The sequence below is a fragment of the Gymnoscopelus braueri genome, assembly GCF_963280865.1.
Source record: "Gymnoscopelus braueri genome assembly, chromosome: 20".
NCBI lineage: Eukaryota > Metazoa > Chordata > Actinopteri > Myctophiformes > Myctophidae > Gymnoscopelus > Gymnoscopelus braueri.
The window spans coordinates 33,445,599-33,589,777 of record NC_137622.1 but is presented as its reverse complement, the minus strand read 5'-3'; the positions used below and the strand labels follow the sequence as shown (position 1 = coordinate 33,589,777).

The following is a 144,179-nucleotide window of genomic DNA, read 5'->3' as shown; positions in this document are numbered from 1 at the left end:
AATTGAATAACTTTTGGGTCACATGACCTTTTCAACAAAATCATTGTTCATAGTGTCTGTCAGTCATGCCTACATGATGCACACCCTTTATTTTGACATTTCTCCTCAAAATGTATTTTTTATTAATTTCTGAAATCTAAGAAATTGAATAACTTTTGGGTCACATGACCTTTTCAACAAAATCATTGTTCATAGTGTCTGTCAGTCATGCCTACATGATGCACACCCTTTATTTTGACATTTTTCCTCAAAATGTATTTTTTATGAATTTCTGAAATCTAAGAAATTGAATAACTTTTGGGTCACATGACCTTTTCAACAAAATCATTGTTCATAGTGTCTGTCAGTCATGCCTACATGATGCACACCCTTTATTTTGACATTTCTCCTCAAAAGTTATTTTTTATGAATTTCTGAAATCTAAGAAATTGAATAACTTTTGGGTCACATGACCTTTTCAACAAAATCATTGTTCATAGGTCTGTCAGTCATGCCTACATGATGCACACCCATTATTTTGAAAAGTTTCCTCAAAATGTATTTTTTATGAATTTCTGAAATCTAAGAAATTTAATAACTTTTGGGTCACATGACCTTTTCAACAAAATCATTGTTCATAGTGTCCGTCAGTCATGCCTACATGATGCACACCCTTTATTTTGAAAATAAAAATACTCAAGTTCTTTTTTTCATTAATGTATTACATCAAAGTAATAAAATAACATTCAGGTCACATGGCCTTTTCAACAAAATCATTGTTCATAGTCTCTGTCAGTCATGCCTACATGATGCACACCCTTTATTTTGAAAAGTTTCCTCAAAATGTATTTTTTATGAATTTCTGAAATCTAAGAAATTGAATAACTTTTGGGTCACATGACCTTTTCAACAAAATCATTGTTCATAGTGTCTGTCAGTCATGCCTACATGATGCACACCCTTTATTTTGACATTTTTCCTCAAAATGTATTTTTTATTAATTTCTGAAATCTAAGAAATTGAATAACTTTTGGGTCACATGACCTTTTCAACAAAATCATTGTTCATAGTCTCTGTCAGTCATGCCTACATGATGCACACCCTTTATTTTGAAAAGTTTCCTCAAAATGTATTTTTTATTAATTTCTGAAATCTAAGAAATTGAATAACTTTTGGGTCACATGACCTTTTCAACAAAATCATTGTTCATAGTGTCTGTCAGTCATGCCTACATGATGCACACCCTTTATTTTGACATTTTTCCTCAAAATGTATTTTTTATTAATTTCTGAAATCTAAGAAATTGAATAACTTTTGGGTCACATGACCTTTTCAACAAAATCATTGTTCATAGTGTCTGTCAGTCATGCCTACATGATGCACACCCTTTATTTTGAAAAGTTTCCTCAAAATGTATTTTTTATGAATTTCTGAAATCTAAGAAATTGAATAACTTTTGGGTCACATGACCTTTTCAACAAAATCATTGTTCATAGTGTCTGTCAGTCATGCCTACATGATGCACACCCTTTATTTTGAAAAGTTTCCTCAAAATGTATTTTTTATGAATTTCTGAAATCTAAGAAATTGAATAACTTTTTGGTCACATGACCTTTTCAACAAAATCATTGTTCATAGTGTCTGTCAGTCATGCCTACATGATGCACACCCTTTATTTCTGACATTTCTCCTCAAAATGTATTTTTTATTAATTTCTGAAAAATGACCTTTTCAACAAAATCATTTTTGAGGAAAAATGTCAAAATAAAGGGTGTGCATCATGTAGGCATGACTGACAGACACTATGAACAATGATTTTGTTGAAAAGGTCATGTGACCCAAAAGTTATTCAATTTCTTAGATTTCAGAAATTCATAAAAAATACATTTTGAGGAAACTTTTCAAAATAAAGGGTGTGCATCATGTAGGCATGACTGACAGAGACTATGAACAATGATTTTGTTGAAAAGGTCATGTGACCCAAAAGTTATTCAATTTCTTAGATTTCAGAAATTAATAAAAAATACATTTTGAGGAAAAATGTCAAAATAAAGGGTGTGCATCATGTAGGCATGACTGACAGAGACTATGAACAATGATTTTGTTGAAAAGGCCATGTGACCCAAAAGTTATTCAATTTCTTAGATTTCAGAAATTAATAAAAAATACATTTTGAGGAAAAATGTCAAAATAAAGGGTGTGCATCATGTAGGCATGACTGACAGACACTATGAACAATGATTTTGTTGAAAAGGTCATGTGACCCAAAAGTTATTCAATTTCTTAGATTTCAGAAATTAATAAAAAATACATTTTGAGGAAAAATGTCAAAATAAAGGGTGTGCATCATGTAGGCATGACTGACAGACACTATGAACAATGATTTTGTTGAAAAGGTCATGTGACCCAAAAGTTATTCAATTTCTTAGATTTCAGAAATTAATAAAAAATACATTTTGAGGAGAAATGTTAAAATAAAGGGTGTGCATCATGTAGGCATGACTGACAGACACTATGAACAATGATTTTGTTGAAAAGGTCATGTGACCCAAAAGTTATTCAATTTCTTAGATTTCAGAAATTAATAAAAAATACATTTTGAGGAGAAATGTCAAAATAAAGGGTGTGCATCATGTAGGCATGACTGACAGACACTATGAACAATGATTTTGTTGAAAAGGTCATGTGACCTGAATGTTATTTTATTACTTTGATGTAATACATTAATGAAAAAAAGAACTTGAGTATTTTTATTTTCAAAATAAAGGGTGTGCATCATGTAGGCATGACTGACGGACACTATGAACAATGATTTTGTTGAAAAGGTCATGTGACCCAAAAGTTATTAAATTTCTTAGATTTCAGAAATTCATAAAAAATACATTTTGAGGAAACTTTTCAAAATAAAGGGTGTGCATCATGTAGGCATGACTGACAGACCTATGAACAATGATTTTGTTGAAAAGGTCATGTGACCCAAAAGTTATTCAATTTCTTAGATTTCAGAAATTCATAAAAAATAACTTTTGAGGAGAAATGTCAAAATAAAGGGTGTGCATCATGTAGGCATGACTGACAGACACTATGAACAATGATTTTGTTGAAAAGGTCATGTGACCCAAAAGTTATTCAATTTCTTAGATTTCAGAAATTCATAAAAAATACATTTTGAGGAAAAATGTCAAAATAAAGGGTGTGCATCATGTAGGCATGACTGACAGACACTATGAACAATGATTTTGTTGAAAAGGTCATGTGACCCAAAAGTTAATCAATTTCTTAGATTTCAGAAATTAATAAAAAATACATTTTGAGGAAACTTTTCAAAATAAAGGGTGTGCATCATGTAGGCATGACTGACAGACACTATGAACAATGATTTTGTTGAAAAGGTCATGTGACCCAAAAGTTATTCAATTTCTTAGATTTCAGAAATTAATAAAAAATACATTTTGAGGAGAAATGTCAAAAATAAAGGGTGTGCATCATGTAGGCATGACTGACAGACACTATGAACAATGATTTTGTTGAAAAGGTCATGTGACCCAAAAGTTAATCAATTTCTTAGATTTCAGAAATTAATAAAAAATACATTTTGAGGAAACTTTTCAAAATAAAGGGTGTGCATCATGTAGGCATGACTGACAGACACTATGAACAATGATTTTGTTGAAAAGGTCATGTGACCAAAAAGTTATTCAATTTCTTAGATTTCAGAAATTCATAAAAAATACATTTTGAGGAAACTTTTCAAAATAAAGGGTGTGCATCATGTAGGCATGACTGACAGACACTATGAACAATGATTTTGTTGAAAAGGTCATGTGACCCAAAAGTTATTCAATTTCTTAGATTTCAGAAATTAATAAAAAATACATTTTGAGGAAACTTTTCAAAATAAAGGGTGTGCATCATGTAGGCATGACTGAAAGACACTATGAACAATGATTTTGTTGAAAAGGTCATGTGACCCAAAAGTTATTCAATTTCTTAGATTTCAGAAATTAATAAAAAATACATTTTGAGGAAAAATGTCAAAATAAAGGGTGTGCATCATGTAGGCATGACTGACAGACACTATGAACAATGATTGTGTTGAAAAGGTCATGTGACCAAAAAGTTATTCAATTTCTTAGATTTCAGAAATTAATAAAAAATACATTTTGAGGAAACTTTTCAAAATAAAGGGTGTGCATCATGTAGGCATGACTGAAAGACACTATGAACAATGATTTTGTTGAAAAGGTCATGTGACCCAAAAGTTATTCAATTTCTTAGATTTCAGAAATTAATAAAAAATACATTTTGAGGAAAAATGTCAAAATAAAGGGTGTGCATCATGTAGGCATGACTGACAGACACTATGAACAATGATTGTGTTGAAAAGGTCATGTGACCCAAAAGTTATTCAATTTCTTAGATTTCAGAAATTAATAAAAAATACATTTTGAGGAAAAATGTCAAAATAAAGGGTGTGCATCATGTAGGCATGACTGACAGACACTATGAACAATGATTTTGTTGAAAAGGTCATGTGACCCAAAAGTTATTCAATTTCTTAGATTTCAGAAATTAATAAAAAATACATTTTGAGGAAACTTTTCAAAATAAAGGGTGTGCATCATGTAGGCATGACTGACAGAGACTATGAACAATGATTTTGTTGAAAAGGCCATGTGACCCAAAAGTTATTCAATTTCTTAGATTTCAGAAATTAATAAAAAATACATTTTGAGGAAAAATGTCAAAATAAAGGGTGTGCATCATGTAGGCATGACTGACAGACACTATGAACAATGATTTTGTTGAAAAGGTCATGTGACCCAAAAGTTATTCAATTTCTTAGATTTCAGAAATTAATAAAAAATACATTTTGAGGAAAAATGTCAAAATAAAGGGTGTGCATCATGTAGGCATGACTGACAGACACTATGAACAATGATTTTGTTGAAAAGGTCATGTGACCCAAAAGTTATTCAATTTCTTAGATTTCAGAAATTAATAAAAAATACATTTTGAGGAGAAATGTTAAAATAAAGGGTGTGCATCATGTAGGCATGACTGACAGACACTATGAACAATGATTTTGTTGAAAAGGTCATGTGACCCAAAAGTTATTCAATTTCTTAGATTTCAGAAATTAATAAAAAATACATTTTGAGGAGAAATGTCAAAATAAAGGGTGTGCATCATGTAGGCATGACTGACAGACACTATGAACAATGATTTTGTTGAAAAGGTCATGTGACCTGAATGTTATTTTATTACTTTGATGTAATACATTAATGAAAAAAAGAACTTGAGTATTTTTATTTTCAAAATAAAGGGTGTGCATCATGTAGGCATGACTGACGGACACTATGAACAATGATTTTGTTGAAAAGGTCATGTGACCCAAAAGTTATTAAATTTCTTAGATTTCAGAAATTCATAAAAAATACATTTTGAGGAAACTTTTCAAAATAATGGGTGTGCATCATGTAGGCATGACTGACAGACCTATGAACAATGATTTTGTTGAAAAGGTCATGTGACCCAAAAGTTATTCAATTTCTTAGATTTCAGAAATTCATAAAAAATAACTTTTGAGGAGAAATGTCAAAATAAAGGGTGTGCATCATGTAGGCATGACTGACAGACACTATGAACAATGATTTTGTTGAAAAGGTCATGTGACCCAAAAGTTATTCAATTTCTTAGATTTCAGAAATTCATAAAAAATACATTTTGAGGAAAAATGTCAAAATAAAGGGTGTGCATCATGTAGGCATGACTGACAGACACTATGAACAATGATTTTGTTGAAAAGGTCATGTGACCCAAAAGTTAATCAATTTCTTAGATTTCAGAAATTAATAAAAAATACATTTTGAGGAAACTTTTCAAAATAAAGGGTGTGCATCATGTAGGCATGACTGACAGACACTATGAACAATGATTTTGTTGAAAAGGTCATGTGACCCAAAAGTTATTCAATTTCTTAGATTTCAGAAATTAATAAAAAATACATTTTGAGGAGAAATGTCAAAAATAAAGGGTGTGCATCATGTAGGCATGACTGACAGACACTATGAACAATGATTTTGTTGAAAAGGTCATGTGACCCAAAAGTTAATCAATTTCTTAGATTTCAGAAATTAATAAAAAATACATTTTGAGGAAACTTTTCAAAATAAAGGGTGTGCATCATGTAGGCATGACTGACAGACACTATGAACAATGATTTTGTTGAAAAGGTCATGTGACCAAAAAGTTATTCAATTTCTTAGATTTCAGAAATTCATAAAAAATACATTTTGAGGAAACTTTTCAAAATAAAGGGTGTGCATCATGTAGGCATGACTGACAGACACTATGAACAATGATTTTGTTGAAAAGGTCATGTGACCCAAAAGTTATTCAATTTCTTAGATTTCAGAAATTAATAAAAAATACATTTTGAGGAAACTTTTCAAAATAAAGGGTGTGCATCATGTAGGCATGACTGAAAGACACTATGAACAATGATTTTGTTGAAAAGGTCATGTGACCCAAAAGTTATTCAATTTCTTAGATTTCAGAAATTAATAAAAAATACATTTTGAGGAAAAATGTCAAAATAAAGGGTGTGCATCATGTAGGCATGACTGACAGACACTATGAACAATGATTGTGTTGAAAAGGTCATGTGACCAAAAAGTTATTCAATTTCTTAGATTTCAGAAATTAATAAAAAATACATTTTGAGGAGAAATGTCAAAAATAAAGGGTGTGCATCATGTAGGCATGACTGACAGACACTATGAACAATGATTTTGTTGAAAAGGTCATGTGACCCAAAAGTTAATCAATTTCTTAGATTTCAGAAATTAATAAAAAATACATTTTGAGGAAACTTTTCAAAATAAAGGGTGTGCATCATGTAGGCATGACTGACAGACACTATGAACAATGATTTTGTTGAAAAGGTCATGTGACCCAAAAGTTATTCAATTTCTTAGATTTCAGAAATTAATAAAAAATACATTTTGAGGAAACTTTTCAAAATAAAGGGTGTGCATCATGTAGGCATGACTGAAAGACACTATGAACAATGATTTTGTTGAAAAGGTCATGTGACCCAAAAGTTATTCAATTTCTTAGATTTCAGAAATTAATAAAAAATACATTTTGAGGAAAAATGTCAAAATAAAGGGTGTGCATCATGTAGGCATGACTGACAGACACTATGAACAATGATTGTGTTGAAAAGGTCATGTGACCAAAAAGTTATTCAATTTCTTAGATTTCAGAAATTAATAAAAAATACATTTTGAGGAAACTTTTCAAAATAAAGGGTGTGCATCATGTAGGCATGACTGAAAGACACTATGAACAATGATTTTGTTGAAAAGGTCATGTGACCCAAAAGTTATTCAATTTCTTAGATTTCAGAAATTAATAAAAAATACATTTTGAGGAAAAATGTCAAAATAAAGGGTGTGCATCATGTAGGCATGACTGACAGACACTATGAACAATGATTGTGTTGAAAAGGTCATGTGACCAAAAAGTTATTCAATTTCTTAGATTTCAGAAATTAATAAAAAATACATTTTGAGGAGAAATGTCAAAAATAAAGGGTGTGCATCATGTAGGCATGACTGACAGACACTATGAACAATGATTTTGTTGAAAAGGTCATGTGACCCAAAAGTTAATCAATTTCTTAGATTTCAGAAATTAATAAAAAATACATTTTGAGGAAACTTTTCAAAATAAAGGGTGTGCATCATGTAGGCATGACTGACAGACACTATGAACAATGATTTTGTTGAAAAGGTCATGTGACCAAAAAGTTATTCAATTTCTTAGATTTCAGAAATTCATAAAAAATACATTTTGAGGAAACTTTTCAAAATAAAGGGTGTGCATCATGTAGGCATGACTGACAGACACTATGAACAATGATTTTGTTGAAAAGGTCATGTGACCCAAAAGTTATTCAATTTCTTAGATTTCAGAAATTAATAAAAAATACATTTTGAGGAAACTTTTCAAAATAAAGGGTGTGCATCATGTAGGCATGACTGAAAGACACTATGAACAATGATTTTGTTGAAAAGGTCATGTGACCCAAAAGTTATTCAATTTCTTAGATTTCAGAAATTAATAAAAAATACATTTTGAGGAAAAATGTCAAAATAAAGGGTGTGCATCATGTAGGCATGACTGACAGACACTATGAACAATGATTGTGTTGAAAAGGTCATGTGACCAAAAAGTTATTCAATTTCTTAGATTTCAGAAATTAATAAAAAATACATTTTGAGGAAACTTTTCAAAATAAAGGGTGTGCATCATGTAGGCATGACTGAAAGACACTATGAACAATGATTTTGTTGAAAAGGTCATGTGACCCAAAAGTTATTCAATTTCTTAGATTTCAGAAATTAATAAAAAATACATTTTGAGGAAAAATGTCAAAATAAAGGGTGTGCATCATGTAGGCATGACTGACAGACACTATGAACAATGATTGTGTTGAAAAGGTCATGTGACCAAAAAGTTATTCAATTTCTTAGATTTCAGAAATTAATAAAAAATACATTTTGAGGAAAAATGTCAAAATAAAGGGTGTGCATCATGTAGGCATGACTGACAGACACTATGAACAATGATTTTGTTGAAAAGGTCATGTGACCCAAAAGTTATTCAATTTCTTAGATTTCAGAAATTCATAAAAAATACATTTTGAGGAAACTTTTCAAAATAAAGGGTGTGCATCATGTAGGCATGACTGACAGACAATGGCTGGGTTTCCCAAACGCATATGGTGTAAGACTTGTAGTGCTGCACATGCTCAGATGCTCCTCTAGGCCGCACACAGAAGCCTGTGAACATAGACATTCCGTGCATAGATGTGCCACGCAATGGTAGGCCTCAGGCCTCAGGTCTACCATTCTGAAATTTTATTTAATAATATTTGGACCGACAGTAGGCTCTCTTTACTCTTAAAAAGAAATATATTTATGTATATATATATAAACACACACACACACACACACACACACACACACACACACACACACACACACACACACACACACACACACATATATATATAAATATATATATATATATATATATATATATATACTAGAATTTCGCGGGCCTTCGGCCCGCTCATCCTAGCGTCACGCGTCGTAAATGGGAAGAAGGCAATAGCGGGAAGGCGATACTCGATTTACTTGGAAAAGCAAACATGGCAACCCATGTTTTTCATATATCCAGTTGCTTGGAAAGTGCAAACTTGGCAACCTGGCTGAGTGGCCCTATTGTTTGTTTTGCTTGTTTTTATTTCCGTCTAAAAGCAAGCATGGCAAGTGGCAATATATACCAAGTTGCTTGAATGTCGTAAATGTGGCAACCTAGCGGGAATAGTACACTGTACTCCTCTGTACTGTACTGTAGTCCTCTGCACTGTGCTGTACTGTACTTTACTGTACTGTGCTCCACTGTACTGTGCTGTACTCCACTGTACTGTACTGTGCTGTACTCCACTGTACTGTACTCCACTGTACTGCACTGTACTGTACTCCTCTGTTCTGCTCTCTTCTCTTCTGTACTGTACTGTACTGTACTCCACTATACTGTACTGTACTGTACTGTACTCCTCTGTTCTGCTCTCTTCTCTTCTGTACTGTACTGTACTGTACTGCTGTACTGTACTGTACTGCTGTACTGTACTGTGCTGTACTCCTCTGTTCTGCTCTCTTCTCTACTGTAGTGTAGTGTAGTGTGTACCCCCTGTCCATTAGGGTAGAGGTGTATGTATATATATATATATATATATATATATATATATATATATATATATACACACATATATAAATTTTAAGAGTAACGAGAGCCTACTGTCAGCTGTCCAGCAGTCCAAATATTATTAAATTAAATTTGTGCGTGGCACATCTATGTATGAAATGTCTATGTTCACAGGCTTCTGTGTGCGGCCTAGAGGAGCATCTGAGCATGTGCAGCACTACAAGTCTTACACCATATGCGTTTGGGAAACCCAGCCCTTATGAACAATGATTTTGTTGAAAAGGTCAAGCGACCAAAAAGTTATTCAATTTCTTAGATTTCAGAAATTAATAAAAAATACATTTTGAGGAAACTTTTCAAAATAAAGGGTGTGCATCATGTAGGCATGACTGACAGACAATATGAACAATGATTTTGTTGAAAAGGTCATGTGACCAAAAAGTTATTCAATTTCATAGATTTCAGAAATTCATAAAAAATATTTTTTTAGGGACATTTTCTAAATAAAGGGTGTGCATGATGTAGGAATTACTGACAAATAATTTGAACAATGGTTTTGTTGAAAAGGTAATGCGACCAAACAGTTATTCAATTTCTTAGATTTCAGAAAATCATTAAAAATATTTCTTTAGGAAAAATGTCAAAATAAAGGGTTTGCATCATGTAGGCATGACTGACAGACAATATGAACAATGATTTTATTGAAAAGGTCATGTGACCAAAAAGTTATTCAATTTCTTAGATTTCAGAAATTCATAAAAAATACATTTTGAGGAAAACTTTCAAAATAAAGGGTGTGCATGATGTAGGAATTACTGACAAATAATTTGAACAATGATTTTGTTGAAAAGGTCATGCGACCAAAAAGTTATTACATTTCTTAGATTTCGGAAAATCATAAAAAATATATTTTTAGGAAATTTTTCAAAATAAAGGGTGTGCATAGTGTATGCATGGTCAATGAACATTGTGATGTGTTTTGGTGTGTCCAGGTGGTTTTGTCTAGGAGATATAGCATTTTTTTAAAATTGCAATCTGTAATTTATTGACGGTCCCTAAGATTTTCGAATATCCAACTGGGTGAATATCCAACCTGAAACCAACTTCACCGCGGTCCCTCGTAGACGTATTTATGATTCTGACGTTTTCAATCTACGAGAGTTGTAGGGTGCACTTCCTATAGTGCTTTGGACTTTCTGCACTATGCCCCGTAGACACTCCAAACATTGTACAAAATGAAAATAAAGGCGCTTACCGCCGAGCCCCAAATGTTAACTACTTCTACGGGGTAGTAGTGTAATGTAATAATCCATATCTTTCAATAAAGAAGTGTTTTAATGCCGTCTGTGGCCGATTCTGTCGGAAGTTCCCAATGGGCGGTAGTGACGTGAGTGAGGGGGCGCATCCGGTGGAACCCGGAATTACACTAAATGTAAACAGGAAGTAAACGAGGGTGAAAAAATGGCGTTCGGCCACAGACGGCATTAAAACACTTCTTTATTGAAAGATATGGATTATTACATTACACTACTACCCCGTAGAAGTAGTTAACATTTGGGGCTCGGCGGTAAGCGCCTTTATTTTCATTTTGTACAATGTTTGGAGTGTCTACGGGGCATAGTGCAGAAAGTCCAAAGCACTATAGGAAGTGCACCCTACAACTCTCGTAGATTGAAAACGTCAGAATCATAAATACGTCTACGAGGGTTGTATACTACAGCTAGGTTGCGACCCATAGTTTGAGAATCGCTGCACTAGGCAATTAAGAGCCTAGGTTGTAAACCGTAGGTCTGTGTGGAAGGAAACTTATATTGGGCGAATCGGACACGCACTGATCGAGAATCTGATTTCGGATTCACTCCATGGGCTCCAGAAGGCTAACCCTAACCCAAGGGCAGCTAAGGTTAGGGTTAGCGAAGGTAGGGGGAGGAGGGGAGGGGAGGCGAAGGCATCCCCCCTCCCTCACCCGTCAAAAAAAGAATAAGGCAAATGTCATAGATTCAACATTGAATCAATGTTGGTATTTCAATAATTAAATGGGAGGAGGGGGGAGGGGGAGGAGGGGTTTGCCCCCCCTCCCCCCAACAAGAAAAAAAGAAAAGAAAACGGCAAACTGCATGGATAAAACGTTGAATCAATGTTGTCATTTCAATCATTAAATGGGGGGAGGGGGGGTGTGAGGAGGGGTGTGCCTCCCCCCCTCCCCCCATCAAGAAAAAAGAAAAGAAAAAGGCAAACAGCATAGATTCAATGCTGATTCAATGTTGGCATTTCAATCATTGAATTTGCACCATAGATTCAACGCTGATTCAATGTTGGCATTTCAATCATTGAATTTTGCACTGCAATACAACAGTGATTCAATGTTGAAAAAACATCAGTCTTCAATCGTAACCAAAAATCAACCCTAACGACTATAATTCAACGTTGAATAACCATATTTTGCTATCTGGGCCATAACCTGTCTGTTCCGCATGGTTCTCCTCAGTGGCTTGAGTAATTGATCTGAACGTGCACACTGCAGGCTTTGTCTATTAGCATAATGCACAGACACAACCACGACGCCTGTTTTTTTCACTTTCCCAAAAATGGAAGCTGTTTATTAGCGTTTCTGTGTAAACGCTGGAGATTTGGAGTCCGGCCCATGGGATCTGTGACTGTCGTCATGGTTACAGCCCTGCAGCCTATGGGATCATAGCCGCTGGTTAGTCACTGCCACACAGAGAACGAGAGAGAGAGAGCACATCCCCGGGTATGGACTAGTTTGTATTTATTCATTGACTGATAAGTTGCACTTGATCAGTTGACTGCATGCTCTAACCGCTTTATACAGTAGTATTTATAATGTATGTAATTTAAATTCCTGTACTAATTGACTACACCCTTGTACAAACTCACTTTGTGTCAATTATGACACGTATGTTGTGTAGGCTATAGCAAGGGTTCCCAATCTGGGGGTCCCTAAATGATTTTGTGGGCCCCCAGATGATTATCTTAATGTGCAAAATGTTTTCTCACTCAACAGTAAACAAACCAACATACCAACCAACAAGTGTATAGCCTACAGGGTATCTGCACATTTCTAAAGTTGCAATTTAGGGACTTTTAAGACCTTTTTAATACCATAAAATGAAAACATGAAAAAATGAAAAATAAGACCATTACTGCTTCAAAAGTAACCAACAAACCATACTATAAAACATGGTCAAACATCACCCAAGAAAGAGGCAAAAATTGCGAAAGTAGCCGAACTACAAGCTCACAATTGCGAGGCGTTGTGAGCTTGTAGTTCAGATATTTTCACAATTTTTGCCTCTTTCTTGGGTGATGTTTTGAGGAACCGAGTCAAACTAAATGTAATGCCTCAACTCCTACAATTCCAAGTGCTTGTCCAGGTGGGGGATCCCCAGATCAAATAGGATTAAGTTTGGGAACCCTTGGGCTATATAGCATCTCTGGGTCTGAACTCCCGCAGTCCTGATGTGGAGCCCTGGGGTGCTCCAGTACAGATGATTCTGATGGAGCTGCAGTGACCATTGATCCTCCTGTCATCCTAACCAGCTGTGGTCTGTCTGTGAGAGAACAGGCGAGGCTACACTGGAGAAGTCCACAAAAGACACCCCTGATGTGAGCTCCTTGTGGGATATATAGGCTTCTCCAGATGGTTATAGGCACTACAGTACAGTATGTAGCAGTGACAGCACAGCATAATCAACCCAGGTGTTGTTTGTATGCAAACTGAAGTGGATCGGTATGTTCGCCGCATCTCCACCTTCTGTATAGCTGGTAGACAATAAGCCTTTTCAAAGATCTTCATCAATGTTGAGGCCCAAGGCGCTTAGTCATTGCTGCAGGTTTAGTTTTTTTTCCAATACCATGCCAGTTTCAAAGCAATTCTCTCTCTCTGTGTGTGTGTGTGTGTGTGTGTGTGTGTGTGTGTGTGTGTGTGTGTGTGTGTGTGTGTGTGTGTGTGTGTGTGTGTGTGTGTGTGTGTGTGTGTGTGTGTGTGTGTGTGTGTACGTGTACAACAACAACTTCTACAAATAATTGTACTGGAGTATAAGTACAATATTTGCCTCTGAGATGTAACAGAGTAGAAGTAAAAGTATAGAAAATTAGAAATACGCAAGTAAAGTAAAAATGCTTCAAAATTGTACCTAAGTACAGTTCTTGAGGAGTTGTACTTAGTTACTTTCCACCACTGACAATAAGTGGACGTGACAATGTATTTGAGATTACAGTGAGATAACAAAGCAAGGATCAGAATTAAAAGCTTAGTTTTGAAGAAAGAAAGAAAGCCACATTTAATTATTTATTTTTTAACTGCAGAATAAATGAGCCAAATAACAGTTTCTTTTTCTTTCTTTTTTTTACTGAAAAACTGAGGCAGCTGCCATTGCGTGAAACAACTTTGGCGCTGGGAGTGTGGATGATATAAACCTTGACTGAAGTTATCAGCTCTGGCCACTGACCTATGTGCCATTACTGAAAGCACTGCACAGGCTGCCATTATTCATCTCTGGTAGAAAATCCACTATGTGGAAAATTTGACATTGCAAACTTTTATTCGGTTTTCGTCTATAATATATTTGACCATTCAAGCAGCAAAACGGAAGTCAGTGTTCTATATTGTGTGTGTGTGTGTGTGTGTGTGTGTGTGTGTGTGTGTGTGTGCGTGCGCGCGCGCCAGTGTCTCGTCATAGATTTAACCATTTATTGCAAAAAAAATTGCTCTGCTCTTAAGGTGCTTCCTGAATTAGCCAAGCAACACGCTAAGCTAAATCAGGGAGTGCGATGCAGAAACCCCCCATGGGCGATACAAGAGTGGGCCCCAAAGCCATGTAATGTAAAGAACATGTGAGTTTCCTCCTCTTTCTTGTGAAAGATGCCATGTATGTAGATTCATCTTGTAGTGCAAACAAACAAACAAACAAACAGAAAAAGCTAAAAACTGCATTTCAGTTTTAACCTTTGAGTCATGCGACTGACCTATGGAGGCTGGAGCGCCGGTGGAGGCAAAGCTTTGCCAGCAGCAGAGTGTGTGTCAGCATTGGTGTAGCAGAGATCAAGTGTACGTAGGAAGGAGCCATTATGTAAATGCAGTGGTGGAAAAAGTGTTTTACTTAAGTAAAAGTATCAATACTGCAATGTACATGTCTGTTATAAGTAAAAGTCCGGAATTCAAAATGTACTTGAGGAAAAGTACAAAAGTATTGGTATCAAAATGTACTTAAACTACCAAAAGTAGAAAGTACTCATTATGCAGATCGAAGGTCCCATTTCACATGTTTTCAAATGCATGAAATGTCTAAAGATCTTTTGAAAATAGCCGAAATGTATTTAGGGCTGGAGTGGTTAATGTATGTTCTGTAATAATAATGCAAATCTACAAAGTAACTAGTAACTAAAGTATTACAATTATTGTATAGTTGAGTAAAAGCAATATTTGCCTCTGAGATGTAGTGGAGTGGGAGTAAAAGTATTGGAAATTGGAAATACTCGCGTAAAGTACAAATGCCTCAAAATTGTACCTAAGTAGTAAGTACAGTACTTGAGTACATGTACTTAGTTACTTTCCACCACTGGTAAATGGACCGCCTTGTTGTGAGAATGGTCCGTGATTGGTATGTAGAAACAAACGTATGGCTGGTTAGAAACGCACTGATTCAATCAGCGGGCTGACAGCTGATTGCAGCCGCATGACTCCCGTATCCTGCATGAACTAAATGTGACGCTTCATTTGTGTGCATATTCAGATGATATAGCTTGTTAGATCTAATTGACAATGGGATAATTGTGGAGTTTTAACTGTAGATCACTGGCTTCCTTTAAAACAGCCCTGAGCGGCGCCCGCTGGCCTAGCGGTCCAGGCGCTAACCACATAGATTGGTAAACCAGTCTTACAGCTTGTCGCGGGTTCGACTTCCGATCCCGGCGGCCTTTGCTGTGTGTCAACCCCCCCATCTCTCTCCCCATTTCCTGTCAGCCTACTTTCCTCTCAGAAAAAGCCCCCAAAAATTCATTCTAAAAAATTAAAAAAAACAGCCCTGAAAATTCACATTTCAGGAGGCCAAAGGGGTAGTAGTACCATTTCTCCCTTAGACAGACGACCCCCCCCCTTCCTTTGACTCTCACCCCGCCCCCCCCCCCCTCCATTGTTTTTTCCGATTACATGTTTTTCTGTATTCTATATTTGTGATGATATTGAACTGTTTGGTGCTACTTTATAATATGTCTATGAATTGAATACCAGGAACCCCAATGGAAACAAGACCGCAAGGACTTCTTTGGACGTACCTTTTAGACAAAGTGTTTTGACTGTACTTTTTTTTTTTTTTCATTTCTGCCTGATAAAATTAATACCAAAGGCTTTGGTCAATTTAAACAAAGGGGGTAATAAGAGGGACACGACTCGCATTTCAAACAAAATGACGTGTCAAAGTTGGCACCCCGGCACAAATGAAATGTCAGGGACGACGCCATTGGCCCCGGCCACTCTCTTATACCTGGGCCCATCATTCCCCCCGACAGTCGTATTTATAGTCGGGACATAAAAGGGCGAAGGCTTTCTTTCACTCAGGGAAATAAATAGGCATCCAGTTGACCTATTAGCACCCCTTTATGTGAGCCTGCAGAATGATAAGTGCCAGTAGGGCCCCCATGTAATCCACTGGAGAAAGTTGAGGTCACAAAAGTATATTCCGCACAGACTTTTCTCTCTCTCTCTCCACCTCCTTTTGCCTGGCGGCCACTGCTTTCCTCCTCTTCCTCCTCCACCGTTGTCTGGCAGAGTGCCTCACTTCCTCCCAGCGCGCGGACATTCTCTCCCCTGCACCACCAGCTCTATCAAAGCAGCAAGTCATTAGGCAAATTTGCTTTGCTGCAGGATTACGTTAATTATCGTGGAATTATCACTTCATTAACCCTTTAAGACCGGGAACGCATCTGTGTGTCATTTTATAGATGTATTTGGCTATTCAAAAATAGCAGATATGCAAGCTCATAGCGCGGCACAGACGAGCTTGTAGATCTGCTATTTTTGAAAACAAAATTAAATGTTTGCAAATCTTTCAATATATATTTTTCCAAGCGAACATTTTTGAACTTGTGTTACAACTCCTGGGGGGTCCCTGGAATATTTTGAGATGAAAATACATATTTTTTGGGGTGGTCTTTGACATGAAAACGTTTACAGCAACATAAGTTTTTTCAAAAAACTGTTAGGATTAGAAGACATTTGTAGAATCCCCCAGAAGCGAAGATTTGAGTTACAAATGTTCGCTTAAAAAATATCGATATTCAAAGATTTGCACAAAATGTCCAAGATTTTTTCAAAAATAGCAGAGCTATGAACTTGTAGATCTGCTATTTTTGAATAGCCAAAGAAATCTAAAAAATACACAGATTCTTTCGCGGTCTTAATGGGTTAAAGCGGGCAGAGATAAATTATCTCTGATGAAATGAATGCAAAATGAGGAAATAATGATCAGGCATGCAAAAAAAAAATGTTAATAAAAAATGAAGTGACTTATTCATCGAAGGGAATCAAGTCGTTGTGTTTCGGAAGGGTTGATCCCAGAAAGGCAGCACAATACACAGCAACATGACAGAGTGTGTGTGTGTGTGTGTTTGGACAGCGTGTGGTGTGTGGACCACCTATCCCTCCACTCAGCGCCGGCTGCTTTTTTCCTCCGGAAGACTCTGCAGAGCTTGTACTTTTTTCCCCAGCAAATTGCAACAATCATTAATCATGCCAAATACCAATTATAATGAAGGCCTGCCTCAGCCCACAGACACTCTCTTTGTTTCCACCCCCAACGGTCTGGAGCTCTGCAGCACGACTACAGTGCGATTCTCAGGATTGTTTCCTCTGTAATGATGATTATATTGACCAGCATTACTGGAGAGGCTTTGCTCCGTACGCCTCGGTACAATGAAGGTTGACATCGGTATCAAGATGAGATCAACGAGGCGTGTTTATATGGCGGTGCTTACAGTGGCAAAAAAAAGAAAAGAAAAATAGAACTAGAAAAGCTGTAATCCCCACTAATTAGTTGGTGTAATCTTCCCATTGAGTTCAGTGGTGAAATTAGCCTATGCCAATTAGTGTTGATGAATGACCATTATCAACATGAATCATGGAGCCAGAAGCTGGACAGACAGATTTGCCTGTTGAGGACCTGAGCAGTGAGTGCATCAAGCGAACCGACCTCGTGCTCCACACTTCAACAGAGACCTGAAGAGAAAATCTCTTCTAAATGGGACAACAGGGATTCACATTCATTCTGTAGCATCAGTACTGCATCTTTGAGATGGTTGCTGTTGTTGTTGTACGTTTTTGTTGTTAGTTTCAAAGTTTGCCTGTCTACCTGTGTCTCTTTTATGCCCATATATGGAGATCTATCTATCTGTCTGTCCTTGTCCCTTTTACGGGCATACCGGTTGGATCAGCGGTACTGGTGGTCGGATGGGAGGTTCTGGACAACCGCCTATACGAATGACTTGACGGCGGGCACCGCAGTCCCTCCAATCCTTGCCAATGGCCGTGCCAAGTTTGAAGTCGGTCTGTCCCATATATGCGCATGACCCTATATGGGCATATCGGTCTGATCCGTGGCTCTGGACAACCGGATAAAATATTGTGTTTCAAATGTTGTTCCAGTGATAGCCCATTAAGCAATAAGCTTAACTTTTTACTTAATAAAAAGTGCACAGTACAAATAAAATACATGAAATTCAAATATCAAAAAGGTGGAAAAGATGGGTTAGAAAACTGTGTTTTCTCATAGGCTTCCAGGTCTAAACAAAAAAAGTGAGTGGTGTGAAGTGAGTGGTGCCTTTAAAGTGTAAGTGTGTGTGTGTGTGTGTGTGTGTGTGTGTGTGTGTGTGTGTGTGACACATGTCTTTAAGTGGCGCATGTGTTGCACTCATATCTGTGTTTAATTAGTGTAACTGGTTGCATCTTTGCATTGCAATCAGCTGCAGCTGTTGAGGCCATGCTCATACATATATACTAGCTGTAGTATACAACCCTCGTAGACGTATTTATGATTCTGACGTCTTCAATCTACGAGAGTTGTAGGGTTCACGCCCCATGGAGACTGGACCTTCTGCACTATGCCCCGTACTCCAAACATGTACAAATGTGAAAATAAAGGTGCTTAGCCTACCCCCAAGCCCCAAATGTTAACTGGCTCTACGGGGTAGTAGTTTAATGTAATAATCCATATCTTTCAATAAATAAGTGTTTTAATGCCGTCTGTGGCCGATTCTGTCGGAAGTTCCCAATGGGCGATAGTGACGGGTAGTGACGGGGCGCATCCGGTGGAACCCGGAATTACACTAAATGTGAACAGGAAGTAAACAAGGGTGAAAAAATGGCGTTCGGCCACAGACGGCATTAAAACACTTATTTATTGAAAGATATGGATTATTACATTAAACTACTACCCCGTAGAGCCAGTTAACATTTGGGGCTTGGGGGTAAGCACCTTTATTTTCACATTTGTACATGTTTGGAGTGTCTACGGGGCATAGTGCAGAAAGTCCAGGTCTCCATGGGTCGTGAACCCTACAACTCTTGTAGATTGAAGACGTCAGAATCATAAATACGTCTACGAGGGTTGTATACTACAGCTACATATATACATAGACTAACACGCTCGGTCAGGTGATGGAGTGGTTGGCACCACTCAAAAAAACTGCTGAACACACCTGCTGGTACACGCCTGCTGTTAATACACACTGAATTAGCTGGCTTCAAATCCAATAGCCTTTATCTAATTGGCTTATTAACTGAATTGACTCCAAACCTTACATGTCTGTAAAAGAATACAATCATAAAATGTACACATACACACACAATACAAATAACTCAAATTAGTCATAGTGACTCAGACAGACAGAGTCGGCCAGCCCACCCATTAGCCAATTTTAGAATAGGATATATATATATATATATATATATATATATATATATATATATATATATATGCTACAGTATGATTGGAAAACGTGCTCATCAGGAGCAGTTAGGGGGTTCAGTGTGTTTAATCAAGGACACTCACTTGGACAGATGCCAGGAGGAGCTGGGTGTAGATCGAACCTGTTCCCAGATGGATGCTTTGCTCGGTGAGACACATGTAAAGAATAGTGTACAAGGACATGGGCTTCTGCTTCAAACATGTTCATTAAGGTAATACAATTATGTTCCTAGCAGGGCTCCAATCTTTCCCTCGCTTGGCATTCTCACTCAGCATTCAAAGGAAAGAACCCTGAGAGTGAGCCTCAAACATATACCACACCGATATGTCTCTGCATGTAGCTGTATGAGTGAGCAACACATAAACCCGCTTGAATCTCGAATCACTTATCTATGTATCACTTATATGTCAAAGGCTTAATTTTGATGTGAGCAGAAATGGATTCCATACAGCGTTCAATTGAGATCATACTTCCCAAATCACGAAGATCTGACTGCATGGTGTCAGCTTTCTTTTCATAGCTTTCTTTTCAGATAGAATATGGAGTTGTATATGAATGTCATATCTGAGAACAGAGCACAAGAAAAGCTCCGGGTCCTTTTTTTCTACCGTATTGGTGGCATAAAGAGGTGATGGTTTACTGCTGACTTATTCAGACAAAAAAAGGCCATAGGCATGAGAATACGCCTAATATTTCTAATGTTATAAAGTAGTGAAGACTCAGGAGAATAGTCAACAAAAAGACTGGCAGCTCATATTAAACCATACCCCGTCCACGCTATTTAATTGAATGTGTTTTTTTCAACCCACACTTACATTGTTAATAATAATAATAATAATACCTGGAATTTATATAGCGCTTTTCTGAGTACTCAGTCGCTTTACAAAGCTAAACTAAGTAGAACACAATCAAAACAAAACAACTTTAATAAGAAAATACAGAGAATAAAAAGTTAAAAAGGCTACAGAAGGCCAGGGAATAAAACAAAAGTTGAGACTAGGGTGGTAGGAGATCAGCTAGGTGGGGAAAGCAGTTCTGAAGAGGTGGGTTTTGAGGGAGGTTTTGAACACGGCAAGGGTGGGGGCGGTTTTGATGTGAGGTGGGAGTGGGTTCCAGAGGGTGGGTGCTGCAACGGAGAATGCCCTATCACCCCAGGTGCGCTTCGTTTTTTTGGTGGGGAATTTGAGGAGGTGGGCATCGCTGGATCTGAGGGAACGGGTGGGGACGTGGTTGTGAAGGAGGTCGGAAATGTATTGGGGTGCCTGGTGGTTGAGGGCTTTGTAGGTGGTGATGAGGATTTTGAAGTTGATTCTGTGATTGACCGGGAGCCAGTGGAGGTCACGGAGGACTGGTGTGATGTGGTCTCTGGAGCGGGTGTGAGTGAGCAGGCGGGCGGCTGAGTTCTGTACATATTGGAGTTTATTGTTAAAAGACTGATAGTTTGACCACTTCAACGCACCTGGGGTGACGGGGCTGTCTCAGTTGCAGGCCCCTCCTTTGGAACTCACTCCCACCTCACATCAAAGCCACCCCACCCTTGCCCTGTTCAAAGCCTCCCTGAAAACCCACCTTTTCAGAATCGCTTTTCCCGCCTAATTCAAATCTCCCTTTCTGTTTTTTTCTTCTTCTTTGCTTAGTTTTTAGCCTTTTAACTAGCTTTCTCTTAATAAAGTTGTTTATTTTGTTTTGTTGTAAAGCGACTTTGAGTACCAAGAAAAGCACTACACAAATTCTATGTATTATTATTATTTAACAGAATAATAGTAATGAACCTCATTTTTTACAAACAGCTCTTGCCATAGGAAATAGTTAATGTATAGCAAGGAATGGATTACAAAGTGTTTTACATTTCATGCTTTTTTGCCAATAATCCATATGTAGCTATACATACTATTATTAACTATACATTAACTAAATGAAATAAATAGTGTGGATCAGGTGTGATTTGTGTACATGCTCAAAATGGTTTGAAATGAGCTGCCAATATTTTTGTTGACTTTCTGTTGACTCCTGAGACTTAACTACTTTATAACATTGGGCATAAGTATGGCATTAAATATATCCTCATGCCTATGGCCTTTTTCAAGTAAATCTTCAGCTCTTTATCCCACAGATACAGTAGAAAAAAGCACCTGGAGCTTTTCTTATGCTCTGTTTTTCAGACATGGCATCCATGTGCCGGAGGCTATGAGGATTTACAACGAGACACTTTGGTCGCTGTGCCATAAAAGATGTACTGCACCAAGGACGTGAGGTTGTACTTTAGGTAATGGTTTAGTTCAGTGGTTCTCAACCTGTGGGTTGAACTGGGGACCCCCCAAAATAATCATATTTGAACAGGGGACTGAGTCATCATCAGATAATGATGATGAACAGGACTTTTCAGACCTTTTTAATACCTCAGAAAAGAAAGAGGAAAAAAAGAAAGAAAAAAGACCATTACTGCACCAAAAGTATCTACAAACTTTACTATAAAAACTGGTCAAACATTGGCCAAATTGTCAAATAATATAAGAAAATAGTCAATCTACAAGCTCACAATCTAGTCAATCTACAAGCTCACGAGGCCTTGTGAGCTTCTAGATCTGCTATTTTCACAATATTCATAATGTGGAACAGAGTCAAACTAACTTTAATGCCTCAACTTCTACAATTCTAAGTGCTTTCAGGGTGGGGCGTCCCCAGTTGAAATTATGACTATTTTGGGGGGTCATGGCCTGAAAAGGTTGAGAACCATTGGTTTAGATTGCACTGTTGACACTGTCACTTTTCCTTTGCATTTATGTTCCTTTCACACAGTCTGTTTGTGTAACCATAATCATACAGAGCCAGACAAAAATGCAGGTTGATCTTGATCGTCTCTGTTACAGCCGTATCATCTGTTAGTTGATACAAAAATTGTGGTGTTTAGGGAGAGAGATGTTACGCTTCAAGGAGGGCACGTTTGTGTATTGTCACACAAAACACACACCACCAGCATTCACATTCTTGATCTGCTTCGGAGAGCGCTGCCTACTTTGGATATTGTGTATTTCATTTGCATCTCAAGGAGGAGGAAACTGTTATGTTATTGGCTCTGTAATCCCAGTAGAAAAACACAATATCCCATGTTTAATGCGGCTAATTTGTTGGAACACTGTTATGTTTCTTAAGAAATGAAATAGGTGTATTGGCAATTACATTCCAAATCAAACGCATTAGAGTTTATTGTTGATCTGCATCTAATCTGTGGTACTTCTCCACCAGGCATTGAGGGGAACAATCTATCTTCATTTGGCTAGGTCTCCCTGCACAGTCCTCTCCTATAGTAATGGTCCACGAGCACACTATTCTGGGAAAGGGTTGATGATGTGAACCACCGCAGCAGCACTATAAAGCCTGATTCACACTTCGTCGTACAGCGGTGTCGCATGTCTAAAATAGCCGACCTGCAAGCTCACAGCGCGTGGCGGATGCGACAAGTTGTGAGCTTGTAGGTCTGCTTTTCTTTCTTTTTTTTTGACGCGGCGACACCATCATGCCACGGGCCATAAATTAGGCTTAAGACTCCTTGAAATCTCCTTTGGTTATCTCCCTAATGGTGGCGCACACGGTTCCATAAAAACTCTAGTTTGCTTTGGAAATTGAGGTGTAGGTTCATTAGCAGCAATCCTGTTGAAATGGAGAGCCAGGCTCCCCTGTGACGCGGAGACGGAACGCATGCCTATAGGAGGAGGAGGGTGGGTTTTAACAGTCACCGTCTTTTCTCTGTCTGCAATTCAGGTTGTCTCTCTCTCTCTGTGGTTCCATATACTATAGAGGCTTTATGCAGTGTAGGTGGTATCACCCAGGCATCGTTGAAGTGCTTGGGGAAAACACACCACCAGGCTACTTATTCTTCATGAGGCCACATTAAACAAAGGCACTCATTCCCCGGGGTTTACTGTGTCACTTCTAAGAATGGTTGCATTGCATTTCTTGGCTGAGTTCGCATTGGCTCAGGAAAGTCGTGATAGGACTTCCTATAGAAAAAACTGCATTTGTGCCATTACTTGATGCCGCCACGCACAGTAGGCCTACTGTACACATTTCAAAGGAACCATAAAAAAATATATATATTATACCAGGTTGCTTATTTCTCTCACTAAACATGGCAACGTTTTTAGATCCCTTATGGTTGCTTATTTCTCTCACTGATCATGGCTACGTTGAAAGGCCAAATGAGGAACAGCGCCACAGTTCATAGAGATACACACAGTGGTCGAACACAGTATTTTTTTCCCTTTTCACAGTCTTTAGATCCCATATTCTGAGAGGACATTGAGCCCTCATTGGCTAAAGTACCAGCCAATGAGGAAAAAGTCACGACTAGCCAAGCAAGTCAGGACTAGTGATTCTAGATATAGACCAGGTTTGGCAACCTGGTAAAAACAATGGTGACCACCAGAATGATTAGAGGGCAGCACAGCAAATGAAATAGCTGGTAAAGCCTTCAGTTAATGGTGCTCGGGTGGCACAGGGGTAAAGAGTCTTGGGGTTTGAATCATGTCGTTGCATTGGGCTTGGCCGAGCGTCTTTATGAACCCAATTGCCCGTGTTCGGGGAAAGGAAGCCGGGCGGGGGAGGCTGATGTCTGTCGCTGCGCCTAGTGACTCCTACGACTTGTCAGTGGGGGGTGTTGGATGGGAGGAGTAGGATGGTGGCGCTACGTCCTCCTAGTGGGGGATCCTCACTGGAAGGGGTGTAGGGTGCAATAGCAGTGGCATCACGGAAATGTGTGGGGAGGGTTAATTGGCCCAACGAATTGGGAGAAAAGGGGGTAAAAAATAATAATTGAATGAACTAAATTAAAGCAGCACTATGTAACTTTTTAACAACTATATAGCATATTATGTCCAACAAAATTATAACGTTACATGTTTAAGCAATAACGATCATCCTTCCATAAATGTATAGAATCAGGGGGCATGGGGCTTGACTGTATTACTATGTAGGGGAGACAATGAGTTTCATCCTGGCATTTGCCAAGGTACCAAGGCGGAAATGCCAGTCAAAGCGGAGACTGGCCAATCACAGCGTGTCCTCGCCGGACATGCTTGCAAAGACTCTTGGGTAATGAAGTCAAAGACGTTGGCTGCTGTGTTATTTGTGTCCAAAGTGGCCACTGATACCCCAAACTACATAGTGCTGCTTTAAAAGAAAAAAACTAACCGCAGCTAAAATGATGCCATGAAGTGCAAATGAGTTAACAACACATTTAAAATGTTTTCTAAAAGGACCCTGTGTCATTTATGTAAAATCTGCATGATATACAGTATATTACTGCTGGAGCATGAACCACACAGGAATCTGTGAAGATGTTTTTTGTTGATGCAAATACTAGCCAAGCATATACCCTCTGCTGTAGTCGCAGACTCTGTCTTTATTCCTGTCACCATTTCATGTTCCTCTCTGCTATTGCGGAGAGATCTGTTTGAAGCCATCCCAAAAAAACTCTGGGCTCAGGAGAAACCCTATCCAATTTCCTCCACCTGCTGCAGTGGAAACTCCACACACCTGTTCTCGGAGCTCCTGGCAAGCCATTAACTTTTGTTCCGAGATTTAATTAACATAGAAAAGAGCAAGCAGCATGCACTCCAATAAAGTGCACTGTAGTGCTGCCACTGGTGCAATCTCTAGTTCTTTGAAAGTTAGCCAAGTTGGTTTGAGGAGATTTTGACACCAACTCTAATTAGTAGGGAAATAATTATTTACGTCGCAATATGAGGGGACAACATTAGAGCTGAATATCTTCCAGTATACATTATGCATGTGCATGCAGTATCTATGTGTAGTGTTCATTGTATATAAATCTTTTATAAGTTTGATTAATGTCGTATCTCTGTAAAACTTGTTAAGAGGGCAAGTAGGCTACTTTGCATTATTTACATGTGCTATATTTACATAATGCAGGCCTATTCATACATACAGGACATGCCCAATATCAGCATATATAATATGTGCATTATATGGACAGTGCAAATCGACATTGTTAGGCAACAGTTAACGTCAGCGCAAATTGCTGTTGTTAGGGAACGGTTTCTGTTGTGGATGACGTCAGACCAGAGCTCGATCACAAAGAGAGAGACCAAGAGAGACAGAGGAGGAGGATAGAGGGAGGGTGATAAAGGGAGGGGGGTGAGAGGGGGGAGAGTTGGAGATACATGGAGAGAGAGCCTATATCACCCACGCAATAACCTGTCCAATGCTGGGTACCAAAACCTGAACACGCTGATCGAGGTATCGCTTTGCGACAACGTTGGCACAATAACCCCGGCATCACCGGGCAAGCTGATAATTATAAAAGCAAGATTACAGGTTCTACTAACGAAGCTTAATCTTTCCATCTGGCTTCCACTCAGTCATGCTCCTCCTCACTGTAAACTCCATGATCTTGAACCATGGAGTTGAAACCATGTCTCACATCTTAAAGGGTTGCCATGCACATAGCTGGCTTTACATAATGCAGGCATGACAGAATAGTATGTGATACCAAAATATATCACATCTATTTTCAGGTCAGGTTTTCCATTAGGCTTTATCAGCATTCTAGTGTAGAGCAGAGCATGTTTTGTGTCTGTGTAGTGATGATTTCGGAAGTGTCTTATTACAGCTAAAACACCCCTGATGCTATTGTTGACAATACTAAAATCTCAGAGAAGTGTTGGTTCTGGAGGTCAGCTGTACTGTAGGCTACTTTTGACTACAGCCTAGATGCCTTTCTAACCAAGATGCTGTGAAATGTCAACAGCTGGTGCGGACCACTTCACAGCTTTTACAGGAATAAACCTCTACGTTTTTATATTTGGTAGCCTGGGTCATGTGCACAAGCTGGTTGTGAGGGGTCTTCAGATGGCTGGTCTCCCTAAGAGAAGGGCCAAGCAGTTAGCAAGGTATTGTTCAGAATCTATTATCATGGGTAACCACTCAGTATTCAGACTAGGCATTGTTACCACAGCAAACAATGATAGGTCTAGGATGTCTGACTCTGTGGACAGTCAGACCTATAAGATCCTATTTGAGAAACAAATCGTATTTGCTTGCAGTGAACAAAGTAAACAAAGCCTTTTTGTAACCTTAACAAAAGGTAATGGGTTGTGATGTTGGGTTTAGCAAAGTACAGCAGCGTACAGACCGGTCCTTTTAGAAAGTATTGGCGACTACACACGGCACAGAAAAGACCACGGTTGACAGAGAAATGTACCGTGATTATCACCTTTTCATGTCCCCTAAGAATCACAGCACAGCAATGTATTGAATTGTCCTCCAGGTTCCTTCTGTTGTTGCTGCACTGCTTTGGTAGTGTACATCACAGTACTTTACTTGTATTGCCTGTGTGCGCCGGGGACAGGATGCAGACACAGATCACAATTGTTTCAAGTTTCTCAGTGTTTACCATGTTTGTTCCCGAGCCAAAAGGCAATCCAGTAACAGCAGGCCGATATCTCTACCTCAAAGTAAACGCTTCTCATTAACAAATGCTAAAAAAAAAAAAGAAGTTGGTTCAGATGTTACACAAAATGATGTTCTACAGTAGTCGAGAAGGAGAAAAAAATAAACCTTAGCTCTGTCAGAACAGAAGGTATCCCAGTGATATTAATTAGTGTATACAGTACAGGACAAAACAAGGCCAATGTTTTATCCGCCTACTGATACTCTGCTTATGTGCCAGTGTTTATGTGCCAGTGTGAAAAAAAGTTCTCTCTCCGTACCACCCCATGCCTCTCATACACATGTCTACTCTTTTTTTTTTCCGCTAAAAACTCTTTCAGTGAAACTTTCAGAGTTTCATCAAAAATCTAGGTGTGGAAGTGGCTACACTCAGTGTTCCGGTGCTTCGGTAACTCCAGCACCACTTCTGTCAATAAGATACGATGGCAGTATATCGAGGCTGAAAAAGTATGTTTAGATTTTCGCATGGGTAAGCAACTAAGCATGGTTATGGATGCCACTTTTTCTTCGTTATTTCACAGTTAACCACTTATATACTACTAGAGGTTCGGGCCGCCTCATATCTAGAGTTTGGGCCGCTACCTGCCTGGCCCTCACACCTACGTCGCACCGCCAATCCGACCGATTATGTCTGAGTCATTTTGTCGGGAGCTTAGTCAGAGTACCCGATGTACCTGTCTGTCTGTGTCAGATCTTTTGTGCCCATATATGGAGATCTCTTTATCTGTCAGTCCTTAGTTAGCTATTTTCAAGTATAATATACAGGGCTTAAAGGGATATTTCCCTTTAAAAAAAACGTCATTTTATCATCCACTCAGGCTTATGTCAGCCCCCAGACCGTTTTTAAGTTGCTTGATTCAGTATTTAGATATTTGATATTCATTTTATCAGACACGCCCCCTTCCTATACAAACCCATTATAACTTAAAACTCCATTTTTAACATGCTAGATTCATCAAAAACACCCGTTCTTGGTTCTGGTGACTCACCCTGCCCTCCTAATACGCGAGGGGGCTGTGTTTTTTCATTTGTTAATTTTTTCTTTCATTGTATTTTTTTTCCATAATTTTCCCCCAAAAATAAACAATTTTTGTGTATAAAATAGGGCTTAAGTGATTAATGATCAATAATTATAATTCAATAGCAATGATATGATTCTGTTATGGCCATTCTGCATAATGAGTACTTTGATGCTAATACTTTTGTAATGTGACTTAAGTAAGATTTTGAATGCAAGACTTTTACTTTTGACTAACAAAGCATTTTTACCCTGTGGTATCGCCACTTCTAGTCCAAAGTCCAAAATCACATACAGTACTTCCACCACTGTCACATTCTCATTGTCATGGCTACTTGGCCAAAAGAAACCCAACTACCTGCGGCATTGTGCGGCAATCTCCTTCACCATCAAACACTGGAAACACTGTTTGCTCAGCTAAAGCTCCTTTTGTTCTGAGACCAGAAAGCCTGCACCTCCATAAAAATTGATAAGGCCAGTGCTTATGAGTGTCATTTACAGTGGCACTCTTAAAAGCAGTATGTTTGAGGACGTGAAAATAAATCCATCATAAAGGGCATGGGGCGTGATGCTCTCAATAAAAACAGCTTGTGATAGGTTAGGAGCCACTCAGATGTAGGCGGGATACAATTCCAATGAATTGCGCGGTTACAATGCAAGGGAAGCTTGCACAAAAGAATTCCACCCACTGTTTTATACGTGCTGTAAGCTTGTGATGTGACAATAAACTGAAGCTGTAGTTGTACATTGTAAAATGCATGTTGACAGGGTTCGAGGTGAAAGAAAAAAGCAGGGGGGAGGGGCATTTTCTTAACCGCTTAAAGGGATACTTCACTTTCACATAAAATAAACATTAAAAATATATATAAAAAAAAAATGAAAGAAGTTATGGCAAAATTAAGGCCCCCTCACACATTAGTAGGACACTCTAATGCGTGAGGGGGCCATGAATTTTCCATTACTTTTTTCATTTATTTTTTATATATTTTTTAAATGTTTCCCCGACCCGAAAGTGAAGTATCCCTTTAAGCCACAGCTAACCCTTCATAGCAAAACTAGCCGATCTACAAGCTCACACTGCCTCGTGATGTGATGCACTGTGAGCTTGTAGATCTGCTATTTTCACTATTATGAAATAATAGTTTGTGACATTTTGACACCATTATGAAAATTTCCCAAAATAGGGATGCCATGGGGTTAATTAAATTGTCGCTGTGATATTATGAAACTATCAAACATATCAGACAGTATACATAAGGAAATGCATGTATTTAATTCACTCAGCAGGGATAAAACATTTCCCCTCGGGGGAAAAAACTCCAAAAAACAATGACCGGAGCGGGGGATATCAAGAGCAAAGGCATGTATTTTTCCCTCATCCCCCCAGCAAATCCAACCCTTGTAGTAAGTCGTAAAACACGTGTTGAAATAGTGGGCAATGCCACATTAAAATGTCAAATTATTTTGACAATAAATCTAGAGCCATGTGTTAACCCGTTGTCATGGTCTGAGGTCCGCTATTGAGCTTAAGCGGCGAGTTTTACATCAGCTCAACTGAACAGACAGAAAAAGGAATTGTAAGGACATATTCCTGTGAAAGTTTGCGAAGATATTGCATATTTCAGAAAACTGTTCCCTTGTCTGGGAGCATACCTCAGTAACCATGAGAACTGACATTTAAAGTGACATGCTCCTGTGATTTTAGCTTTCCACAGCACATTCTGGTCTCACTTTGGACTGCAATCCATCTTTCTGAATTACTGTAGCAGTGGAAACAATTGATCCGATCATTTTAAGTCCCTGTATATTCCTGTAAAAAGGGCTTTTTTCTCCGGAGGGACAGAGGAACATATTTGAGTTGGACGGAAAGTGAGATTAAAACTGGTTCCTAGTATAAAGTCGCCTTCATTGAAGTTACTTTGAACACTTTGTGCTGCACTCCATTTCCTGATGCGCTTGAGAGGTTACCTACATATGTGCCATCTGCCATCCAAAGTCCCACAGAAGTCGGATCCTCTCCCTGACACTCCTTTTCCTCCCAGGAGGTCAGAGAGGTCAGGGAACTTACCTGTGCCGGGGTAAAATAAATCATTGGCAGGCAGGTAGTTTAGGTCAAATAATCACCCCTCCGATAATGCATGTCCGCGGAGAGGGCCAGGGAGATTCATTGCCCCTGCTCCCGCCGACAATAATGGAGGCTTTCAAAGGCCACAGTCTTTAATTTCTCGTCCCCGCTATCAGCGCTTTTATCCTCCAGAGAGGGGGGAGGTCAACAGCCTCTGTTCCTCAGCCCCAAAGCCAGCATCCTGGGCATTAAGGGCTGAGAGAGGTGGCCGGGGTCAGGCGGTGATTGGAGATGGCAGGCTTAGGGGTCCTGGGGCTTCTCAGACAGAGGAGCCACAGAGAGCAGCTACCGGGTCAGTTGTTATCAGGGCATCTCTAATGGTTATGATATCATCTGTCTAGCATCACTTCCAATTAAAGCTCGCTGGAGGAATGTGGCGGCCTCTGCTCCCTATCTGCACTGAGGGCTCGGCAGTGTTCAGTGAATGCGGGCCATTGTTTGAGCCGCTGATTTCAGTGGCGATCAAAGTTCCATTGTGCCCCGCCACAAAGGGAAATGGCCACAGGCCAGGCCTATTAGATATGTAGTGGTGTCGGAGAGATGGAGAGGGTAATCAGTCTTCTCACTGATAGCAATGACCATCCCACTTCTCATTGTGACAAAGACTAACCTCCTCAATACAATATAAAGCCGCGAAGAAAGGTTAGTCTTCTTGCTCGGGATATTCATAGCCTTCCTTACCAGTAAAAATACCTCACGGAGAGACTTTATAATTTCCTCAAACATCACTCTGGCTTTGTGCAATAGTGTCAGGGCTATTCTCAGAGCTTTGTCACCTTCAAATGACTGTGACTCTGCAGGCTGTGCTGCAGCAGTTTGTAATGGCGCTGCTGACTGATCGGCTCCGGGGGCCGTGTGTGCTGCAAACCAGCGTCCGCTCAGATCTCTAACCGGGCCCAGTCTCAGACCTGTGCAGATGGACTGCAAACAGTCATAGGGAGCTGGGACTCAGACCAGTGGCCATCCGATTACTCGCCTGCGGTGACGATAATCATCTTTTTTAAAGGTGTGGCTAATGGGACCTGACTGCTGGTGTCCTCACCTTTGTCCTCACCTTTCACAAAACCTGTTCCATAGTCTGACAGAGAGCTTTATCCTCAATGCTAGAAACACTAAATAGGTCTAAAACACGTATAATAGTTGCCTTTAACTGTATTTAAAGACATTCTCTATGACGGGCATCTGCAACAATTCAATGCTACTTTCTATCAATGTAAGCCGAGTGGGTGTCTACTGTATATTATTGATCAAAACTACTGTTGCTCTCTTGTCCATTCCGGGCAATGACCTATCCTTTAAGTTCCCCGATTAGCACAGTTTGATCGATGTGCTTAGCAAGAACACTGTATTTCACTGGGGAAATTATAGGTGCAAACTTTTCTTCCAAACAGATTGTTCTGGCGACTCTGCTGAACTTGGCTCCTTTTGTTGTTGAACTATCGCCAGCACTGACTGATGATTCATTCACTGGGTGACCTTTCAATTAAAGGGACACTGCCTCAAATCATAACAAAGAGGCCAATGGGTATAACACGCTAGAGATGCAAAAGGCAAGATCCTTGTGGAAATGACATGAGTGTGAACAAAGTCTGGTTATGTTTCTTTCTTTTATTATACTATTTTTGCAGGGATTATTAGAAGGGACAGCTGTCAAAAAGCATTTTTTTGCCCCGTTTCTCTACCTGGTCTTCAGAGCCTGTCTGTTACTAGTGCTGGAGCTCCAGCTGAGATCTGACTGGTGAATGAAAGACGAGATGTTGGAAATGCCTGCAGTCCGCCCCTCATTTGCATGCCTGAAATGGAATGAGTTTGGCAATTGTTGCGGAGAACTGGCTAAAGAAAATCATTAGCTTTGTGTTTTATGGGCCAAGTCACAGACACCTCAAATACTTAAAAAAAAAAAAACTTTTCGGGAAATTGAAAAAAGAAGCTGTGTTCCAATGGATCCAATAGTTATTATTTAGTCACAAGCTCTTAATAGTTTTTCAAGATTCAAGTTTAATATCTTATATAGGCCTATACAAGTACATATGAGAAAAAATCTTAGGTTTGGTTCCTCAACTCATCTTTGTAGCAACAATACTAAACAATAGCAAGATAATCAAAATAACAAAGAATAGCAGCAACAATAAAACGTAACAAACAAATAAATAATAGAGAATTGCAGTAAATATTAGTAGATATGGAGCTGTTTGTCCTGCCACATTGAATAGCCGATGCATCCGAAAGGGCGAAATACCTGTATTGTCCTGTTGCTACAGACAAACACATGGCCTTCGCCCAAATTCTCAACCACAGACGGCTTCTTATCACCCACACAGGCTCGTCGTATTATTTCTGTTTAGTCCCATTCTACAGAGGTTCATTACTTATGAACACATGTATTAGACCTACCATTCATCTTATGTAAAGTTAGTTTGATGTTGAAACAATTTGTCGCTTTGTCACTATAATCCCCAGGGTGGACCTCCAGTATTGGTCCCAGTGTTTGAATGAATGGGGATGGTTGGTCACAATGAGGCCCGGGCCCTCAGCAGGAGCAGCTGCAAGGCCTTTTGATAGAATGAGGTCGAGGCAGCGACACAGATCATTTGGGAAGGAATGGGGGGGCCAGGCTAAAGAGCCTGAAGGGGGGAGGCAAGGCAAAAGAGCCTGAAGGGGGGGCAAGGCTAAAGAGCCTGGCTACAAGTTTTGTATCGGAGGAATGCGAAGCTGCGGGCCCTGTACACTCCCGCTCTTTTCAATGCATGTCTGTGTCAGAAATAAATCATTTTAATTGTTCTCCGATTCCCCCTTGCTCGCCATTCTGGGCGAAACGATAATTGAAACATTAATAGCACGCTAATAGGGTGTGTGCGTCCCGGTAACCTTTGATGGGAGAATTCACCCTGGCCAATGTGAATTTCGGAGTAATTAAATATGCGCAGACAAGCGCCAATTTGGGTAATTACAAAATACGGCTCCAGAATAGCAAATAAGATTTGACTTGTTGATACGGGAGGAAAAGTTAATACGTTTTTCACACTAGGCTTTAAAATAATTAGTTTGCTATTGTACTATTTAGCCATTTTTGTAATAGCAATGATACAAGTTCCTTTTAAAAATGCACGTTAGACCTTACAGAGGCAGTAGCCTCAAGGTTGAGGGGAGATTGTTACAGGGAGGACCCAGGGGTCTTAAAAAGTACTACAACAGCATGAGTCATCCTGATGAGCTGGGCAAGGGTTCCTATCGCCCACGAGGGGAGAACATAGCTGGAAGAAGAAACCAAAATTCTCCTTATAGGCTAATGCGTGTGTCAGCGAGTGCATTTTGCAGACCAACTTTCATGTCGGGTTCTACCAGAGGGTACAGAGGGAATAGCAAATTAATTATAGAAATGAAGCCAGCCTTTTCTTCTTATCACAGAGGGCAGCTGTGTGTCAACTGCGGTTTTGCTCCTGCTGTTGTCTCTCTCTCTGGCTTTGACACTGGAATGTGTTCTGGTCTGCGTCTGTGCTCTCTGCCCTCCTGCCTCAAATCCATTCTAACTCAGTCAAGGGAAAAGATGTGCAATGTATGGAGGTGGGGGGGCGGGGGGGTTGGGGGGGGTGTAAAGCGAGGCCCTTTATTGAGTGAAAATGTCAAGGAAATTGGAAGAGAGTTGCAGAGATCATATGAGAAGAGTGCCATGGCTTTCAACTGATTTCATAGCTTTTAGAGTTCAGCCAGGGAAAGTCTACTAATCAATCAATATTGCTTTAACCCATTAAGACCGGGAACGCATCTGTGTGTAATTTTTTTAGATTTCTTTGGGCTGTTCAAAAATAGCAGATATACAAGCTCATAGCGCGGCACCGAGTGCCGCGCTATGAGCTCGTAGATCTGCTATTTTTGAAAAATCGTGAAAATTTTAGCAAATCTTTGAATATATATTATTATATTTTTCAAAGCGAACATTTGTAACTCAAATTTTTGAGCTACAAATGTCTTCTAAAACAGTTTTTAGAACAAAAATTATGTTGCTATAACCAGTGGTTCTCAAACTTTTCCATGTCAAGGACCCCCAAGATTATATGAATTTTGGCCACGGACCCCCATCTCTTGTTCCAGGGACCCCCAAGAAGTTGTAACAGAGTTAAAAATGTTCGCTATGGAAAAATAGATTTTCAAAGATTTGCACACATTTTCACGATTTTTCGAAAAAAATAGCGGATCTACAAGCTCATAGCACGGCACTCGGTGCCGCGCTATGAGCTTGTAGATCTGCTATTTTTGAATAGCCCAAAGAAATCTTAAAATGACACACAGATGCGTTCCCGGTCTTAATGGTTTAAAGTGGGAGATAGTGTCATAATGACATCACGTTGTTTGCTGTATAAGTGCACTCGCCCACTAACCCAAGGCGAGTGAGTTTCAGAAGGACTGGTGCCGCGTACGTATATTGCAGGAGGATGAGAGATGTTTAGGCATGTTAAATGCCTCGGAAATGGCGCGCGTGTGACCCACTCTTGCAAAAATGAAAAGAGCGTTGCCGTTAGAAATGGACACTTCGGGCAGGAGCATTCCCAAAGGCCTACTTTGGGGAATAAAGGGAGGGAGGGAACAGGGAGATGCGTGGAATATTAATGCCCCGACTTGAAAGTAGCCCCGAAATTAAACTGTTAATTTCCATTTTATCATGACAGATTTAATAGTCATCACTCTGCGCGTTATCGTGCAGTTTTCACGGAAAGGTTCTCTAACAGATATCCTGATCATATTATAGATTTTAATGAATTATGGTGAGACAAAAGACATGGATAATTGCAGTGCACCGGGCTACAGTCATGCTCATTAATTTACAATAAAACTGCGCCGCGCACACACACACTTACTTTAAGCCGTTTGCTCATTCCTTATTTGATGGTAATTTCAGGGCAGATGTTATCAAAAGTGACTTTCTTGTACGCTCAGGAAAGACAAGGAAACAAATTGGAGAACATTTAATAGTTTAATTATAAGCTGCTGTATACATTCAGTGATTATTTCCGATTTTTCATGTTGCCAGAAGCCATGGGTGAGACCAGCAAAAACATTCAGCTACAAGATCTAGTTTGTTGTATGCAATTTATCCTTTATGTCATCCACATTTTTCCACATTTCACGTAGCTTACTGCAAAGCAACAGAAAACCACACATTGCTGATGTGCAATAGGGGGTTCTTCCAGTATACCTCGATCCATTCATACGTACGATTTCCAACCCAGCCTTGTGGGCACGGTGCCTATAGGGTGCTGAGCCATGCTTTAATCACTCTGGTCTCAGCCTTATCTCCGAGATCAACTGGAAGCAGATGGTACAGGGTGACAATACCGCTGAGCAAAGCTGGTCTGGCCATGTCAAGAACGCTCTCGGTTGAAGTTTTAAAAGGTTCTTGTGGCTTGTGTTCAGACTGCAGGCAAATCCAATTTGTTTTCTCAAATCTGATCTTTAGAACTGACAGTCCACACTGCTTTTGCAAGCGATCAGATCAGATTTGCGCACGTCCAGACATCGTCGACCTCTCCGTATCGGTTTGCTGTGCTAACGGCGTAGGCGTGAGTGATACTTTACTGTCGTACGACGGTGTTGCTCACTGAGAATAGCAGATCTATACGCTCACAACGCGTTGCAATGTGACGCGTTTTGAGCTTGTAGACCGGCTATTTGTCGGCAAGCGACACAGTCGTACAACAATGTATAAATCAGGCTCCAGTCAGGGGTTGCCAGGTCTGCTTATTATAAGTTCCCGGCAAGATTGTATCTGAAAATAGTCGATCTACAAGCTCACAACGCGTCGCATCGCGACGCGTTGTGAGCTTGTAGATCTGCTATTTTCAAATAGCTGATGTACATGTTAAAGTACTCATGTAGGCCCATAGTCACTTCTTTTGGGCTGGTTTTCCTAGACCTGGTTGCTTGTTTCTCTCGCAGAATCTGGCAACACTGGCTCCGGCGTCCGAGTGTCCCAGACTGTGACTCTGTGACGCATTTAAAACCACCTTTCTGACTTGATAAAAACCATTCCAATCTGCATAGGCCACAAATCGGGTTTGAGCTGCCAGTCTGAACATAGCCTCGTAGTCTGATTGAACTCTGTTGCACCCTGTAGGAAGCCCATTCTCACACAGACGGAACAGGTGAAACCCTATCACCAGCCTGGAGAACAACCATAACCCTCGTTCTCGCTCTGATATTAAGGTGAAGCAACATCTCGCTATCTTTAAGGTTTTGTTTGCATCTTTTTTTTTTTTTTGGTTTATTTTGCTATCTCACTCTAAGCTCATTGAACTGACACACTAACGTTGGTGCTGAAATTGCTTCTTTTTTTCTTTTGTCTTTTTTTTTTGTTGTCTTTTTACATTTTTTCTAGTAGCCCACACAGAAACTTGATGGCACGAGAACTGACCAATAAGAAACTCTTTACAACAAGGTAGACTGCAAGTCAACAGTTGCCAGGGGTCACACAGTAAACAAAAGAATAATCCAAGTTCATTAAAAAAAAAGAAAAAAAATCAGGTTCAATAAAAAGCCAAACAAAAAAACAAAATAAAAAGCAAGTTAATTTCAAGTATAACTTACTGATAAAATAACTACACAGCATTAAATATTCTCATTATACATTTTTAAATTATTTATAAAATATATTTTGGCATATATGTGTTTTTTTATTATTTTTGTGTTTGTGTAACAAACGCTACCGTAGCTTCAGTTGAACACCAATGTTTATTTTTTTTGTCCTTTTTACTCTTGAAACAAAACATTAAAGGGATTGTCACATAACAACAGGATATTAAAAATGATAATAGCAAACCCTATACAGAGTTTCACATAGCAAGACATAAGTGACGATCCCTTCTATCCTAGCCCCATAGTCAAAAGTCAGAAAAAAGTACAAGACCAGAGCACAAAGTTCTAATTTGTGCCCCACTGGCTACAATCAACGTTTGGGCAGAGGAGATTTCAAAAGCAATAAGTCTTTTTTTTCATACAGCTCAGTTGGAAACACGAGGATCTCTGTCTGTCCTGTTGCCAGTGTCGAGTGGCTGGCCAGAAAGAGAGAGAGTTAATTTAGCTCCATCTGTGATAGAACATAAATACTGAAAGGGACCTCACAGTCCGATGACACATGGATGTCCTCAGGGATACGATAGAGGTTTCCCTCATCAGACAACAAGAGGGGGGAAATGAGGGAAACACGCGTGGTGTGGCGCGCGTCTACCTTTCCTCCCCGCCGTATGCAACGGGAAGGTGCGGGCGGCGCCGATCGGAGGGCGTCTGCTGCTCCTGTGCATGTCTGTCTGTTGCCTGTGGGCTTGTCACAATGTCGGAGTTCACTGTACAAAGGAACAAAGAGCGATGGTTTTCTTTGCCAGCTAGAATTTAACTGCAAAAAAAACCAATGAAGGCAAATATCAGTTTGTGGTACAAAAGTAGTTCAAAAGGCATAACTGTACTTCAAGAATTGGCACCGCGGGTGTCCAGTCCACACGGGTTGTGTGTGTACTGCTTTGGCGCTAAGGGGCTCGAGGAGCCCCGCCGGCCCCACGTCCATGTAGTCAACAGTAACCTGCCTGTCCACTCGCTCCAGACCGATAAAAAACAGAAAACGGAACAAAAAGCAAACGAGGAGAAAAAGTACTGCAACTACCACAAAGCCACATCCACTACCTCAGCTTTAGAGCACACAGCTAGCTGCAGCGCACTACAGTTCCTTTTATTCGCGGCTTGAGCTGGTCCTCAGGATGTCGTATTTCTGCACATGGGGGCTGTGTCTGTCTACATCCACAGCCTGACTTGTTTTGTTTTTTTTTCTCCGGGCGTACACACAGCTATTGCGGGGTATATATAATGCGAGTTTACACTGTGTATGTGTATGCATGTCGGTGCATGTGTGGTGTGCGTCGTGGGGGAGAGCAGCAACTCGCTAGAGCACGATGTCCTTCAGGCGCTTGCTGCCGGGGGACTCCTTGTCGCGGCCGCTGTCGTGCAGGAGCGTGTTGATCTCCCGGATGGCCGGCTCACTGTCCTTCCCCTCGGGCTGCCGCAGCAGGCTGTGGTTGGCGATGCGCTCGGCGTCGCGGCACTTCAGCGTGCTGTAGGCGGACGGCGGCTTGGACGACGCGGGGCTCTTCAGGTGCACGGGGGAGGTGATGGGGCTGGCCGCCTCGCGCCCGTTGCCGGCTTCGCGGACCGCGCCGCCGTTGGCCTTGGGGCTGCACGCCTGCTGCGACTCCTGAGTCCGCTTGTTGCCCTTAAGCTCTCCCCGCTCCGCGTCCTCGCCGGGGCCGTCCTTGCCGAAGGTGGCAAAAGTCCTTTTGGCTACGGTGCCGTCCTCGTAGTGGGGCACGTCGACCGTGGTGGCCTCGATGGACAGAGCGATGACGTTGCGGCCGTGCTCGGGGGACTTGGCGCGCGCCGGGATGGCCACGCGCGGCATCCAGCAGCGGTCCGAATGGCCCAGGATGCGGCACTCGTCTTGGCAGTGGAAGCCTTCACTCGAGTCTGCATTGGGACACAACGGGGGAAGGGGGGAGAAGATGGGATTGTTAGATTCGTCTGCGAAAGCGGCCTATTTTTCACTTTTTATTCCACCGTCATTTGCATTCCCTTTTAAAGATTCCACCATGCTTTTTCTTCTGTGGCTTTCATTATATTGAAAGATGTCAAAGCTGTAAATGGAGAAGGAGAAAAAAAAACATGCTGAAAAGCCTGTGGCAATCTGCAAAGCCCAAGTTTAAATTCTTGTGCGTAATTTGCTTTCCCTTTTAAATATGGGATTCCACACAAGAGCTATGCCAGCTTTATACTTAGTTGCGCGCTGGTGTCTTGCACTGAAGATAGATGGATCTACAAGCTCACAACTTTTTGGGGTCATCCTTTTAGCTTAAGTGTATGACTGTACCCGTACTGTGTGTGCATTTCTGTCTAATAAAGTAATCAAGCAACCTGATGTGCTGCTATGACACATTGTGAGCTTGTAGATCAGCTATTTTCGGTGCGAGACACGATGCGCAATCAAATAAGCGGTAAATCAGGCTTTAGCTCTGGCTAACTTCCTGGCAAATGGAGCTGCATGGGGCACTTCTAATGTGCCAATTAAATGATGTATTGTTAAATCAAAAGTCCATTTGCAGCTTGTGCATAATTGGGTTTTCTGTAGCAACACTTGATAAAAGGGAGAGTTTAAACAGTGCAATCAGATATCTCACTGAAAGAGACACCAGACGAGTTGTGGTATTGTTGCCTGGTTCATCTCTCGCTGTGTCTCTGTCATCTGGCGCCGAGTTATAAATATGTAATGATGTTTTAACGCCGTTGTGAAAAAAAGATTTGTCTGAGTCTGTATAACTGCACACTTTCTGTCTTTGTTGTGTTGGAGGAGAAGGGCTTTCAAGACAATTTCTGCATCATTATAACAACAAGAAATGCTCTGTTGTTCAAGTTGAAGCGCTGTCATTTTCTCTGCCTCCCACCTTCGTTTTTATCAACAACAAAAAAACTGTCTTTAATTCACACAAGCACTCTTTAGTCATCGAAAGGACAGCATTTGATGCTCGAAGTCTTCTGAATCCATGCATATTTCATTTTTTAGCCATCTGCTCTGATAACCTAACAGGGACATCCAAGATGTCCTTATGTTTACGAATGACCTTAAAGAAAGCTAGATGGCAAGCTCACTCACAAAGTGGCACAATGTGATCACACACACAAAACGAGATTCATCGGGGAGTCTGCGGCTGAAATGAAAATAGCTAACGTATTTACAATGCATTTACGGAGTTACACACTTTATCTTTGAAAACAAAACCGAATCCAAAGTATCCTTTTAGTAGCCTTAATGAAAATGTGTAGAGTTCATTTAAAACGATCCAGCCCACAGCAGTCCTACAGTCGTTTGTCTTCTAAATTCCCACTATGCCAACATGTCTTAGTGATCTCTCGGTTGGCCCCGGCCGTGTAAAAGAAACTGACAAACAGATGTGCAGTGACACATTTCTAAGCCCCCCTATTGCTTGTCTCTCTCTCCCTGGGCAAAGTGCCCTCCTCCCCGACCAGAGGCCCCAAGGTGACGAGAGGGGATTGCGGGAGGGATTGCCATCGACCCCCGGTTCATGCGCTTACATCTGGCACTCGCAGCTTGACAGATCACCTAATTAAAATCACTAATTATCTGTTTTTCTCCCATCTTTTTGCCGCACTCTGAGGGGCACCTCTGCTTAAGGCCTGGGGATCGATATTTAAAGATTTTGGCGACAGGATTTTCAGGGGCAGGTATACCAGAGCTGACTATCATAAACTGTAATCTGATGACTTGGTGAGTGAATGACTGACTGACTGACTAAAGGGTCTCACCGGCGATTTGACCCTTTCTATCGTAACCGCACAGTGCTGGATCGGCGATCTAATGGCCCGAATCACAACAACAATACAAAGGCCAGGCAGTCGAGCATCGAGAGTAGCCAATATCAATTCCACCGTGAGTGTTTGATGGTGAGACTAGTGGCTGAGGACAACCTACTGTAACTTCAGTGTTGGTGTGTGTGTGTGTGTGTGTACTCTATACTGTACAGTATGTGAACGTCTGTGATGCTCCACAAAATGCACATTCAGACAACGCTCTGTCCCCTCTCCCCAGGGATAGATAGCGTGAACGGAACTACAAATAAACTTCTGCATCAACTGCTGCATCCTCCTCCGCAGTGTAGCCTAAGTGGCCGAGATTTAGTCTGTGATTACAATGCCCAGGTGAACACACACACGCGCACAGTCACAACACACCCACACACACACTACATCTTAAAAAACAGTCTTCTCATCAGTAAAAGTCGGTATCACGGTGGTAACACGGTGTGAGGTATCCCGCTATGAACAGACCTGTGGAGAGAAGCAGCTTTACCTGGCTATGGTTCTAAATTCCTTTCATGAAACTGCCCTTTGAAAATTGAGAACATTGAACCTGTTTAATTACCAAATGTGCTTGACCCAAGCAACTGTCCTTACAAACCCTGCTGCAGAAGAAAAGATGGTGTATTTTAAGTTCACAATAAAGTAACACAGGGTTCCAATCAGGTATTTGCCGTGGCCAAATTCTCGGAGGCGCAAGCAACACGGGTATCAGGATTGCGTTTTTGAGACGGATCGTATACAGCGTTAAATAAACTGTAGATATTCTGTCCTAGCGCAAAATTACGTTTTTTTGTAGTATTGTAGTGCAGGGACATACAACAATGAAAAATGACCACGGGTCTTCCAAATATTCGTTTTACGATTTCCCAAGCCACAAAAAGGAGCCAAATCAACGTAAGAATTACCTCTGACACACACACACATCCCCTATTTGTTCTGTACTAGCGAGTGACATCACTGTAGCTAAAATAATTTTTCAACTACTGTGTTCCGGTTCAAGCCATAGTGCAATAGCCAATTGAGCATGTGTTTAAAGTGCATGAATTTGCATAACTCAAACAACTTGTGACACGCATCAAGACGGGATACAATAGAATGTAAGCTCCATACTTAGTATTGAGGGAACTTGAGTAAAAACTATTGATCAGTCTGAATGCAATTTCCCTTGGATTGAAGCCGTTTTCTGAGGCCTGTAAGGTCTTGTGGCACAAAAGAGGAAGTTGTCCATGCATATGGAGAGAATCCCGTTCACCCCCTTTTTTATAGGAGTGTATGATGGAGCAATTTGGTTGAAAATTACATTGTTATGAAAGCCAAGAGTCATTAACACAGACACATCCTGTCTCCTCTTGGAGTTCCACAAACAGCAGATGTCACTGTCAAAGACCCACACAAAATAGCCGAGCAAAAACTGGGATAGAAGAAAAATGTCTTTCAGTCCCGACAAAGCAGGATCTCTTCCCAATTCCAAGGAAGGAACACAATGTAATGCTAAGAGATGAACCAATTAAATGGCTTCTGCAGCACTGCTGAGGTCGGTAACTCAAAAAAAGCACCAAGCAGGGCACCCTCCTGCTGTGAAGGTCTATCCAAAGTCACGAGGAAAAATAAGCTTGCCAATCAGCAGTAGGAGCAGATTTAAAGTACGGTACAGAACACTATTTCACTGGGAATATTTCCTATCTAGGATTTAATACCTATTAATTACTAAAGGAGCTCCGTCGGGAGGCAAGAAGCTAGCTGCGTTTTTCAGTGTTCCATATTTGAAATTGAAATAACTTTTGGTGGCTTGGAAAAAAAAAGAAGAAGAAAATCCCTTCAAGTCCCTCAGCAAATGCTGTGCTTTAATTTTGAATCAGGGTTCAAAGACATGGGGAAGGCAGTGGGGAGCATTTTGAATATGTATGCACCGTTACACACGGCATTGGCAAAAGAATAAATATTGCCACTTCAAATACAAAAAAAAAACCTCAGAACTCTCCGGATAGAATGGGCCATGTTTTTGCCAGTTGTTGTTACCTGAAATAACATCAGTTTGCATCAGCGGGGGTAGAAAAGGCCACATGTTCCCACCCTCATTGCAGCCTCCTGTGCTGCAATCTACCAGCAGCTGACTCCCATTCCCCCTATTCTCACTCAATCATGAAGGCATCGGAACTTTAAGTCACAGCAGACAGGACTCCAGCATGGCGCGCTCTCTGAAGCTGACGCACTCGTTGCTCAATTTACCCTCGCGTGCCGTCTATAATGATTCCTCCATGCCATACACCTGGAGGTGCCATTTGTTTGCTGCTAGCTGGGAGTAGAGAAGGGCTGTGTGTTCATTATAGAACAGACAACTCCACTACAAAACTCCGAGCCTCTCCACCACCAGAGATTCACAAGCGACCTGCTTGGCAGCCATTGAAGCCGTCCTTGGAAAACGAAGTGCAGTTTCCCTCCAAAAAGCAAGCGCCGAAAAAAAGCCTCCAGGTTGAAGACAATGATGTAATCCTATAAAATGAGTGCGGGAGCAGCCAATGTGATCGACGCTTACACTAAAGATGGCGTGGATTAGATGATGGCCAGGGACTTTTGATTTGATGCAAAACCCAAATTCAGGTGACACACTCTCATTTTCTCTTGGATGGTTTAATTGCAGCCACAGGGCTACGGGGACTTTGAGTATGACACGATTCAGTCAGTTTAGCTTCACGGCGTGATGAGCCCTAAAAAAAGAATTTGGAGCAGATGGTAAAGAATGTATACCACTGCTGAGCTTGAACCTATCGGTTAATATATATATATATTTATTTTATTCTTTTTACTGCAATAACACCAAATTAAGGTGATACTAATGGAACAGAAATCTGTTCAATCACCTTAAAACATATCCTCATGCCAGGTGATCAATTTAAACCCAGAAAAGCTTTTACTTGTGACTGCTGTCAGTTTTTTTCCACCCTCGCTGCATGCTGTTGACATTCTGCCCTCCATCCAAATCTTTAGACAATGCCAACCAATGTGGATTCCCTGAAAAGACAAATGGAATCGCCTCTGTCGAATGAAAGGACAAGCGGCAAGTCTGACATTTTCATTTTGTCTCTTTCTGTTTGCTGCATGAGTGCCGCTGTGGACGCGGCTGCATAATGAGAACGAGTCGAATGGGGCTGGAGTCCCTCTGACCCATCTTAAGGACAGACTGTTGGGCCAAGGCTCGCCGTCGTGTCTGCGGGGCATCAGTCTGCATTAGCCACTACAATGCTCCCTGACAGTGGAATGGCTGTTGTAATAATTGCTCTTATATTAATTTTTCCATCCTGGCAGCCACGTGGCAAATTATCAAGATTACATCTAAATTGTCACGACAAGTCTCTCGACAGAGCCTCCGATGCGCTGTGATCTGACAGCGGAACCGCAGGGTGGAAGTGGAATCTCTTCCTATTTAACAGGGGCACCTGTCGAATGAAGGGAACGGCCGTTTTGTCTGCAGCCGGTTTGTAATCTCACAAGAACAGATCCATCGCTGCGCTTGAATCTGTCGGTAGCCGTGTTGAGAACCCGTGCACATTGGCTACAAGTGGGCGTGCCATCAGATCAGGAATCAGGCCGCGCTTTACCCAATCAAATGTAGTGGGCGAGATTGACATGTGTGCGGCTCGTTCCCCACTGGAAACAAACCAAAAACTAATTTAACAATAGCGTCCTCGGAGCCGACAAAACCACGGAAAGTTAGTAACATTTTAACTTGCTCTTTCATCTTAGAAACAAGTGGGCTTATAACCAAAACGATACATGTTCTTTGGGAGAAATGGTGTTAGTGTTCCGTGGAGAAATATTGTCAGTGGGAATGAAAACATAGTCGCACCACCGGAAGTGAAAGGCTGAAGGCAGACCAAAACCCTGGTTTCCCTGAGCAGAGGCCGCTGTTTTTCCTTTTTATTTGACGATGGGTTCCCAGATTGGCCGGTTGGTGCTGTGGCTCTGAAATCCACTTCGCGGCCTCGATCTCTTTGAGGCTGAGGTCTGCTCGAGAACCCGATTAGCCGGGGCCTCGGCGTGATCCAAACGCTGTGGAATGGGGCTTATAGCTTCTAGTCGGGCTATAACTAGAGGATAGTTCTTGTGGCCGACTAAGGCTGAAGCCTGGCCAGCTAGGCTGCCTTCCTACACTACTCACCAGGGAGAGGTCCAAGCGCTGCTGTCATGCTAGCCAGCCAATTCAGTCTGTGGGCCATAAATCAGCCTGGAGGCCTGGCTCCTGAGGGAGCGGCAAGATGGAGTGTGATGGTCTTGTTTTTACAAACAGTAGAGGGGCACCCTTACTGCGCCACGCTAGGCCATTATTCTCGGCACAGCACTGAGTCCTCTCTCTCTCTCTCTCTCTCCCCACAGCATCTGGTTCAGTCACATCAACCCAACCCTCCTCCCCGCACAACACGCACTCCCTCCATCCATCCATCCATTCCTTGCAGCTCCCCCTCGCGAGCCCCGCAATCCTCCTCCGTGCCCCTCCCTCCCCCCAACTCTGCCCCATGCTTTCATCTCATCAGTATCACTGCCTCGTGTACATCGGCTTAATTAAATAAAATCTGTCACCCAAAAAATCTCTGCCTCTATTTTCTGTCCATCTGACCCCCCTAGACTTCCAGTCAAATATTAATTATTGAGGAAATTGGACTCGCTGGGTGGCCTTGTTAACCCATTAAGACCTGAAGCCGATTCTATAAGTGTCTTCTAGTTCTAAATCCCAACAGTATTCTGAAAAAAAAATGTTTCTATATCAGTGGTGCTCAAACTTTTTCATGTCAAGGACCCCCAAAATGATATGTATTTGGCCACCGACCCCCATCTCAAAATATGTTGTTCCAGGGACCCCCAGAAGCAAAGTTAAAAATGTTCGCTTTAAAACAATATATATTCAAGGATTTGCACACATTTTCACGATTTCTAGAAAATAGCAGATTTACAAGCTCGTAGCGCGGCACTCGGTGCCGCGCTATGAGCTTATATATCTGCCATTTTTGAATAGCCCAACGAAATAAAAAAATGACACACAAATGCGTTCCCGGTCTTATGGAGTTAAGACTGTCATATGGCGTTCATGTGGGCCCTGGTTCCATTTCTGAGCATTAGTACTGTACCAGTCAATTTATCAGTACGACATTCACTATCCAGTCCACTGAGCATGGCTGAGTGCGTCTGACAGCGCATCACTTCCCACAAACCTGTCTGTTTTCTTCTCGAAAAGGTAACACAAAGTGACACGTTAACTTACTGTAAAGTAGATCCACATTCAGTGGCACAAACAAATAGTGACCGTTTTCACTCTGCTGCCACTTTGCTCTTATACTTCACGCCGGTGGGTTCGGTTCAACCTGTTCGTTATATACGTATTGCTTTCCTTAATTATTTTGAAAGCCGGCACTTAATTGCGTCGGTTTCCCTTTCACGCCTCTGCCCTCCTTCTGCCTCCCCTCACTATCTGTTGGCCCATCAACCCTCGGCGTGTGCATTCCATAGCAGCTTACCCCGGTATAAAGAATGAATTTCCAAACTGGTGTTGACAAACAATGCACTAGCTTCCAAATTGGTACAAACAGCATCTGCTTAACAGCTGTGTAACTGCTGCAGAAAAGGAAGGGAGGAAAAAAAAAAGCAATCGCTATGCTGTTTTATAAATCACTTTGTCATTGCAGTGAAGCGCTGTTTCGTGCAAAGGCAGAGGCGCTGGCCAATGGACTGCTTGATGTAGTAGTAACGAGGCAAGCCCGTTGTCACAATGACATACCGCGGGGGTGGGCTGGTTCCAGTGCCCTGGCAACTAATTCTATTTCCGCCTGAAAGGTGTCTCTCCAACACCCTGCTTATACTGGTGGCTATATTCCTACCAGCGATGGCAGATAGAGGTCACGGTGTGCCCAAGCCAGGGCTCTATAAATGTCATCGCAGAGCCCCGGAGAACTTACCCTTGGCCCGCACACACCGTTACATATGGAGATATGGAAAAGGCTCCGAGGGCCACGTTTCAAAGTGATCATGACTGATCTGGTGTGATCTGTAAGGTTTCCTTGGACAAGCCAGTGCAATAATTTATGGTGGTGGCTTTCACACGTTACATTGTGCCCCGAGGCTTTCCTTGCACGGTCGCGCTGAACTGGATTTAACCCAGGCGGACATGCATGAAAAGTTTAAGCCAGACTGAGCGAGGGCTGAACTGGGCTAAACGGAGACAGGGAAGGTAAAGAGAAGTTCCTTGGAGAGGGAGCAATACCAATATGGCACACATACTGTATATCAACAAACTGCTAGGAGGCCATGGCATAATATTTGCGTGCAGTCAAACCAGTGCACTGGAGTATCGATAGAAAAAACAGGACAGGGTGCTGTCTGGTTAGCCCTCCTTATCAACCACTTAAACACTATGTACTTCATTGACCTGAGGTTCCCCAGGGGTTTTATTTGTATAGCTGGTCCCATCCTTTTTCTCCCTCCACTCCAAATCTCTTTACAGAAAACAGAAGATCACAACGCATGTGGTGAGCCTCTAGAGCTGCTATTTTTCAGCTAGTGTCCGCCTGTTTTTGCCGAATGTTCCCCTGTTATTATGACATAATTTGGATGCTGGTTACATGTGGTTAAAGTGTGAAACACAGATGTTTGCTCGTTTACAATACAAATCTTGAGGGAAAGGTGATTATTTCTGGATATTCTAACCGATGACTTTAAGACATTTTGTTTTTATTTTAGGAATAAGTGTTGCATAAGTGTTTGAAACATGGCCGAAACACGTAGGCATGATTTTAACAGCTCAATGGTGAACTGGGAAGCAGAGCATCTTACATGAAAGCTTTTTTTACATTTATGTAGAGTGACTTTGGTATTTTCTTCTTTTCTTTTTTTGACTCATTCTGCAACATATTCCAGGCAGAGAGGGCGCAGTATGCATATTAAGCACCATTTTTCCTGTCTCAGTGCTATGGGCCTTTGGAACAGAAAGTAGTACACCCGGTACATTTCTGAAAGACAGAAAGGTAGAATGGAAGCAGACCATGAATAGCCTTGTATATCGTCTCTGTCGGGTGGAGGAAACCTCCTATGTCCAAAACTGTTGCTTTTCAGGACTCAAAATTCAAAAGCACCACAAGTAGCAGATCTACAAGCTCAAAACGTGTCGCATCTGTGTCATTTTAGATTTAATTGGCTATTCAAAAATAGCAGATATACAAGCTCGTAGCGCGGGCTTGTAGATCTGCTATTTTTGAAAAAAAATTGAACATTTGTGCAAATCTTTGAATATTTTTTGGCAAGCGTTTGTCATTTGTCAAATGTTCATTTGTCAAACATTTGACAAATGTCTTCTAAATCCTAACAGTTTCCTGATAAACTATTGTTGCTATATCAGTGGTGCTCAAACTTTTTCATGTCAAGGACCCCCAAAATGATATGTTTTTGGCCGCCGATCCCCATCAAAATACGTTGTTCCAGGGACCCCCAGAAGCAAAGATTTGAGTTAAAAATGTTTAAAAAATATATATGTATTCAAAGATTTGCACAAATGTTAATGATTTTTCAAAAATAGCAGATCTACAAGCTCATAGCGCGGCACCAAGTGAGCTTGAAATATCTATTTTTTTTATTGCCAAAGTATAAAATAATGGTTATAGCTCAAATCTAAAATGGCACAGATGCGTTCCCGGGTTGAATGGGTGAAGGTGCACCAGTGTGTCCAGTAGGTGGGTGACCACAGCAGGACAGCTTAGCTAGCAAGTAAGATGCAGTGGTGGTGAGTGAGGAGTTTACAGTTTGTAATGAACCGTCTAAAGACACTGTACAGAGGGATGCACATGTCTTCCTGAAATGATTGGTTGCAATGCGTTGTGAGCTTGTAAATTGGCTATTTTCACTACTTTTTTGTGACACTCTTGTACGGTGAAGTAGGTCATTCATTTACGAAAAAAACATAAAATGATGAAATATGGAGATGCAAGGTTTCTGCCCGACAGCAACATTATGTTACATTATTCTGATGTGTCATTAGTGGATGCTCAACTGCAAAAAATCCCCTAATAATGAATGACCTCAAATTGAACGTGGTCTCTATTGCTTTACAACAACAACAACAACAGCACTACACTCTCCCGAAGGTCAGCGTGCCAGACCATTGGGGGGGTCCCAGTTGCATGCCTGCCCACTCCGCTATGCCAGCCAGCCAGCCCGCCCGCCCCTCCGCCCGTCCGCCGATCTCTGTCTGCTTGGCTCGCTTCCTCTGCCATGCGTCTGCAGAGGACATTTTTAAATACACTCTGGAACCAAAATGCTGCATTTCTGTGTTTAAGCTTGACCGAGCTAGCGAGCTAATTTGCTCCTAAACCCTTGAGTCTGAGAGGAACGAGGGGGACAGCAACAGACAGTAAATTACATCCGCGAGTGGGGTTGAGAGCATGAGGGAAAAGCTATTGAGGGATGGGGGTGGGGGGGGGTGGTTAGGCTTGGGGAAACAGGCTGTGGTAGTTGATGAAGTGATCAGGGAGAGAAGCACATTGCTGAGGTCACATGGGTCTTTCTCTGTGACTCCAAAGAGACGACCATCTAACAATAGTACCGATGGGATAGAGAGATGGGATTCATTGTAGTAAATCTATTATAGGACTATTTGTGATCTGCTTGGTCTAAGTCAGTGGTTTTCAAAGTGGGGGCCACAGCCGGTGGGGAGGGAGGGCGGGGGGGGCAATTGGAGAGGAGAAGAGAGGGAAAAAGAAAGGAAAATCGTAAAAGAAATATATTAAAAACTATTAATCCTAATAATCCCTAACCCACTAAGACCGGGAACGCATCTGTGTGTAATTTTTAGATTTCTTTGGGCTATTCAAAAATAGCAGATCTACAAGCTCGTAGCGCGGCACCGAGTGCCGCGCTACGAGCTTGTAGATCTGCTATTTTTTTTTAATCGTGAACATTTCTGCAAATATTTGATTATTTTTATTTTTTTAAGCGGACATTTGTCATTTCAATTCAAATTCAATTCATAAGATTATTGTGATTTTGGTCACCATTATTGCAAACTTTTTTCCTTTTCAAAAATAGCGAGAATAGCAGATCTACAAGCTCACAACGTGCCACACATGCGAGCTTGTACACATCCAAGTCATAATGGCAGAAGAATACGGGTACATACTCATCTTCAAACTTGAAGATAATGTGAAGCCTTTGAAATCAAAACGTTTGGATGCCAGATGCTGCACAGCATGCAATGTCTGCATGGGGGGGGGGGGGGGGGATTCCTTACTACATACCGTAGGAAGTCTTTGCAATTAAAGAAACACAATTGTAGTCTTGTATGTCATACTCGCTCTGCAGAAGCCACACAACTAAAGATGTTTCACCAGTGTGATTATTTCTGTCAGCCAAGCCATGTTGTTTCCCCCCCCCCCCCCCCCCCCCCACACACACACAATACTCTCACAAAACATGACCAATCATGGTCGTGGGGAAATGGATTTGCGATTGAACACGCTTTTTTGAACAGCCTACACAATCTGCCTCGGTCCGCAGGAGGAAATCACGGCACTCTCACAGCCCATAAAGAGGCCCGTATTGTTCCTTTTCCCCCACGCCGCCGCCAAGTGTCGGTTCATCATATTCAGTTGGAAATAAACACAATACTTCAATGCCTATCAAGCAAACCCCACCTGAGCATCGCCCAGGCAGCCTGAGCTGGACAAATCAATGTGTCTTGGTCCAAGCAGCTGGGTTCCGACCGACACACCAGGGGCAGCCATACTTCCTCTCTCTCTCTCAGTGAGCTGGAAGGCTGCCTCAGAAAGAGCACCCTTACATAATTAATGTAATGTGCCTTCTCTCATTCAGTCATGTTCGCTCTGTGTCAGCGAGGACTATGTGTCTTATATTCCATTTCATCTTCGTCGCACACCAGGCACCAGCATTCACTCTTACCATTTCTTTCTCTCTTTTCCCCTCAGATTTCCCTCCATCCAAATCTTTTTTTCCCCTCTTTTCTCCCGTCCTTCTTTTTCCTATAATAATTTTAACAACCTTCTATAAGTAGGCCGTAGGCAGCCTGCTGAGTGTAGTGTCTATATAAGAGCCATGGTTTAGCTGTGCAGGCAGAAACTTATAAGAAGGGTGTCTCTGCCTTAGGAGAGGCCCCCGTTTTTTTTCCCAGTAGGATTTGATGGGTGTGCCTTTTCTAATTCCCGCTGACCCTCACAGACGGTGTCACGGAAAATGGCAGACAGAGAGAGGGACAAAGACAGTGTGGCGAAATCGCTTTTAGCTACATTGGACAGAGAAGCAAAAGCAATAGAGGAAGATATGTTTTTCTCATCACAGTCACAAAGGCTGTGTAGTGGTATAAATTGTTGCCATGTTGCAGGCTTTTGGGAGCAGTGCTGCTGCCGATTCTCTCCCAAGGTTTTCTGTTATAGTTGGTGCGTAGAGAGGCCCCCGAGCTGTGATAGTACTTAATATCAAGCAGTCAGAGGTCCATGTCCATGGCATGCCTTTAGCCATCCACCCACCAGTGCTTGTGCTACAGTGAGAGGATTGTCAGCGGTGAGCCAATCCAGGGGAAAGTGTTGGTATCTAAGACATGCAGACAGAAGAAGTGGAGGTGGGGAGAGCGAGCGAGCCGGAGAGAAAAGAGAGGGAACTAATAGGCACATCTTCTCCGATTTGAGGAACATGACTATGTAGCATACTTGAGGATGACGGCACGGTTCTGACACCAGTGGCAGTAATTGGATTCCCTAGGTCCTGTGCCCACTCCACTCCGCGACACCATGCTGGTCTGTAATAACGTGAAAAAAAGTCCTTATGTGTGGCAGTAGCAGCCTCGGTGCAGTAGAGTGGAAGTGACAGGTGTCAGAGATCCAATTCCCCCACACTCCCTCTCGATCCCCCGGATTCCCTTTTCCCTCTGGAGACAGCTGTGGATCAACCTGCCCGCTGCCGGAGCGTAACGCCGCGCCGGGGCCTGACAATCGGATGCAAGACCAACGCCGCAAAGAGGATAAAGGGTCACAGCCAGGCACCCCCCCCCCACACACACACACGCACGCACTCACACAGTCGAAGTGAGAGAATAACGAGATTTGGACTATAGAGTAAGGGATTGTGTCTGTGTGCAGAGAGAAGACCCAGACTCGTCCTGTAAGGAAACCTGTCATCCAAACTAATAGCCATGTGGCAGTAAATCAAATCAGACGTCTATTTGTGAGCGCTCTGAAGCGTCTGTTGTGAGTGCTGCTACACGTGAGACTATACTGTTTGCTAAGATACTTAGTTGGCCTTATTAGGATGCCTGTTTTATCATGTTTTTGTTTCTGTTCATGCAGAGGAGCACGAGATTTCTGTTTTAACCACGTAAACCCTATATTATACTCAATTGACCAGAGTCCCCCATATGGGCCTTTATTTTTCCCCCTCTGCACCCAGTGTTGCCAGATTCTGTGAGAGAAACAAGCAACCGGGTCTAGGAAAACAAGCCCAAAAGAAGCGACTATGCATGGGCCACATAAACACTTTAAACATATTGCATCAGCTATTTGAAAATAGCCGATCTACAAGCTTGCGACGCGTTGTGAGCTTGTAGATCTGCTATTTTCAAACAAAATCTTGGGGGGGAAATTATAATACGCAGATCTGGCAACACTGTCCCCTCTCATCTCTTTGCCGAAAACAGCAGATCTACAAGCTCCCAACGCCTTGTAAAGCTTGTAGATCAGCTATTTTTGCCGCTAAGCTCGCCCATTTTGAGCGAATGTTCGCCCATTTACGACATGCCCAGGATAACGGACGTTGGGGTTAATGCGGCTAATAATGTGCTGTGTGTGTCCCCGGACCCCCTATGGTGGTTTCCTGCGTGATGGAGGGGCCAGTAGCCTGTCTGTGGCCATAATGCTCTCCCCTACTCTCTGCATGCAGCCTCAACTTTAATGGGAGGAGAGCACACAGGAACAGGGCACATCATTAAAAAGAGCCATTCTGAAGCTTTCCTGTCTGCCATTAAACTTAACAGCCGACCTCTCCCATTACCTTTTTATTCTCCCCTGTTAAAGTGGGTAGGGGACAGTGGGGGCCGAAAAAATCACAATTGGCTGGCAGACTATATCAATTGATTGAATTTCATCCCTTTTTTGAGGGGGGGGGGGGGGGGGGGCAAAACAAGATAAATTGTGGCGTAGAGAAAAATAAACGCTTATCTGCATTCCCATGGTGCACTGGGGGTTTCTTTTTTTCTTCCTTTTGTCTTCTTTCATGGGGAAATGCATTGCGTAAACAAAATGTGCAGCTTTGAGAGACTGTGTGACACAGTAACCACAGATACCTCATGGTCAAGTGCGGTGTTGCCATATTCTGTGAGAGAAACAAGCAACCAGGTCTAGGAAAACCAGCCCAAAATAAGCGACAATGGGTCACATGAGCACTTTAACATAATACATCAGCTATTTGAAAATAGCAGATCTACAAGCTCACAACGCGTCGCATCGCTTGTAGATCGGCTATTTTCAAATAAAATCTTGCGGGGAAATTATAATAAGCAGATCTGGCAAACCCTGTTCAAGTGGGGGGAAGGCAATCGGGGTCTACAAACATACCTCATACATACATACACCCCACACACACACACACACACACACACACACACGCACACACACACACACACACACACCCACCCTCTGCCCATCTCTCTGTTGCAGCAGCATCATCTTATCGATACTCTGTGTTGCTAGCATCCTGCAGACCGCTTCCCCTGTATAGACCCCTGCTTCCCCTGCAGACCTGCACAAAATGTTGAATTACAACACAGTGAGCTCATCCCAGACAAGGTCTTGCAGGGGACGACGGCACGCTGGACAACCGACGCTAATCGCTTGAAGGAAATATGGCATTGATAGTGGAGGAGGCTAGGAGGACGACTTCTCCTCGACCTGTGCTCTCGAGTAAAAAAAAAAGGATAAAATAATAAAGAATCCAAAGAACACCCGCCGCCTGCCTCCCCAGCTTTATGTTTTATAAGCCTGGGCTGAGCACTACGTTTCTGCAAGGGGGGAGAGGAGGAAAAAAAAAAGGCTGCATTTGGAATGAGACAGTCGTTGTCGCTGAATATGCATCGGTGGGGGGGGGAAGCGAGATATGGAAATGCTGTGTGCCCAAAGGTAGTAACCTTTTGTTGCCGTCCTTATTGCGAGAGGCAGGACAACATGGCTTCACTGACACGATATTCCACCCGGCAGGCTTTAATGTTTTGAGGATAAAGGAGAGGATGATATGCGAGATATAAAAAACAAAAGGCAGGGATAGAGGAGACATAAGAATGTTAGCTGGAAAGACATTAAGCATAAAAGAGGGACGAGATCTTACGGCTGGATTAAAGAGAGAGGTCTACCTTGTTTTCCCACAGTATAAGGGAAGTGATGGGGGGCTTAAAGAAGAGAAACGCACGCTAGCTGCATTGAACGAGAGAGAGTCCCCCACCCTCCATGTCTCTCTTCCTCTCTCTCTCTCTCTTGCCCCAGCTGCAGTGATAAATGTCTCTTTGTATTCCGGACAGGAAAACTGTGTGCTTACAATGTACTTGTGTCAGACGACAGCTGATTTTTTTCCCCCTTTAAACAGAGCAGAGTATATTCTTAATCTCTCCATTCACACAATAGGGAAAAAAGATAAAACAAGTGCCTCCTCCCAAGACACATTATTCCCAGAACAGATACCCCCACCACCCCCACCACCCTCCATTCACCACCACACGTTCGTCCCATGTGCACGTGCAGGTGCTTTTTGGCGTGTGCAAATATTATACCCCCACGTGCAAGCGTATACAACCATGTGCCACCAGCATACGTTTCCTCATATTTCACAGCATCCTTAATCCGTTCAGACCGGGATAAGAATCGTTTGTGTCGTTTTTCATTTCTTTTTGGCTATTCAAAAATAGCAGATCTACAAGCTCGTAGCGAGTGCCGCGCTACGAGCTTGTATATCTGCTATTTTTGAAAAATCTTGAACCTTTTGTGCAAATCTTTGAATATATATTTTTGAAAACGAACATTTGTAACTCAAACTTCTGGGGGGATTCTACAAATGTCTTCTAAATCCTAATCCTTGAAAAAACTTACGTTGCTATAATCAGTGGTGCTCAAACTTTTTTATGTCAAGGACCCCCCAAAATCATATGTATTTGGCCACGGACCCCCATCTCAAAATATGTTGTTCCAAGGACCCCCCAGAAGCAAAGATTTGAGTTAAAAATGTTCCCTTAAAAATATATATATATTCAAAGATTTGCACATATTTTCACGAATTTTCTAAAATAGCACATCTACAAGCGGCACAGAGTGCCGCGTTACGAGCTTGTAGATCTGCTATTTTTTGAATAGCCCAAAGGAATCTAAAAAATGACACACAAGATGCGTTTCCCGGTCTCAAAGGGTTAACGCCTATACAGTATAACAATGGCTCCACTATGAGGGGCTCCTAAATGGGAGCGGAATGCTGCAGCTAATGGAGTTGATTATAGCTATCTGGGTTGTGTGGGCCGGCTGCCAGACTCTCTGCCTGCCCTGCCTAGAGGGAGCACAGGCCGCCTGGTGTCTGATATACCCTGGGATCCCTGTAATACAAGCCTGGCTTTGGCAGAGTCGCCCTAGCTACCTAGCATGCTTTAATACAGCCACACATTGAGTCCCCAAGTCAAGTTGGCCTTTGTGTATAAGCGCAGTGGACCCCGTCGTCGCTTATGGTCAGCGGTGGAAACGGTATACTCAAGTTTTTTTTACTTGAGTAAAAGTATCAATACTGCAATGTAGAAGTATTGGCATCGAAATGTACTTTAAGTACCAAAAGTAAAAGTACTCGTCATGCAGAATGTCCCAAGTTCAAGTTTTCAAATGTATTAAAAATCTTTTGGAAAATAGCAGATCTACAAGCTCACAATGCGTCGCCATGCGACGCATTGTGAGCTTGTAGATCGGCTATTTTAAAATGGCCAAAATGTATATATTGTAGGGCTGAAGTGGTTAATGTATGTTTTGTAATGATAATAAAAAATCTACCAAGTAACTAAAGTGTACAAATAAAGGTAGTGGAGTAAAAGCACAATATTTGGATCCGAGATGTAGTGGAGTAGAAGTAAAAGTATTGGAAATCGAAAAAATACTCAATTAAAGCACAAATACCTCAAAATTGTACTTTAAAGTACAGTACTTAAGTAAATCTACTTGGTTACTTTCCTCGGCTTATGGTGTCAGCCAATGATCACACGCCATTTCCAAATTGCCTCCTCCGAGGGCCCTGTCGCAAAACGGGCAAGGTCACCAGCACTGGGGGGGTGCGATAGGTCATGACATTATGACAGCAAAAGGCATGGCCCTCGGCCTCTGGAGAGGGGGCCCCGGGGTCATCAGCGCATAAGGCCAAGTTCTGGATTCCCCTGGTTGTCGCTTTGAGTACAGATGATGTAGCTGCAGCAAGCCCCGCCCTGCAGAGCCCCCCCTATGGTTACGCGGAAAGTAACTAAGTACATGTACTTAAGTACTGTACTTAGGTAAAATTTTTAGGTATTTTTTACTTTACTTGAGTATTTCCAATTTCCAATACTTTTACTTCTACTCCACTACATCTCAGAGGGCAAATATTGTACTTTTACTCCACGACAATTATTTGAAAACTTTAGTTGCTAGTTACCTTTCAGATATAAATGATAACGTTATAAAACATTAACCACTTTAGCCCTATTTTATACCTAGGCTATTTGAAAATAGCCGATCTACAAGCTCACAACGCGTCGCATCGTGACGCATTGTGAGCTTGTAGATCTGCTATTTTCAACAAAAAAAATTTGGTACTTTAAGTACATTTTGATGCAAATACTTTTGTACTTTTACTCAAGTAAATTTAGAATTCTGCACTTTTTACTTGTAACAGAGTATTCCTATATTGCAGTATTGGTACTTTTACATAAGTAAAGAATTTGAGTACTTTTTCCACCATTCCTCCAGCCGTACTACTACTGCCTCTGTGTCGGGATGGAGAACGAGAAGGAGAAGGGAAGGGGGTTGGTGGCCCTACGCCGTGACCTCTGAGGACCGTGACACACCAACCGGTCTGGGACGAGGAGAAATGGCTGCCCCCGCTGTGGCTTCTTCACACAGACGAAGAGGAGCAGAATCAATCAGAACCACAATAAGGGCTGGCAAACTGGAGACAATGCAATGGGCGTGCTACTAGGATTTCACTAGTTTCCCCGCCTCTGGCCACAGTCTTTCTCTCCCGCGCGCCATCTCTCGTCTCTCCCCTATCCGTCTCTCATTACCCTTCCTTCTCTTATTAACCTTTAAATACACACACGTACACATGCACACACAAGGAGAATTTCATTAATTCAGCGGTGCTCTCTTCGGCATCTCTCGTGCACAATCTTTGGTCTCCGACTAACTTCAGCGTATTATTACCTGTTCTTAATCTTCCTCCCTCTGTCTGGGATCATCCTTATCCCCCCTGTTCTCCCATCTGCCGTCGATTGGGGGGGCCTCATGGCTTGGCTAGGTGTTCGACAAACAATTGTGATTCACTCGGTTTCCGAGGAGATTATTAACACACCTTGCATGCCACAGCATCATGAATAAGCAATGGAGATCCGGAGCCCTATTTTCCCTCTCTGCCTCTCTCACTCTGTCTCTCCTTTTACTCTGTGTGTGTGTGTGTGTGTGTGTGTGTGTGTGTCTCTCTCATTCTCTCTCTCTCTCTCTCTCTCTCTCTCTCTCTCACACTCTCTGTCTGTCTGTCTCGCTTTCTCACTCCCGGGCGCGCTGTGTGTGAACTGAATGCCAGGATTGTCTAGAAAATGAGCTGTCAGTTGAGGGCCTGCAATGAGATACATCAGACTCATTGCGAAGCCCTAGAAAATAATGAACCATTCCCATTTTCTTTTCTCTGATATGTTCAATACGCTATCCATGACAAGTGCGGAGAGATAAGCAGTCCCCCCTCTCGAGCTGATTAAATACACTGTGGGTGCATTGAGGAGGGCTTTGGCAGAATGTGAGTTCAGGGGATGCCATTATGGTATTATGGTATTATGCTGGAAGTCATGGACTGCAGATTGAAGTCCCTTTGTGTGTGTGTGTGTGTGTGTGTGTGTGTGTGTGTGTGTGTGTGTGTGTGTGTGTGTGTGTGTGTGTGTGTGTGTGTGTGTGTGTGTGTGTGTGTGTGTGTGTGTGTGTGTGTGTGTGTGCGTGCGTGCGTGCGTGCGTGCGTTCCATGTGTATTGTGTCTCTCTGTTTGTGCACACACACACACACGTGTGCATCTTTGTGTTTGCGTGTGCACGTCTATGTGAGCGTGCCTGAGGCAGTGATCATGAAATTCAATGGAAAACCAAAATGGTCCTTTACTTAAACATACCCTATGAGGAAAGGACCTGCATATTGATGCTGTCTGGCAGAAATCTATGTTTAATATTTTTGAAGATCTTTCATAAATTAAACTATATGATGTTATAAATTCATATTTCATACTCCGTCATGCGACAGTTTCATGCAAAATAAGTGGAAAATAGCCGATCTATGAGCTCGCAATGGCGTATTTTCGCTAAATTTGAAAGATTTCGATTTTTTGTTTACAAATCTTCACCTATTATAATGAGATGCCCAAAACAGGGACACCAGGTTGACAGTGGTTAAAGGGATACTTCACTCTCGGGCCGGGGACACATTTAAAAAGAATATTAAAAATATGGAAAATTCATGGCCCCCTCACACATTAGTAGGACACTCTAATGCGTGAGGGGGCCATGAATTTTCCATAACTTTTTTCATTTATTTTTAATATTTTTTTTAAATGTGTCCCCGGCCCTAAAGTGAAGTATCCCTTTAAGTCTGTCTGCGGGTTTTTCAAATATTTTACCAAAAAAATGTATTAACACAAGCTTGTGACCAAATAATGATTACATTGGATCCATACAGCACAGGTTATTATTTTCCATTTCCATAACTCATTAAGACCTGAAGCCGATTCTACAAAATGTCTTCTAAATCCCAACAGTTTTCCGAACGCGCGAATGTTTCTATATCAGTGGTTCTCAAACTTTATCATGTCAAGGACCCCCAAAATGACATGTATTTGGCCGCCGACCCCCATCTCAAAATATGTTGTTCCAGGGACCCCCCAGAAGCAAAGATGTGAGTTAAAAATGTTCGCTTTAAAACAATATATATCCAAAGATTTGCACAAAATGTTCACGATTTTTCAAAAATAGCAGATCTACAAGCTCGTATGAGCTTGTAGATCTGCTATTTTTGAATAGCCAAAGTGTAAAATGATGCTTTTTTAGCTCAAATCTAAAAGTGACACAGATGCGTTCCAGGTCTTAATGGGTTAAAAGTAACAGTTTCGTACATACAAGGTTTCCCCCCCGACAGTGACGATATGACTTATATAGAACAGCTTGCTTGTTTGAGTGACGTTTGGGTCCTAAGTTTTTTTATGATATGCCCTTTAGCCAAAATGATCAAACTAGAGCATTATTACTGCATGGTCTATTTTGACTCTGTGAGAGAGTCTTATACTTCAGATAGATATATTTCTAGGAACTCGCCGCATATCGGATTATTGAATTTTGCAAATGTTCGGCTAAAGAAGAGAAGACGAGCACAGGTCGACACAGCTTGAAATGAGATTTTACTTCTATGTATTCTCTCCTGTATATTTCATACAGGCACCGTTTGCATCATAAATATCCATCACACCTGCTTTCATGAAATCTCTTCGTGTGTGTGTGTGTGCATGTGTGTGTGCATGTGCGTGTGTGTGCGTGCGTGTGTGTGTGTGTGAGAGAGCATACAGTGGCGTGGCACCGCATCTTTCTTAATACTCGCGCTGCATCGAGCTGTTTGTCATTGTCAGCCATTTTGCCTCCACAGGTTCCACATTAGATTAGGCGACAAAAAAAAAAAATCAAAATCAAAATGGATGGTCCCGGTATAGTGTTTGTATGTTAAATCTAATCATACACTGATCACGAGGGCGACATGCGTCGTATAGCCAGCCAGAAGGCTCGAGTACAGAGGTGTGATGTTTAATTCACTCACATGTGTGTGAGTCCTCTCTCTCTGCTGCACTCAGTGGGGTTATCTCTGGATAGGAGACGCACTCCTACCTGTCAGACAGATCATTTCCTCTCTTTGCTTTTTTATTTTCTCTCTCTCTCTCAGACTGCTTACTCTGAACTCACCTCTCCATGTGTCTGTCTGTCTCTCTCTCTCTCTCTCTCTCTGTCACACACACACACACACACACGCACACACACGCTCAATCTCTGGTTGTCAGCGTGGCCCCGTTCCTGTTGCTGTCCTGATTCTGACACCTGTCAGCATTTTCATTAGTAGATCAGAGAACTGCAAACTAGAGATGTTTCCATGTTAAATTTCGGGCGAGTTTGCAGTATAAACACGAGGTGCTGTTCAACCGGGGGGGGGGGAGGGGGGAGAAGAGGGGTAACTGCTTGACTGGCACAAGGTCGGGGAGAGATGTGGCTTGGAAATATATTTGCAGTCAGTAGATGTGGGAGACAAAAAAGAACGAGAAAGATGGAGTGGGGAGAGAGCAGCAAGACGGAGAGAGACTTGAAATCAATTAGGAGCGGCGAGACCCTGTGGATCCCTGCAATGGAGGGAAGGGAGAGATATGTTGCCCGCGGAGGGGCTTCCATTCCTGGACTCGCGCTTCAGGAACACGCCCACAGGGAGCGACCAGATAGATGAGAGATATCCTCTCGGGGTTGGAGGTTATGGAATGTGTCAGGAATGAGAGAGGCTTGTTCCTTTTGCTCTGGCTAATTGAGCAGTCTTTGTGTCCCTCCGAGTGTAATAAGCCGCGGGGAAGATCTGTCTTTCCTTTTTCTTCGACATAAGAAAAAAAACACTTTTTGCGCTGCCACCGTAAATGTTACCTAATAAAACGAGACACCGAACCAGCGAAGCAAGCCCACAAAATGGACACCGTGAGGAAAAGATGACCAAGATTCTACCTATACGGTACTATGCTCTCTTTCTCTGCGGAGGCAACTTCATTGATATAACAATGCACAAAATCTTGAGCCTGGAAAAGCGTGGCTCATCCACATCCGCGAGGAATTAAGTGTGAGGGCTACGACAATCAAAGGCATTGGAGAAAAATAGCAAGATTTAGCTCTCTTTTGTCACCAGGCCTCCTCAAAGCCTGCTCCCTTTTCCTTCTCCCTTGATAACAATGGACTTCTGGAGCCAAAGCTAGCATGTCGTACATTTTCAACCAAATCCCCCATCCACCACTTCACGGACATGCCTGTGAAGATAAAAGCATGAGAATTCATTTCGCGCGGGCGCCTCTTCTTCTCTATAGCCACAGCGATATCATCCGTATTCACTGTATTGAGATACGAAGGAGCAATTACATGTTAAAAGATAGCCCTTAATTTACAGATTCCAAGAGATTTATCATAATTTGTTCTTCAGATAGCCCACTGTTCCTAATCTAATCGGTTGTGTGGGGGGGGGGGGGGGGGGACATTTGAGTTCAGGTTTTCAAAGCGAGCACCAGCCCATCTTTCAGACAGGTTTCAGCACAGCGGACCATTCATTCACCCACCGTTTCTATAGTCTGTAAAAAAAAAAACTGTTGGTTCCAAAGCATAGGGCTTTGAGAGTTTCCAACGCTGGCAGATAGTACAGATGTAACGGCCATGCATTGTCAAAGCTGCTCGCTGAAGGAGAGAGAATATCGCAACAGTACAGGAAATGGACAAAAGCCAGTAATAAAGTGCTCAAAGAGATGCCGAGGAGAGAGGAAAGCGTGCTCATTGTGCTGTGGAAGCCACACATTCATGTGAGGAGATGAGCTTCTGTACGTACAAAGATTCCCTACTCGACGTCTGCAGGCCGGGTGGGAGGTATAGCTGGTCTTTGTGTAGGGGTAACGGGGTATCCCCCCCCCCTGTGTAAACGGCACCTTTTAAACACAGCGCTGAGAAAGGTAAACATCTGCGCTTTTAAAAAAGCCCTGGAGTTTAACCCTTCCTCATCAACCCCCTTCCCCCACCCCACCTCCGCCGCATCCTCCTCAGCATTTATCAACACAAGAGAACAGGACAATAAAAACACAAAGAACACGTTTCTTTTGTATCCGTGTCTCGTGTTTGTTTGTTGTTGTTGTTGTTGTTGTCCTTTGGCAATTGCAGACTCTGAACTTGTTTTCTGCTTTAGCTGCCAAGAGAGGCAAACTGTGCACCAAGGAGTTATTCCCAGCAGACAGCTATAAGCAGCGGGGTGTGTTTAGTGAACGCTCCCTATTTGTTTTCTGACAATTCCCTCCACTCACTCAACAGAACTGCCCGGCCGGTGTCCATTTATGTCAATTAAGACAGACGAGCTCAGAGTGAAACCGCGCCTTCGCGTCACTGTAAACCGCCGTGGTGTTCTCATATTATATACCGACCTCAACTGTTCCATTTGTGTGCCTCTCTCTGTACCCGGGTCAATCAGCCCGCCGTGGAATGTGTAACAGGAATAAGGAAGCTAATGTCCTCTGGGGGGGGACTTGGGTGGAGGGGGGGGGGGTAGGTAATGGAAGAGACAGACTCAATCCCGTGTCACGCCAAATCTGTCCAACCAAGGCTACACCATCGATACAAATTTAAGTATGTAATTAGACCAGCTGAGATGGTAATGGGGGGACGATTCCATTTGCCATGTCATTAACGTCGCTGCGTTTGTACACAGATCTTTTTTGGTCAGTTCATTTCATAATTATGAACATAGCTCTCATCGCATACTGCTCCCTCAATGCGGCCCACTCGCCATCTTTTCACCCATTTAGACCAGTGTCATTTTTAGATTTCTTTGGCTATTCAAAAATAGCAGATATACAAGCTCATAGCGCGGCACCGAGTGCCGCGCTATGAGCTTGTAGATCTGCTGTTTTTGAAAAATCTTGAAAATGTGTGCAAATCTTTGAATAGCCTATTTATTTTTTTAAAGCGAACATTTTTGACTTTCTAACTTCTGAGGGTCCCTGGAACAAAACATTTAGAGATGGGGGGTCCACGGCTATATCATTTTTGAGAACCTCTGATATTATAGCAAATATGTTTTTTTTCAAAAAACTGTTAGGATTTAGAAGACATTTGTAGAATCCCCCCAGAAGCAAAGATTTGAGTTACAAATGCTCGCTTTAAAAAATACATACATCCAAAGATTTGCACAATATTTTCACGATTTTTCAATATATAGCAGATCTACAAGCTCATAGCGCGGCACTCGATGAGCTTGTAGATCTACTATTTTTGAATAGCCAAAAAAATCATACAATTACACAGATGTGTTCCAGGCGGAGCCATTTTCTTCAGCGCTCACTGCCCCCTTTTTTTTTGACATGGAGGGATAAACAGCCTCTTTTGTGGCCCAGACAGAACTACTTCTTGCAATAAATAAAATAAATAAAAACCCCACAAAAATACCAGCCATCCAATTGCAATTCCAAACAGATATTTCTGTCCCTTATCTATTCACTCTTGGTCAAAAGACTGGGTATAGCACTGAGAGAAAATAGCCCTCTCTTGTGTTGTGTTTACTAGCAACTGCATTGTGTTACGCATTCAGGAGGCGCACATCCATTTGGCTGAAACAGATATAATCATCCCCAGCGTTAATGAAAAAAGAGCGGCCTCCGAGAGCTCGCTCCACTTGTAATATTGCTCGTGTACATCTCGTCTAATTGTCTCCAATAATGAGATTGTAGCACACGAGAGGTTCTGTCAGGACGCATTGTTTTTTTTAAGAGACACAGGAATATTTTGAGCTTGTGAAATAATTGCGGCGACCAATAGTTAGCAAACTCACTTATCATTGTTCATTACCGTCTGACACTACTGGGGGGGAGAGCCCCTCTGTGAGCAGATTCCAACCGTAACCCATTTCCAGAAGACTGTACCCGTGTGTGTGTGTGTGTTTATCTCCCATTCCCAGTCATCAATAAAGCAACCATAGAGGCACGTCCATTCATACAATCAGACTTGCTTTCAATCCTCATAGAGATCAGTGTTGCCAGATTGTGCGGGAGAAATAAGCAACCAAGTCTAGGAAAACAAGCCCAAAAAGAAGCGACGTTAGCACTTTAAACCTATGTACGTCGGCTATTTGAACATAGCCGATCTACAAGCTCACAACTGCGACACGTTGTGCTATTATTATGTTTTAATCTTGGGGGGAAAAGTGAAAAAAATAAAATAAAAATTGGAACATTTTAACGACAAGTCTGGTATGGTGGTCCCTGGCACAAAATGTTTTCAGATGGGGATAGGCGGACAATTAGGCTACATATTAATTTGGGGGTCCTTGACATAAAAATTTTGAGAACCACTGGTTTAAACTACACTTCAGAAACAAGCCCAAAAAAGAATAACAAAACCCGCAAACTACCAATATTTACAAGCAACCTTACCGAAAAACAAGCCCAAAGTCGCTTATAATAAGCAGACACGGCAACACTGATAGAGAACAAAATGGAAGTTCTGTGAATTCAATACTCAATACCACGCAACACAAAAGCCAAATGGCCACAAGGCTTTGGGTTAAATGGCAGGTTGATTAAATGTAGTACCAGAACAACTGCATGGGTCAGATGATTCCGGAGCTTAACAAGTGTCATTTACAGCTCCTTCAGCTAAGCCCACACACACTTCACAATGAGCTGATGAAAACAGACCAGATAATAATACGATCAAAACTAACATCCATGTGAATTATTTCATTGTGCATTCACAGCGAGTGTGATTTATTTTTCCTTTCCGTGTCTTGCACCCGTAAAGGTTTTCTTTTTTCTCTTTTCTTTTTCTCAGAGGAGTGGAGAAAATAGAACACTTGCCTATGTAAACACAACTTGCCTTCATAAAGCGGAACACGGTGAAAAAACAGAAGCACAATATTATGGGTTATCTCGGGGAAAGAGAGGGAGGAGAATTATCCTCAATGGGCAATTCATATTTTTAGTAGGTATAATGCTTAATTATTGTTGTCACTTCCCGTAGAGTGGAAGTGACTGGTGTGAACGGTGATGAAACGCTCGTAGTTTTCCACACACTGACTCTCGTGCTCCACTGCACACTCGGAGCACTTTGTGTATTTAGTCTTCCCTTTGAGCTGGGTAAATATCCTCAGGTGCATACTGTACCATGATGCCAGTCTGTTCTAGACCGCTTTATGCCTTTCTCCCCTCTGTCTACACAGTAAAACCCTGACTGTTAATTTAACTCCGAGACTGCAGTCTCAGAGTAAAAAAATGTATACAATAGCACTGAGGATTTTACTGTGTATTGGCAAATACCTTGTTGTATGGCAGCGAAGAAGCGTCACTTTTTTTTTTTGAAGATCAGTCTTTTTGTGACGTGCTTCATTCGACAAAGCATAATTCGGGCTCTCATCTCTCTGTCTCTCTCTCTCTCTGATTCCCTCTTTCACTCTCTTTCTGACCTACTATCCCCTCCGTCCTACTCTGGAACGTTGACTGGCAGTAGTTAACCCATTAAGGCCCGAGGTTCCGATTCTACTATCGATTCTACATGTTGCTATGTCAGTGGTTCTCAAACTTTTTCATGTCAAGAACCCCAAAATGTACATGTATTCGGCCGCGGACCCCCATCTCAAAAATGTTTTGTTCCAGGGACCCCCCAGAAGCAAAGAATAGACTTTAAAATGTTCGCTTTAAACAATATATATTAAAAGTTTTGGACACATTTTTACGATTTTTCGAAAAATAGCAGATCTACGAGCTCGTAGCGCGGCACTCGGTGCCGCGCTACGAGCTTGTATATCTGCTATTTTTGAATAGCCAAAGTGTAAAATAATGCTTTTTTTTTGCTCAAATCAAAAAGTGACACATATGCGTTCCAGGTCTTAACGGGTTAAGAACGAACATGACCCTTTACACGACGGAACTCCTGGCAGACGACGAGGATGTCTTCCTGAACGTCAGAGTCAGAAACGAAACATCAACGTTAATTCTCCGCTAAATGATCCCACTGAATAATGGATGAGCGGGCACATGGAGACATGTAGAGATGACGTCCACCATCTCCTACCTTTTGTCAGACTAATTGCTGCCATTCAAGCGTGCCTAGAAGTGCAGGGCGACCCCTCAAAGAAGCAGACATGGGCCACTATAACTGTCAGCGCTGATAGCCGAGCCACCATATCAAAGGCTATAGCCGCGTTTGGCCGGGAGAAGAGATCCCCCGCAACATTAGCCACCCGCGGTGGGGACATCAAAGACGGAGACGCCGCGATGGCGTTCCGAACACAGCGGCACGTCTGAAGTCTTATCTTGGCAATGGGTTATGATAATGCACCGTAAAAGGATGCTCGTGTGGTATGAACATCGATAGGTGGTCCAGCAGACCGGCGCGCACACACACACACACACACACACACACACACAGCAGATATATCTTGAAATTGAGGTACTAGACTCATAATAAGGCTCTCATGGATTAAAGGGGAATACCACTCATTTTCAACATTGAACTATGTCTTTAATACTGCTGTAGAGCTGTTGTGTGGAAATATATATATATTTTTTTAGTGGTATACCCCTTTAAAGCAAAATAAAACCTCACGACTGAAAACAATTGTATGGCCAAGTCCTATTTTGCAATTTGTGAAACGGTGTGAACGGAGCCCCCCTCCCCACCCCGCCCCCCACACTAGCGCTGTTTCCAAAACAATTAACACAAAATGTAAAATGATGATGTTTTTGGTAATGCTGTTCTACGTACTGCCAACTACTGTAGGTGAAGAAATCACAGATTGAGGCTTTAACCTTTAGCTTTTATGAATTATCATCCGACAGCATTAGGGTTTTTATGAAAAAATGCTTCTAAACGTATTGCTATAGTTTGACCACATCAAATGCTCTGTGGGCTGTTTTTCGCTACGCAACATGCTTTCATAGAAGACACGCTGGCTTCGCCTTCTATGGCATCCATAATGACTGAACTCAGTGGTGGCTTTAATCCATGGGCTTCCATGAATCAATGAACTTTAACCCATTAATACCTGGAACTGTGTCATTTTTAGATTTGAGCTAAAAAGCATTATTTTACACTTTAGGCTATTCAAAAATAGCAGATATACAAGCTCATAGCGCGGCACCGAGTGCCGCGCTATGAGCTTGTAGATCTGCTATTTTTGAAAAATCATGAAAATGTGTGCAAATCTTTGAACATAATATATTTTTAAAGCGAACATTTTTAACTCAAATCTGTGCTTCTGGGGGTCCCTGGAACAAAATATTGTGATGGGGGTCCGCGGCCAAATACATATAATTTTGGGGGTCCTTGACATGAAAAAGATTGAGCCCCACTGATATAGAAACATACGTTTTTCAGAAAACTGTTGAGATTTAGGAGACATGTAGAATCGGCTTCAGGTCTCAATGGGTTAATCCACGGGCTCTTTCAGTTCCACAAAAACACAGGCACACGCACGGACACACACACACACACACACAGGTCTTCTTACCTTGTTCGGGCAGCTGGCAGACGTTAGGGGGCACGGTCATATTCAGCACGTCGTTGACAGCCGTGTCCACATAGTGGCCTCTCTGGACGTCGTGTTCGCTGTCGGTCTGGTCGCTCTCCTCGTGGCCGCTGTCCTTCAGACTGTTCCCCTCCAGGTCCTTGAACGTTGACGTGCTACATGGGGGCCAGGAGGGGGGAAAGAGAGACAAGATTTTGATTAACTGTCACGTCACCTTTTTTCTTTTCTCTCTCTCGCTCGCACTTGGTCGTCGCCGCGGCGGGTTGCATGCGGCGGCCCCTGGCGCTGAAGGCGCGGCACGAGCTGTCAGCCGTTTGCCCGTCCTCTCTCTCTCTCTCTCCCCGTGTTCTTGTCCTTTTCATGCGGCTCCGCTTCGTGTTTCCACAGCATTGACAGCAGATGATGAATAATCCGTTTTGAGCTAGTACTTATTACTACTTACTTAGTACCTTACTTGTGTTATTGCGAACGCGGAAGGAGGCGCGGAAGGAGGCGCGGCGAAGCCGCGCCTCCGACCAAGTGGAGCTTACTATGTAACTCTGCTTGGGTTGTGTCTCTGTCTGTGTCTCCGTGTGCACTGCCTGTGTGCAGCTCCTCTGAGATAAGTAAATGTCCAATTTAGACGTACCATACATCAAATGAAAGGTCTTTGAAAACTGAACACACCTGTCAAGGTTGCGTTTAAGCCCGCCCCTTCCCCCGGAAGCCACGCCCCGGAGAAGGCTCTTAAAAACTCCCCATTGAAACCCCATGTTAAATGAAAAGTGCCCGAATCGCTCCGAAACTTTTTCTACCCCCCCTAAGTGGGGGTCTACGAACAAATACTTCGGGCTCGGATTTTGGCTCCGCCCCCCGGAAGTGGGTGAAACAGGCACTTCAAACACTTTGTTGAATTGTTCAAAAACATTCAAAGTTTTTTTTTTGGGAATTTGTATTTTTCTAAGATGCTCCTTTTAACGCAGATTTTATTTTTATTATTATTTTTTTTTTTTATTGGTTACTTTTTTTTAAAATATTTATTTTCATTATTTTTTTACATTTTTTGGCGTTCGCTTACCGCGTTCGCGCGTCTTACTTGTATACAGTACTTTGGACCAGTGCTGGTTTTTACTAGCACTGCTGCACCAACATTTCACTGCACGGCATACATGTACTGTATGAGCGTGTGATAAATTCAATCTTTGAATCTTGAATCTCCCACTAAATGTTTTCGATGTTGCTCTGCAGGAGGCTAGCGGGTTGGTGTGTGTGTGTGTGTGTGTAAGTGTGCGTGTGTTTCCAGAGCTAACCTTGTAAACCGCTGGACTGATCAGCGCCACATTTCTTGCGCACACTGTGTGTGTTATAGGCCTCATGGTGGCGCTACAACAGGCTGCTTCATGTTCAACAGGCTCCCCATATAGGCCACGCCCATTTCCGCCATTTCGCGTTTGCTTCAAAGCACACTTTTTGCAACTACTCCTTCAGATTTTGTCCAAATCTCATGTGATCAAGATGTATCTGTCAGATTTTCTTTTTCGCTATGATTGACTTCCAAATTTTGCAGGCCCTGGGTAGCCAACCCAGCCTGGCAGAGATCTACACCAGTGTTTTGTGAGAGAACCAGGTATAGGAAAACAACTTTAAACGACTTTAAGCGACTTTAAACCTATATACCGTATACATCGGCTATTTGAAAATAGCAGATCTACAAGCTCACAACTTGAGCTTGTACATCTGCTATTTTCAAAAGAAATATTGGGGAGTGAAAATTTTTAAATATCTTTTGAAACATTTTAACAACACAAATCTGGTATGGGGGGTCCCTGGGGACAAAATACATATTATTCTGGGGGTCCTTGCCATGAAAATGTTTAAGAACCACTGGTTTGACAACATTAGGAAACAAGCCCAAATAAGCAACTACACTTTGGAAACGAGCCCCAAAAGAAAACGCAAACCGCAACTAACAATATTTACAAGCAACTTTACAGAAAAACAAGCCCAAAGCCGCTTGTAATAAGCAGACATGGCAACGCTGATCTACACTCTGACGAGCCCACTTTTGTCGTTTCTTTCTATTCTCCCATCCTCCCAGTTTTTCCACTCACGTACTCATGTCGCTGCATTAGCTACACACAGTGCCGCCCTGACCTCTGCATCTCCACTTGTGACAACAGTAAAATAAGAATACGCTTTTGACATGTTATTGAACGTGTCAAGGGCTTTTTTTTTTCTCCTCCTTTTCTTTCTTTTCTTTCAAACTTAAGAAATAGCATGGCAGCTGCAGGTCTGTTTGAGACCGGGGACATTTGGGGATGGAAGCGCTGAACTTCAAGGGCATCAAGTGAACAAACAGAAGATGCTCACTTACAATCAAACAAAATGCTGCCAGTAATCAGGAATTCCTGGAATGAAGATGGATGTAGGGAAATGCTGGAAGCATACAAAACTGAGCATCTGTCTTGTTTGGAGTCTCATAGTCAATAAAGAGGGTGTGGGGTGGATGGGTGGGTGTGTGTGTGGAGAGGGGGGGGGGCGCACACAATCAACAGCTGCACAGTATGAGCGTGATTTCCCCTCATCTAATTTCCACCCCACTGGAACAAGCATCACTTTGCAAACAACACTAAAGATGGGCTGAATAAAGGAACATGTGGCCTCGCATAGAGAGAGAATATGGGAAGGAGAGAGTATAGAAAAGACACAAAGCTGTGAAGGGAGAAAAAAAGAGAGTTGGAACATTTGAAGGACAGTGCAAGGTAGCATTCCTCAGCTCACAAGCCCCTCCACGTTCTTGCTCTTTGGGCACAGTCTGGGAGAGCGCCGGGCTTGCAGTGTATGTGGGTAATGCTGGCCCTGATGTTATCACTGTAATTGCACCTGTCCCAGGCCTATAGGCTCACTGGCTCCCGGGGGGATTCCTTTGTAGTGTGTCGCAGAGGCCCCCACACCTGAATGGTCTTTGTTTACATTAACTGGGAATCTCTTTTCACAAGGAAATTGCAATAATGGCTTCTCAGAAAAGGGCCCCGCATGCATTTGGCACTCAAACAAAAGGCAGTGTTCCTGCTCCATAGCTTGCAGGTAAAAAAAAAAGAAAAGGAGGGGAATTATAGCGTTGAGACTGGGCTCGGTCACAGACCGGTCCAGACCTGCAGGGCATTATTGTGTGACCCCTGCATTCCTACAACCCCTATCTAATATCCGGCTTCAGGTGCTCTCCCAGTAGACCCTTATCTTCCTCACAATGAAAACGTTTGTCCTGCACTCAAAAGAAGAAGAAGAAGAAGGAAAAAAAAGAAACAACACTAAACCTAATTATAGATTATCGTGGTGCTGCTGTCTTGGGAAAGGAAGTCTGTCTGTGTGCCATGACTTGTATACTAGGTTTCTCAAACAATGGGATGTCTTTGATATAATTTAATCTTATTTCTAACCATGTTACATGGGGTATAGTTTTTATTCCTCCACTCATCACAAGTTTTAAAACGTTGCGTTTTTTGCCCAGGATGAATAGAAGTGATGAAAGTATGAGTCATTGTGTAAAAGCATTGGTTCTCAAAGTGTGATCCGGGGACCCCCAGGGGTCCTTGAGGGAGTTCCAGGGGGTCCCCAGCTAAATGATAGATAGTTAGGAACCAAATGGACCCTTAGGGGTCTGTAACTCTAAGAGTTTACAAATGGAACCAAATGGACCGGGTCCATTTGGTTCCATTTGTACACTCTCAGAGTTAAATTAACATTGAGTTTACAATATAAATTGGGGTCCCAGAGATAGAAATGCCATTAAGTGTGGGTCCGTAGCCTACATGCATGTCAAACTGGGGGTCCTAGAAATTAAAATGGTTGAGAATCACTGCTAGAGCCGTCAAAATCTTCTCTTAGCTGGCATATCTTTTCAAATGGGTGTCCGCGGGCTAATAAGTGTCAATTTGGGGGTCCTTGACATGAAAAAGTATGAGAACCACAGGTGTAAAGAATGTGTTCACTGGCGACGATGGCACCGTGAAGACGTGACACATCATAAGTGTCAAATAACTGCATTACGGAGTCACGTGACGCACATTCCTGCATCGCAATTAGGGCCCTCCCCCTCAACATCCGTGTACACGAAAAGCGTACACGCAAACATAGGTCTTCATTAGGCAAAACAATTACCGATAACATCGGCTGATAACAGCTCTAATCAAGACATACCTTTTAATGAGGTGAGCTCTGCTGTTCACGTAGCTGGAGTCAATGGAATAATTCTCCGTCTGCAACAGAGGGGTATAACAGGGGTGGGGTGGGATGGGATGGGAAGGGAGGGGGGGACAAAACAGAGAGGTGCATTTAATTATGGAAGGAACCAAAATAATGTTAGCAGTAATTGGCTTTCAATAGAAATGTTACTTTACACACAAAAGCCCCGGTGAGCAGCCTCGGCTTTCAAAGGGGCTGAATCCTATTCTCTTTCAAAGCACACACACACACACACACACACACACACACACACACACACACACACACACACACACACACACACACACACACACAGAGAGAGAGAGGCTGACTGGGAGTTGAGAGCTAAGGAGAGTGCTGCAGTGTGCACAGCCTCCTCTCCCCTCTTCTCTCCTCCTCCTCCTCTCCTCTCCTCCTCCTCCCTCTCTCTCTCTCCCTCCAGCAGCCCTGCTCCTCCAGTGCTGGTCAGACCCCGCTCTTTAAAATGGAGTCATTAGACTGGACAGCGCATCGCAGAGAGCAAAGGGAGAGAGAGGGGAAAGTTTCCATTTTTTTCTTCACCTTTTTTCTCCCTTTTCGCCCATTTTTTTTTTAAGGAGACATTAATGTATAAATATTAAATAAATAAATGGGAGAGAAGGAGATGAAATTAAGGGTGCACCGGGGGAATCTTAACTTCGGCAATTGCAGATGAAAAGGCTTCCCGGGGAATCTGCATACGATGGATCTCTGACCCACATTAGAGAACACAGTTCAAAGGCGTCCTGCATTCAAGGCTTTTTCCTTTTTTTTTCTCCTCCTTTTTCTCCCCCCCCCCCCCCCCCCCGGTCTCATCACAGTGAGCAGTGGCGGAAGGAGCGCTGACAGAGGAGCGTGTGTACATTGAGCAGGTACAGCCCTCCTGTGCCTGCCAAGCATCTACTCCACACTAGATAAGATGTCACAGGGCCAGAGGGTATCAAAGCCTCTCAAGACTTTTTTCAGTCTCGCCACAAGCGCCCGCGGGATTTACAACCCTTCGGCAAAGTTTTGATAAGATGCAGGTGTGAGTAAAAAAAGAAGAAATGAGACAAAAAAAATGTGAAATAAATAACGTCCCATTTGACTTTAACCCATTGAGACCTGAAGCCGATTCTACAAATGTCTTCTAAATCCCAACAGTATTCTGGAAAAAAAAATACTTATGTTTCTATATCAGTGGTTCTCAAACTTTTTCATGTCAAGGACCCCCAAAATTATATGTATTTGGCCGCCGACCCCCATCTCAACATTTTTTGTTCCAGGGACCCCCCAGAAGCCAAGAATAGAGTTAAAAATGTTCGCTTTAACCAATATATATTCAAAGAGTTGCACACATTTTCACGATTTTTCAAAAATAGCAGATCTACAAGCTCGTAGCGCGGCACTCGGTGCCGCGCTATGAGCTAGTATATCTGCTATTTTTGAATAGCCAAAGTGTAAAAATAATGCTTTTTAGCTCAAATGAAAAAGTGACACAGACCTTTAAAGGGTTAAAATTCCAACCATGTTGATACTCTATCCAGATAAAAGCCGGGAAGTCAATGGTTGAGTTCCGCGGGAAGTCTCACTCTACACACAGTACCAGTATCAAAGCCAAAGCCGTGATGAAAAAGTCACCCCTGTGATAAGAAAGGTTAATGTAGGCGCCGGAGCACAGGCGCTGATTATCAAGTGAGCTGCGCTGCTCAACACACAGCTCCTGCTGTTGAGGGACCGGCGGCCGTGGCGTGCATGCGCTGCTTTGCCGTTGCCGTGCACGCTGACCAAACACATTTGGATTAAAAATGGCACTCATGCACACACGCTTCCCTTATTAGATGTTAATGGGGTTGAGCTCTTTTTAAAAAAATGATTCCCTCCAGTATGCAACCTGTAAAATGTCTGTGTGGAGTCGTACTGTACTGTATATATGTCCTGAAAAAAAAGAAAAAGAAAAGTGCCAGTGTTTTAACTGGCAAATAGCTCCCACTAACCCCCCCCCCCACACAAGCTGCAGTCTACGAAGAAATGTAAGAGCTTGTTAAATGCTACCAAGCACATGTCCGTGTTTGTTTAGACTTGATATCCAATGCCACTTTCTGACAGCTTCAAAGCTAACATGAGCATGCTGTATACGCAGTGATATCATAAAAGGCTCTGCTACTCATATTCTTCCCAGTCTTTTTCCTGGAAAGTCGTGAAGCCTTAACAATGTAATATGTCAGCGGGGTAATTATCGCCCACTATCCCATTTCCAGTGTCCACCGGGCCCTGCCAAAATACCTTCCGTCACTAGGAGGAGGAAATAAGGCATTGTTTGCCGTCTCACCTCTATGCCTCCTAATTACCTCTGTCGACAGATAATATAGTAATTAGTGTCTGTGGCAGGGCTAGGCCTCTGATTGAGATTTGTTAGACTGCGATGCAATCTGTATGCACCGAAGGTTAACGTCATTCTGCTCTGTCTGTCTCTGTCTCTGTCTCTCTCTCTCTCTCTCTTTTTACCGTCCACCCCTAATTAAACTTTAACTCATTGCTACCAAGGAGATAATTTGTAAAAAGCCATTTTAATTAGCATTTTATTAGTGGCCCTTAATTTGAAGCACATCGTGTTTGCACTCCACACCGTGGACGAGCTTCTCCTTTGTTTCTGTCTGGTTAATATCAAGGTAATTGGCATCCGCAATTATGCTTGCTACTCTTATACGGGGGTTGTGTGAGAAGGAGACAGGAGTTTATCAGCAAAAGTATACAGACGAGTTAATTAATTAATCAAATATTATTAAGTGGCATGTTTCACCAAAGGACACATGACAGCAATACTTTTCATAGCACTGTAATGTACACGCGTACACACACACACACACACACACACACACACACACACACACACACACACACACACCTACACGTACGTATGTTTAAAGTATGTGTCCTGTTGGGTGGGGCATGCCACCTGTGCTCCCATTCGGGTCCCAGTAAGTACTCATTATACTGCCTCTCCACCTAGCTGTGCATCCAGTGAGAGACTAATGAACACGCATGGTGCGCGAGTAACAAGGCGAAAAACTTCATTAAAGAGACAGGATACAAATTTCCTTGTGAATTTCACTCTGGCTCGTACCTATAATTGGTTTGGATGGTACTGTTGGTGAAGTGTGTGTGTGTGTGTGTGTGTGTGTGTGTGTGTGTGTGTGTGTGTGTGTGTGTGTGTGTGTGTGTGTGCGTGTGTGTGCGTGCCCGTGCATGTACTGTACTGTAAGCCTCAAGAGGAACACAATATGCCCCGGTTTTCATGGTGTGTCAGTGCCTACGTCACGTGTGACCCAAGGTCTTTTCGTAGAGCCCTCTTAAACAATACAGAAGGTACTCACTAAAGAAGAGCCTTCATTGCATTCAGCCACTCCATGTTTTTTGTCTTTGTGTCCTCCAAAAATGTACTATGTACTATGTATCTTAACCACTTGAACCCTCTGTAGTACCGTACTTAGTAAACTAACACTTAGTTCATGGCCGGGGTCTGCTCTGAACTTTTCGCCCTTTGTTCCCCTTCCACAGCAAATCATCTTCGCCGAGAATAGCCGATCTACAAGCTCACAACAACGCGTTGCATTGTGATGTGTTGTGATCTTATAGCTCTGCAATATTCCGCTAACGTCCCCATCAGAATAGGGAGGCCGTGGTTCAAGTGGTTAAATGGCCTGCAGAATATAGCTTCTTCCTCGGACTCTCTATTAATCAGCGGCATCAGGACAGATAAAATCCTCCACATTTCCTCTATTATCAAATAGTCAATGGAAGTAAACAAAACGACGCACGCGAGGGCTTAACCTTGGGCATTTCTCAGTCACTGTGCAGTGCCTATTCTGAGGGGCAAATCGGATGCATTAGCCGCGGCTTCCTGCAAAGAAATGCACACAACGTCCGCCCCCGCATCTCGGGGACCAAACTTTTAAATTGGAGAGGCCATGTCAATACATCTTGCCCGGGAGGTCGAGTTTCAGGCCAAGCGAGAGGACGAGGGCCGCTTAACAACAGCGAGAACGCCGCAAATGGCTACTTAATCAGGTTGGACAATGTGTTGTTGTGATCCGAAGCGGCCCCAGTTTGGCGGCACGGGCCACTCTATCCCCCTAATTATTGTTCCGTTTCATCTAGAACGACCAGGGGAGAGAGCAGCGTAGTCCCTCGTTTCACCGGCTGACTGATAGCCGTGTCAGGGCCATCGGGGGGGGGAGGGAGGGTGGAAAGAGAAGGAGGGGGGGGGGAGATGGGGCGAGGCTTGACCTGAGAGACATTTCTGTAGCCTGGCTACATCACCAGCCATTGATTCTCCCCCCTCTTCACCATTTTGCCTGTTCCCCTCCAATAAATGGGGTGGGGTGATGGGGGGGGGGGGGGGGGGCCTGGGGGGGCTCAAAGGTTCTCTTTCCCGGCGAGAGGAAAAAAACAATCTCCTCGCCTAGTTGCTGCCGTGAGATTTGATTTGCCTTTCCTTCCACAGCGTGGCAATTGGTTCCGTGAGTCTGGATGCATGTGTGTTCATTTTGCGGGGGGGGGGGGGGGGGCGAGGGGGGGGGGGGGGGGGCACGGGTAGCCGCTGACAGGGGACGTGGATTGGGTGGGAGTTGCAGACCGGCAGTACACCAGTGGTTACCACCAGTAAGCACCAGACAGTTCAACAGATGTCAACGAGAGAGAGAGAGAGAGAGAGAGAGAGAGGGGGAGAGGGAGAGAGGGAGTCACACAGCTGTCTTAATATATGTATTATCTAGGCTGATACATCAACCAATGCAATTAAAGTCAAATTTGAACATGGAAGCAAGCTGGGAAAAAGTAATTATGGACAAATTGAAGTAACACGCCGTAGCAGCAAATTAATATTGAAATGATTGCAAAAGGATGACGGTCTCCTGATTGTCATCGTTCAGTCTGTATGGTTCATTCCAATAGAGGCATGGTTTCATCTTTATACAGTACACACACAGACTGTCATACAGTCCATTATTAGGCTGTATATCCTTATATGCATCAATTATTTAAAAAAAAGTACTGGTGGTTAGTTAATTTAATAGAAGACAGACATTTATAGAACTAAACCTTAGCCTAAGTATGAATCAAAGGGTTAGATAAAATCGTATATGCAGAAAAATGAGCATTTGAAGGAAGTGAAATAAATCAGATTTAGGAGAAGTTAGTGCTTTGCGTCAGTGCGTCAGCACAGCTCTAATTAGCTCTCGAGTTAGCTGCGAGAACTTCCCCGTTACAGCTGTTTATGACTTAAAACTCTCCCTATCCCCCTGGTTATCTCCATTTCCCACCATACAAGAGTACATCACAGACAGAATATCTACTGTACAGTAACAACCCTCAAATGGCTGATTTGTTTTTGTGCATAGTAAATGTGCGGGGCCTTAGCCTTTTGCTCATTGTGTTTGAGGCTTATCCTACTCACGGACTCCCGTTGGTCCAGGAGGGAATTGTACACAATAATGAGCCTTGTTGTTGATATCCTCCTCTTGGGGGGGGAAAAGACGAGACGACGGCGGTTCGCGAGTGAGAGAGAGAACCAGTGGGAGTTAACAGGGCCAAGCCATTTGTAATTAGAAATAACGTGTTGTTAGGCTAGATGTGGCGTGAAAAGTCATGACGGAAGGTGAAGGAAGAAGAAGAGGAGAGGAAATGAGTCCAAATCCTCTGTTGGCTGAGGAAAGGTCAGTGTCTGACTGCTTGTTTACACATGCATATATTCCTCCCTGCATTAATGCTGCAGTGAGGCTGCAGAGGAGATTCAGTTGGTTTCTCTCTTGTGTGTGTGTGTGTGTGTGTGTGCGCGCGTGTGTGTGCGCGCGTGCGTGTGCACATATTTATATATGCTGATGTCTACACGCGTAGCTATTCACGTACCTGGGGTGATTTATTCCCTACAGTATCCGGTGTTCATTTAACCCTCCGGAAAAATGGAGGGTTTTTCCCCCCCTTTCAGTTAAGAGTTAAATTAACACCCTGGATTTCACCTATATATATATATACATAGAATAATGTATGCCTGCATGGTGTAGTGAGCCCTGAGAGTGCAGCCGCCGAGCTGTCGTTTCCCTCGGCGGCTTCTCATAACATCTCGACGGCGAAAACAAATGGCTTCACCTCAATCCTTGTCGTCGCGGCGCTCTCTCCCTTCTATGTGCGCTCGCACGCCCACGCCATCTCCCTCTCCTCTTACTCTCTGTATTCCCCTCCCCCCCTCCCCTCCCCAGACGAAAATTGCTACTCTGTCCCCAAATTAGGGCTGCGTACAGCCCCCCCTTCCCCTACCCCCACTCCACTCCACTCCACTCTACACCTGTGGTGGAAAGTAACTAAGTACATTTACTTATGTACTGTACTTAAGTACAATTTTGAGGTATTTTGTACTTTACTTGAGTATTTCCCAATTTCCAATACTTTTACTTCTACTCCACCACTACATCTCAGAGGCAAATATTGTACTTTTACTCCACTGCTATTATTGGAAAACTTTAGTTACTAGTTACTTTGCAGATATACATTATTACATTACAAAACATACATTAACCACTTTAGCCCTATTTTATACCTATAGGCTATTTGAAAATAGCCGATCTACAAGCTCACAACGCGTCGCATCGCGACGCGTTGTGAGCTTGTAGATCTGCTTATATCAAACGTTTTAGTACTTTTACTTTTGGTACTTTAAGTACATTTTAATACCAATACTTTTGTACTTTTACTCAAGTAAATTTTGAATTCTGGACTTTTACTTGTACCAGAGAGTTTCTATATTGCAGTATTGGTACTTTTACTTAAGTAAAGAATCTGAGTACTTTTTCCACCACTGCTCTGTCCCCAAATTAGGGCCAGCCAGGCTGCGTACACCCCACCCCACCCCCCCACACCCTACCCCCCCCCTCCACTCCACTCTCCTCCACTTCACTCCAGAGCCTGCACCCAGCACCCAGCACCCAGCACCCAGCAGCACCTCTCTTGCTCTGTAGCAGCTCAGAGCTCGCTCTGTGTGGCACCGCCCACGACAGAACGACACGGACCACCGCCACAGCCACCTGCCGGGAGCGGGCTTTATCCTGTGTTTACCAATGTGAGAGGGTGGAAACGCATATCAGCCCTGGCTTGCGACGTTGCCAGGTCCCCTCGGCAACTATCCCCCCCCCCTCACATACATCCGCATGCACGTATATGTACACAAACACACTCACTCGCACACACACACACACACACACAGGTTTGTATTACTATACTTGTGAGGACATCAACGCTTTAGGACAGCCATTTTATGAATGTCATTTAAAAATATATATATATTATTTTGCCATTTTTAACCGTAAGCCTAAAGCCGAAAAACGGCAGATCTATAAGCTCACAACGCGTCGCACTGCGACGCGTTGTGAGCTTATAGATCGGCTATTTTTCGGTGCAAGACACTGGCGCGCAACTAAGTATAAATCATGTTTAACTCTAATTCCAATCCCTAAACCTAGCCTCTAAATGTCTAATCCTAACCTGAATGTTTTTCTAATTGTAAACGTATCTCTAAAAATGATTTTTTTAAATATAAAACAGCCATTTGTCTTGTGAGGTCCTCACAATGTAGATTTCTTCAAATTCTACTATACTTGGTCCTCGCAAGTATAGTACACACACACACACACACAGCGCGCACGCCACCCAAAACCACCGTCTTCTCTATTATAGAATTTCCCATAGATCCTCTGCCATCTGCTAAGATTATAGATTTCCCTCTTCTTTTAGTAGAGCCTGCATGCGCCCCTCGGGGAGGATCAGCGGGGAAAAAAAAGGTTGAAAGAGCGCCCGAGGCAGAGCCATGGTTGTGGATGAGATTACATTTTCTATTTTCTGCCTCTTGCTAAAGGAGAGGGGAGGGGACGGGAGACGGGGACGGGGTAGGGGGGAGGAGGAGGGGGGGAGACATGATGAATACAGGGAGTTGTTACCATTTAATATCAACTGGCTCCCCTGCAAACTTCAAATTATAGACAATCAATCGTGACAAAAGGGGGGCACACACATGTGATGAACAACCTGCCACGTTCTCGCCATCATTTCACTTCATCACTCATCAATTCACCACCCCCCCCCCCCCCCCCCCCGCCCGAACCCAATTGCCCATTCGGGAATCAATCACTTTTTATGAAAGTGACTGATTTTTTGGAGAGGGTTGAAATAGCTGTTTTTTCTATTTTTTTTCTTCCCTTCTTTCTTTTCTATAAGCTGCCTTTGCTTTGCTGCAGTTTGACTCTATTTGACTTCAGGTGCCACAACATTATTCTCATGAAGATAAAGAAAAGAAGGGGGGGGCATAAAATGACATTGGCACACTTAATCAAACGCTACTGCCGGTGGTGGGGCCACATGTTGTGACCTTGTACACATGGTGGTATGGGGGGAGGGGGGGGGGGTCATGTGGTATTGTTTGGGGGCTGACTGTGCAACCGGTTGTCGAGAAACACAATGAAACTGATACGTAAACACGCCGCCGCTTCCTGCTTGTGCTTCCCTCTCATTTATTCTGTCTTCCCGTGTGAAACAGGGCAAATATTTACCCATTCTGTCTAAAAACAATTGCTCCCTTCTCTTGTGAAGCGAGTAGAGGAGGAGGGGGGGGAAAAAAGGCACGGTAGCAAGTCTATTGTCTTACTCCCCTTCCACACCGGGCCTGGATATAGGAAATTGCCCAACAACCCCCCCCCACCCCCACCCCCCTGTTTTTTTATTGTGAGGCAGAGTCAATAGCGTACACCGGTCTCCATGCCACTCAGGACCATCGGCTCCATACGAGTGTAGGCAGGAGGGATGTGATTAATTATACATACATTAATAGCAACGGCATTAATTATTCATGAGCTTCTCAACGTCAAAGCTATTTCCCCCCTCTTTCAGAGTGATGAAAAGATTTTAAATAATAGCCCCCCCTTCCCCCCCCCCCCTCCCAGCGTCTCTCCGCCCGACAGACGTCTGCATACCAACGTAGTCTGCTGACACTTTTGCGAGATCTCAAGCCAGGCCCGCCCGTTGTCTTACCAGGGAGTCTTTGTTCTAACCCATCAAGCCTTAGGCTCGAATTTATACTTTGTCGTAGGACAGCATCGCGGACGGAAAAAATAATCGCTCTATAACCTGTAACCTCGCGGATACATCATAGCATATATCAGGCATTATATGCCAGTCACAGTGGGGGTGTTTACCTAAGTAAAAGTATCAATACTGCAATGTAGAAATACTCTGTTACAAGTAAAAGTCCGGAATTCAAAATGTACTTGATTAAAAGTACAAAAGTATTGGCATCAAAATGTACTTAAAGTACCAAAAGTAGAAAGTACTCATTATGCATTTCACAACGTTTTCAAAATGTATAAAATGCATAAAAATCTTTTGAAAATAGCAGATCTACAAGCTCACAATGCGTCGCATCGGCTATTTTGAAATGGCCAAAATTCATATAGGGCTGAAGTGGGTGAGTAGAAGTAAAAGTACAGAAAATTGGAAATACTCCAGTAAAGTAAAAAATACCTCAAAATTGTACTTAAGTACAGTACTTGAGTACATATACTTAGTTACTTTACACCACGGAGTCGCATCAGTGACGCCGTCATACATCATAGCCTAAATCAGGCATTATATGCCAGTCAAATGTTGATCTGAGCAGCACCTGGTGCGGCGTTTAGGTTCAGCCTCTGTGGCTTCACGTAAATCATGCAAACGGAGACACGTGAAGTGCTCCGAGTTGCAGGTTAGCAGTGCATCAGTGAATAACAGCAGCAGGTGCTATCGCTGCATGCCGGCCCCCCCCTTTAAGTCGGGAGGGGGGGAGGGGGGGGTTCGATTTAAACTCCTTTTGTCTGAGGCGAATCTATACATGTCCGTGTCTGTCGTCTGTGTGTGTTTTGTTCGGGGAGCTACACTCTATCTGTCTGTCAGCTGAGCAAGAAAAGGGGGGAATGCTTCTCCGAGATCAAGGTTTTACATACTAAACAGAAGGAAAAGGGAGGGGAAAAGAAATACTTGGCTATCTTTTATGCTGCTTCCAAAAAAGAGAAATCGGCTTACTTTTTCTCTAAGCCCGGCGGAACCTAATCAAACTCAAATAGCAAGAACTTCCCCCCTCGGCGAGTACGTCCCCCGAGGGGATATTCCTTAATTTGGATGTCAGGCCAAAAAGTTTTCACACTCCCTTCATGCTCAAATCCGTTAATGTCGGGCTTGGCGCCACGTAAGAAAGGTGGGTGGGTGATCCCTTTGAACAAGGCGTGGAATTCTCCACGTCAGGGCCCAAGAAGGAAACCTTTAATCCAGGTAGATTTAGTGGGATCCGAGTCCATCCGGGAATAGGCATGACAAACAGAAGTTTATTCCAGTCATTTTAGCTTCCTGAAAGAATCACCTGCGTGTGTTTTTCCTTTTTTCTCCTCTCAAGTCTCTCCTCTTTTGTGGCCTATATCTGTTAACCAGCGTCGAACAGGAAGGGGGACACAGCAATTTAGTGTACTAGTAAATCCCACAGGTTTTAGCCAACCTCCGCCGGGCTGGGCGTTTTAAATAAACACTCAGAAAAACCCCATATTATATAACCAAGCACATATACTGTATGCCCAAGAAGGCGTGTAGACATGCAGTGCAGGCGGCACAATATATTTCTTTAAGTCAATTTCGTAAATAGACAGATGTTTCAGTATTAACTTAACCCATTAAGACCGGGAACGCATCTGTGTAACCACTTTAACCATTATCTTATACTTTGGCTATTCAAAAATAGCAGATCTACAAGCTCATAGCGCGGCACCGAGTGCCGCGCTATGAGCTTGTAGATCTGCTATTTTTTTTAAATCGTGAAAAATCGTGAAAATATATATGTTAAAGCGAACATTTTTAACTAAAATCTTTGCTTCTGGGGGTCCCTGGAACAACATATTTTGAGTTCGGGGTCCACGGCCAAATACATAACATTTTGGGGGTCCTTGACATGCAAAAAGTTTGAGAACCACTGATTATAGCAACATACGTTTTTTCCAAAAACTGTTTTTGCACACATTTTCATATTTTTTTCTAAAATAGCAGATATACAAGCTCATAGCACTCGGTGCCGTGCTATGAGCTTGTATATCTGCTATTTTTGAATAGCCAAAGAAATCTAAAAATGACACACAGATGCGTTCCCGGTCTTAATGGGTTAAGGGCGGCGCGTAATAAATTGTTTTGTTATGCCACAATGTGATGGGTGGAGTACACCGCAAAAAATCCTGGGTGTCTATTTAACACAGAGAGGGTAAAAAAATGGACCCCACTAACGTGGTGGAGGCACACTGCAAAAACCCTGGGTGTCTATTTAACACTGAGAATGTTAAAATTGGACCCACTCTGCAGTGTTGTAGAAAAGCTTCACTCTGAGGTGTGTGTGTGTGTGTGTGTGCCTTCTCTACATTCTCTGAATACTGTTGTAGGAGGCAGCCAGTCACATTAGCTTTGCAATAGAACCCCCCCCCCCCACCCACACTACCCACCCATACGTACACCCACCTTCCTCTCCCTCCTCTCTCTCCCACTCCTTGTCTGTCACTCGCTCCTTTTCTGTTGCTATACGGTATCATGCAGGTTCGTTTTTATAACGCTCTCTCTCTCTCTCTCTCTCTCTCTGACCGCCCCCCTCCCCCCCTCCCCTCCCTTTACTTACCCCACTATCTCTCTCTCTCCCTCTCTCTCTCTCTCTCGTTCCCCTCACTGTGACAAGGCATCTTTCCAGAGACATTCTTGTTGGATGGAGATTTGCGGCAGCTCATTACAGACTGGGAGGCTCTTGTGAGCGGATGCACTCACTCTGAGATGGATTGAGTGGGTCTGTTTATTGACATGCCTTAATCTGACACTGGGTAAAGGGAATGAGTCACCGCCTCCAGACGCCGCTGCCTGCGCTGCCACACCGCTGGCCTCCTCTCTCTGGCAAACAGGGGAAGAGGAGGAGGAGGAGGAGGAGGAGGAGGAGGCGGAGGCAGCGACGGCGGCGGCAGGCGGAGGAGTATAGCGCCCAGGATTTTTCGAGTGGAACTTCATCAGCGCTCATTAATCCTGCTGCCCCCCGGGCCACTCGCTCAAACAAACCTACTGTTTACACTGTGTGTGTGTTGGCTTGCGTTGGATGGACGGGCACTGCGGGGCGGCTCCGAAAAAAAGGCCATGTGCTCTCAGGTGCTCGGACCACGGCGCGCACGGCGTGCACGCACGCACGCACAGGGGTGTAACATAACGAAGTGCATTTACTCAAGTGCCGTACTTAACCACTTAACTCTTTAAGACCGGGAACGCATCTGTGTGTCATTTTTAGATTTCGTTGGGCTATTAAAAAAATAGCAGATCTACAAGCTCATAGCGCGGCACCGAGTGCCGCGCTATATATATTTTTCAAAGCGAACATTTTTAACTCAAATCTTTGCTTCTGGGGGATTCTACAAATGTCTTCTAAATCCTAACAGTTTTTTGAAAAAACTTACGTTGCTATATATCAGTGGTTCTCAAACTGTTTCATGTCAAGGACTGTTACATATCAAAAAATCACACCCAGTGTGAAGTGGGCGGTGTGGTCACAGTGGTCATCACAGTGATGGAAGAAGTGATGGAAGAAGTGATGGAAGAAGTGATGGAAGAAGTGATGGAAGAAACCATAACTTAAAAAAAACTAATTTATGTTTTTTTTAAAGTTATGGTTTCTTATATAGGGCTATGCACATGTGTCATGTTTCCCTAGCCAATCACAGTCCTGAATAGACTGTGATTGGCCAATCACGGTGCAGGGTTAGGGGGGTACATTTGTGGCCAATCACAGCGCAGGATTTGGTGTGCAAATATCCAAACCTCACATATAGGGGCGGTTTCACCGCCCAAAAATGATATGTATTTGGCCGCGGACCCCCATCTCAAAATATGTTGTTCCTGGGACCCCCCCCCCCCCCCCAGAAGCAAAGATGTAAAAAAAAATCGCTTTAAAAATAAGACAAAAATAAGACAAAAAATTTCACGATTTTTCAAAAATAGCAGATCTACAAGCTCGTAGCACGGCACTCGGTGCCGCGCTATGAGCTTGTAGATCTGCTATTTTTTAATAGGCAAAGTATAAAATAATGGTTCCCGGTCTAAAAGGGTTAAACCCCATAGTGTATTTGGTTGAGCGCAGTCCTTCAGGGCTCTATATGCTAGTGTATTGTCTGTTTTCTGTTATTGTGGGGAAAGCTTTTTGCTGAAAATAGCAGATCGACAAGCTTGTGAGCTTGTCGATCTGCTATTTCCCCCACCATACGGATGCTATAGGGTTTAAGTGTCTAAGTACAGTTTCATGGTACTTTTGGAGTATTTCCATTTCTTCATACTTTATACTGTACTTTATACATGTATTTGACAGCTTTAGTTGACAGTTACACACTGCAGATGATCAATAATTAATCAAATTATCAATACAAAATCGTATCCATTTTTTAAAAATGGCAGTCCTACAAGCTCACAATGCATCACAATGCGACACGTTGTGAGCTCGTAGTTTGGCTATTTTCGAATAGCTGAGGTATAATGGGCTTAAGTGGTTAATGATCAATAATTATAGTCCAATAACATGGCATACACAGCATATGATTCTGAAATGGGCACTCTGCATAATGAGTACTTTCACTTTTGCTTTGCTAATACTTTTGTACTTTGACTTCAGTAAGATATTACTACTTTTACTTACGTAAATCGGAGTACTTTCACCACTGTGCATGCACAAGCGAATGCACACACACGCACGCACGTCGCACACACACACACACGCGCACACGCACACACACACACACACACACACACACACACACACACACACACACACACACACACACACACACACACACACACAAACAATGCATACTAATGGCACACAAATATGCAGACACAGATTGGAAGGCACAAACTCGTAGCCAAGTGCACAGGTAGCCACACACACACACACATACACGTACACACACGATCGTCAGAATCCACCCCACCTAACCCGCGCCCCCTTGAACACGCGCTACTATCTGCATACACCAGCTGCCCAACCGGTGTCGATGCGCTTTGTCTTACAAACGAGAGAGCTGGGGCTCACAAACAGTTTTTTGGGATATGATCGGGCTCGATGCCAGCGAATTACAGAAAGGAGCTTTTTTTGGTTCCAAACAGATGGGAGACTACGGATCTGCGGCTCACGCCACAACAACGCCGCTCCAATCAGTGATCTGGTAATGGAAGCCTGTTAGCTTTCTGATCCTGTTTGTCGGCGCTTCACTATGAAACACATCTGGCACTAATATTTCAGCGCCGTCGTCAGGGTGGAAAACCTTGTATGTCCAGAATAAAACTGTTACTTTTCAGGAAATGGAAAAAAAGGAACTGGCGTTCCAGTGGATCCAATGTACTTATTGTTTACTCACAAACTCTTGTTAATACTTTTCATCGGTTAAATATGTATAAAAACCACTTACACACTTAAGCACTTTCACCTTCAAAATTCTTCCAAAATAGCGCAAATTGCAGATCTACAAGCTCGTACTTTCGTGCGACACTCCTGTACGACAAAGTAGGGGCATTTATTTACAAAAAAATCAAATAAAAAGCTTGAAATATGGAGATACAAGGTTTCTGCCCGGCGACAGCGACCGATTTGGGGGTGGTCCATCTAGGCAGCTGTCAGCGCCGGGATTGACGGCATAGTATTCACATCTGTACATCCAGCTTGTTAACAGGACTGTGGACAAGCTGCCGTCAGGACATACAGGGCAAAACAACATCCAAATGCTGTATGTATATACTGTATAGTCTGACTCTACTGTTGCCTGTAATATGGCATCGTGTTAAGCCGTCTGTTTGAATGTTTGAATATTTGAATATGCAAATCCCGGCACGCTTCACCTTTTGCTTGGTGCGTAAAGGATTTCAAAACCAATGTAGGCAAAATTGAGAAATACGAGAGCCTTAGTGTATGACGGGGAGGGAAAGCAGAAAGCGCGTGCACGCACGCACACACACACACACACACACACACACACACACACACACACACACACACACACACACACACACACACATTGAAAACATGCAGCAATGCACATTGTACATTCACAGTCTGCAGGGGATAACACCCATCAGACATTTACAGTAAAACACACACACAGACACACACACACACACACAGACACAGACACACACACACACACACACACACACACACACATTCTCAGAGGGGCATAAAGGCTGAGCGGTGCCTGCTGTCGTCTCTGTCAGAGAGCGTAGCACAACGAGTAAAAACCCAGAGTGTTCATTTAACTCAGAGACTGGAAATATGGGTCAGTTTTTTTTTTTTTTTACTACACTCGTGGTTAAATCAACTCCGGGTGTTTTGCGAGTGTGGGAGCTCGTAGCAATAGCAGCTTGAGAGCAGAGGCGGTGGGGTGTGTGTGTGTGGGGAGGGGGGGGGGGGGGGTGCGTCCAGATGCAGCAGGTCTTTGACCCACTCGTGCGTGGGGGGGGGGGGGGGATTTCCAGCAGCAAACACACACACACAGGGGTTAGCCACACTGACTTCATTTAATTTAATTTGTAAGCTTTGTGGGGCAAACAGGTTTTTTTCTTTCTTTTGTTTTGTCGGGCAGAGCGTAGGAGGATATCCAGGGTCAAACAATAACAGCCGGTAGATGTCGTTCCCTCTCTCTGGGGCCACAAGGACGCACGCACGAGCACATGCACATGCACGGACGCACGCACACGCGCACACACACACACACACGCACACGCACACGCACACACACACGTCTTGTTTAGACCTAGATACATTTCCATTCTAAAGTCAGGTGTTTCCTGGCTCACCTGGTAAGACTGCATTATCACGTAAATAAAGCCTAATTTATGCTCCGCTGCACAGCAGTTCCGCGCATCGGAAATAGCAGACCTACGTGTCTGCATGCAGACACATCGCAGTAAGCTTGTAGGTCGGCTATTTTCAACACACAGCACCGTCGCACAATGAAGCATGAATGGGACTTGGGGGGCTATAGTCTGTCCCCGCAGCCGGGTTCGAATCTGACACAAGGCTTTGCTGCCTGTCTTCCCCCTATCTTCCCTCTCTCTCTGTGTCTGTCTGTGGGTCTGTCTATCTGTCTCTCTCTCGGTCTCTATATTTCTCTCTATCTCTCTCTCTCTGTGTCTGTCTCTCTCTCTCTCTCTCTCTCCCTCACACACTGTCACTATCAGAAATAAAGCAGAAGTGATGAAACAGACATCTTTAAAGTCGGGTGTGTTTCCTATTGGTATGAATGTGCAGTGGTGGAGAGTAACTAAGTACATTTACTCAAGTACTGTACTTAAGTACAATTTTGAGGTATTCGTACTTTACTTGAGTATTTCCAATTTCCAATACTTTTACTTCTACTCCACTACATCTCAGAGGCAAATATTGTTCTTTTACTCCACTACATTTACTTGAAAACTTTAGTTACTAGTTACTTTTCAGATATAAACTATGATATAATGAAACATACACTAACCACTTAAGCTCTAGTCTATTGTATACCTAGGCTATTTGAAAATAGCTGATCTACAAGCTCACTACGCGTCGCATCGTGACGCGTTGTGAGCTTGTAGATCTGCTATTTTCAAATATTTAGTACTTTTACTTTTGGTACTTTAAGTACATTTTGATGCCAATACTTTTGTACTTTTACTCAAGTAATTTTTTTATTCTGGACTTTCACTTTTTACTTTTACATATTTTTATATTGCAGTATTGGTACTTTTACTTAAGTAAAGAATTTGAGTACTTTTTCCACCACTGCTTAGGGGTGAATGTTTATCTAGTTTGATGCAGATTGGTGACTTCCTCTTTGGCTCTGTCATGCAGCGGGTACATAATATTATTTGTCTCTTCTTTATTCATGGCTTCCTGATTAACAGGCAATCATACTCCTTCTGGGCTGATGTAGTTTGATATTCTAAAGTGTAGAGTAATCCTTTTAGTTAGCCCCCCCCCACCCACTCACCCACCCCAGACACCTAATGTGCTTTTTACTTGTAATCTGGGAGTTTAGTAAATGAAAAGGGAACAAGAGAGAAACAAAAGTCTGCACACAATCGAATGATAAAACCCACCCTGTTGTATTCCGCCGGAAACACGACTTGTGCCGTTAAGCAGACGAAACAAACAACAAGGCCAAGGTCTCAGAAATAAAAAGCACCTGACAAGTAGTTACACAGGCTATTCCAGTGAGTGAACACACCTCGTACTTTGTCACGTTGTACAATAGCTCTCTAGGAGAATGACACATGGCAGCGTGTGGCCATCGAGTTCGACGTAGCCAAAGCCTTGCGGTCATATGAAAGCTTCCTTTTGTTGTCTTCGTGCAAGAGAGACCTGCACCGCGTGCTGTGCAAAAGTCGTTTCATTACATCCAAACAACAGCGACAAAAGCGACAACAAAGAGGAAGAAAAGGGAAAAATGTTGTAAGCTGGTGAATTACGTCCTGGCTCTGTCCGGGACGAAAAGAAAGGAAATACTACCACTGACGCCTGTTCAAAAACGATCAAGCGCTCCCCAAGCCATCCTCTTCTGAACCCCCCTCCCGCCTCTCTCTCTCTCTCCCTCAGCCCCTATCAAAAGATGTTACAGTGTAGGATGTCAAAGCAAAAAAAGAGGGAAGAGAAGTAATCTCCCTCTCCTTTTTGATCGCAAGTGGAATAATTGGAGCCCTCTTAGGCTCATTACACGAGTTGCCCGCCGCCAGCTGAAAAGACAGCTCCGGCGACTACTGCCCCCTTACTCATTCATGTTGGATCTTTGAAAGAATATTGCTTTCCTGTACGAACCAATCTTTGTGCGACGCGACGACTGGATGTGACACCTGAGGTCCTGCGCCCTACATTAATAGGTAATTCCACCAAACGCCTTTGAAAATATGTCTTTCAACCGCACCACTGTCAAACATCCATTCCATTCCGAACAGTGGAAAAGGAAACTACAACAATCTGGTTCTGTAATAAGGTAATTATGCATAATGCACAACACACACACACACTCTCTCTCTCGTTCTATTTTGGCAGAGTGTGGTTCCTCTCATTTACATAAGATATTGCATAAGTGCATAGGCTGCCTCATTTGGCTCTCCTATTACTAATAGCCCGACTCCTCGTTGTTATTACAACTATGCTTGTAATTATTGTAACTCTAATTATTATTACTGTATTACCCAGATTAACCCACTAAGACCTGGAACGCATCTGTGTCACTTTAGATGTCTTTGGCTATTAAAAAATAGCAGATATACAAGCTCATAGCGCGGCACCGAGTGCCGCGCTACGAGCTTGTAGATCTGCTATTTTTGGAAAATCGTGAAAAAAAAATTGTGGGATTTTTTTTCAAAAATCTGTTAGGATTTAAAAAACATTTTAAGAATCGCCTCAGGTCTTAAAGGGTTAACCCTATTCCGGGTTTAGATCACCCGCATTGACAGCGGCCCCAGACATTCCCATGAAGAATGACACCCATGTCCCTTCAGATAAATCCAGCGTAATTAGCTGTGTGCCTTACAGGGCCCATGTGATGGTAATAATTAGTGCGACTGTAGCAAAGGTCAGGCAAAACAATTTAGCGAGGATGCCGACTGCATGCGTAATGAGAGGAGGAAGGGTGCGAGAAGAAGAGGAAGGTATACACTCCCCTCCCCTCTTCTGTTTTTCTGATATCTGCTCTCTGACTGCTCTCTGATCAGTTCACTTTTTGTATCAAGCAGCGTCCTCCAAATAACCCATTAAGACCTGAGGCGATTCTTAAAAATGTTTTCTAAATCCTAACAGTTTTTTGAAAAACAATCTAGAAAATATTTTTTCACGATTTTTCAAAAATAGCAGATCTACAAGCTCGTAGCGCGGCACTCGGTGCCGCGCTATGAGCTTGTATATCTGCTATTTTTGAATAGCCTAAAGAAATCTAAAAGTGACACAGATGCGTTCCAGGTATTAATGGGATAATAGAAATTGAAAAGCCATTATAATGCCAAGTAGACTCCTCGCTAACGTGGTTAGAATGGATCGATGATTAGATTTGAGGAAAGAGCTCCCGACAGATCACGGCCCGGCTGTGAGTTGATATCAGCCGGGAATTGATTCCCTTAACTGTGTGGCGTAATGACCGCCCCATCACCTTGCAGTTTTCTGCATTCGTTAAGTTTAAGCCATGTTGTCGTTATTTATGTTTACCCACTGTTATCATTCGAGACACTGTATGTCAGTGGCACTGGTTCCCAAACGGTGTCCGTTGTGCCATGAGACAAGACCAGGTGTGCCTACTACATATTTATTTATTTACATATATATATATACTGTATATACACACTGTATATGTATAGTAATATACTTTCAACCAATGCCATTACGTGGGGGGTGTGGTGAAATTCCCAGATTTTAAGAAATAGCGAAAATAGACGATTTACAAGAGCTTGTAGATTTGAGATTTTGACTTTCCCATTGGTATGCCTTGGGCACAACATTTTTGAAAACCTGTAGATGGGTTATATATGAATGTGGGGGCTGGGTGGGTGGGTGGGTGGGGGGTGCGCTCCTTCCAGACCACATGCACAGGTTAATGAGCTGAGTCAAAAATGTTTGACACCTAGTTGGTAAACAAGCACACACACTCGGGTAACCTCTATTTCTACCCTGTCGTCCCCCCACGTGGCTTGGCCTTCTCTGCCTTGAGAGCCCTCGGCAGCTCCCCGGCCCACATCCCCAGGTTCTTAGCCTGAGCCCAGGAGAGATCCTCTGTTCTCCCTCACCTCGCCCCATCATGCTCCGATGAGACAAGCGGCAGCCTCACACTCACACAAAAATAGCACCTCAAACAACACATACACAACACTCACGTGTGCTACATCGGCTCCTATTCCCTGTTGCACCACTGACAACACAACCTCTCTCTCTCTCTCTCTCTCTCTCTCTCTCTCTCTCTCTCTCTCTCTCTCTCTCTTCTCGTCCCTGCAACAACACTTCATTAGCACCGAGGAAGACGATCACTAAGACTAAATTGGTAGGATAAACCTCAACTATTTCTCCAATACCTCTCGAGGAAAAAATAATTGAGACTTTCCATACTGATACCAGCGGAAGTGTGCGCTATAGCTGCTTAAAAAGACGTATACTCCAGTGATTATTATTAGCCGAGTAGCAACAGTGCTGGCACAGCACAGTTCGGAGATGGTTTAATGGTTCGGTTCATAGAGTCAAGGCTCAAAACATTAATTTAAGCATGTGCACATGTGCGCGACTCCCCCACACCCTCCACACACACACACACACGCACACACACAGAGAAATGAGTATAGCCTAGGGGTGTGCCGATACACTAATTTCACGAAACGATACAATACGATATTGGGCTCACAACTTCGATACGATTTCGATACGATACGCACTTTTCTATTATGAAAATATATGGGGGAGAAAAAAAGCAAATGTGCAAACAATTAATTCTGTTTTTGCATTATTCAGACATGCAAACTTGTAGCTTTTCAGCTACAATAGCCGTTTTGAATCCAAATAAGGCAATAGTGTGACACCTGACCCGAAAAAAAAACAACATGTTGTCACCCTTTTCACCTCGGGGCTGTTTGCATGCCTGATTATTATTATTATATATTTTTTTCAAAACGATATTTTTTTTCTTCCAAAACCATACATATCGTCACGAAAACGTATCGCGATATATCGCGGGACGATATATCGGCACACCCCTAGTATAGCCACATTTCCTGTATGAGCGTATCCATATCTAGGAAAGTTGTTTCCTGTAACAAACAGCATCTGCATTTATTTATTTTGTATTAGTCATAATTGAAACAAAGAAATGCAAATTTCAGACACTAGAGCTTAAACGTTTTCATACATCTTTTCTTTCTTTGTATTTTCGTTAATTTGGTTTTAATATTCCATATTTGCCATAATAGATGCCATAGGGCAATGTTGTCAAAGTGTATACTATATGTGCGTGGGATGTGTGTGTGTGTGCGTGTGCGTGCGTGCGTGCGTGCGTGTGTGTGTGTGTACTGCATTATAACACAGTCTTTTTTTTTATTGCTGTACTTAGATCTTCCTTACTGTAGAGATCCTCCAGAGTGGAGGAGACATATGCAAAGATCCATAGAGCTTTATGACTTTAAGGCTTTGAAAATGGTGAATCGTGATTATCATTGATCTCGGTTGTCAGATGCCTAATCTCTGTGACACAAATACACAAATAACCGGCCACATTGGGTGACTTGCGAGCGAGCCACCCTCCCCCCAACATTTGAAGTCCCCTAAGAAGTGTTAAGGGAAGCGATGATAAGCAGACCCTTATCCTTTTAAAGACGTCCCCATAATCCAATGGTGGCGGGAAGGAGAGGGGGGGTGGGAGGGGTGGGGGTTCAGCTTTAACCCATTAATACCTGGAACGCATCTGTGTCACTTTAGATGTCTTTGGCTATTCAAAAATAGCAGATATACAAGCTCATAGCGAGGCACCGAGTGCCGCGCTATGAACTTGTAGATCTGCTATTTTTGAAAAATCGTGAAAAAAAAAAGTTTAGATTTTTTTCCAAAAACTGTTAGGATTTAGATGTTTTTAAAGAATCGCCTCAGGTCTTAAAGGGTTAAGGGACTTAGTCTGGATTATAGCTAGTCCTCCAAATTAAACCAAAAGTCAGCTTTATGCAATTGCTCATGCAAGCTGGTGCTGTGCTCGGCGTGGCTCACCGCAACAAGCGGAGGCCGTCTATAATTAGAAAATGTCTCTTTATTCGGTCGCCGGGTGAACCGGCCTGGCCAATCCTTTGCAGTCACATCCCCAAACTGAAAAATCCGCTCCATCTCTCTCTCTCTCTCTCCCCTCTCTGCCTCCCAGCCGGGGGGTCCCATGCCTACCCACCCATTGTCTTCCATGCTGTGCACCTGGCTCTCACTGGCAACCAGCTTATAGCTCCAGACAAGCTGCCTCTCAGCCAGGGCGAGCTAGGCTTCTCTCTCTGTCCCATGTTGACGTCGTCGTCCTCCCACAGCCAAACAAGGTCCAAATCTGAGGCTTATAGGCACTAAAATAATCATTACTGTGGGCGAGTGACACAGATGAAAAGTCAAAGCATGTGCTGCCATCCCCTCAGCACCCTTGGAATTTTGGACCGGGTGCCTATCGCACCTAAACAAAAAGGGGGGGGGGGGGGGGGGGGTTCGCATAACGAGAACGTGCCGGGGCTGATGGAGTGAAGGTTTCTGGAACTCCTCTCTCCCACTATAGAATTTGTGGGAAAGTATTTCTAAACTAATCAGAACAAGGCAACATAAAATGTGTTGTGAAGTCTTAATACAAGTTTATTAACCACTTTCTTTTATTTTTTTTAACCCATTAAGACCTGAGGCCGATTCTACAAAATGTCTTCAAAATCCTAGCAGGTTTCTGAAAAACGCGTGATGCTATATGAGCGGTGCTCAAGCTTTTTCATGTCAAGGACCCTCCAAAATTATATGTATTTGGCCCGTGGACCCCCATCTCAAAATATTTTGTTCCAGGGACCCCCCCCCCCCCCCCCCCCCAATTTTCAAGATTTTTCAGAAATAGCAGATCTACAAGCTCATAGCGCGGCACTCAGAGCTTGTAGATCTGCTATTTTTGAATAGCCAAAGTGTGAAATGATGGTTAAAGTGGTTCAAATCTAAAATGACACAGATGCGTTTCATGTCTTAATGGGTTAAGATGTATTTTTTGGCTTTTTATACCTTTATTGATAGGACAGTAGGCTGACAGGAAATTAACCAGTATTGACCAGTATTAACCACTTTCAACCTGGCGTCCCTATTTTGGCATATTATGTCATTATAGGTGAAGAAAACCTTAAAAAAAATCCAAAATGTTCACAAATACTGAAAATAGCAGATCTAGAAGCTCAACACACATCGCACCGCGACACGTTCTGAGCTTGTAGATCTGTTTCTTTCACTATTCGTCATACGACGAAGTATATAGGGCTTAATGAAGTAGCTTCAAAACAGCATCGTCATGACGGACCAAAGCATATAAATACCATTTATATTAACCCACTAACTGAAAATCAACGTGTGCATAGTATATACTCTATGTGTGTGTGTGTATAAACAAATGTAAAGACTAGGCAGGGCATGTGTGCGTGTACTACGGTACACGTGCCCTGTCCGCCGTGTATGTAATATTAACAGCCCTGTCAGCCTGCCTTAACATAATGATCCCTCAGCACTTTGGTGCGATCAAGAACGCCCCGAGCACAGCTCCATAGTGACCCTGTTGTTGCCATGCTCCCAGAAGGGACATTTCTTTTAATAATACTTCATTTGCTTCATCACCTTCCAGACAATTGTTGTTGTTACTTCAGAGTCCATTTCACATTTGTTATACCGTGCTGTAAAGTTAAATGAATAAATAACAGAAAATGGCGAGAAAACGCAATAACACAATAAATGTTTGTATTCAGCCTACTCACGCACAAAATATATGACACAAAAAATAGTACCATGTGACAGAGGGGTCGAAATTGAACGAAACCTGCTCTATATGGTAGAAATAGGTTAACAATACAAATGATGCTAGTTTTTTAAATTAATTTATTTTTAATGAGCGGCCCCCACCAAATCTACTAATCTACCGGAACTACTTCATATTCATCAGAACCGGACCATAACTCTGACCACGGGACTCGGGCAATCAATTAATACCTTTGCAACCACTACATTAATGGTAAGTATTTCCTACAGAAAATACTCAAAAAATCTGAACTAACCCTTTAAAGCACCAAAAGTGAAAGTACTAAAATGTTTGAAAATAGCATCTACAAGCTCACAACGCGTCGTTGTGAGCTTGTAGATCGGCTATTTTCAAATAGCCTAGGTATAAAATAGGGCTAAAGTGGTTAATGTATGTTTTATAATGTAATAATTTATATCTGCAAAGTAACTAGTAACTAAAGTTTTCAAATAATTGTAGTGGACTAAAAGTACAATATTTGCCTCTGAGATGTAGTGGAGTAGAAGTAGAAGTATAGACAATTTGATATACTCCAGTAAAGTAAAAGTACCTCAAAACTGTTTACTTGAGTAAATGTACTTAGTTACTTTACACCACTAGGTATACTGCGATAGGCCGAGGGGGGATCGATTGGGGGGGGGATTGGTTAAATGAGATGCATCGAAATGGTTAAATTAGATGCATGATGTCAGACGATTTGATCTTTCCTAGCAAATGAATACCACAAATCTTCTTCTTTTTTAATCTCTCTAAGTCAAAAATATACTGTAAGGTTTTCTCAACGTCTTCCCAAAAGGGTATCATGAATCAGAATGTACAGTATGAGCCTTCCAGGTAGGGCAGGGGTCTTCAACATTTACAGGCCAAGGACCCCCTAGCCGAGAGAGTAAAATTGTGTTTCAGATGAATTTTTTTTTTTTTTAACTTGGTCTGCTCTTTTTTCCCTCTACACCTATACCTCTTTGCCAAAAATAGCCGATCTACAAGCTCACAACGCCTCGCAGCTGTGAGCTTGTAGATCTGCTATTTTTGGCTTAAGATTTGGCGGACCCCCTGTAGTAACTCTGAGGACCCCCTAGGGGTCCCGGACCCCCTGTTGAAGACCCCTGAGGTAGGGAATCATCTCCATTCTCCATCCCTGAAGGAACAGACGGCACGGACCTTATTTGCGATCACCAACACCCACCACAACTGCCTTCCAAGCTCATTAGCTCCCCCCGAAGGTAGGGAGCTGGGAGCTGCTGCTACAGGCAGAGGAGAGCAACAGGGAGCAGGGGCGGGGGGACGGTTCGGGGGGGACTGGGGGTAGATGGTGGGTGGTGGCTGGTGGGTCTGCCGGTGAAAGGAGTGCGCTCGGAGCCATCTGACGGTGGCCGTTTTCATTCATTAAGTCAGCCACTTGTGCCGTGGTATGTCGAGCGGCGAACGTGAGGGGAATGTCAATGCCGAAGCCCCCATTGTGCTCGGCTCTCCAGACAGCAACTCAGCCCTAAGTATTGTTTTTCCAATGACATGCGAGACTTCAGAAAGAGCGGGTGGAGTCGTTCTGCACTCCCCTGGCAAGACAATCATAGCTATTATCATTAGTACTGTTTTCACCCTACGTGCCCCGGCACAGGGTAGGTATTTAATCTGTTCCCAGGGCACACACATGCACCGCTTGTCTTTCTAAAAACTTGACCTGGTATGACTCAAGCAAAAAGAGATGGGTTCTCTCCTCCCAGGAAACTAGATATATGGGCGTGAATAAATGTGCCTTGGCCGTTTTCTGAAAAGCCCTAATCCCGGGAAAACAAAATCTGAGCGAAACAGGCCCACCTGAATTGCTTTCAGGGAAAACCAGATAATCAAAATGCAAAACAGGCTTTTGAGAGAAAAACGAGCCCGACTTCCAACAACAAATCCCCTACACCTAACATCAGCAAATTCTCCCCCTGAACTTTTATTTAGTACGCTGTGTGTGTGTGTTTGGCTTTTTAATGCAGTCAACCCGCATCCCCCACACCTCCATCAAGGAGCTATTCTGGTTGGTGTCAGTCTAGAAGAGAATGAATGCTCAGAGTACTACACACATCGTGTAGAAGAAAAGGATTCCATGCATTGAGACACGGTGGGGGGGGTAGAATAGGGGGGTAGGGGGGTACGGGGGTGTCTAACAGAGGGACAAAGGTTCCGGGAGGGGGTCAAAAAGAGAAGATGAATGACGTAGAGGTTGAAGGAATGGAGGATGGAAGATGATGGCACAGAGGGGGAGCGGAGGACTTTGAAAGAGAGCCGAGGCCCGAGTCACTGGCGACACGGGGCGGAGGGAATACGAGGGGGGCTCCCGGAGGCCCCCGTTACCCTGGTCATAGCCCATTAGGCTGGCTGGAAGAGAACGCTACAGCTCATTACATGCTTTGCCTCTGGTTCTGTGGATGAACAATGCTACAATTCCTGCTAGCCCGCTGTTTTCTCTAGCCATGCCACTGTCTGCCTCTGAGGCGGCCGATATCGCTGCCGCCGTGGATGGCCTGCCAATAGCCTCTCCACGCTCGTCAAACATCCAGTGCATCCCCACCGCACTCTCCCCAATGCAAACTCCCAGGTTTGTAAGTCCTATAAGAACAAAAGCGCTGTATGAAATTTGTTCAATTGAAAAAGCAGCGTGGGGGGAGGTTTTGCTTCACCGCAGGGGGAGAAAAAAGGGAAAAACACAAAGTATAATGCAGCGTTTGTGTCTAGCACTATAATGCTGTTAGCTCCCATCTTCCTGCTTACCATTTTCTCTCTCCCAACATCAAAGCAAGTTGTCATGTGACAGCGCAGTGATTCTCTTACACTCCTATAAGCTGAATTAGCGGTAATTCAAAGTCCAAATTAAAAGCAGGGGGGATAGCGCTGACATGAAACAGAGCCAAATATACCTGATGATTAGATTAATGGCAACGGCGTGTAACCAGGCCACGCTATAAGTGCCATGAGTGCCGTGACTTGTCTGCACTGCACAGCGGCTAACAAGACTGAAAGATCCATCCAACCACCAGCAAATTGGCATACTTTAGTCTTTGTCCTCCATATTCTACAATTATGCATGCAGAAGTTGACATTTAATCTGATAGGGGCGAGGGGGGCGAGGGGTAAAGCTAACTAACATCCTCCTGCTTCCTCTTTGTTTCAAGGGAGAAGACAGGATACTTGCAAAGGTCACTCTTCCCTAGCGCTAGAGTTGACTGCCTCAAAAAAGAGAAATAAGTCTTTTCAATGACCCTGCAGCTCACAATGAGTATTGTTACGTTCCGCTTGCATCCCTCCCCCCATCTCCCCTGTCATTCAAAGAACACAGGATCACCACTCACATAGAAGGCCGTGGGAACGCTCTCATCAATGTAAGCAGCAAAGTCTGGCAGTAACTGCCGTTTTCCACTGAGACAGAGCGGAGAAAAGAAATAAGGAGCCTGCCGTTATCCGTGAATTTTTAATTAATACCTTTTCACTCTCCGCAGTTGGGTGATTTTTATAATTTTTTTCTTACACCCGAACAATGATGGTCATTATTATAAAGTTGTAATTACTGTTTTCTTTTTTGTTTTGTTTTCTCCTCTCTCATTTCTCCTGCCGTTTTCATGGGATGGGGGGGCATTCAGGTTTTGTTTTTCTTAACAGCTCGGATAAGAAAAGGAGGAAAAAAAGAGAAAAAGTTAATTTCCCCATAGAGAGAACTGGGAGTCCCTTGTTTGTCTTATCAGCTGAGTGGGACAAATATATTGGAGGGGTGTTGTCAAATCCTATGGTGCATGCTTGTACATGCACTACAAAGCCACTCTCCTTTAATATTCCTAAGCCAGAGGGAGAGAGCAGTAATGAATGCTTATGGGCATGTTATTCTTGGCGCACGCAAAGAAACAATGGGGGAAAAATAGTATCTCGGTTTATACAGTGTCCAGAGCAAATAGCCTTTACTCCCGGCCATCGCGTCTGGGGGCTTGTGTTTTAAGTATGCAGGCTGACCTTTCCTCTAACATTAATTTAACTGCAGGCGTTTTCAAACCCTGGCAGTAAAAATCTGTGATAATGAGAAATGAGGTTAAGAGAGAGACAAAAATCGTTTAATGAATTTATTTTCTGCCTCTCCTGGAGCTGTCCGTTGATGTAAGCTTTACTGAGACCTGTTTGCCTTCATTAAGACGCGTAAGAAACACGGCCTTTTGCTTCACTCCAGGAAACTCGCACGCACGCAGCTGTGCCTGAAAACCTATGAAATGGCTTGTGTGTCTTACATGACAAAAGCTTCCCATGTGAAACCCATGAAGAGCATTTCTAACAAAGCAGGAGACAACCACCTGATAGACTGTATAACTACAGTTCAAGTCTTACCAACGATTATGATGAGATAATCACACTCATTCCTAATGATTTTGTTTATGAAATACCACTGAAACCCACTGTTTTTGTTTATTTTCTCCTTAACATGGCGACAACACACGAAATACCAGCTTTGTAATGGTAATAGTACTCGGCTGGTATCTCCGTCAACCAAGTAACTTTCTCGAGGCTGACGGTGTGCAGGGAAGCTGCAAACAGCAGATACTCCAAATCAGTTTGCTCGAAGGTATAACGTTCCATAAGGCAACGTGCTCTATAGGTCAGGACATGTAAGAGTCCAAGGATTGCCGTGGAAGAAAACAGAATGTGGCATATTTGTGTCACGCCGTTTAATTTGAGGAATAAAAACAGTGCTGCAGGAAACTCATTTAAATGGATAATTACGTCCGAGGCTGCATTGCTTGCAGGGCTTAACACATTGACTGCCAGAGTTTATTCATAATGTACTCACCCCTGTGCCAGCAATTTGCGTGTTTTTTAATTTTTTTGTTTTGTAATTTTTCATTCAAATACATTCTCTGATTGTGTTGTCAAGCACCTACGATTGTTCCACCAGTAGAGAGCAGCACATCCAAACATTGATCACCTCGCTCACCCCCTCCCAAACAGGCCCACGTCATATCCGGTCATTCAAAGGATGTGACGTTTTCGACAATTCCCGGCCCGCTGATCGGCCTGAAAACGACGTGATACACTACGACGATGGCTGTTAGTCACCCGGACCAAAGAAAATAGAAGTTGAGCTGTCCGTTTGTCTTTTCTACCGTGTGAAAAACCGTGTTTTTCCTTATTCTGGCCGAAAATCACCGGAGAAAAACAACGTGACCCGGAAATTATTATTTTTTTTTACATCCGGCTCCGGGTGAGTGTGACGTAAGTGGAAAACGAAAGTGTTGATGAGAAATAAACACAGCCGTGCGATCACAGATTAAACAATGAAAATTCAAAAGAACGTGTAAACAGGCTCTTATGAATCCTGGCACTCAAGCGATGGATTTGAAAGAACGTGTAGACGGGATCTTGGCACTGTATGTGTTAACAAGGTGCGTAATGATGTCCCCTTCTCCGGCGATAAACATCATCACTGCGTCCGTTTCCCTCACTCCATTTAGCCTGTTGGCCTTGCATTCTCTCCTCATTTACGGTTGGACCCATCACTCTAAACCCAACATCATTACCCCCTTTATTGCATTTACGTGTCCAATAAACAGAGCCTAATGTAAATAGTTGATGCACTTAAACCATTACGTGAGTAATTTTGGTTCCACAAAACATTCTTTCTTTGATGTTTTCAGTGAGATAAAAAAAGATAAATGGTAATGCTTTTCATATGGCTCTCTTAGTCAAATAAAATGTTAGCTTTCTGTGCTGTTGTCTTAGAACCGAGATAAATTCTTCCGAACGGATGAGGGAAGTTAGGATGGGTGATCAAATAATAGAACGATTTTAGCTTATTTAATTTCATTGTCTGCCTAAATGCATGGGAGATGGAGCTACAGTAATATTCACAAACACAATTAGCAGTCAGGTGGCAACGCATGAAACTGCTTAGCGCTTACAAAGTATGTATTGTAACATTTTTAGAACAAAAGTCAAAGCAATTCCATGTGCTCTTCCTGCTAATCCTATTTTAGAATATGACGCAGATGAGTGCTGATATTCTCAAGTGATCTTGACTGTTTGATGTCTGAAGGTTGCGCTTCCGAGACTTGGAAGATAAGAATAAAAGGTGCTCTGCAAAATCAACGCTTACCATAAATGACAATTTGGAAAGGTGCTCTGCAAAATCAACGCTTACCATAAATGACAATTTGGAAAGGTGCTTGCAAAAATCAACGCTTACCATAAATGACAATTTGGATCAAAAACTGAATAGATCTAACTAACCATAACATCCAAGTATGGGTGATGCTTTTTAATCCTATTTCCGTGTCTTTCAGGTGCACTGCACAGAGCTGAATGTTGTCTTTAATAGGCCAAGCCAGCAGAGGAGGAAAAGCTAAGCCAACAATAATAAAAAAATCATATTCTTTCCGTCCTGGGAGTTTTTACATGGTTAGAATTTTGAACAAATAATAGGCTCTCTACTGTATAGCTGGATCTCTGCTTCACCCGAGCATCCTCCATTTCACAGCGAGAGAGAGAGAGAGGGAAAAAAAACAGCATTTGAGCCAGGCAGTAGCAGTACAGGTTATGGAATATCATTGGACCTCTATAAATAGGTCTCCATATTTCTCCCTCTCGCTCTACACTCTCCAGGCCCTTGCTCTTTGTCCACAGACCTCCTTGCCATGCATTCTGCTAATAGGTCACATGCAGTTAAGGGCTGTGACTACACTGACACGCGAAACGTCAGACCCTGTCGCTCATGCGTTGTTTTGACACTTAAGCTGTTCTGTGGGAAAGATGCTTTGATCCCAACAAGAGGGTGGCATCCCTGAGGGGGGGAAGCCGATATGATTGGCTGCCTCGTGGGTTGGGTCCAGTGGTGGAAAGTAACTAAGTACATTTACTTAAGTACTGTACTCAAGTACAATTTTGTACTTTACTTGAGTATTTCCAATTTCTAATACTTTTACTTCTACTCCGCTACATCTCAGAGGCAAATATTGTACTTTTACTCCACTACAATTATTTGAAAACTAGTTACTAGTTACTTTACAGATATACATAATTACATTATAAAACATTCATTAACCACTTTAGCCCTATTTTATACGTAGGATATTTGAAAATAGCCGATCTACAAGCTCACAACGCGTCGCATCGCGACGCGTTGTGAGCTTGTAGATCTGCTATTTTCAAACATTTTAGTACTTTTACTTTTGGTACTTTAAGTACATTTTGATGCAAATACTTTTGTACTTTTACTCAAGTAAAAATTTAATTCCAGACTTTTGTCTTGTAACGGAGTACTTCTACATTGCAGTATTGATACTTTTACTTAAGTAAAAAATTTGAGTACTTTTTCCATCACTGGTCGGGTCATTATGTATTTGTAGTGTACTGTACCCCCCCCCCCCCCCCACACACACACACACACTGTGAAAAGCACTGTGAGATTGGGGCTGAGGGTCAAGGTTACATAAACCCAACCAAGGGTATAAGACTCCCTCTGGTTGTCAATCAAATGTACACGTGTCACATAGCTGAATTATCACTTTGTCACTCACACAACACAACTCATGCCCCATGCACTTCATTCATTATAAGAGTAACCGCACAGTAACAAATGTAACAATGTAAACGCCGCCAACTGTATCGTCTACACTGCCAAAATGTCCTTGTAGTTCTGACACACAAGTGCTTTCTGTTGCCTTATAAAAACTGACACTTTAAAAAACGGAGCATGTCTTAACCACTTGAATCCCAACTTCAGCCAAAAAATAGCCGAGTTGCGACGCGTTGTTTGTGAGCTTGTAAATCGGCTGTTTTTGGTGACGAGATTTAGATGGTAAACAGTGGTACAAGTACAGTTGTAACTCCGTTCCGTTTTACTAAGAATAAAGGGTTTAAAGTGGTTACGGTCTCTGACTCACAAATACGTAACCCTTCTCAATAATTACCAGGTTCATCTGCCAAAATCTGAAGGGTTGGAGATAAGACAGCTCCCTCTTATCACTCCAGCTCACTTTTTCTGAGGCGAGAAGACATTAAAGCATGCTATATGTACGCCACTCTTTTAACAGATATAACATTAAAGAAAAGGCTACACTGAATCTCAAGTTCATGCAGTCAGTCACGGATCCTTTGCCTCTGTACGTGATCTTTGTGTCTTCTTTGCTCTCCTCCACCCTTATTAGTCTCCTTCCACTTCCTGGAGATAAGAGATGCCTCTTATTCAAAGTGTTTTTAAGTGGCGGTTGCGCCCTCATCAGAGCTCCTAGACCGCCTCGGAGTCCTTTGCCGCGAAACTTCACATCGAGACGGTAGCTGTCTATGACCTTTTAGTTTATCTTGTATCGGCTTCGGAATGCTTAAACAGATTAGCCTGATGAAACTTACAGAAATATACAAAACGACCTTGTTTAAATAGTCAAAAAAACGTCTTCTCTCTGTGTACCCGCGGCTTAGAAGCAGAAGTAGATATTATATTAGAGAACAGCTTGCCTTTCGCAGACGTTTAAAAGGGTGTGATGCGGTGCTTTATTACAATACAGAAACTGAAAAAGCTAATATACTTCAAATTTCTTCCCAATTTAGTCATTATGCCAATTAATTCCTCCCCACACACATTTCTGTGTTGCCACTGCTGACTCACCTCCCGGTGAGGAACCCCCACCGGGAGGAAATAGAGCCTTCGTCCTACTCCTCCCATCCCAAACACTCCCTGCTGACAGGCGCCGCCCCCAGCCCGTAGGAGTACGTGCAATGACCAATATCACCCTCCCCCCGAACACGGGCCAATTGTGTTCACGTAGACCAGTGGTTTTCAACCTTTTTTTGCATCAAGGACCCCCATCAAATTGACACCTATTAGCCCACGGACCCCCATTTGAAAAGATATGCCAGGGACTCGATCATTTTGATTTCTTGGGGGTCCCAATCTACACTGTAATCATCATCATTAGTGTTCATTTAACTCTGAGAGTGTACAAATGGAACCAAATGGACCCGTTAGGGTCCATTTGGTTCCATTTGTACACTCTCAGAGTTACAGACACATAAGGGTCAATTTGGTTCCCAACTATTAATTTGGCTGGGGACCCCCTGGAATCCTCTCCTCAAGGACCACTGGTGGTCCCCGGACCACTGGTTGAGAACCACTGACGTAGACGCCCGAAAAAAGCCGATTACACCACGCCGCCGGGCAGGGACTTTTTTACCACTACACCACCCGAGCGCAGATGAGTTGCAAATGACGTCACCGTTCACATCTCATAGTAATGTGACATCCCATTAGAAGAAATGATGCACTATGAGTGCTCATGTACACACACACGCTCGCACTCGCATGCATGTGACAGTATGTGTGTGTGTGTGTGTGTTTGTGTGTGTGTGGGGGGGTGGGGTGGGGGGGGGGGTTGATTGGCAGTTCCTGCAGATGTGCCGTATGCGGTGACAGCGTGTCATCTGCTTTGCATGCTCAGTATGAAACGTTTGAATGCACTCTGTACATATTGTCCTGATGTGACGTGATTGCAGGGGACATGCAGTCTTGGAGCCCCCTCGTCGTTGTGTTTTCTACCACCAGCCAACACCAAAATGTCTTCCTTATTACTGAAGCCAAATTCACACTCTGTCTGATCTACAAACTAACACAACGCGTCGCATCACAGCGCGTTGTAGATCTGTTCTTTTTTGGGAAGCGAATAAGCGGTATAATGGAATATGCCGCATGGCAACTGAAAGATGTGTTTACCTAGCTTTTTCCCCAACACAATGGATCATCTGGAAGAGAATTGCTTTGGACTGCATTGAACTACATAAAAAAATTAAAACGCTAATAAAAAAAAGACCCGGAGATAAATGGATCCGGCAAAACTATGCTAATATGGCAATTTACAAATGCAGTACAAAGTCCAACTCCCCTTTGTAATATTTCATTTAGCACCATAAAGCAGCCTGATCAAATACATCGGCAATCTCTTCCCCGTGTAAAGGCTAATGTAGAATAAATCAATAATCCAAGAGAACATATTTTTCCGCTATATTCATTATGTGAAATCACAGGTGTGGGGAGCCTGAGTACACATTACGGATTCAAAAACACATTCTAGCCAAAGGCCATTCCTTTACTGTATAATTGTCTCCCCCACCAAGTGATTCACTATAATTAAGCCATGCAAGACAGCTCTATTCTCCCGTGAGCGTTCGTTTTAGTGCTGCCACAGGCAGGTCAAACAAACACCTTGCAGCTGATGCACTTCAAAACAATGGACAGGGGATCTTCAGGGAGGGTTCAAGATGCACCGTCTCGGGAGAGAGAATACAACATATACACAATGCAACTACAGCTAGCGCTTAAGACCTGTGGGAAGACTTGTCACTGTTATCTTGGCAAACGTCTGTGTGTGTGTGTGTGTGTGTGTGTGTGTGTGTGTGTGTGTGTGTGTGTGTGTGTGTGTGTGTGTGTGTGTGTGTGTGTGTGTGTGTGTGTGTGTGTGTGTGTGTGTGTGTGTGTGTGTGTGTGTGTGTGTGTGTGTGCGTGCGTGTGTGTGAGAGCGTGCGTGCACAGGATTTGTCTATGAGACTAGAGATGCGGGTCTACAGCAGCTCTGACACACGATTTCTGATTGGACCATATAAAATAACAAACACTGCTTGTAAAATACATCTGGCAAACACCTCAAGAAATGCACGAAAAAAACAATTCACTGCTTCTCGTCTTTACTTCCAGCACAGATTGTATCTCTTGATGAAAATTCGGCATCAAATAATGATTCGAGTGGACAAAAATAAATACATGCAGTAGGCACTGCACCCTCGTGTTAAAAGCAAAGCTCTTCAGAAGAGGATGCATGAATCATGGATAATTACCAGGTTGCCCTTCGGATGAACAATTAAAAAAATTGGGTGGGGGGGGACAACTGCCTTGCTAATCACATCAGTGCAGCCACACAAGTGTTTCTAGCCAGACTGAGGGGACATGCACTGTGGACTTGTGTAGTCAAATGGTTTTTCAAGCCCAGACTTGCACATCGTGACAAACCTATTATCAGTCATTTCACAGCAGTTCTGTTTGTGCTCCGTGAATGGTGTCACAATTAGGCTGACTGTTTTTTTACTCGGCAGCCACGTTTGGATATTACAGAGCCACTGTCTTTTATGAATGTTCACAATGGAGAGGGAGAAAGCTGTGGTCGCAATCTTTGAACCTGCTTCGCTCTGATGGAGGGTGTGATATGCCTCTTTCACCATATCTCTCTTCCTTTTATCTCTGTTTCTCTCTCTCTCTCTCTCTCTCTCTCTCTCTCTCTCTCTCATATATACACACAAAGACACAGTAGCACTCACAAACACTGTCTCTCTCATATATACATGCCCACACATAAACATACACACTGCAACACCCACACACTTCTTTCCCAACACCCACACACGTCTTTCCCTTGCGTGTTCGCACTCTCTCCCTCTCTCCCTCTCTCTCTCTCTCTCTCTCTCTCTCTCTGTCGAGGGGAAATATGCCCGGCCGGGTCAAAGAGATGTTTGTCAACGTCATGTGCAAGGCGGGAGCGCGATGGCACTTGCATGTTAAGCAGCTCCGGCCTTTATCAGGCCAATCAACAGCCTTCTGAGAAAATGAGAAAATGCGGTGTGGGGCTCAGACACCTGGCACTAATGCACATTTATCCCTCCCTCGTTCACTCCCTCCCTCCCTCGCTCACTCCTACCTTCCCTCCTCATCTCAATTTCTGCCCCTAATATAGACCCATCAAAAACACCTCCATGCTTTGCATATGAGATCATTGGAATCAATCCGTAGTCATATTTGTGTCTCCCTCTCCTCTATTTTCCATTAACCGAAACAAATAAAAGGCTCTCCTGATCCTGCGGCGATGATGCTTTTATTGGATGCTTAAGCCGCAGACACAGGCTATCGCTGGGGTTTTGTACTCCGTTTTGTTTGTTGTTGTTTTCTGTCACAGAGAGGAGGGTGGTGACCAACGTGCCACTATACCCAGAAGGGAATATGATCCTCTGCTGAACCCCCCTCACATACTGTCTTCACAGCTGATAGACTATCACCACTATTCCTCATTCTCTGTGAACGTTACAGACAGACATATACGTACACATGCATGTGCAATTATGCACACACACACAAACAGACAGACATGCATGGCACACGCACACATACTCACACACACACACATGCCTCAGACAGTCCCCAGTAAATCAGCATGACTGTAAGTGGGTCTCATTGACCTCTCGGGATTCCAATCCGTGCCCAGATCTCTCTGGATCCGATCAATGGATCGATAACCATCTCCTGTTTCTTGTTTTGTTTTAAGGCACATGCCCCCACCAGCCCTGCCAGCAGAGCCTCACGCTGAATGTCAAATGAAGATTGGACTCATCAATTATAAGTGAGTGGAGCAGGAGCTCAATTGTTGCCGACTATGGGAGTGAACAAGGTAGGGCGACACACACGCACACACACACACACACACACACACACACACACAGCAACACACACACGCAACACACACACACACACAGCAACACAACACCCCTTCCTCCCAGAGGGACATGAGAAGTGGGTCAGGGAGAAAGGTTGTCCAAAGAATCCAATAAACCAGTTCATACAGGCGAAAATCTATAAACTAAAGATCAGCTGGTCTGCATTCACAATGCCAGGTTGAATAGCCGTCCAAGTCAGACCCAGTCACTGCTCTGCTGCTGCAGCCATGCATGGCGTGTCACTAGAATAAACCGTGTGCAGGGCAATTCAACGGCCGACAGTGCAGAACTGCCTTGGCCTCGCGGCGATATCGGGAGTCGAATAGGCAAGCGCGGAGATAGAGCATTTAAGCAGTGATTATTCTATCTTCTTGCACCTGAAATGACATGTGGTGAGGCTGATTAGCTGGGTCAATGCATCTGGCAGGTGTTCCAAGCCTGCTCCGTTGCAGTTGTTCAGCGCATACACACATGGACGAATGCACGCACGCACGCACGCACGCACGCACACACGCACACACACACACACACACGCACACACACACACACACACACACACACAAAAACAAGGGAAGTCACATAATACATTCTGTCAGCCCTCCAAATTCTGCTTGGCACGGCTCTCTCAGTCATAGGTCAGCCCCTGTGTCATGGGTCCTCAGAAATGCCTTAAAGGATTCCACTCAAACAGACCCGACTTAAGGTCACATCTGCCGTTTGCAACGGTTCCACTGCCCCTGAATAGGGATGCACAGTGAGTGACACTCGTACTATAGCACAGGCTCTCTGGAAACCCTGCATAACATGACCTTTGAATGCATTGGGAAAAGAAAAAGGAAAACATCTGCACAGCATTCCTACCACACCTCAAACCCCACCAACCCGCCCACACCACCCGTTCACCCCACGATAACAAAACACTGCATCAACGCTGACCGCTGCCTCCGGATTTTGTTAACGGAGCCCAAGCGGTCCGGTCATGACGACGATAGTCTCCTTTCACTCCCTTCGCCTCCTATCACCCACCTCCCCAGCAGGCAGCCAGGGCAAGTCTTTAGGACAGAGCAGAGAGTGGAGTGGGTCTCACCTCTGGCAGTGGCATGCCGTTGATGATGAGGTCAGGCTGCTGGTGGCTCTGCCCGGTGAAGGGGTGCTGATAGCCGTGGTTGGGGGCGGAATTGCGTGAGTTCTGGTTCTCCACGTTGAGGAAGGTGCTCTCGGAGCGCCTGCAGCCCAGCGGCAGGCTCTGCTGGTGGTAGTCGAAGTAGTTGAGCGAGGAGGTGAGAGACGAGCAACTCACCACGTTCATCTTGTCCGTCTCCTCGACGTCGCGCGGCACCAGGCGGATGTCGTTCTTGTTCAGCTTCTTCTTCTTGCTGGACTTCTTCTGGTTGCCATACGAGTACTCCGCCACCCTGCGCAAGTAGAAGAAACTGAACAGACTCAATAAAGCAGTGCTCCGTCTCACTCTCCCCGGTCCACACGGCCAAAGTGTTCGCCCCCCGACCCCCGTACCCCCCACCCCTCACCCCTCAAGCCCATGCCCATGCCGGCCAGGTGGGTGCCATTCGACGGTGGGCAGGCTCATACACAGGGGTCAGACATATTGACAAGACGGCCATTTTGCTTTTACGGCACGCTCGGGGCGGGGAGACTGGGTGCGGTCTCCCCACCCACCGGGCGTTGTCCAAGAGCAAAATGGCTGCCGACTCAACGCAGCCAATGGGGCTGTATCCAGGCCCGGAACGGCACGAAAGAGCCGTTCCGCACCTGGTGCGCAATAGAGCCGCCGGGCAACACCCCTCATTCGTTTACATTTGCATGCTCGACGGTCAACATGTCACAAACAGACACACAATGCAAACATGCCAGAACCACGGAAGCAAAGCAGAATATAAAATGACTGAGCAGCGACACCAGCATACACAAACATATTCAAAGCACACAGGCCACACGGTTAAGTCCATGTACTTTTTTTTTCTTTTCCACTGGCAATATGGAGTGCAGGAGAACTGTAGATTAAAATGTGTTCATCTAGTCTCTGTTTGCTAACTTGAGCCGAGCATTTTGACTCTATAATCAGACCAAATGAGGAACATTACACAGTCAAACTTTATCAAGAGACGCTCCCACTGAGAGGAAATATGCGATCATCACCTCGCATGTCCTGAGAAGCACAGAGAAGCTCAATTTTAGCCAGCACGTGTTTTTCACCATTAAATGCAATCTGTACCACGTATATCCTGTAGATCTGACAAAGTCTCATTCATTTATTACTATTATTTGGAGCATAAAATCTATTCTTAATTTAATTTAGCTATACAATCGCTCTATAGCAGAACTACATCGTTCAACGTCTGGAAAGGCAGCCTAAAGACTTAGCATGCAGGCCCCTACTCCCAGTGACTCACAACGATGCAGGTCTGAGGCTGCTTGTCTCTTCCTAACATAACCCTGGCTCAGAAACCATGCTCTAGTAGTTTGTCGTCCCCCCCCTTCCCCCCCCTCGCCCCTTATTTCTGTTTCCTTTTTCAGTGATTCTGAAAACCGTTTCTCCAGTGATTTTGCAGAGGGTAATGGGAGGTCTGCCGTTGTCTATCTTTTTTTTGTGTCATTGTTCTCTCTCTACTCTCCAGGCTCAAATCGAAAAATCTGAGGAGGGAGAAAAGATTATTTTGTGTCAGACAGACCTGACAGAAGACAGGCAATAAATTGCAAATAAGTGCTCCACAGTTTGGAGGTGGCTACCTGAACATGTCGGTGCTGATTAAAGCACCCAGCAGGGAAAGAAGCTCCTCTGCTAAGAGGGTGAACTATTCGTGGGTGGTTGTGAATTTCACATTCATTGTTTTCCTCGTTATTTATTTATTTATTCTCATCATGCTACCATATATCACTGAGACTGAATTTGTTATGTTGGAGCAGTGCGTGCATGCTGTTGAATGAATGAAACACGTTTTGTATTGAACAAAGCATAAAGCTATATTACCATTATGGCATTGTACCCCATATAACGATACCAAGACCCACAGTGCTTTTGAAGGTGTTTAGCGGGGAAATGACATGTTGCTTGTAGCAACAAGCTAAAGGTAATGTCACTTTATGAAGCAGTTATTAGTTATATTGCATGATGACATGACAGCTCATTCCTGAGAGCATTTCAAATGAATGATAACGTACGTTCATCTCAGCAGTGGTGTAAAGTAACTAAGTACATTTACTCAATTACTGTACTTGAGTACAATTTTCAATACTTTTACTTCTACTCCACTACATCTCAGAGGCAAATATTGCACTTTTACTCCACTACAATTATTTGAAAACGTAAGTTACTAGTTACTTTACAGATATAAATTATTACATTATAAAATATACATTAACCACTTTAGCCCTATTTTATACCTATTTTAGATCTACAAGCTCACAACACGTCGCATCGCCACGCGTTGTGAGCTTGTAGATCTGCTATTTTCAAACATTTTAGTACTTTTACTTTTGGTACTTTAAGTATATTTTGATGCTAATACTCTTGTACTTTTACTCAAGTAACATTTTGAACACAGGCCTTTTACTTGTAACAGAGTATTTTTATAATGATGGTATTGCTGCTTTTACTTAAGTAAAACATTTGAGTACTTTTTCCACCACTGATGATAACGTACATTCATCTCAGCCAGAGTGCTGTAGGGGGAAACCTTGAAAACATAGAAAAGTGGTGCTCGTCTCTAGCCGACCATGACACGCGAATGGAGGTACACACCACATTTGATTTCTAATCAATAATGATAAATATGCCTATAATTCCTATATTGGCCATTTTTTACTCTTTCTGTAAGCCTAGGGAGGTTCTTGTATTTTGAAATGGCTGGTTCAACTTTCATGTCAACAAAATTAGGTTTAGAGCAAAATATGATTATGGCTTCAGGTTAAATTCACAAATCCAATCTATATGTAAATTTACAGTGGTAATGTAGCATGGGGAAATCAAAGCCAGAGCTGATGTGCAGATTGATGAACAAAACAGAGTTTTCAATATGCCAGATCCAGAATAAAGGTTATAAAGTGCCTAGTTAAGTCAAAGGTGCCATGACCATGGCACTGTTCAAGTCTTTATACAAGTAAAACGTTGACTAGAGGAGTACCTATTTATTTGTACTATTATAGCAAACAATAATGAGGCAATTGTGAATAATGCTATACATTTGATAATCAGACTATAGATTAAAGCTGCAATCTCTCAATCAGCCATGTTGGGCGCTCAAATAATAAATCTGTAGGAATGATGGGGTGGCTAGGACGTTAATTGCCTGGTAACACACCCACACATTGAGCATGACAGTGGGACGGTCATATTTATGACCCAATTGGTTACAAATCAAAAAGATTCAATCAATCAATCAAATCCACATAACATGGAGAGTGGGGTCTACAGAAAGAAAGAGCCTAATTTAAAGGCATGTTGTCATTAGCTGCATTTCATTTGTGAAAACCTGCTGCAGTCCTCATCATCAGCCTCACACCCAGGCCTCTATACAGGCAGTATGACATTAAACACTCACACTTTCTGGATCCTCTCTCCTCCTCTCTAGCTCGCAAACACACATGCACACAGACACACACAGTACACACACTTACACAACAACAACAACAACACTGCCTGAACATGTGAAGAGATGTACGGCCACACAGACACACACTGCACACACACTTACACAACAGCAACACTGTCTGAACATGTGAAGTGATGTACGGCCAATTAAAAACGACAGAAAAACATCAATTTACACACAAGACGTCGCCATCAGTACCTGCAGTTGTACGTTCGGATCTCCTTGTTGTCCCTTTTGCACTTCACTGCAACAAAGATCATCGTGACAAACAGAATCGCGGCTATAGAGCCCAGGGCGATGATGAAGATGAGCGACAGGTTGACGGGCCCAATAGACTCCTGTGTGTTCAGGTCGGGGGACAGGTAGACCACGATGTACGCCGAGGCCGACAGGGAGGGCTTCCCGTGGTCGCGGGCCACCACGGTGATCTCGTAGGTGGACTTGGCGTTCTCGCCGAACATCCGGGTGGACCTGACCTCTCCGTTCACCTGGTCGATCTCGAAGAAGGTCCTGTCCCCCTCGGAGATCGTGTAGGTCAGCCTCCCGTTCTCCCCCTCGTCGTAGTCGTCCGCCTTGACCTGGGTCACCATGTAGCCCACCCCGGCGTTCCTGGGGATGGACACCTCCGCCGTGCCGTTGACCAGCGGCGGGTTTGTCATCACAGGTGTGTTGTCGTTCACGTCCAACACGACTATCCGCACCGTGGCGTTACTCGACAGCGAGGGGTTTCCGTTGTCTCTCGCCAGGACCTTGAAATCAAACGTCCTGGTGTACTCGTGGTCGAACGATCTCATGGAGTAAATGCGGCCTGACGGGTTGATGCTGACGTACGTGTTGACATCCATATGCTTAATCTCGCTGGGCACTATGGAGTAGGAGACGGTGCCATTCATGCCCAGGTCCGGGTCCTCCGCGGACACGGCCAGCAGACACGACCCGGGCAGGTTGTTCTCCATGACCATCTCCTGGTAGTGGGGCTTTAGGAAGTGGGGGGGGTTGTCGTTCTCGTCCGTGACTTTGACCACTAGGGACTTGGTGGCGCGCAGGGGAGGGGTGCCGCTGTCCTCGGCCTGGATGGTCAGATTGTACGTGTCCCTCTGCTCCCTGTCCAGCCTGCCGTCCACCAGTATGGTGGAAAAGCTCTCGTACTCTTGTAATCTGAACGGCACGTTGCCCTGGAGGCGGCACTGCACTTTGCCATTGGAGCCCGAGTCTTTATCCGAGACCCTCACCAGCGCGATGACATACCCGCGCTGCGCGTTCTCGGTCACCTCCACCATCTCCGTGTTCAGTGACAGCAGCATGATGACGGGCGGGTTGTCGTTCGCGTCCATCACGTTCACCGTCACTTTGCAGTGCGCGGGGATGGAGTTGGGACCCAGGTCTTTGGCCTGCACGTCGATCTCGTAGATCTGCGCCGTTTCGTAATCCAACACGCCGTTGACGGTGATGATGCCCGTCCTGGAGTCAATTTTGAACGCGTCCCGCGTCTTCTCGGTGACGTAGCTGTTGAACGAGTACACGATCTCGCCGTTCGTGCCCTCGTCCGGGTCCGTGGCGTTCAGGTCTATGACCAGCGTGTTAATGGGCGAGTTCTCCATCACGTTCACGGTGTACACCGGCTCGTCGAACACGGGGTTGTTATCGTTCGAGTCCATCACTTTGATATTCAACTGGACCGCGCCTATCTTTGGTGGGTCTCCACCGTCCTCTGCGCTTATCTCGTACGAGTAGTGAGACTGGGTCTCTCTGTCCAGTGATTTTTGCACCACGAGCTCGGCGATTTTGGAGCCGTCCCCCCTCGTCTTTATTTCTAGACCGAAAAGCTCGTTCGGGGTGATGGAGTAAGACTGCACCCCAAAGACCCCCGAATCCGGGTCGCTCGCTCCCTCCAGGGGAAAGCGGGTCCCCGGAGAGGCGTTCTCCGAGATCTCAATGTCGATGTGACTCGTGGGGAACCGCGGCGCGTTGTCGTTCAGATCCTCGATTTCCACTTTAATGACACAGATCTCCATGGAGTTTGACATCACTTCCAGGGAAATGATGCACTTGGGGTTCTGTCGACAGACCACGTCGCGGTCTATTTTCATCTGGGTGGTGAGGATCCCGGCCGGGCTCAGTTCGACCCACCGCGGCTCCGAGTTGGAGATAACCCGCAGGTACGGCGGCTGCGGCGCGATCTGGAAGCCCTGCTTCTGTGCGTCCTTTGTCACGTTCCCGATCACCGAGCCCGGCTTCATCTCCTCGTTTATTCCATATTTCAGGTTGATAACAGCGTCGGCCCCGATGCCCCAAAGTAAAACTGCCCCAAAAACAAATTGTATTAATTCCATCTCCTTGGGTTGCATTATTACCTGTTGAGTTTTCCCTCTGTCTATAGCCTAAAAAAATTGGCTAAAAAAAAAAACCGATTACGCACACGAATGCATGTCAGAGATAACGGGCAAAAATGTTCCCAATTATTCATCTCATGGAGCTGGCTTGCTCGGGAAGATGTTTTTAATGAGAATGGCTGTTCTTTACGCAAATTATAGCATGGCGAGTGCAATTCTAAATAAGTCCTTTATTGTGCTGCTCTTCTCCTGCAAAGCACATCATCTGGTCCACTGCAGCGTGCGAGGTATTGGAGAGAGGACAGATATGTGAAAACATTCTGAATGCTCTCAGAGCAGTGATTTAGACAGGGAAATCGGCGCTGCGCTTCTTATCAGACAGCAAACTGATGTTGCAGCACGACTCAAATGATAAACTGTCCATTTTCAAGTGGGACAAAAAGAAATTAAGGTAAAATCGTAGGTAAAAAAATTATTTAAAAAATCCAATGAAAAGATCCACCCAAAAAAAATATTTTCCTTGTAGATGAAATAATGGGGCTCAAAAGTCTCTGTTAAATTTCCCCCCAATGTGTCGATGCCAGACAACATTTAAGCCGCATTTTAGATTGGAGAAAGAAAAGAAAAAGAAACGAAACGTTCGTCCTATTACAAGTTGTAGATTGTCTTCCTCGGGCGATCAAAGGCGATCAAACCGCACATCTCATTGGGAAAAAAAAAGGATCTGCAGTCGCAAAAAAAAAAAAGAGGATTCAACAGATTATAAGTCCGGTTTATCTCAGGCTGCAAGACAAACGATGCTATTGCAGGAATGTCTCCTTGTAACACTGGGAGTCCAACGGTTACCTTTATTTTTAATTCCAGGCACGCAGATTTAACCTTCTGTCTGTCTCCCCTATAGTAATAGCTCTCCACAAGTCCTGATGCAGCTTTCACTTGCTTGTGAATTTCCTCCTATTTCATATATTCTGATATGAGAAAAAAAGAAAATATAAGAAAAAAGGCAACACATAGATATCCCGTTAGTTAGTTAGTCCATGTAAAGAATCCACAGATAAACGCAGCTCCAGCAGACGGTGGGAGGTGTCAAAAGAAGGGTCTGATTGCAGCCAAAAAAAACTATAAGCACAGAATAATATCCAGTGTGGTGGTGGTTGGTGGTTGAGGCTCTCTTGCTCGCTGCCCAGTCCAAGCTGCTATAGTGTTAGTGGGTCCAGTAATACGCGCTCCTCACGGTGCGTCACGGTGCTCCACACTGGCTGAAGTGAACGCGCTGATATGAAGTGAACGCACGGTCTCAGCGCCGACGAGCGCTCAGTCTCAGGACCCGCAATCCTCCGCAGCCAATGGGAGCGCGCACAGGAGGGCTGGGTTTGCTGGTGGGCGGGGCGGAGGAGCACACACACACACACACACACACACACACACACACACAGCAATGAAAACTATAACCCGGCCAACTACCTGTGCTTTTCTGTGGCTGCTGCCTTGTGTGCAGACGGACCAGTGAATGGGCAATTATAATGTGCAATATTTAACATGTAGCAAAGTCAGATGTCCGCGAGGGGAAAGATAGAAGAGCATACAACTGTTAAAGGGGGTTTTTACCCCGAAACTGCCTTTTATACTTTTGCGTCGCGGTTTGCCAGTTTCTTCGATTGGACAACGTTTAAAGTCTGTCTGATCAATATTTGCAATTATGACCGTGCGCTATATTATTTCAGCCTGACATGGCTGTTATTGCTCATATCTCATGTAGGCTATTTTTTATGGTTCGATTTTCTTTCTCCCCCCCCTCCCTCCCTCCGCCTGGCTGGCTGCTCCACCCATGTTTGCTTTTTTTTTTTTTGGTTCCAGAGTGTATTTTCCGGAGTGTTGCCTACTTGACCGTGTAGTGGACCCTGTAGACATAACACCTCCAACATATCACGTCACGGTGGGACAGCACACAGCAGTGTAGGATCATGTTGTTATTATTCACATCCCGTGGAACAGACCTGACACTAGAGGAAGTTTGATGTCCCATATAAAGAATAAAAAAAAAAGGTGTTGGAGGATGCAACAACATACGCACGCCACGCACCTACGTAAACACACACACACACACACACACACACACACACACACACACACACACACACACACACACACACACACACACACACACACACACACACACACACACACAGATTACACACACACATTTCGTTTTGGCTGACTCATCAAGGGATGCTATTCGTATTGATTTGGTGTCACAGCAGTTAGTCCTTTGATTTATTGATTGATTGAATACTTTATTAACAGTTTGAAAATAGTAGCCTGTATTAATGAATACAATGGTGCTAAAAGGATAACACAAAAAGCCCTGAGGGCTTATTTCCATTGTGATCCTATGCAATTCATAGAGCCTGATATACCTTTTTATGCCTAACAAGTTTCAACATAGGCTACTGTATATTCAAGTGTAGATTTCAATTCCATATTGTCATCATCAGTCAATATCAATGATGATATTAATCTGTCAAATTAATTAGGCGACTCATCTTTCACATAACAATCACAATAGACCCCATCAAATTGCATTTGTCAGTTTCTAATGTGTAGGAATTATTTAAATAAACTCAAAATGGCATATTTTGGTTAATTGAATTGTTTTTGTCATATAGTGGCCTATTATTAATAAAAGGGCAAACGGATAAATAGCTATTGCAACGCATTAGGCCCACTCTGGCTTGTAGTCAGACTCATTTTACTTGTACACTCTACGCAACATCACAGACTTTCATGTCTCTCTCCAGTGGTGGAAAAAGTACTCATGTTTTGTAGGCCTACTTAAGTAAAAGTATCAATACTGAAATGTAGAAATACTCTGGTACAAGTTAAAGTCCAGAATTCTAAATTTACTTGAGTAAAAGTACAAAAGTATTGGTATCAGAATTTACTTAAAGTACCAAAAATAAAAGTACTCATTGGGCAGAATGTCCCATTTCACAAGTTTTCAAATGTATAAAATGTGAGAATTGTGAGCTTGTAGATCGGCTATTTTCAAATGGCCGAATTGTATGCGGACTGAAGTGGGTAAGGTATGTTTTGTAATAATAATCCAAATCTACAAAGTAACTAGTAACTAAACTTTTCAAATAATTTTAGTGGAGTAAAAGTACAATATTTCCCTCTGAGATGTGTGGAGTAGAAGTAAAAGTAAAAATTGGAAATACTCCGGAAATCAAAAATACCTCAAAATTGTACAGTACTTAAGTAAATGTACTTGGTTACTTTACACCACTGTGTGTCTCTCTCAGCCAACTGCCCTCCCCGCTCAGCCCGTCTCTTTCACCATCATGATTGCCTTCGAAGCTCAACCCCGTTTTAAAGTCACAAGGGTGACACCTAGCGGCCTGTTACCGCTTGGCTTTATTATTTACAAAAGTTGCCCGGCAGACCCCAGCTGCTGTTTTTTTTTACCCCCGTACAGTGGGTGGTAAAAGTACTCACATTGTTTGCTTAAATAAAAGTATCAATACTGCAATGTAGAAATACTCTGTTTCAAGTAAAAGTCCGGAATTCAAAATTTACTTGAGTAAAAGTACAAAAGCATTGGCATAAAAATTACTTAAAGCACCCAAAAGTAAAAGTACTCATTATGCAGAATGTCCCCATTTCACAGGTTTCGAATGTATAAAATATATAAAAATCTTTTGAAAATAGAATAGAAAATCTAGTGAGCTTGTAGATCGGCTAATCCAAATCTACAAAGTAACTAGTAACTAAAGTTTTCTAATAATTGTAGTGGAGTAAAAAGTATTATTTTCCTCTGAGATGTAGTGGAGTAAAAGTAAAAAAAAATGGAAATACTCCAGTAAAGCAAAAGTACCTCAAAATTGTACTTATAAGTACAGTAATTAAGTAAATGTACTTAGTTACTTTTCACCACTGCCCCCGTACAAATGTTGCCTCAAGAACTAATGTTATACTATATACTAAAGCTATATGTCTTTACCTTCAAACACAATTGTGCACCACAATTGCTCATTGGTGATTATTCGGTCCATGCAATGCATTAGAGCTTGAACTAGGCTACATGAAGACAGTATAATGCACTGTATCTTTTATTGTAAACCAAGTCAGTGGTGGAACAACAGTGAATGCATACTGCAGTCATGCTCAACCTTATGGTGATGTTTGTAATTGTCCTTTATCACTGAAATTAATTAATCAATTAAGTGCCACAATGAATACAACAATCAGGTTGTTACAGTATTTTTAATGCTTGGAAAATAAATGCTGCATGTGATTTTACATTCATGTTAAGTGCGTGTGCGTGTGCGTGTGCGTGTGTGTGTGTGTGTGTGTGTGTGTGTGTGTGTGTGTGTGTGTGTGTGTGTGTGTGTGTTGAACCACCTGCTTTCATGTACTGTAATGCTGTTCTCAGGGTTGAGACTTGTCAGTGTTTGAACTGTTCCAACACTTCCAATGTATCACGTTCAAAATGATTAGGCTATGCTAATGAGTTTCTTCTCCAGAAGTTAGTTTAGAACATGCGCTCGGGTGGAGCAGTGGTGAAGTCTCTGCCCACCACCACGGAGGTTGTGGGTTCAAATCCACCGTGTGGTGCATCCGGCTTTGTCGGTCATTTATGCGAACACAATTGGCCCGTGTGCAGGGGAGGGAAGCCGGGCGGGGAGGGTGATATTAGTCATCGCATGTCCTACCCCTACAGGCTCCTGTGGCAAAAGTCCAGAACAATAATACAGTTATATCTTATCTCTTATCCTCCCACTATAATTGACAAGCAAACTCATGGAGATGAAATGATTGCATGTGGAGGGTATCCAAGCAGACCCATGGCCCAACTAACTCCAAACTTTTCACAAAAAATCGTAAATATTCTGCCTCCCAGCATACCTGCTTCCCATACCGTTACTGTACTTGCAGGATGTACAATTATATGAAACGCATTATGCCCCAATACTTATGCAAATCACTTCGCCAGCTCGCAATTTACTTCCGGATGGTTCGTTTCACCAAACTGAGCACCTTTGCCACATCAGTCAACGGGAAAGAAACAAGCGCTGCCGTGGTCTATGCAAACGAGCCCAAATGCGCGCCCAAATAAGACCAAAATCGATTATACAAAAGGCAGACCTGGCAACGCAGGCTACGCCAATCATGTGCATCCTGGGGGGGGGGGGGGGGGGTTATCAACATAACTATCTTCTTTGTGTTGACTACACATGCCAGGCTATGTGTTGCAATGGGAGGCTGTTAGAATGGTGTTTAAATTTCATATAGTGATACACTAATGGCATGAACAACATTACTCACTAATGGAGTGGCAGTTTCTTTTATGGCTGTAGTGTACGTACAACAAAGTGCCTGTTGCTTGTATTTTGGGTGAAGTTGTAGTATAGCTTTCCTATTCAAATAAAGCAGGTAGACATTATTATTACTATTATTATTATTTTGAGTGTTGTAAATGTAAACAGTCATAATGCTGTTGCTACACTGTATGTCTCCGTCTAGCTGAGAATGGTGGCACCATTGCATACACTGCAGGAACAACAGCCTAAATCATTTATACTCCATCTTATGAGGGCGCTGCAGGAGACGGAGTATAAATCTTAAGACTTTTACAACAACTACTTCTTGCCGTTGATGCTTGTGTGTTGCTCTATTGATTTTGCCACCTTGTCAGAACACGGAGTGTTGAGTTGTGAGTAGTTGTAAAGATGGGTATCTGCTGGTATATATACATCCGTTTTTTGTTTTCATCACCGTCATTTGGTCAGGGTTAAGAAAGAGAAAGAAAGAGAGAAATTGATTGGAGACGCTCCATCTGATCTGATCCGATCTATTAAAGTGTCAGTCATCCCGAGCGCAGAGGAATCGGCCCTCTTATTGTGTGTTATCACTCTGCATGCTGGATTCACATCTATTCTCCTCAGTTTGTTTATTGATGATGGTTAACCGCTGAAAAATATGGTTCTGCAAGCCTCTTTGTGTATATCAGAAATATAAAGCCATTGTACGCCGTGTTGAGCCAGTCTGAAAGGGAAGACGGCGCCGTCTTGCCCAAAGGAAAGTTTTGCCATTGTCATATTGGCATTACCCTCAGTGTAACTCATTTAAATTATTAAGAATGAATAAAAGTCACAGAGCAAATAGGGACACACTACAAGCCTACTTACATAATGTATGTTTGCTCTAGCTGATTGGCCAAATTTCAGTGTGGACTTTGCAAGCGCATGGAGATTTTCAGTGCTGCCCTGCTTGGCTGCATTTATTGACCATGAAGGAGAGTCACAAGATGACTTTGTCCAAAGTGTGTGTGTGTGTGTGTGTGTGTGTGTGTGTGTGTGTGTGTGTGTGTGTGTGTGTGTGTGTGTGTGTGTGTGTGTGTGTGTGTGTGTGTGTGTGTGTGTGTGTGTGTGGGTGGGTGGGTGGGTGGGTGGGTGGGTGGGTGGGTGCGTGCGTGGTGGAAAAAGTACTCAAGCTCACAACGCGTCGCATTGTGAGCTTGTAGATCGGCTATTTTCAAGCCTAGGTATAAAATAGTGCTAAAGTGGTTAATGTATGTTTCATAATATCATAATTTATATCTGAAAAGTAACTAGTAACTAAAGTTTTCAAATAATTGTAGTGGAGTAAAAGTACAATATTTGCCTCTGAGATGTAGTGGAGTAGAAGTAAAAGTATTGGAAATTGAAAATACTCAAGTAAAGTACAATTACCTCAAAATTGTACTTAAGTACAGTACTCAAGTAAATGTACTTAGTTACTTTACACCACTGTTTGTACTGCGTGTGTGCGTGCGTGTTCACATGATATCATGTCCTGTCTATAACATTAGATTTTGTCTCCATTGTTCTGTGCATACAGCACTGTTTGTGCTTTGAAGAAGAGTTGTGGGATTGTTCTTCAACTTTAAGACAAGAGAAAAGCTGGCCAATTTAAGGTTATGCGAGTTTCACGACCCTCACTAGGGTTTTTCTTCTCTTTTTTTTCTCGGCATACTGTATTTGAAGCGTTTGTGGTGTATAAGGCTTGAACCAGTACTGTTGAAAGTACACAGAGAATAGCTGATTTCATTTCATGTCTTTTTTTCCTCCCTCTGCTGCCAAGGAAAGGCACACTTCTGTAGTCTGTCCCCGCTGCTCACTTGGAAAGGAATATCTAAGCTCCTCCGACCGATGGCGTTATCACCCTGTGCCCTGCTCGACATTGGAACTTGGCCCAGGCGCAGGACTGAGATTTATACTTTGTCACGCACCGGTCTCTTGCGCTGAAAAAAAGCCGATCTACAAGCTCACAACGCGTTGCGCTCGCCGATGCGTTGTGAGCTTGTAGATCGGCTATTCTAGAGCGAGAGACACGACGTGCAAGCCAAGTATAAATCAGGATTTACAGGAGCTAGCAGGAGACACCCAGAGACAGCCAGCGGGTGCATTGATTTCCAACAGGCAAGATTGCCACGCTTATTTTGGCCGTGGCTGAAGATGAACTTATTACTATGGTCTTCATCCAGACGGCGTCCTAAACAATTGATTTCACCTAAGCGTCCCTTGCCGGAGACAAATGCAATACGGCACGTTCTTTTAGTTAAGAATCAGTGCTTTTGGGCCGGGTGCCGATAGCTGAGTGGTTAAGGCACGGATCACATACAGTATAGGCTCTGATGCCTGACAGTGAGTCACAGGTGCGATTCCAGAGCCTTGCTTGCATGTCACTCCGACTCTCTCCCTGTTTCCTGTCTTCTCTTGACTGTGGACTATCAATAAAGACAGAAAAAAGCCCCCAAAATAACTCCCCAACCCCCGCTGCCTTTCGACGGGGCGACGTGGTCGTATACGACAAAGCATAAACCAGAAGGAAGGGGAAGTGAACTGACAGCCTTAATGTATGAGCCAGTCGTCGATGATGACACGCCCTTCCACACCGAGCCTGGCCATGAGACATCAATTAGTATATCAACACACACTGTCCATCTTAGGGGCTCAGACAGCACCTTCTGGCACACCAACCAACACACACCACCGTGAGTTACAATTCTACTCTCTCTCACTCCCTACCAACTATTTTGTATTGCCGTGCCAGTGGTTGTTGTTGTTGTTGTTGTGCCACTTTTAATTTAATCCTGTTTTCTAATCCTAATGTCCCAAAAAGCACGGGCCCAGAAAACCTATGCCGGTTGAATAGAGGAAGGAAGCGCGCAGTGGGTGTCATTCAGTCAGTGTTAACCGATTTAGACCGGGAACGCATCTGTGTCGTTTTAGATTTCTTTGGCTATTCAAAAATAGCAGATATACAAGCTCATAGCGCGGCACCGAGTGCCGCGCTATGAGCTTGTAGATCAGCTATTTTTGAGAAATTGTGAACATTTGTGCAAATCTTGAATATATATTTTTTCAAGCGAACATTTGTAACTCAAATATTTGCTTCTGGGGGTCCCTGGAACAAAATATTTTGAGATGGGGGTCCTTGGCCAAATACATATACATTTTGGGGTCCTTGACATGGAAAAGTTTGAGCACCACTGATATAGAAACATACGTTTATTTCAGAATACTGTTGGGATTTAGAAGACATTTTTAGAATCGGCTTCAGGTCTTCATGGGTTAATACCGTGCTGCTCTCCTCCCACATCTCATCTCATCTCCACCTTCCTCCTCCTCCTCCACCTCCTCCTCATTTCCGTGAATCTGTGTGAGTGGATATATATTTGTGCTTGGCGTGTCATGTTACTCTCGCATTCAACAGTATTTGTAGGGTGGCCTGTATACGTCCTGAGATGTGGACTATCCTCTGTTATCCTCCTGAGTTTTAGCTGGGCCAAACATTTTTTGACTTTCTCCTCATGACTGCTGTTGACACACTGGGGTGGCTGTACGACGACGGGGTGGCACCTGGCACCACCGGCACCAAAATCTGCACTTGCATTTGCATTTTGCGAGTTCCCCCCGAGTTTGATTTGGATGTTTCCCCTGTCATACTATGTGTCATGGGGGTTTTTCTGGACCTGCTCTCTCCCAGGTCTAATGAAACAACTGTTCTCCCCTGCACAGCAAAATCCGCAGTGTTCATTTAACTCTTGAGAGTTAGCCACTTAAGCCCCTCTTCAAAAATAGCAGATCAACAGGCTTACGACGTGTCGCACCGTGATGCGTTTTGCTATTTTAGCTATTTTTGAAAATCTTTGAAACATTTTTACCTTTAATGACATATGCCCAACATAGGGACCGCAGGATGAAAGTTCTTAACTCTCAGAGTTAAATTATCACTGACAATTTTGCTGTTAGCTTTTTCCTGGCAAATGACCAGAGAGAGAACGGATGCAGATGTTATTGCGTTTGAATGCATGATGGTGGCCTTCGTTAGATGGGAGAATGCGACGCAAATGAATGATAGGATTGTTGCGTCTGACGTCTGTTTGATGTTGGAGCGATTGGTTCGTAGCGGTGCCGTTCATCAAAAGCCGCAGCCATTTAAAATGCAGTTTGTTGATATTAAAACAATAAATAATTAGTAACCCGATGATCCATTTGCTTCTGAAATGAAACATGTTTAAGGGGAGGTTGTTCTATTTGTGCATAATTAATTCAACTATTTATGCTGTTAGATGATAATTAACATACTTTGTATAAAGTACTCTCATGTCTACAGCCAAATGTGCCCCCTCTGTTAAACTTTGAATATTTTGCCTTTATGATAATCAATTATTGAATGGATCCTCCTAATCAGACGAGCTTCCATCGGAGTCTCCAATCCTTCCGATTCTCCATACACCCGGCCAGCTCCGAAGAGCTTTCAGCTCCCACATCCTTCTTCAGGACGTCCACATACGTTAGCGCGGAACGTCCTCGCGATCGATGCCCGCTCGTTGGTTCCCACAGGACCAGCCTGCTGGCCGGGAGCTCCCGATGTCTGTGGCAGTGGCCGGCCAGTCTCATCCTCCTGACTGCTACCTTCTTGCTGAGCCTCGGCAGTTGCCCGTACAGGTCCTTGTTGGTAATGTGGATGTTCTGGTCCACATTCAGAACAGTTCGTAGCATTCTGGTGTAGCACCCATCCAGGGACTTCTGCAGGGTGGGTGTCAGGGTCCAGCTTTCGCAGCCATACAGGAGGACAGACTCCACAGTGGCGTGGAATAGGCTTAGCTTTATGTGTCGAGGGAGATTCGAGCACCATACTCTTGACATACCGTTCAGGGCCCTCCACGCTAGTGCCTTCCTGACCTTAACGTCCTGTTCTGTGGAGTTCACCCAGGAACCCAGGTATTTGAAGTCATTGACCTCTCGCAGAGCTTTTCCATCTGATGTTGTAATCGGCGGATGGTCCATGTTGATGTTATAGGTGATTACCTCAGTCTTCTTTGCATTCAGTCTGAGGCCAACCTTAGCACATTCCACATTGCACTTAGCACATTGTCAGGCTAACGCAATTGATACGATTACTATTTGAAGGTTACGATTTCACACTGTTGTAAGATATTATTAAAAACGTCAATTCCCAGCAACAACAAATAAAATCCCCTTCTAGTACATGGTACATTAGGCATGCTATGCAACAGGGTGGAGAAATAATGAAACAAATAGATATAACTTATAATGTTAGATGAATGTCTGACAGATTGTAACAAATGCAGACATTCTCACTATTGATTTCACATTCCCTGTAAGGATATCTTTTTTATTAAAATAACAGATGTGAGGAGAACATTTTGTCTTCTTTTTTCTGGCTTCTGTGTTTGTATCCTCACATAGTTTGTCTGTGTTCTCAACTCACAGCAGTTTCTCTTCCTAAATCAACAAACTCACTTTACAAATTCCATTTATTTTCAACTGAATAGTTGAAATACCACCTGGCAGCATACTTTTACACCTTCGCAAATTTTTGTAGATCGAAAAGTCAGCAGAAGCTACAAATGTTCTTGGAAACTGAGGGTGGGGGGGGGGGGGGGGAGGGGAGAAAAAAACATATATTCTTCAAGTCTGGGGAATTTGGATTTGGTCTGGCAATTGATTACGGTTTCGAAAAGACCTCCGTGTTTTTGCATGCCTAACCATTTGAGCCCTGATATTTAGCATTCCGTCTCCAATTTCTAGCACGTAGCACAATAGGTGCAATCACTGACACAATGGCGCGCCAGAGGTTTCATTTTGATTTGATTACCCCAATGTGCAAAATCAGTTCCCTTTGTTGGGAAGGCCTGGAACATTTCTTTCATTCTCTCTTTCTTTTTCTTTCTTTCTTTTTGGTAAAAGAAATCCACACAAACGCAACACCCCCGAACAGACAATGGACAAGGTCTGTGAACATAGAGATTGCTGTTCACCTGGTTGTATGGTCAATTAGCTTTGTGGGTGCCGTGTTTATTCAATGTCAGCCTTGATTAATAGTCGCAACATGGAAGGGAGGGAACACCTGAAAATGTACAACGGGGGCCTGGGTGGGGCATCATCTAGATACCATCTCCATAACACAGCGCTTATCTCCTCAGCCCCCTTGGGGGTGTTTACAGCTGTTTTCTAGTCAAGACAAATTAGCGCTGCTGTGTACCGTTTTTTTTTGCCCCCTCAGATTTAAGCAATGAGGAGTGGCGAATATTGGTAAAAATGTGCATCTGCTGCGTTGCCTTGCGGCACCGAGCAGCAGCTCACATGAAGCAACACAATGACACATGCCAGTTTTTGGGGGGGTTTTTAGATTTATTTTTGGGCTTTTATGCCTTTATTGACAGGAAAGAGGGGGAGAGAGAGCAAAGGCCATCGGGATCCAGTGGTGTAAAGTAACTAAGTACATTTACTCAAGTACTGTACTTAAGTACAATTTTGAGGTACTTTTACTTTACTGGAGTATTTCTAATTGTCTGTATTTTTACTTCTACTCCACTACATCTCAGAGACATCTCAATATTGTATTTTTACTCCACTACAATTATTTGAAAACTTTAGTTACTAGTTACTTTGCAGATATAAGTTATTACATAAAAAAAACATACATTAACCACTTCAGCCCTATTTTATAACTAGGCTATTTGAAAATAGCCGATCTACAAGCTCACAACACGTAGCATCGCGACGCGTTGTGAGTTTGTAGATCTGCTATTTTCAAACATTTAGTACTTTTCTAACTACATTTTGATACAAATACTTTTGTACTTTTACTCAAGTAAATTTTAATTTCGGACTTTTACTTGTAACAGAGTACATCTACATTGCAGTATTGATACTTTTACTCAAGTAAAACATTTGAGTACTTTTTCCACCACTGTCGGGATTCGGGACTCGAACCCGCGACGCGCTGTCAGGCTACACTGAGCCTATAGGTGCCTGAACCGCTACGCCAGCAGTCCAGGCCGACACATGCACAATTTTAAAGTTTTTTTTTTTACCTGTTGTCACATATTTGTTTTTATATTCCTTATCAAATCTGACATCTAAATATAACATCTCTCTGCTTCTGTTACTGATTTAGCTGAGGTAATACTATAAGAACCGTCCCTCTCACCAGGCTAGTACTGTGTGCTCCATCATGAGAAAGAGGTTATAATGACGAGGATAGCGCCAGACATGCATGCACGCACGCACGCACACACACACCATTTGTGTGTGTGTGTGTGTGTGTGTGTGTGTGTGTGTGTGTGTGTGTGTGTGTGTGTGTGTGTGTGTGTGTGTGTGTGTGTGTGTGTGTGTGTGTGTGTGTGTGTGTGCAAGCATGTCTGCGCTTAGATTTTCTATATTACTGTACTGTTACCTGCATGTTGATCTGCTTGTTTTTCTCTTCCTATCTGCCTCTCTCCCTCCCCTCCTCTTTCCCGATGTCTCTCTTGCTCTCTGTCTCTCAGGGAAACTGTGCATTGTCATTGAAACCTGAGTGGCGCTATTAAAGAAGGTCTTGCTGTTGTTGACAATTTTTTTTTTTCCACGAACGGCCAATGAAAAATGTAATATTTGAAAGGATATGACACTTCCTCTTACACCGTCCGTGGCACTGTAGTTAGCAAACGCCAGGAGGGTAAGCACCCCTTACCCCCCCTGTGGGCACCCATATGTTGGTCTGTTGATCGATGCCGTAGCACGGAGGGCCGCGTGTTCATTGCTTTTCATAATGTGCCACCGGTGCCTTCGTGGTAATGGGGACTTTGCCCTATGATTGTGCCAGCTTTAAATGTTACACTTCATCACCTCAATAATACTGGGGCTCCGGCAGTGTTTCAGAGGCGTTAGTGACCAGCTCCATACGGCAGATGTAATTAGTAGCTCTGCTGCTTTGAACATCAGCCTATCAACACCCGACGTTCACCTTTCCCACTGAGTACGAACCACGGGAGTATATAGAGACCTTGCATTCTGTGGGCGGTTGCAGTCGTGAGAGAGATGGCAGGGGTGCAGGTACCCCTAGGTGTGTGTGTGTGTGTGTGTGTGTGTGTGTGTGCGTGTGTGCGTGTGCGTGTGCGTGTGCGTGTGTGTGTGTGTGTGCGTGCGTGCGTGCGTGCGTGCGTGCGTGCGCGCAGTGGTGTAAAGTAACTAAGTACATTTACTTAAGTACTGTACTTAAGTACTGTAATTTTGAGATATTTGTACTTTACTTGAGTATTTCCAATTTCCAATACTTTTACTTCTACTCCACTACATCTCAGAGGAAAATATTGTACTTTTACTCCACTACAATTATTTGAAAACTTTAGTTACTAGTTACTTTGCAGATGTAAATTATGATGTTATAGAACATACATTAACCACTTTAGCCCTATTTTATACCTAGGCTATTTGAAAATAGCAGCTCTACAAGCTCACAACGCGTCGCATCGCGACGCGTTGTGAGCTATTTCTATCGGCTATTTTCAAACATTTTAGTACTTTTACTTTGGTACTTTAAGTACATTTTGATGCCAATACTTCTGTACTTTTACTCAAGTACATTTTGAATTCTGGACTTTTACTTGTAATAGAGTATTTTTATATTGCAGTATTGGTACTTTTACTTAAGTAAAGAATTTGAGTACTTTTTCCACCACTGTGTGCGTGCGCGTGTGTGTGTGTGTGTGTGTGTGTGTGTGTGTGTGTGTGTGTGTGTGTGTGTGTGTGTGTGTGTGTGTGTGTGTGTGTGTGTGGTGTGTGAGAGAGAGAGAGAGAGAGAGAGAAATAATCTAGCGCTTTTTTTATCCCCTGCAAAAACCTGACAAACCACCCCAGAGACTGATCTAGGCTTAGCATTCAGTGTGGTATGGGGGCTTGTTTGTGCTCCTATGATTGGTGCAGGCTGGCTAACCTGGGCCTCGTAACAGTCCAGTCACAGTGGAGCCCCAGTGGAGTCACACTGCCTGGGGATGGCAGGCCCTGTCTTTATCTGGCCCCAGATATCAATAAAGGCAGCAATACAGCCTTTTGGGAGAGCTGGACAGTCCAATTTTCTCTCCCCTGAAGGAGGGTTATTAATTGTCCCTATGTTGTATGTGGTCTGCTTGCACAACACTCTTTTTTTTTTTCTTCTTCTTCTTTCCTTCTCTTTTTTTTACTCCGAACATTCTGAATTCCAGGCGTGTATCCCGGAATGCAATTAGTCCTCCACCATTAGATCAAGCGACACACGTCCGCTCACCTTGTGCCTGGTCTGGAATTACGGTGAGAGGAGGGAGAAAAGAAAGAAATCAGTATGGAAATTAGCTGTCTTCAAAGCCTCTGGCGATTAAAGGTGGCGTATATAGAGCGACGGGGAGGTGGCAGTTCCCTTTGCAGATATCTGAGTTGGAGAAAATGTAGGGATACAGGCAGATTGCTTTCCTTGGGAGACCCACATATCCCTATGTGCATGCAGTGGAGGATTAAGTAAATAGCATATGAAAGGCATAGCATGGCATGCTGTTCAGTGTACACTAATTGCACATCCGGTTCGGAGTGGTCTGGATACTGGGGGGCAGTTTGTATTCTAACATCAGTACTGCGTTTAACTCCATGGAGAGTTGGAGGTCCTCATTATTGCAAAAAAATCTGTGTGTGTGCTTGTGCTTTAATTCGTAGCCCGACCAGTTTTTACTCAATGAGTTGTTGCATGCTTGAATTTAAAAAAAGATTTTTGTATTCAGCTAAGGGTTTTGATGAGTCTGCTTTCCTTCATGATCACTGCGATGCAAATTCATACAAGTACGTCTTACATTCACATATGGGAGCTGCTCACGATAACCACACTGTGTGGTGGTCACTGAGTAGCTCCACTGGGGCTGTTGAGCGTTAAAAGACTATACCGGCGTCAATACGTGTCATTGTCTATCCGGCTTCAGCCGCATTTCGAATGCAGACTATTTTCCTTTTAATAGATTTAGAGAATTTCTAAATGTCTCGAAAAGGAAAGCCCCTTGAGATGTATTATTATTTTCAAGGGGATCCTGTAGACATAGATACATACTGTACAACAAAAACATCATTACATACACTAGAAAATACACAAATACAGATGGATACCTTGCTTGATTTGAGCTAAAAAAAAAAGCATTATTTTACACTTTGGCTATTCAAAAATAGCAGATATACAAGCTCATAGCGCGGCACCGAGTGCCGCGCTATGAGCTTGTAGATCTGCTATTTTTTAAGAATCTAGAAAATGTGTGCAAATCTTTGAATATATATTTAAAAGAATATGTATTCTCCCACCCCCAGTCCTCAGCTGTTATGGAAGAAAAATGTGATGCAATACAACGACCTGGATTATAGATCTAAGATAATAGATCAGTTACATGTGTTTGTCTTGTAAGTGCAGACAGAAGCATAAACAGGTTGACTTCCTTGTGAAAATAAAGGACGTCCTGGAGCAGCGGAAGGAGGTAATGGATCTCAGAGAAGGAGGATGGTTATTCCAGTCAGATGGAGATTTGTATTGGAATGACCTGCGTCTGACTTCTTTATAAATTGTGGGAACAATGAAATGCCCCAAAAAAAAGGATGTAGCATAGTGTGTGAGTGGATATGAGGATCTACATGGAACCAATCACTGTTTCAGATCAGCACAATTAACCACTTAAACTCTATACTTTATTGACCGTATTCCCATGGGCCCTATACTTAGTTGACCGTATTCCCATGGGCTATACTAAATATATTCTCATGTTATGAGCTTGTAGATCTGCAATTTTTTGCAAATGTTCACCACAGCATAGGGATGCTAGGGTTCAAGTGGTTAAAATAAACACACTTGAAAATGAACTGAACTCAGTGAAATTGCCTGCTTTACTCTTACTCAACCCATTAAAACCGGAAAAGCATCTGTGTCATTTTACATAATTACATCACAATCTTTTAACCACTTTAACCATTATTTTATACTTTGGGTTAACTGAATAATTTAGTCAGTGTTGACTAAACATAGTTTTGTGGGTAATAAGTCACATTTTGTTTCTAAATCAATATTTTCTCCCGGGTACATTTTCAGCGAGACCTTTCAGCTTGACTGCTTTAAAATTCAATGACAATGTAATTTTGACAACAAATTGTATATAGGTAAATAGGTTTTGCATTACCTATCTCGAGCTAGTTTCAAGTCTCTGCAAACTGATTGGCAGAGGTGATACAGAGGCTTCCTCTAAATTCTAACAAAACAATGGACTTAACATTCCAGATCATCAGTATTGTGGGGGGGAAAAGTTGTGAAGATAGCAAACCTACAAGCTCACAACGCATCACAATGCAAGGCTTTGCGAGTTTAGATTGGTTATTTTCACTATTCGTCGTTACAACAAAGTATCCTATATTAAAATTAGCTTAAGGGAGGACTGCGGACCACGTCGTCATGCTCATGTCACCATGACTCAGAACATGACCCGAATTCTAAATGTGAGGGCCGCGTAGCGGCCCGAACTTCTAGTACTATAATGGGCTTAAGTGGTTAAGTAACTTGATCTCTGAAACTTTGGTCGGAAGACTTTTTGATTGGCTACAGTAAGTAAGTACATTAAGTTACCTCAGGGTGTCCACTGGTTACAATGTAACAAAGTCGAGAGAATCTCCTAGGACAGAACTCTCTCCTACCATTCCTTCATTCCTGTCTTTTTCTCCTCCTGAGCCACGTTTTTTCAGCCTGATGTACAACCTCAAGGCATGCTGAAGTCCATAATACCCACCTCCCAGGATTTCACGTAATTGCTGTTCCCTGCACCACCTTGCTTCATTATCTGTCTTACTCGGTAGTAGGTACTGGCTGCTTATTTGGACAGAAGGCGATCTGGCCCTACGGCTATGGGGATTCCTTTTACCCCATGTGTCAGTTAATGTTTACCTAAGGCCCCGGGGATGAGAAGGTTTTTCTGTTGTTTTCTTTTGCCCTTGCACCATGATGAAACCCCCGTACCTGTGCCATTGTGCAAGGGCAAAAAAAAAAGAAACGAAAAAAGTATTCTCAGTTCTCAATGCCAGTTTGTTTTTCATGCTGACTTTCTGCTCAGCTAGCCACATGCTTGGGAGTCACACGTATAGGTGAAAGAGACGGAACGAGGAAGAAGAGAATGAGAGAAAAAAGAGAGCGAGCATGAGAGTTCCCACCCCGGAGCTCTGCTCTCCCTGGAAACACTTTTAGGGATTTGCCTATAAAGGCTTGTTATTTTTATTTCACCTGCATTCCCCACTCTCATTAACGTGTCTTCACTAAACCGCCATTTGCGGATTTCAGCCAGACGTCAGGAAATTCTCCCATTGTCAGCATTCCTCTAACTCTTTAAGACCGGGAACGCATCTGTGTGTAATTTTTAGATTTTGTTGGGCTATTCAAAAATAGCAGATCTACAAGCTCATAGCGCGGCACCGAGTGTCGCGCTATGAGCTTGTAGATCTGCTATTTTTTGAAAAATCATGAAAAGTTGTGCAAATATTTGAATTATTTTCTTTTTTTTGGTGGACATTTGTAACTCAAATCTTTGCTTCTGGGGGTTCCTGGAACGAAATATTTTTCCAAATGTTCGCTTTAAAAAATATGTAATTCAAGATTTTGCGACGAATGTTCACGATTTTTCAAAAATAGCAGATCTACAAGCACTCGGTGCCGCGCTATGAGCTTGTATATCTGCTATTTTTGAATAGCCCAAAGAAATCTAAAAATGACACACAGATGCGTTCCCGGTCTTGACGGGTTAAGGCGGTGACATCCAGTGGCGGTCCTCGGTGACAAAAGAGACATAAAGTCATCCGGTATAAATTGTTAGATAAAATAAAGTGTACATTACTCAAGAAAAACTATGCCAAAAGCATTGTTCTGGTGGTTTTGCAGTGTTGCAGAATGTGATTATGATCGCATTCCTCCCAGCCTACAGAATGTATGTCATTTTACAGTATACGTGCCGTAGGATCGCAGAGTTTTTTACTGTGCCTTTGAGAGAGAGAACTCTCTCCAGTATTTCACAAACACGTCTTCCAGTACTCACCGTCCGCTGTAGCTTTCTCTAATCTGTCTCCTACTCCTAAATCTCTGTGAAATCTCCCAATGGCTGTCGGTGACCCACCTGCAGTACAGTGAACCCCAGAGCCAATTGCTCGAGTTGCACGTGACGTTAACGTCGACTGAGTGCATCTCAGGCGACTAAGCTTAAGTCACTGTGGCATCCCCATGGCACACACACAGCATGCTCGAATCACACTCCCCATAGTCCCAGCCAGGGTTGAATACTATGCACTCAAAATCCAGTCGTGCATGCAGGAACAGCAGGACATTATGATTATTAGGAATTTATGGGGGGGGTTCAGTTTCACCAGGACTGCCACGGGTGACATGATATCTCATAGAATCTCTGCTCAACAGTTTGTTTGTTTATTCTTGTTCAGCTTTGGCTCTTTTCCAAAAAATATAGCTCAGGGATCAATGCACTGCAGAACTGCTCAGGAAGGCATGGCTGGTGTTAGCTCTCACTCAGGCCTGAATATTGGCAGCAGGGATTATGCTGTTAGAGATTTGACATGAAGCAAGTGTCAGTGCATATGTTGTTAAGGCACATGCTTTTCTTATTAATTAAAAGTTATTATAACCTTTAGTCAGACCACTAGACAAGTTATCCTGTGTTTAGAATTCTAACAAGTCTTTCTAAAAAAGTTTTTTTTAAAGAAGGAGAAAAAATAAGAGTCTCCTCTGCACTCTTACTCACCCATCAATATGTGTTTATACTGTTGTCATGGCTCCAAACTGGGCCATACTGCGTCATGACCCTTTGGTGATCTCAAGCTGTAGTTTCTCCAAATACTAATTAATGTTTTCCTGCTCAGCCCTTGAAAATACTGTATCTAGACTGCATAGGACTGCGAGAGCAGGAATATCTAGTCTGCGCTGGACTGTGGGAGCAGGAATAACTAGACTGCACATGCACTGCGAGAACAGGAATCATCTTGAAGCGGATAAAGTAGGCCTTTCACTGTTACACCTGTGGATTTATGGGTGCCTCAGCTATGGTCGTATTGCTTTGGTATTTTATTAATTAGAATGGCCCACCAAGAAAATGTGTGGCATTTTCGTAGTTGACTTGTTAGGTGTTGATGGTATGTAACATAGCCTTCGCTACATGTAATTAGTGCCAGCAATTAGCCTAACTAACAATGCAGCAGTTAGAAATAGTGCACAGATCCCAAATGAGCTAGATGAGACAGTCGTTCTCTGCTACATGTTCCACGATAGCCTTCCGGGAGCACACATGTATTGACTTGTCTTCTGTGCTCAATTCAAGAATACAAAATAAAAGTTTTTCTCACACAAAAAGAAAGTGCAAATGTGGAAACAATATGTCTGGCCCTAGGCACCATCAAGTTCACCATCCAGTGACCTCTGTGCCGTTTTTCCAGAGTTGCAAGAAAATCATCGATTTAGAAGTGCAGCATGAGCATGAGCAAATTGATGATTCATATAACATGAACAATAGGTGTGAATTGAGAAACGGTGAGTGTCTGTTTGCCGTAATGTATAGGTTTATTTTTTCACTGGTTTTGCTTAGGTACAGTAAGACATTAAAGCTGAAAGGATAACACAAAAAAGTCCTGGGGACTTGTTTCCATTGTGGTCCTATGTATTCAATTAATCAACAAAGCATACAAAATTAACACAAAAATGCATATCATCAACAAATACAAACACTATTATGTACAAAAGAGATGGGAAATTACATTTATCTCCCCTTTTGGTCTCCTGATAGGTGTTTTTTCAGGCACATTTTGAAAGAAACCAGTGTTACACACCTTTTAATGGCGTCAAGGCATTTCACATTTTGGTGGCAGAGCAGTACAATGAGACATTTCCCATGTTTGTTCTAAATTTGGGTGGTACCAGATCATGGTTGCTCCCTATAGTGTTGTGGCTGTGGGTGTATGTATGAGGGCACTGAGGGCAATGTCTCTTTGACCATCTTAATCCATTAAGACCGGGAACATTTAAGATTTATTTGGCTATTCAAAAATAGCAGATATACAAGTTCAACATTTGTGTAAATCCTTTGAATATATATTCTACAAACAGTTTTTTGAAAAATTGCTATAATCAGTGGTGCTCCTGAATGCTTTTCCATGTCAAATTATAATATATATTTTTTATAAAAGATCTGTAAAATCAGGCAAAAATAAGAATTAAATAACATAACCCTAACCCTAAAACCGAAATAAAGTAACAAATAAACGCCCAAAAACGCCCAATATCCGCCCAATAACCGAAAATGTTCGGTTATTGGGCAAAAATGTATTATTTTATTATATAGTTATTGGCGCGTGCATGCGTGCCCACCCGCTCCTGCCTAGGCCCAGCCTATACTAGCGTTCTGGCTGCGCCACTGCCCCAAAATGATATGTATTTGGCCCGCGGACCCCCATCTCAAAATATGTTATTCCAGGGACCCCCAGAAGCACAGATCGGAGTTAAAAATGTTTGCTTTAAAACGTATATATATATTCCAAGATTTGCACGAAATTTCAAGATAAAAAAAATAAATAGCAGATCTTCAAGCTCATAGCGCGGCACTCGGTGCCGCGCTATGAGCTTGTAAATCTGCTATTTTTGAATAGCCAAAGAAATCTAAAAATGACACACAGATGCGTTCCCGGTCTTTAATGGATTAAACACCAATCCCAGTGATCTTTGCTTTAATCCTGTCTTCTACCCTGAGCCATCCCAAACTAACTAGCAAAGTGTGTTGGTATTAGGTAGGTACATTGCACTTGTGGGGGTCATGCAGTTCATAGACAAACAGACACCTTTTCTGTAAAGTCACTGTGTTTTCTCTTCACAACGGCAAGCTAGAGGTGAGGTAGAAGCTCTGTGTTTGCCTTCAGCTGCCTCTCTGCCACACACCACCATCCCAAAAAGACATCTGCCAACACACGTAGCCAGAGTGATTCATACCAAACTGCCAACTCACCGGCGGTACCGGTGGCAGATTTCTGTCAGTGCTTTGTAAACAAGGGAGCATGAAAGCATAATTCCACCAGTGAAATGATGATGATAAATAAATCATCTATTTTAGAATTTAATCACAATAACCACCATGCCAGGAACCCCAAATCCAGGCGGGTGTTTTATTATTTCTAAATAAAGGCCGCTGCTGGCAGTGGTGGAAAATAACAAATTACAGGTACAATTTTGAGGTATTTTTCACTTTACTGGAGTATTTCCAATTTCCAATCATTTTACTTCTACTCCACTAGATCCCTTAGGCAAATATTGTACTTTTACTTGACTACAATAATTTGAAAAGTTAATATTTACTTTATAGATTTTGTATTGTATTGATTTTGCCAATACTTTTGTACTTTTACTTAAGTACATTTTGAATACAGGACTTTTTACTTCTAACAGAGTATTTCGACATTACTTTTACGTAAGTAAAAACATGTGAGCACTTCTTCCATCACTGACCGCTGGTGCCACGGTTTTGACCAACACCAACCGCTTCTACCCCGCCCCGCCCTCCACCCTTTGCACTCAGCACTCCACCCTGCGCCCCTCTGCCAACCCCTCAGTGCCAGATAAGGGTGTAATAAGATATAGTCAAAGCTTGGCAACTAAATCTGATATTTCACCTCGGCGAGAGATAGGAACAGATATGAAAACGTATTAGGAGTGGGCACTAAGAGGATTAGAGCATGGAAACGGATGTGTGGCGGCACTTTAATCCACTCTCGCTTAACCCTTTCAAGCTGCCCCAATCTGTCACATGCAAATGATAGCTCCATTTTTATCTCGTCTTCATTGACCACTTTGTACAAGATGCCCCCTTCTCCTTGTGTCCTTTCATCCCTCTGTTTAATGATATAACATTGACAAACTGTGTGTGAACCATAGAGGTATAATATAACTAGAGGGCGGATTGCCCCGCCCCCAGCTATCATTTCAATGAATGTGCTCAGTGGCGTTTTGAAGCACCCGGAAACCTGCCGGAAGTAGAATTATTGGTTTGATTTTGTACATCCATAGAGTTATGAGCATGCGCACTAGTGTCCTTTTTGCGTTCTACGGCAGCCCGTGTGTCAAGGATTGAACGCGTTATATTTATTAAATACACTCGAGATGCCTATGTATAACTAAATGCATATGTGTTTATGTATAATATGTTTACATATTTATATCTATATATATAAATATCTCTCAGCATGTTTTGCGCGTGCATGTATTTCTCCCCGCCTGCAGTTCCAGCTTTGGCCACTGGGGTGGCAGCTTCAATGTTTCTCAGCAACTCTGGGGGCTTGGTGTGAACCTGCTGGTCTGTAAAGTGTTAAACCAAAAACCTAAAACTTGACTCGCACAGCTGTTGTTGAATAGAAAGCAATACGTAATTGCACATATTTTTTTAAATGTATTGACATGGATTCAGAAATCAAGGGAAGGGGGTACTGAGGCCAAACATTTTCACAGATCACACTAAAGTCTTACAAAAGTCTTTAATTCCGTTCTCTCGGGCGCTATCGTGGTAATGTCCGCTGCAGCAAGGTCTAACTAATAAGACGACTCCTATATTTCTGAATGGGAAGTTGTGGCTATCTAGCGTTGCGGTTTACATAATAAGATTTACCGTACATCTCATATTTAGGAACATCAGTGAACATTAGTGAATTATAGTATACAAATGTGATCCACAGCACACTGTTGGTACAGAAAAACATGTACCCCCCCTCACTTACCAATACTTTTACTGCCTCATGAAATTATGAGATTATCAACATTCAATATAAGTATTTGATTGGCCGATTTTCTTTATGATATGCAAAGGAAGGTTCATCTATGGGCCAATTTTGCTGACAGCTTTATGCTACCATGTTTATCATTTCAAATGGTCCCATTATAAACTGATTGCTTACAGTAGTCCCCTCAATATTACTAACGACAGCGTTAGTTTTGGAGCTCACACGCTTCCGCACAATTTCTTTGCTCAATCATACACTAGTGTCCTATAGCAGCACACAAGCTCACAACGCCGGTGTGCTGTGAGCTTGTAGATCTGCTACTATTTGCTGTGATGCGATGTGATGTTGTGCCTCGCATGCATATTATACTGTATATGAATTTGTTTGGGCAAAGGTGCATGCATGCATACTGTGTGTGTGCATGCATGTGTGGATCATCTCCCATGTGGCTTTGTGTGGGGGTCTGTTCCACACGTGTGCGCTTTGTATTTACACATACACACACACACACACACTACCTGTGAGCTGTGAGTATACCAAGCAGCTGCTTAATGCATTTAGACCGGGATAGAATCTGTGTCATTTTTAGATTTCTTTGGCTATTCAAAAATAGCAGATCTACAAGCTCATAGCGCGGCACCGAGTGCCGCGCTATGAGCTTGTAGATCTGCTATTTTTGAAAAATCGTGAACATTTGTGCAAACATTTGTAACTTCAATCTTTGCTTCTGGGAATCTATAAATGTCTTCTAAATCCCACAGTTTTTCTGAAAAACATATGTTTCTATATCAGTGGTGCTCAAACCGTTTCTCGTCAAGGACCCCCAAAATGATATGTATATGGCCAAGGACCACCATCTCAAAATATGTTGTTCCAGGGCCCCCCCAGAAGCAAAGATTTGAGTTACAAATGTTCGCTTAAAAATATATATATATTCAAAGATTTGCAAAAACAATCAGGATTTCTCAAAAATAGCAGATATACAAGCTCATATCGTGGCACTCGGAGCGTGTAGGTCTGCTATTTTTGAATAGAAAAAGTATAAAATATGGATAAAGTGGTTACACACATGCGTTCCCGGTCTCAATGGGTTAATGCAGAATGTAGAGGGCAACCAATCTAACCTCAACATCCAGGCAGCAGCTTTAATACCAGGGTGATCTGATCGCAAGCAGTGTGTGCCAGGTCACAGGTGGAGGACCTTTACTCTTTAGTGTGTACGCCGGTATTAGTTTTGGCATTCCAGTGGGTCGAGCCTTGTGGGAGGGAGGGGAGAGAGAGAGCTGTCACGCAAGTGAAGTCGTCTCTCTCTCTCTCTCTGGAGGAGATAGTTGTTTCATGGGAAGTGACCAGTCAAGCCACAGAGGACACTGTCAGAGGTTCTGTCATCTAGTTCGGCCCCGGAAGGTATGGTGTCTGGCAACCCACCAATCCCCTGCTCTCTCTGGGGACGTGAGCCCTGCGACCTCACAGCCAGCAGTGTACAAGGAGGGCGTGTGTGCGCGTGTGTGTGCGCGTGTGTGTGCGAGTGTGTGTGTGCGTGTGTGTGTGTGCGTGTGTGTGTGTGTGTGTGTGTGTGTGTGTGTGTGTGTGTGTGTGTGTGTGTGTGTGTGTGTGTGTGTGTGTGTGTGTGTGTGTGTGTGTGTGTGTGTGTGTGCGTGCGTGCGTGCGTGCGTGCGTGCGTGCGTGCGTGCGTGTGTGTGTAACCTTACAGAAGGGCACAGCCATCAATAAACAGGAACTCTTGAGGTGGGCGTCAGAGGAGGTGCGGAGAGAAATAACAGGTGTCAATCTTCATTACCTGTGATCTGCTGTCGCTCCAAAAGCCGAATTATTCCCCAATTAAGGCGAGGAATTAAGGCAAGGACGCTCTCTGAAATTTGACATCCTAATTAATTACTTCCATCATCAGATGAAGAATTGACTCCCACTTCATGTCACCTTGGAGCTCTCTTATGTGTTCTCATACAGTTATAATTAGTCCAGAGAGCGCACAATGCAAGTGTAGAGTATGAAAATGCCTCTGCTACAAAGTCTAGAGGAAAGGCCTCTATGCGTGCGTGCAAAACCCGTTTTTTGATATTACTCCTACAGATTTTATCCAAATGTCATGCAAATTGGTACACAGTATCTCTATAGTCATGTGATCAACACGGATCTGTGCGATTTCCCATATTCCATCCTCATTGCCTAAGGTTGGCTTCCAAAGTTTGCAGAATTAGTTCGTTTTGAACAAAATGCCTAAAAATGCCTAAAATCATGAACGCAGCTTGCGATTTCACACGCACATTCCCACTAGGCCGAGGAAGACATGCCACCCTTTTCACATTGGCCTGTTATACCGCCACCAGCAGGTCTAATTTAGCAAAACAATTTTTTGGAACAAAATGCCTCAAATCATGAATGCAGTGTCCGATTGAAAGGTCTAAGAACAAATGGCACCCTTTTCACATTGGCCTATTATAGCGCCACCAGGAGGCCACAATAACCTACCTGACCTGGCAGAGACCTGTGCTCCGAGGAGCACTTTTTCAATTTTTTGATATATATTCCGGTATGTTATGTGTGTGTACCACAAGTGGAAAAAAAAAGGAGTAGGATATGCACATCCCCACAGTTTCTTTAAACACGGTGCTGGACCCAAAAAATTATCAAGTGAAGAAAAAGGAAATGTCCGCACACACGATAGGTTGCTCTCCCGTTTCGCCCATCCAGGGCTTCATCAAATTGATGAAGCCCTGCATGGGCGAAACGTTGTTGTTTGGTTTATAATAATGAAGAAAAGACGGGAGAGCAACCTATCGCGTGCGGACATTTCATTTTTCTTCACTTGCCCTGGTTAGGTTGGCCTTGTTCTTACAGCAGACAGATGTCATTGACTGGCTGGGCTGTAATATTGACGTGGCAGTCAAATACCATGCCATAACCCCTCAACTAAGTATTTTGCATCTCTTTTTCATCTTCATACAGATACTAGCATAATCACATTTCTGCTGACTTTTGCCTTTATTTGTGCTCTCTCTGTTCAGGCCTTGTTTGAGCTACTGTAATCTGCCGAAGCTTGTGGTTAGACCCTATAGTTATCTATTAACACTATGGCCGTTGTTCTCTTCGTGACAGTTCTTGTACTTATGAAAATGCACACCTGCTTCCCACCTCATGCTCTCTCATGCTTGCATATATGTTTCATGCACGCTGTTTCTAAAGCAAGTGACTAGGTATGAGAAAGTTGTAAGACAGCTAAACAAATGTTCTACTTCAGAAGACGATGAGAAAACACGTCCTGCTTGGTTTCGTTTGGAGAAGCCAGCCTCATGAATTCTGCTGCAGTCGGCGATACACGCCCAGTTTACGCTTCCGTCCATATTTGTTAACGCCATTCCAGTTGTGACTAACTCTCAACTTATGCAGTCAATTAAGTCATCATAGTAGTGTCGGTCCTGACAGGGGAGGTTCTGCCCTGAAAAATTAAGCCAATGCAGAAGTGTCTTAAAAATGCTAGTCCACTGTTCCACCCCTCCTTGGGTTCAACCAATCCAAGCACCTCCTCAAACCAAAAATTCCTGCCTGGGAACAGGACTTGGGAGCTGACATATTTGATGAACAGTGGGACTGTAAAGTAGTTTAGATCTGATGCAATCCCCTTCCATAAGTGCTGGCCATGGACAATTTTAATGCCCAATCCTCCACAGAATCCATTATATCGACGCCAGAAAGGCCAAAATATCCTCCATCACTTTGCGTCAGTGATGCCTGCATTCGGTGCAAACAATCCCCTGCTAATCACATTTGCATGTTGATAATCTTCTGGTCAAACATATTTGAATCTATAGGGCTATATAAGCCAAGCTTACAATGGGGTCATTGGCCCTAACCCTTCATCTGCCAACTTCAGCTTCTCTATTTGGGAAATGTTATACCTGTAACAGTTGTCAACCTAAAAGGACTTTAGTATTTGATCAACACACAACCCATTTATAGAGTAACTTGCTGTTTCAATGTGAATTAGGTCGTCTCCTTTTGCCAAATTCCCATCGGGGTCGCCACAGCGGATCATGTGTTTCCATCTGCTTGTGTTCTCTGCGTCTTCCTCTGTTCTCCGCGGCCACTCCAGCCACCTGCATGTCCTCTCTCACGGAATCCATAAGCCTGCTCTTTGGCCTTCCTCTTGCCTGGCAGCTCTATCTGTCACATGTCCAAACCAAACTCAACCTCGCCTCTCTTGTTTTATCCCCAAAACCTTCTAACCTGGGCTGATCCTCTAATGTAGTCATTTCTGATCCTGTCAATCCAGTGGGAATTAGGTAGTAGTGTTATAATAAGTGGTAGTAATGTTGTATTAGTATATTTATTTATTATACTCATGTGAATTGTCACATTTTCTGTTGTTTGTGAGAGACTCAAACTACGTAGATAAATCCCTCAAAGTTGTCATTATTATATTTTTTTCTCGATGCAATATGCATTATACCCACCACAATTCAGAATACACAGTTTTTATTATTTAAATAAACGAATTAAAGATTGAAATGTAATATTCAGAGCAAATATTTAGAGTCGATATTGAGAAAAGTACATGCATTTGTTATTAGCCTATATGAAACCTGATCTGTCTGTGAAGTATCTAAATGAAAAGTAAAGGGTGGAACGGTGGAAAATATATATTGTAAAGTACCGATGCCTGAACAAGGACAGAAACTGTATTGTTGCATACCATAATGACTAAAACAGTTTCTGTTTGGAAAAGAAAATGAACCAAACCAATTGAAAAGCCCTAAATGTTCCAAATGATATGAAAAGGGTGTGATTTTGTTTAAAGAATATATATACATGTTGTAACTTGTGATATTTACTCAGTATCAGTATATTGCCAATACCCGATGTATCAAAAATACATTAAATATATATATATATATCATAAATGCAAACATTTTTGGCCAAATTCTTTGTACATCTTGTCAAAAGGCCTAATAAGCAACCAAATTTCAAATTAGAATTAGAATTGTCTGTCAATTATTTCTTATGGCGGGCTTTACAGGGCTAAGTTGGAGCTGTGCGTGGCCAGACTGGTCGTGGGTGTACAAGGAGTAGAGAAGGGGCTCAGTCAGAATGCAGCCCTGGGGGGGCTCCTGTTGTGTTGAGGGACAGGGGGGCCATGGGTCTCACCTCCTGGCATCGCTCCGGCAGAAAGTCCAATATCCAGCTGTACGTCTTGCTGAACTTGGTATTGAGTGTGGACGGGACGGAGTATGGTGTTGAATGCTGAGCGGTAAACTATAAACAACATTCTCACTTAGGAGTTATCTCTGGAGTTCTCTGTCTGTCTGTCTCTGTCTAGCCTCGATCTCCAGGCTTTTATTTTTTATTTTTGCTCAAAAATAAGAGCCTGGACCAGCCTGTTGACGTTCCTGGAATAGGAAGTGTTTCATTTCCCCAACCAACCAGAGTGCAGTGGGCGTCGCTCCAAATGTTGTGACGTCAGGGCTCTCAATGCTACACATTGGGGGAGGAGCAGGGGCATGGGGCGGGGCGGGGGCTGACGGACAGATCGGTGAACCAATGGGATCTCACAGAATTTTTCTCCAGAGATTTTGAACCCGCCCAATCAGACACGCTAGGGCAGTCTAGTCTCTCTCTCTCTCTCTCTCTCTCTCTCTCTCTCTGCGCTCATACACTCATTCACCAAATTTGCGCGAAAGTAAATTAGCTTCCAGTCAGTACAACACATTTTGCCTCATTCAAACTTTCCTAACTCAGTTTACATCGACTGTGTGTGCTATGTGTGAGCACCGTAGTCAGTGGTGTAACGTAACTAAGTACATTTACTCAAGTACTGTACTTAAGTACAATTTTGAGGTACTTTTACTTACTGGAGTATTTCCAATTGTCTATACTTTTACTTCTACTCCAGTACATCTCAGAGGCAAATATTGTACTTTTGCTCCACTACAATTATTTGAAAACTTTAGTTACTACCGTAGTTACTTTGCAGATATAAATTATTACATTATAAAACATACATTAACCACTTTAGCCCTATTTTATACCTAGGCTATTTGAAAATAGCCGATCTACAAGCGCACAACGCGTCGCATCGCGACGCGTTGTGAGCTTGTAGATCTTCTATTTTCAAACATTTTAGTACTTTTACTTTTGGTACTTTAAGTACATTTTGATGCCAATACTTTTGTACTTTTACTCAAGTAAATTTTTAATTCCGGACTTTTACTTGTAACGGAGTACTTCTACATTGCAGTATTTACATTTGAGTACTTTTCCCACCACTGACCGTAGTGATAGCTTTGCTCTATTACAGATGCCTTGAAAAAAAAAAGAAGCTTAAAAAAATAGAGAAAACATATCTACGGTTTGACAAGTAGTGGGAGGGGGTGGGGGGGGGGGTGCATCGGTGTAAGACTGGGCTCCATCTGTGTGCATCAACCAGAGTGTCTTGT

General features: G+C 43.0%; 1 protein-coding gene across 6 annotated transcripts; it reads right to left on the bottom strand.

Moving 5' to 3' along the window:
• Window positions 1-36,238: 36,238 nt before the first annotated feature.
• Window positions 36,239-115,673, bottom strand: pcdh19 (protocadherin 19). Of its 6 annotated transcripts, none has more exons than XM_080416425.1 (5): window positions 112,461-115,673; window positions 108,740-109,085; window positions 71,519-71,577; window positions 67,322-67,494; window positions 36,239-38,864 (listed from the first exon to the last, which is right to left on the bottom strand). In XM_080416425.1, exons 1-5 carry the CDS (start codon window positions 114,608-114,610, stop codon window positions 38,287-38,289), a joined length of 3,306 nt encoding a protein of 1,101 aa, XP_080272551.1. In that variant the 5' UTR covers window positions 114,611-115,673; the 3' UTR covers window positions 36,239-38,286. The 6 variants fall into 6 exon arrangements, with proteins under 6 accessions (XP_080272551.1, XP_080272550.1, XP_080272555.1 ...); XM_080416424.1 differs by having other exon boundaries at window positions 67,322-67,507; window positions 71,520-71,577; XM_080416429.1 differs by having other exon boundaries at window positions 108,953-109,085.
• Window positions 115,674-144,179: the final 28,506 nt, after the last annotated feature.

What these genes read in the sequence shown, in the direction of transcription:
- pcdh19 (XM_080416424.1), bottom strand. Translation starts at nt 114,610, where the DNA reads ATGCAACCCAAGGAGATGGAATTAATACAATTTGTTTTTGGGGCAGTT. An exon ending in ATCCGAACGTACAACTGCAG is followed by an intron (nt 109,086 to 112,460) that starts GTACTGATGGCG and finishes GAGTCTGTTCAG; the next exon opens with TTTCTTCTACTTGCGCAGGG. An exon ending in ACGGCATGCCACTGCCAGAG is followed by an intron (nt 71,578 to 108,739) that starts GTGAGACCCACT and finishes CCTCTGTTGCAG; the next exon opens with ACGGAGAATTATTCCATTGA.